The sequence below is a fragment of the Desmodus rotundus genome, chromosome 4, assembly GCF_022682495.2.
Source record: "Desmodus rotundus isolate HL8 chromosome 4, HLdesRot8A.1, whole genome shotgun sequence".
Lineage (NCBI taxonomy): Eukaryota > Metazoa > Chordata > Mammalia > Chiroptera > Phyllostomidae > Desmodus > Desmodus rotundus.
Window position 1 is genome coordinate 100,198,833 of NC_071390.1, and position 121,896 is coordinate 100,320,728.

Sequence of the window (121,896 nt, forward strand, 5' to 3'; positions counted from 1 at the left end):
TTTAATAAGGAAGAATGTTCATCGTGGGAAACATGGGCTTTCTTATTAAGAGGGTGTGAGAATGGACTTGCAGGATTTGGGCATGTGTTAAGTGATTCTGAGAGTTTAAAAAATGGGACTTTGCTCAGTGTTGGATACTGTCAAGAAAGCAGGTGTAATGTTATGTTTGGGATTCTTCAAATTCCTATACAGAACATGAGAAGATTAGAGTGAAAAGTAAGTTGTATCACTGATAAGCAGCAGTCCCTCATAAAAACTAAGAGAGGAGGATGTTTGGTTATGTTTCAGTTTGGAAAATGTTCTTGTACACAGAACATGATTTCCAAGTGGTTCTGTTTCTGCCTTGCTCCATCATGGTCACAGAGGGATCTTGTCCGGTGCTAGTGTTCTGTGAAGTTGTCTGTGTTCCCCGGGGAACACCACGGCCTCACTGTTAAGCACCAAGGCAGCTCCTAGCCACCTGAAGCCAGCTCTCAGATGTCCGGGCTGCTTTTCTCTTTGCACGACAGAAGAGGCCCCTTTTTCTCTAAGTATTTAAAAGTTAAAAATCAACCTAACTGTTGAATGAAGTATGTTTAATCCTCTTCCCTTGAAAAATATAGTCATAATAACAAAACTGAAAAGATTGTGTAAAACTATGGTTTTTTTATACGACTGAAATTTGGCAATATATTTTAAAAGACTGAATTTACTATTCTGGATGTCTGAATGTCCTATTGATGAGTCAGTGATGTTTGTAGGTCTAATAAAAGAAAGATCTGTATGGTTCATAGATTATGTATTTATTTCATAAAATTTTCTTGCCTCATTTCAGCAAAATTGCTAATTATGCTGTTATAGTGAAGATTTTTACATAATTATTTTATGTTCTACCAACAATAATAGTCTAATAAATTTAAAATAAAATGTTGTCTCTGACTGGGTAGCTCATTTAGTTAGAGGTCATCCAAATATCCCAACATTGCAGGTTCGATCCCCAGTCAGGGCACATACAAGCTCAAGCAATGAATGCATAAATAAGCGGAACAACAAATTGTTGTTTTATTCTCTCTCTCTCGCTCTCTATCCCTTCCTCTCTCTCTCAAAATTAATAAATAAATAAATATTTTTATGAAGTAATGACATTCAAAATATATAAAATTTGGATATATTTTCATTGAAATGAGGAAATAAAATAAAAATTTTAGAAGATATATAGAACTTTATTTTTGAGTCTAAAATAATTTCAAAATAAAAGCCTTAAAAAACAAAAGAAAATTACTTTTTTACAATATGAGAAATGTTTAAAAGGGAGCCATATAGTAGAAAAGCAAAGCATATGTCTAAAGAATAAATTAATTTAATTTTTACATTTAAATCAATCAAATTATCAGCTGATTTAGTTGACTCCTACCTTCCCACCACACAATATTATCTAGTCACCTGTTTTTAGTTGATCTTTTATTATTCAGACATTCTTAATAATTTTAGCACTTTTATTCCAGTCTTATATCTAAAAAGGATAATGGTTTTTCTTGCACCTCTTCTCAACTTTCACTGGAGTATTTTCCAACAATGTCTATTCCTGAAAATTTATGCCACTTTGTCACTTCACTTCTCCCAGCCTCCCTGCAAAACCGTGCTGTTTTACTTCACGTTCATGACCTCACCTAACTTTCACACTTAGGGGCAGCCACCTCCACTTCTCCACTGCTGTGTGCCTCGCTGAAAGCCGCTAACGTTCAATCTCGTCAGCCTGCCCAGCACAGTCCCACCTGCAGACTTAATGAGCAGTCTCTCTATTCCATTACTGAGGAAGATGCTAATTATTAAATTACAAGGTGGAATATGAAGATTCCCTCTCTCCCTCTCCCTCTGTCTCTCTCTTCTCTTCCCTCTGTCTCTCTCTCTCTCTCCATCTCCCTCTCACACACAAATGTAGACAGACTAATGCTACATTCTAAAAAGATTAGATGAGAGGAGGAATCTCAATAACAGCCTGTCTGCGTCCTGGCTGCCTTTATGGTATGCTATTTGTGTTATTCCACTGACCAAACACCACCACCAAATATATAAACTTAAGATCTCCAGGTGCTATGGGAGAGTCTCACACGTGATCGACCAAAACATTGCCACCTGAAGTCAATTTGCAGCTGGACTGTACCATGCTGAAAACTGGACGAGTTGTCTAAGTGTCAGGGCTCAGCTGGTTTGGGATTTTTTTTTTTTTTTCTGTTTTGTATCTCAGTGGAAGATGCAGAGATGCTGGGGGGGCCTGAGTCATCAGCTCACTCTTTTTCTTTCTTTTTTCTTTCTTTCTTTCTTTCTTTCTTTCTTTCTTTCTTTCTTTCTTTCTTTCTTTCTTTCTTTCTTTCTTTCTTTCTCTCTTTCTTTCTTTCTTTCTTTCAGATAAAACACCTTTACAACGTGAGCTAAGATGGAAGCGAGGAGAATTTATTTGCCTCTCTGGACTTCAATTTCCCTCAGCTACAATCCCAGCTGCATGCCCTGTAGCACACAGCCATCTGTTCAGTCCCATTGGCCTGGTCTTGAAGGGGTGCATGCAAGAAGCTCACATGGCTGGAACTGTTCTTTTAGATGATAGCTAACATTGGCATTCTTTTTTCTTTGATCATATTTCTTCTGACTTTTCTTTGATTGCTTTTTGCTTAAAATCTCTTCCTCCTCAGGAGTCAGCTTGGTCTCCTTCCTGTGGCCCAGGGACAGTGCTTAAGTGGGACTTGTACCAGCGTTGGTATGGTGTGCTGTTCTTTACTAGAGTCTCAGTGTGCACCGGCATATTGCTGGATGCATTGTAGACCACGTACATTTTTGTTTTGCATGTACAGGAGAAGTTGCCTATGTACAGCCTCAAGGTGCCGTAGTTTTTGTTGCCTCCCCCCACTCAGACTGTGTTTGAGGTGGCAGGCATCCCAGATCATATGTTTGCTTCCTGTGGAGACTTTCTCTTGTGCCCAGTCTTGCCACTCTTTTGCCAGCTGTCCTGAGAGATGCCCATGGCCCAATGCCAGCTTAAATTTCAAACTGAGGAAAGCTCAAACACTAAGATTCAAATGTGGAAGAGAGGCAAGAGGCAGGGAGCAGGTGAGGGAAGATGGGCTCAAAAGTAGCAGAAAGTTCAGTTAACAATGGTCAAAAGAATCATTGTTGATGTCAGACCATCATCTCCCCACGAACAGAAGTCCAGCTCAACACGCAAGACTTCTAATCTGTAGTTGCATCTACTTCGTTATAGTATTATTTCCAGAGACTCTAGTTCCTTCCCCAGCCTTCTTCCCATCAGCCTGCCTGGGTTCAGTTCCACATCCAGTCCAGACAATCTCAACACCTTGCTCTCTCAAGGCTGCATCCTTGAAAATGGCTCCAACATTCCAAGCTAAAATAAAAGTTTTTAATTAAAATTGTTTGTATATTTTTTCAAAAAACAAAAATTTTCTTCTAATATATTCAAAATTATTACAGAAAGCAAAAGGCAAAATAAAACTTATCATTATGGGATATCAAAATATCAAATAGAAATTATATGAAGAAAGGTAAGTTTTAATTTAATATTTCAAAAATGTAATATTTTATATTATAAGAAATATAATAAATCACATTAAACATTTATAAAAGTCAAATTATTTGCAATTCTAGAATTCAGTGTCCATTTAGTTGCCAATGTACAAAATTGCTATCACTCTTCACCATTATTACATCTAGACCTACATATATAAAATGTCAGTGAAAAGAATTGTAATGTTGAAAGTGATTTTAAACAATCACATACAACTGTCAAAAATACCTTGTTAATTTCCTAAGTTATCTCTGGATCCACAAGTTGAGAAGAAAATGAACTCTCAAAATCATGAGTTAATTAATTTGTCTTTTCTCTTACCTAGGCATTTTTGCCATTGAAATCCTCTCTGCATGCTGAAGTAGTTTCTACCTCTGATAACGATAGCAGCACAACCCACCCGGCATGCAGCCATTGTCCAAGATGTTTTGTTTTGAAGACAGAGGGTAAGAGATGTAAAGAAGCATTGCACCGAGCTCCAGAACTTGAGGGACAGAGAGGCCCCTTCATTCTAATAAATCTACTTTGTGTGTCTAAATTGGTGATGAGCAAGGTCTTCCAAAGCTTATTCCAGAATCCTCCCTTTTGTTCACACCCCATGGATCTTATTCCACTTTTTCAAAATTGACCAAGTTTGGCCAGAAGAGAGTATCCATGAGCATCTAGCCAAAGCCAAAGCCACTGAAGATGGAAAAGTTTCCCAGAGAAAAGAAAACATACGAAGTTTGGGGGGCTGAAACTGGAAGGCTGCAGAAGAAGGAGCAGAGATGAAGAAACCAGAAACAGCCTAAACCTCCTGAGTCCCACTCCCACTGCCACCTAGGAGCAGAGAGATATAGCTGCACAGCTCCAAGTTTATGGGGAAAGCCTCAGTCCTATTGGTTAAAATAGAATTCCAAAAACTCTTTTAGAAGGGCTAACTCAGATGGCAGAAACACAATGCAGGCAAGCAGATCAGTGAACAGGTAAGTAGTTCATGCAGGCTTTTCCCTCAAGTGCAGTTTGCCTGAGATCCCTGTGTACAAATGGCTGCTAGGTTCTGCTTTTAAAAATTTGAGCCCAGTTAGCCACCAGGAGCCCTTCTTAGTAGGTATCTTCTTTCTCAGGATCCACATTCTATAATAACAACTTTTCACAATTCAGTCAATCAAGAAGAACTAACTTTCTCTACATCAAAAGTACCCACACTTAAAATCTGCAAAGTTGCTCAGATCTCTGACCTTATAGAAAACATATTGCCTGTTATAATCTGAAGAAAAATTACATTATGTCAAAGGAAAACTATTTTAAATCATGTTGGTGTTAATTGAATGGCTTATGGATTTGTGGGATTTTTTCCTGCTTAATGATATTTCATACTCTCAAACTAATGGGTATTTGCTGATGTTGGTTGGTGGCATTATGGCACACACTTGTAGATACTAACTTCTGATAGCTCCCATGTTTGAGCCATTAATTTATTATGGGTCTATGTATCAGCCAGAGTTCTCCAGAGAAACAGAACCAGTAAGATACATATATAAAGAGACTTATTGTAAGGAATTGGCTCATGCAGTTATGGAGATTGGTAAGTTTAAGGGACAACGGTGCCAGTGAATTCCAAAGGCAGTAGGATGGAGGATTTCTTCTTGCTTGCGTAAGCTGCTTTTGTTGTAGTTGTTGTTCTGTTTGTGTCTTTGACTGATTGGATGAGGCCCATCCACATTATAAAGGACTATCTGCTTACTTCAAATATACTGATTCAAATGTTAATCTCATTGAAAATATCCCCCATAAACGTAACTGTCACAGTCCACTAAGGAATGGGTTTGTATATATAGATTTTTAAAATTTAACTGCGTCATTTAGTCCTTGTCATAATCCTCTGAAGTAGGCATACTAACTATTCTCTTTTAATAAAGAAAATAAAACTTAGAAGTTTAGCAACTTGCTAAAAGTCACACAGCTAGTAAATAGGAAACTGGGATGTGAAACCAGATCTGTTTGACTCCTATTTTGTGAATAAACTAGAGGATTCTGGACATTTGGGAGAATAAAAATAGAAAAGGAACTAACTTCTTTATGAAATGGCACCTGTATGTCTGCAATGTAAAATGACTAATTCCTCACAGATCTGTGAACCAAAGAGTCGCTGGTTCAATTCCCAGTCAGGGCACATGCCTGGGTTGTGGGCCAGGCCCCCAGTAGGAGGCGCACAAGAGACAACCACATATTGATGTTTCTCTCCTTTTCTTCCCCCTTTCCTTCCCCCCTCTCTAAAAATAAATAAATAAAATCTTTAAAAATAAATAAATAAAGTGGCTAACTCCTCAGACCACTTAATAATTGCACTCAAATATCAAAATTTAATTAATTAATGACTATGTAATTAAATTAGAGTCTTGTATATTCAAACCCCACAGAACATCTCCCTGGCTAACATTTTATGGTGAACATCTTTTGGTTTTCAATACCCAACCTTCATGGATTATATGCATCTTTCAGCACAGTTTATTTTGGCTGATGTTTTGTTTTGTATTCCCTAAAATTCATTGTATTAGTCAGGGTTCGCCAGAGAAACAGACTAATAGGATATACACAAAAAGGTGATACAGATGATACAGATACAGATAGATACAGATATAGATACAGAGATGGAGATGATAGAGATAGAGAGAGATACTATGGAAATTGTCTCACGTGACTGATACAGAATCTGAGGAGTCCCACAATCTGCTGCCTACTTGCTGGACACCCAGGAAAGTTGATTGTGTTCAGTTTGAATCTGAAGGCCAAGGACTAAGGGAGCCAGTGATGTAAGTCCAAGTCCATAGGCTTAAGAATCAAGAAGCCAATGGTATAAGCGTGATCCAGAGTCCAAATGCCAGATAACAAAGAATGCTGATGTCAGAGGGTAGGAGAAGATGATGTCTCAACTCAAACAGAGCAAATTCACCTTTTCTCTGCCTTTTTGTTCTATTCAGGGCCTCAGGGGATAGGATGATGCCCACCTACATTGGTGAGGTCAGTCTTCTTCACTCAGTCTACCAATTAAAATGCTAGTCTATTCCAGAAACAAGCTCACAGACACGCACAGACATAATATTTTACCAGCTATCTGAGAATCCTTTAGCTCAATCAAATTGACACATAAAATTAACATCACACTCATTACAACATAGTAAACAAAATGATATATAGGAAAATTCTACAATTCCAAATACAATTGTTAAAATGTCAGACTCTACACAGACTTTTTAAAAAACTAAAGGGTTCTAACAAAGGGGAAGTGCAGTGTGTTACTCCATGTAAAGCAACTATTAACCACTACTTTTATTGTTTGGTGATCAGGAGGCAATGTTGCAGGCACTGTACAATCTTTTACCTGTGTACTTATGTATATAAGTATATACATATACTTTTTACATATGTAAATTAAGTATATAAATACTATTTTAGTTCCGTGTAAGGGCACTGCAGAGGGAATGATGTATCGAAAGAGAGCAGAACATGCCACCTCAAACTATGCCGCTTTGGCATATTGATTATTTTGAATTAAAGTTACTTAATAAACAGCTGGTACAAGGACACTCCAAGCCTCCTTTGTCCTCCTAAAAACAAGAGATAAATATCCCTTGTGGGGGTGAAAATGGAGACAGTTGTACTTGAACAACAATAAGTGTGTGTGTGTGTGTGTGTGTGTCCCTTGTGAAAGGTACCCTCCCTGCACCAAGAGGGTAGAAGTCATCCTCTTCACCAGAGATAAGGGATTGAAGGCCGAAAAGGGTGCACAAGCAACCTTGTTACTTCTTTTTAAATTTACTACCCCAAGCTCAAACCCCTTTTTCTTATCAGTTCTTCACAAATTTATTGTTTCTTTGTCTAAAAAGTATAAAAGCTGCCTGTTTGGTCACTTCTTTGAGTCCCATATTTTTATGAGCTTCTGGACATTCAAAATTAAATTTGCTTTTCTCCTGTTAATGTTTTATGTCAACTTAATTATTAGACAAGCCAAAAAACCTGGAAGAGAAGAAGAAAAAAGTTTCGTCCCTTACAGTATCATACTTGTATTTCTTAGTTAAAGTAATGGGGAAGGAGCTCCAAACAGGCATTTGTTGCACAGAAATCTGAGCTTCAGAAATGAGTTTGGATGTTAAGAAGGTTATATGCAATTTTATTTCAATAATTCAGGTGGCAGTGAGGATTTACTGATTACCTTGTCTTAAGGAATACAAAGTATCCATTTCATTTCTTACACCCTGGAAATTAGCAATTTTTAATTGCTGCCTCATTTGGGGGACTTGATTTCATTGGAATCACAACCGTCAATGGACAAAGTCAAAAGATTGCTCATTTTTCCCTTCAGTGTCAGCAAGCACCGCGGTGGCCAGCAGGCCTCTGTAATGTTGCCCAAACTCCTCGGGAAGGTTGTAAACGCTGTAACAAATGTTGCTCGCACAGATGCAGGCGCTGGGACTCAGTAGTCCAGACCAGTGACTTTCAACCTTTTTCACCTCACGGCACACATAAACTAATTACTGACATTCTGCAGCACACCAAAAAATGTATTATATCTTTGCCAATCTAACAAAAAAATAAGTATTATTTTGACTCATTCACACTGGATGGCTATTCTTGTGTTGGTTACTGTCATTTTTCTTTTAAAGATTCTTTTTTGTTTTTTAAAGAGTTTATTTATTCATTTTTAGACAAAGGGGAAGGCAGGGAGAAAGAGAGGGAGAGGAGCATCAGTGTGTGGTTGCCTCTTATGCACTCCATGCTGTGCCTTAACTGAGGATCGAACCGGCAACTCTTTGGTTCACAGGCCAGGGCTCAATCTACTGAGCCACAGCAGCCAGGGTTGCTCTCATTTTTTTTACTTGATAATGTAAGGGAAAAGAGGTCGGTGCCCCTGACGAAGTAGTCAGGTATTGCATGTTTTAAAAATTCTTGTGACACCAGTTGAAAATCACTAGCCTGGAATAATAATAACAATAACACATTAGTGTCACTCTCAAAAAAAAAAATGACTGGCCTAGAGTAACAATTTCTTAATATTTGCTGCATGCTATGCAAGTACTAAGATTGTGTAAACTGTTTAAATACAGATAATGAACAGAAAGTCCTGATTCTTCTTCCCTGGGGTCAAACATGGACACCAACGTGGACGCACATTAGGGCCGCTCTCACAAGTGGACGAAGTGCCTGGTGCTGGCGGCAAGGCCTTCTGTCCCACGACGGAAGACAGACACCATGCTGGGAACAAACGAGTTCGCTGTCGTGAACTTGGAGCAGGTGCTCGAAGTTGCAGAGGCATTGTTTGGTGACAGTTCAAATTTAGACCGTGATGCTGTCAAAGACACACAAAAAAATGATTCTTCATAGATAAAGAAAATGATAGTATAGAAGCTGCTATTGCTTAAAATCCGTCATGTCTCCATTTGGAAACGTATGAGCTGAAGGAAAGTCTATTTTTAAATGAATTGGTCCATAAAGTTGGATCTGCTTAAGACACGTAGAGGATAAGGAAAGCATCTGCTTCAAAATCTCTGGATTTTATTTTATTTTTTATTTTTGTATTGTTGTTCAGTTACCGTTGTCCCACCTTTTTCCCCATTGCTCTTATAAATGAAAAAGTTTGTCATTCTCTGTTTTTAAATCAAATACATATAATATAATGGATTTTATTTAAAATCTTGCCTACCATTATCTCTGTTCATGAGGAAAGATTATAATGTTAATTTCAGTTTGCAACAATATCTAGTAAAGTTCTACTTGTCCAATCAGCACATTAATGTACCTAAATATATAAACACTCATCACACTTTAGAGAGGCTGATACAAACTTTCTGACACAAACATGCTTTTCTCTCCATGGGAAAAAACGGTTTTCACAGGTATGAAAGCAGACACAAACACACACACTCACACATGTATGACCTTGTACTTTCAAACTAAGGAACAGATATTTAGAACATGGATTATCTTCCCTATGTTACATGTTAGTTATTTCCCTCACTGAACGTGCCACATATCAAAACTGAAGCACACTCGCATAACACACTCGCTTTCTTCTCCCACAAACATTTAGATTTGTGGCGTCTGAACTAAAGCAGATACTCAAAATTTTGTTTCTTTCCTTTCTTTATAAAGAAATGTTAAAATATACAATCCCTTCAGGTATTGTAATGTGATGAGGACAGACCACAGCTCATAATTGTTACTGATGGGGAGACCTTCTGGCGATGAAAATGATCTTACCAGCTGCATGTGACAACAGCAATGAGTCTCACAAACATAAAACTGACCGTCAGAATCCAGACAAAAACAAACTCTGGGATTTAGGGACATTTGCTTCAGTGATAAAACTACAAATAAAAATAAGGAAGTGACTTCCCAAAAAATGGTTGTGCTTTCCTTTGTGGAGAAAGGAATAAATGACTAAGAGGGCCATAAAGGGCATTTCTGGAACATTGGCAACGTAAGGAAACTGGTATTTGTTCTGCAATAAATAGACGAGAAACGAACTGTGCGTCCGGATGCATGCACTGTTCTCTGTTCCACGGCACACTGAAAAGCTGGAAACCATAATTCGTGGACCCAGTCACGGGAGCATGAAAAAGACTAATACCCTGTGGTGCTCAAATTCCACCTTTGGAAATCCACTTTATAGACGTAACCTCTCGAAAATGTCTTATTCTTAATGACATTCACTATAAGTTTATTAATATTTGGAAATTAATGCAACCTAAAATCTAACAATAAGGAAAATGGCTGAAAGAAGCTGTCTTTTTCTAATTACAAAAAATAGCAAAACTATGACTATATTTTTTCAAATAGCCAATCAAGGAAACAAGGTCTGAAATACATACAATAAAATGTTAAAACTGAGTTTGGGGAGTGGAGTTATAGCTGATTTCTTTTCTTCTTCATGTTTTACCTAATTTCCTTATTTTTCTCCAGTTATAACTTATCAATTTAATTTGTTGTATACCCTCACCAAAGGACATTTTTTCTTTGCTTTTAGAGACAGAAGAAGAGGAAAAGAGAGAGAGAAAAACACCCATGTAACAGAGAAATATCGATTGGTTGCCTCTGGTATACACTCCAAACTGGGAATCGAACTGACAATTCTTCAGTGTATGGGATGATGCTCCAACAAACTGAGCCACACAGCCAAGGCTAATTTAATTTTTTAAATAGACTGCTGTCCAGTTTGGGAAGAACATTAATACAATTGGGACTTGTCTTATTTATGTTTGCCTGTGCAAGATGTGGTAATTTCAAAAGCCTTACTTCTTCAAAGCCTCCTCCAAACCTCATAAAGAAGAATTATCAGTCTTTGGTCAAGTGAAAGAATAGAGACACATGGAACTCAAGTAACTTGGCCTACAGTACACAATCAGGAAGTACGGGAGCCAGGACTTGATCCTATTCTTCTTAATTCAAAATTCTGAAGTTCATTAAATTACACCATATCTCTATGTAGGATTACACAAATACGGTTGGCTATAAATAAAAATAACAGTAACTAAACCCCTCTAAAAAATATAGCAGCAAAGTCCAATGGTGACACCCAGACTCACTGGCGGCTATCGTAGCAATCAGTGACTCTCAACATTTTGTGGGGAGGATCCAGATGCCTGTAAGAATCTTGTGAAAACCAGAAAAAAAGCATACACACAGGCACACTTATGCAATCATTTCCATATAATTTCAGGGGCTTCATGAAATCTGTGAATATCTGTCCAGAAAGTATCCAACCATGTAATATGAGAAAGAGACATTTATTGAAGAAGATACAAGATACAAGATACAATTGTGCTGCCTCAGTCCCCTTCAAGGTGGGCACCTAGAGACTTCACACAGTTCTCCCAGCATCATTAGCAACGGCAGCACAATGTTCCTTCCGCTCTGATAGCAGAAGCCATGGGACAAATTTTGCCATGTTTCATGTCAAGATCCTGCACCAAAATCTCGGAAACAGTAGCTTTTGGAATCCCCAGATCAGCTTCCAGTTCTTGCACCAACCTTTGGTGATTGCAGCCCATACACGTTCAACTTTCTCAGGTGTTCTGTTTGTTGCGGGCCTTCCAGAATGTGGATCACCTTCAACAGATTCTCGATCATCTCTAAAGTGTTCGTGCCACACTTTTATTTACACTGCACTTGTTGCATCATCCCCTGTTGGTTCCCTGTTCATTTCTCTTCATTTCACTTTGCATGGCCTTCACATTTTCCTCTATTTTGCCACCATACTCAACCATTTCTGTGAGCATCTTGATTACCAGTGTTTTGAACTGTGCATCTGATGGGTTGTCTATCTCTTCATTGCTTAGTTCTAATTTTGGAGCTTTGATCTGTTCTTTCTTTTGGGCCATTTTTTTTTTTCTTGGAGCACCTATTACCTTGTAAGGGTCAGAGACTTAGGAATTTTCCAGGGCAGGGCCTCCCACATCACTGGGTTGTGATGCTATATGTGGGGGAAGGGGTCCAAGAGGAAACAATGCTGCTTGCCCAGCTCTCGGCTGGCTTTCAGTCACTTCCTCTACTACCCACAAGCAAACTGGGCCCTTCTGGTACTGATTCCTAGGTGGGTGTGTTTGTGTACATTCTAGGACACTGTGGGTCTCTCCAATGAACTCTCCTGTGAGACTGGGAGTTTCTCCTTCCACCACAACCCCCACAGATTTTTACAGCCAGAGGTTTTGAGGCTTCATTTCTCCCACACTGGAATCCTAGGTTGCACAGTCCCTGATTGTTCCTCCCAGTTTATCTGCAGGCAAACGTGGGACCGCCCAGTCCTTCAGCCACTGCTTTGGCACAGGTCCTCTCTACCCCAGCTGCCCATATTTGCCCCTCCTACCAGTATAAATGAATGTTTCTTCTTTAACTCCTTGGTTGTCAGACTTCCATACAGTTTGATCTCCTGGTAATTCTGGTTATTTTTTGTTTTTAAATTTGTTGTTAACCTTTTCGTTGTCCTGTTCTTTTGGTTGTGCTAGGAGGCAAAATGTGTCTACCTACCTTGGCCGTAAGTCCTCATGGCTCAAGTTGCAAATCATGTTCTTGGAACTTGGCCACTGGGTGATCAAGCAGGGGCTTCGTAGACGTTCAGGTCCCTGGGTTTCTCTCCCAAAGAATCTGACTCATTGGTCCAAGGATCCACATTTCTTCCAGGAAGAAAAGCAACTCTAAATCAGGAAGTCTTTAGATAACACTTCAGAAAACCCTGTGAGTCTAGAGTAAGGAGCAGCCTTAACTCCAAGCCTATTAAAAGAATCAGAATATATATACAAACTAGTGTTCATTCATGACCTGAAATGTGGGCCACCTTTGCAGAATTCCTATGTTTGAATCTAGTCTTGACTTTATATTTTACTAGCTTTGTGATCTTGGATAATTCCCCTAACCTCTCTGATCTCCAGTTTTCCTATTTATAATGTAGTAATTTTATCTAGTTCTTAAGTCTATGGCAAGAATGAAATGAGATATTTGTATAAGGCACTCAACACAGAACCCCTGGTAGATGTTCAAATATTTGTTACACTTATTATTATGTGATTATCTTGAAGTACCTACTCTTGTCCATGGGTTAATTTACATTTCTGAATACCTCTAAATCTCTTAATGGAAACTCTATCTCACACATAGGGTCTGGAATCAGTCAAACCTTGGGCCCTTTCCATCATGTATTAGTGTGTGCATCAGTGAAACAGGTACATGTAGACCCATCTGGTATTTGGAGCTGATACAAGAGGAGCAAATAGGTTTTGCTGGACTCACACTATCAAAAGCTCACCTGTGAATAAAGAATGAACTAAACCAGAAGAGGCCACCAAAGAATCAGTCAGGGGTACGAGGCCCAGGGAGTTATTTGGGAAGCTGGTAAACGCACTGTCCCTTCTCTACTACCTCTCTTAAGACCTACGCCAGGCTCCCCTGGCTCCCTGTCTGAAAAACTGCAGCCCTTTTAACTGGTCCCTCTGTGTCTTGCTCTTCAATTCCTCTCCCCACTCAGCACACCATGGCCAAAGTTACTTACCTAAAATCCTGCTTGCCTCACATCACACTCCCGGGTAAAAACCTCCAGTGGCTGCTCCTATTGGGTCCAATGTAAAAGCTTCATTCTTACTATAGGAGGCTTCACCCCTCCACATGCACTAAAAACATGAGCAATCCCCTCACTGTCAGAGGTGGGGGGAGGGTGATGTTCTCCTGAACATTAGGTAGCTCAAGTTAGGTGGCTTGGAGTCAGCAAATTTCCCCACACCATCACATGTTACATCTAATTTCATTGCATTCTAGTCAAAATAAAACAAGACCCTTTGAGTTGGTTAATTTGTAATAATAATAAATCTAGTAGAGCTGTACATTTTCCCTGTTTTGTTATTTCCATTGGTTATATTTTCTTATGTTTATGACAATATTTTCTCTAATATTTTTAAATCTCTTTCGTTTTTAAGGCAGCTCCCAAAACTGGAAACCCTGGTTATTGTAAATAGTCACTTGCTTGGACAGATTCTGACTTCTGACCTCCCATCATTATCCCCCATGGCTTACTTCAGGATTGGAGGGTGAGAATCTCCACGAGCGAGCTGTCCACAGTGGTAAGCGGATGCCTAGACTCCATGAAATGTGACAAGAGTTGCCTTGCATTTCTCAGAGCATGAAGAAAACTGAAGAAAAACAAAAAGAAAAGAACCGTAAACATTGAAAAACTTGACTTAGATGCCTCTGGTATGAGCATTTTTCCTGAGACTGAAGTGTTCCTTCCCATGGTTTACAATCTTTCCATTGTGGTAGGATTGCCATTGAGAAGGAGAGATGGGAATCCTGAGGGAAGGGGAGACTGGCTTGGTTGGCCCTGAGAGAAAATGCCTATGCTGCGTCCCCAACACCTCCACCGAGAGGGCAGGCAACAGGAAGCTTTACACCACGTGGGCTGCATCACTTTATCTCCCTACTGTTGGACGTTCCTCTTAGGCAAGATCCACTATGAGGGAATCTGCAGCTGTCTATAGACACCTCATAATGCCTGTTAACTTTTCCTTTTTGAAGCTAAAGTCTCATTTAATCGACCGTAAGCCTTTCAGTTAAGGCACCTTGTCAATTTGTGGAGATGGAGTCAAACTGAAGACACCTGAAAAAGTAACCTAGGACCCGGAAAAAAAAAGACATTAAAAAATGTTCTTATTATTACTGTTAGTGGTGGTCTTGTTTTGTTCCTTTAAAAGATTATATGGGTCCTTAGTAGTTCAGGAATCTCTGAGAATTATTTATGGAAAAGCAAATATGTTTTAACATTTTTAGCAAAGGAGAAAAGACATAAAAGCCAGTTCAGGGGAGGACCACCCTTGTTTCTTCTCTGGCTCTAGCTGAAAACATGGCAGTTACTCTCAACTAAAATATTTCTCGAAATGTCCAAGGAGCAGATACTCAAGTCCAAAGCTTATTAAAGTCTCTAAGAGGAATGCATATCCAAATCAGAACATATTATAACTTGTAAACAAACCTATTCAAAAGAACTATCCATTTCAGCTTTTTGGCCACCAAATGTCAAACTTCAGGGTGCATAAGAATAGCATGAAGCACATATATATATATATACACATAAATATATATATACATATATATTTGTATACATATATATTATGTACATACATATATAATTTATAATTTAAAATGCATATTACTGGCTTCAATGCAGAGATAGCAACCCAGGTGGCTTTAATACAGATGGGTCAAGACCACAGTTTGAAAAACATTTCTTTAGACTTTTTTAAAAAAAAAAAAACTAACTAAAAAATGATTGCTAAATACCACTCATTATATCTGTTTCAGAGCCTGTCAAGGAAGCATTGTTAAGTCTTCCTACCAGACCAAAACAAAAAGGAACTATCATGTGGCTAGCTGTGTCCCCTCTCCTTTAGGAAGAAAGCAAAGCCTCCACCATGAAAGAATTCCTCTGAGATCCTTTTGGTCCTAATTGGTCTAATGGCCAATGGTAGCTCCAAGGGAGGCTGGGAAAGCTGGGAACAGGACCCTGTCTGAAAACTAGGTGGAATACAGACTAGACAATCATAGTGCCACCTCCAAAGGGAAGGAGGCAAACATAAGCTGACTATCTACTATATGGAAGGTTCTGAAACAAGTACTTCCACACTTTTAAAAGTTCTCATTTAACATAATACTCCCGACTCCAGAGTGAACAGAGCTCCTTGCTTTTACCACATTCCCTCTGATCTCTTTCAGAGTTATCACAGAAGTCATCACTCCAGACCCCTTTCTAAAAGGTTACCTTTTAAAAGTTTCCATTTAATGTAATTTTAATCACTCAAAACTGAGTTTTAAAGTTTGTCTCTTAGCTATATTACATTTCATTTTCTTTATTGAGGTTCTTTGTACTCTTTTGTTTATTTTTAGCAGTAAAAGGAAATTTGTATGCAAATGGAGCATAATACTTTTAATCTACTAGAGATATGAATAAATGAACCAAATCCGTTCCCTATTATTCCAAAGATTTAAAAAGTTGAGACCCCCCCCCCCCCCCGGTGCAGCTATTCTGCGGTATATGGTGATTGCCCTGAGAGATGGGGAAATTAAAATTTTCTTCCTGTTCTCAGTTTTTTAAAGAAAAGCATGTGCAAAGAAAAATGTCTAATAAAATATGCAGATTAAAATTAAAATATGACAGTCAGGAAGTGCAAAGGTGAATATTCTCGTAGGAACCTTAGCTCATGTACCCTGACTATCATCACTGATCTGTCAGCAGCACTACGGCTTTGGTGTTTCTGCTGATGAACCTGACGTTCCGGGCCACCAGCCTTTGTGAAGCTCTAATTTCCTGGACACTAACTGTAAGTGTAGAAGTGAAAAATATTACTATTGGAATTATTGCTCATTAAAATTCATATTTATTTTTATTCTCTACTTAAAAATATAATTATGTGTATTCACAAATTTTTAGTTTCCATTACCAGAAGAAGTGTTGCTGGATCAACATGATGCTAAAAACTCCGATCTATTCAGTAAACGCTCAGTCCGCATAGCCCCCAATCGAGTCAGAACGGATGGCTGACACAACTGAACTACTGGGACATCCAATCTCGCGCTCCTGATAGGAGGCGATTGATCATGTACTACCTTGATCTTGGAGTTCACTGAAGTTTCTGGATCTCTTCACCTCTGGTATCTCCCTCTCGCCACCCCCACCACCCTCCCCAGCTGGAGCAGGAAATAGAAGGGTGAGATATGCAGACTAAATTATTGTGTGCGTTGCTCCATTCCCCCTTCCTGTCCCCTCCTTGCAGTTGTAACTCTGATGTGGAAACTCCATGCTGAGGAAGTCATTGTCAATCTAGAACAGTGGTTTTCAACTAGTCAGGGGCACTGACCTCTTTTCTCTCAGATTTTCAAATAAAGAAATGACAAAAGCCAACACGATAACTATTCAGTGTGAAGGGATCAAAATTATACCTATTCTTTTTGTCAGATTGGCAAAAAAATATATTTTTGGTGTGACACAGAATTTAATAATTAGTTTATGTGTGCCATGAGATGAAAAGGTTGAAAATCAAAGGTCTAGAGCAAGGGTCAACACATTTTCATTTTTCCTAGAAAGGGCCAGTTAGTAAATATTTTCAGCTTTTCAGGTCACAGGGTCTCAGTCTGAATCACTCAGCTTTGCTGTTGGGGCACAAAAGCAGCCATAGACAGTGCCTAGAAAAAATGTGTGTGGCTATGTTCCAATACAACTTACTTACAAAAATGGGCAGCGAGCCAGGTCACAGTTTGCCAATTCCTCGTCTAGAGAATTCTTTTTATCTGCTCTTTTTCTTCTTTTATCAAGGATATATTCTATCTTATAGTTCCGTAACTCAACACCTTCTCTTTTCCACTGTGGAATCTGCTTCAGTGCCTGCAGCTTATGGGCAGAGGCCAACAATGGCTCAGGGACGCAGTGTGCTCTAGCGTGAGGCACTATGAGAGCCCCAGGATGGGCCTGCCATAAATCCAAACCCATGCATACTGTATTTTTAATATACACTTTTGCCTAATTGTGTTTCATATCTTGCTACTACCATTCTGATTGATTCTAACTTTGCTCCTTTAATCATAAAGCTTCTAACTCCTACTTTGGATTCCTTAATTTTCCTTTACATTTACCACAGCCAAATTTCTCTAGTCATCATCTGCTGAGTATACCTGAGTAAGGATACATGAGCTGTAATCCCTGTGTTAGTCCTATATAACAAAGGACCCCAAAGCTCAATGGTTTAAAATAACAACTACTCCCCTGGCTGGTGTGGCTCAGTGGATTGAGTGCTGGCTCATGAACTAAAAGGTTACTGGTTCAATTCCTGGTCAGAGCACCTGCCTGGGTTGTGGGCCAGGTTCCCAGGTGTTTCTCTCCCTCTCTTTCTCCCTCCATTCCCCTCTCTCCAAAAGTAAATAAAATCATTTTTTAAAAAAGGTAATTAGGATCTTCCGTCCAAGATGGAAGCATAGGTAGATACACTTTTCCTCCTCGCACAACCAAAACAAGGACAACAACAAATTTAAAAACAAAAAATAACCAGAACTACCAGAAAATTGAACTGTACAAAAGTCCAACAACTAAGGAGTTAAAGAAGAAACATTCATCCAGACTGGTAGGAGTGGCAGAGATGGGTAGCCGGGGTAGACAGGACGCATGGCAAGGCAGCAGCTGGAAGACCAAGTGGTTTCACATTTGCATGTGGATCACCAGAAAGAACGAATAGAGAGTGAGACAGGCCACGCAATCCAGAGTTCCACCATGGGGAATAAAGCCTCAAATCTCTGGCAGTAAAAACCTGTGGGGGTTATGGCATCAGGAGAAATCCCTAGCCTCACAGGAGAGTTCGCTGTAGAGACCCACAGGATCCTAGAATGTACACAAACTCATCCACCCAGGTATCAGCACCAGCAGGGCCTAATTTGCTTGTGGGTAGTAGAAGAAGTGACTGAAAGCAAGCTGAGAGCCAAGCAAGCAACATTGTTCCCTCTCTAACCACTCCCCCCACATATAGCTCACAACATTACAGCTGTGCCAAGCCAAAGAAATGTGGCCCAAATGAAAGAACAGATCAAAGCTACAAAAATAGAACTAAGCAATAAAGAGAGACAACCTATCAGATGCACAGTTCAAAACACTGGTAATCAGGATGCTCACAGAAATGGTTGAGTAAGGTCACAAAATAGAGGAAAAAGTGAAGGCTATGCAAAGTGAAATAAAGGTAAATATACAGGGAACCAACAGTGATGGGAAGGAAACTGGGACTCAAATCAACACTTTGGAGCAGAAGGAAGAAAGAAACATTCACCCAGGACAGAAAGAAGAAAGAAGAATTCAAAAAAACTGAGGAGAGCCTTAGGAACCTCTGGGACATCTTTAAACATCCCAACATCCAAATCATAGGGGTGCCAGAAGGAGAAGAGGAAAAGCAAGAAATGGAAAATATATTTGGAAAAATAAGGAAGGAGAAGTCTCCCAATCTGGCAAAGGAAATAGACTTCCAGGAAGTCCAGGAAGCTCAGAGAGTCCCAAAGTTGGACCCAAGGAAGCACACACCAAGGCACATCATAATTACATTAGCCAAGGTTAAAGATAAGGAGAGAATCTTAAAAGCAACAACAGAAAAGGAGACAGTTACCTACAAAGGAGTTCCCATAAGACTATCACCTGGTTTCTCAAAGGAAACCTTGCAGGCAAGAAGGGGCTGGGAAGAAGTATTCCAAGTCCTGAAAGCCAAGGGCCTACATCCAAGATTTCTCTATACAGCCAAGGTATCATTTAGAATGGGTGGGCAGATAAAGTGCTTCCCAGGTAAGGTCAAGTTAAAGGAGCTCATCATCACCAAGCCCTTATTATATGAAGTGTTAAAGGGACTTATCTAAGAAAAAGAAGATGATCAAAACTATAAACAGTAAAATGACAACAAACTCACAACTATCAACAACTGAACCGAAACAAAAACTAGAACAGGAACAGAATCACAGAAATGGAGATCACATGGAGGGTTATCAGAAAGGGTGGGGGGAGAAGGGGGAAAAGGTACAGGGAATAAGAAGCATAAATGGTACGTACAAAATAGACAGGATGAACTTAAGTACAGTATAGGAAATAGAGAAGCCAAAGAACTTATATATTCAACCCATGGACATGAGCTAAGGAGACAGGGATGCTGTGGAAGGCAGGGTATAGAGCAGAGGGGAATAAAGGGGGGGCAGGAAATGGGACAACTGTAATAGCATAATCAATAAAAAATATATTTTTAAAAAGGTAATTAGAAATTAAAAATAAATAAAAATGAAAAATAGAACAATTAACATTTTTATGAGTCTGGATCAGCTGGTGAGTTGTCTCCCCTTGCTTCTCTCATAATTTTCTTGCCTTTTCTTGGTGTTTATTATTCCAAATGAACTGATAAAAATTATCTTGTCCAAATTCCCCCCAAAAAACATGTATTTAGGTTTTAATTGTCTCAAATATTTATGAATTTTAGAAAGATTGACATTCAGACATTCATATGATATCGTCTTTTCCCCTAGGACCATGGAGTACTGTTCCAATTTTTTTTAGACCTTGATTTATGTTCTTTTATAGAAAGTTTTATTGTTTTATTAAAGCAAACCCTGTTTCTTTTCTTCTTAATTTTGTTCTTTAGTATTTTAGTTTGTGTGGCCATCATTACTGGGCATAACTTGGAGGTATCCCAGATTTCAGAAATTGCTTGATTTCAGCTACAGTCTGAAGCCAGCCCTTGCACACAGAGGGGAATAACAGACTGAAGACAGAGGCACGCCACTCCAGATTATTAAGTGGCAGTCTAAGAAATAAGGGGACTTACATATGAGGCTTGTCCTGGGTGCCAAGCAGATCTCCACACCCACACACCAGAATCTTAAAAGTTTATATAGGGTCCTTAACGTGGTTCACCCTCATATACTGTCCAGATGGGCTCATTAACACAGTGCTCTCTCAAGGCTGTGTCCTTGCAACGGCTCCTAGTGTGGAAATGGAGGCGGGGGAGGCAGAGTGTGCATTCTAAGGGCAGATGGTCTAGGGGTGGGTGGTTAAGGAGCTTCTAATTGCCCAGGTCCAGCTCACAGGTCAACTGGTGGTCACATCCTCTCGATGACCTCCTCTCACAGACATTTTCATTTGTAGCCGATCATTATTAATACAGAGATTTGGGGTTTTGCACATTTATCTTATACCCAACTTCTTTATCAAAGTTTAGTTTTTGTCAGTGGAAAATGTGACTATAGAAGAATGGTTAGAGAAATGCAATGTTGCTGGCTTCAGGATAGAAGTGGGGTCCAAAACCCAAGGGATGAGGGTGGCTTTTCAACCTGGAAAAGATAGATACACAATATCTCATCATCAATCATTACTGAACGTTCTTTGAAATCACTACGAGAGCCACTATTTGGTAAGAGCCACATTATGAACACTAACCCTGCCTGGCCGGGCTTCAGAGCATTTGAGAGGACAACTGGGCCCCAGAGAAAACAATTCAAGTGGGAGATCCCTAATAGCATCGCACATCCACTACAATGGCCCAATCCAGAACGCTGACATCTACAAATGCTCACAGACACGTAGAGCAATAGGAACTGTCATTTACTGCTTACGGAAATGCGAAACGGTACAGCCGCTTTAGAAGGTAGTTTGGCAGTTTCTTACAAAATTAAACACTCTTACTATATGATACAGCAATAGTGCTCCTTGGTAGTTACCCAAATGAGTTGAAGATGTATGTATACACACACACACAGAAGTTAAATTTAATTTTCAACTTCTCTTCTAAAAAGTTATACTCCTAGTTTTTATTTCAATTCTCATTTTAAAATCTTGTTTTTTCCTTCTCCTTTCTTAATATTCCTCACTATGCCAGTTATTGTAATAAGCATTAAACACTTAGCATGGTGTCTAGCAAATAAAGTAGTAAGCACTCAGTAATTGTTAGCTATTATTAAGATTTTGATTATATTTATTCATGCTATTCTTTACTGATCATTCTACTCTTTCCTATGAGATCTTTTGACTCTATGAACAGGAAAAAGAAAAACCTGTGTGGAAAACTCTGCAAAACATACAATTTTATATTTCATGTTCCTACTACCTTAATACCTATTATATTCACAGAAGATACAAATAATTTGCTAGTACATGAACCACCACTTAGAGTCCTAATTCTAAAGTTAAATATATTTAAGATTTTATGCTTTGATCAGCAGTATCAGCAAATTGAACTCAGCTTTTATATAACAAATGTAACGCTTGTAAAATTAAGCTTTAACATAAGTAATGACCACATTAATTAAAGTAGATCTTCCTCATTAAACTTAATGTTGAGAAGAAATTCTTTCTAATCCCTATCTTCCACAATATCCCTAACTCCTCATATATTAAGGTACATCTTCCAGTTGATTCCACTTTCCCAAAGTGCTATCATTTTTTCAGTAATTTTTCTTTAGCTCTTGAATTAATCTATGCTTGCTTTTAGGCAAATGTGTATATTGTTTTGTGTATTTTTTCCTTTGCAAAAACATACTCATTTGGGTTTTTTTTTAATCTAGGAAATATAGAAGGTGGACACAAGGAAAAAATGAGAAGAAAAAATTGTGACTGAATAATTAATCTGTGGCTGAATACTGTTCTTTGAATGCCTTTAGATTTGTAACTAACATGTATATCTAACTCAGTTGCTTTGCTCAGTGGGCTAGTGAATGCGATTCTGAAGCAGAGATTACAAAGCCTAGTCTCATACATATTGGTATCACTGTGTTTCTTGGTCAACAGACTATACCCTTCAGTAAAATAATAATAATAAAAACACTAGAGCAGCACACTACACGAATTCCTGACCATAACCTTCACTCCAGGTAAGGGCACCGAGGCCTCATGAAGCTGAAGTTCACGCAAACAGGGAATTGGTGCAGTTTGACTTCGGAACCTGAATACTTAACCTCAAAACTACAGTCTCCCTTAAGCTTGTGCTCCTGCTGAAGCCAAAACCTCTGGATAAGTAAACTTTTAATTTTTACTCAAAATTCTTTATTGGCTTCCCATTGGAATTTTCCCACATTGCAAGTCCAATTCCTACACATGAACCTATACGGAATATATGTGCCCCCACACGGCACACAAAATAGCACAGCCACACAGTGAGGCTGAAAGGCATTCAGGGCACCTGCAGGGCAGCCGGGCAGCGGGTCCAGCTGTTTCAGACGTAACTCAGGATTTCTTTTGAATCACTCAAACGCGGCTGTTTTTTCTTGGGGAACGATTGTGCAGCAAGGCCCCAGCACTGTATGTTTGCTTTTAACAGATGCGTAAGGCCTCTTGGGCAACCGGAGTAGTTAAGCTCTTAGAGAGAACAAACACTTCTCAAGGATAAACCAGAGCTGTTGGAGGGAGAGCAGAGAGGGGGCCGCTTTCTAGTTCATTTACTGGAGGTGTTTCCCTTTTCTTCACAAAGGCAGATCATCATGGTTGCTCAGTGCTGGCACAGGTCCAGAGAAAAGGGTCCACGTTTCCTGAATTCTTCAAATCTAGGCCCTGGCCCTAAATCCTGGTGCCGTTTTCCTTGAGAATCTGGGAAAACAGGACGTCAGGATAAGGAGCCTTCAATCCACCCACACCTCTGCTAAGTTATAGTCCTCAAGTACGTATCTCCAGGGAAGCCGGCTTTTCTCTCGGTCCAGAAAAGACTGGGAGTTAGGTGCAGGATTTTTTTGCACATCTTGTACAACATGTGATTACATTCAGGACGAGACTGTGGAACAGGCAATGGAATCCCGGAGAAATATAAGCAAAGAGGATTGTAGGCCCTCTTAAGACATATACCCCACACTCTTACTTTGTAAGCCAACACATCCCTGGATACATATGTGCTGATAAAAATATACCATATACGTGAGAAGCGTAACTTCTGGATTTTGCCTGATAAATTGAATGCTGACTCCCAACAGATAGACACAATTGCTCCTCCCTTAGAAATTCAAATATGTGGTCTTGATTCTCACAGTAAAGATCTGACCGTCTGAAACACTGTATTTCTGCCAAGATTATTGCACTTTTCCTCCTTCCTTCAAAAAAAAATTATTTTTCCATTCACTTTTCCAGCTGATGGACAGATTAAAGGGGTACTGAGATTTCCAAGACCGCTTGGCAGTACAGGTTTGGTGTAAGGGTTGAATGTTTTAAAGATTGGTTTGGGCGCATTTTAATGAACTGGGAAGAGGAAAAACAATTTCTGCATGGATCAGATTTGCAGATTAAAGTCACACATACCAACCTGTGGGGCTGGTGGCAGTCATCAGGTGCCTGCATTTGCTTCCCCATCTCTCTGGAACAGACCAGTGGAGGGCCAATGCCAAGGGCACAGGGGCCTGGAATCATGTTTTCAACACGTTCCTCTCTGGCGGGTTGGAGGCCAGAGAGGGCACAGTGGGGACTAGACTCACAAAGGACAATTACATGATGGAACATAAAGTTACTTCTTAGATCACATTTCACCCAAAGGCTGTTAACCTTGATCTCATGAATATATTTTGATAGTTTCAAAAGGACATTACATTTTCTGGGTGCCAAGTTTTTTTTTTAATTTTAAATTCTGTATTTTAAACTTTTCATGCTGACTGTAAAAATCTTGCAATTTAGCAGTAGTACATTTTTTTGTGTGAAATACATTTTTTTCACATCCCACCTATAACAATCAGGGTACTTGGTAGCAAACAATAGCAACCCCAGATAATTTAGGTAAGAAAGGGAAGGCTGTAGGGTATGTTACAGAATTAATGGAAAATGTTAAGAGAATGCAGCTTAGAAAGTGGTCAGGAATGAAAGGTTAGTGGCAGAGGACTCAGCCAAGGTCATGACATTGGACTATTCCAGATACCATACTACTTCTGCACAGGAGACCCAACTGCCACCAGGTGCCACCTCACTGGACGCTCACAGCCCTCAGGACCTTGACTCTCTCCCTGCCACCAGCAACCCATGATTTATTCTGTCTCCACACCCCTGCATCACTTCCTACACATTAACCACTGCAGGCGGCAGTTTCTGAATTAGCTGAGTTGAGGTGCCATCACACCGTAGCTGACTGTGGTTGGAGAGAGAGAATCTCTGGTGCCTTTCAACCTTTGCAGACTTGTAAAGGAGCTCTTCCCTAAAGAGATCTAGATAAAGTGGAACCAAGGAAGTAACCTCAAAGATGACCTCTAATTTTTGCCATCAACATATCCATCCATATATCCTCTAAATCACCTGCTAATACTTTATTCAGTACCCACAGTGAACACATCCATCTGTCCACTAGAAAATACCTATTCACCATCTCCATTTCTTTTCTACTCATCAACTTTCTCACTAATTGGTTCCCTCTGTTCTTGCCTTTTTTTGTATTTTTCCTCTATTTCTTTACCTAGTAATATCTTATTCCCTCCTGCATTAATGACAACACACTATACCCATGTATAACCTGCCATTTCTTTGTAATGCTGAACTTTTAAGGCCAAATCAGGCAAGATTATGTCATCATAGAAAGTATGATTGCAAATCAAAAGAGCTAGCATCTCAACCAAAATTGTACATCCAGCTCCTAAATAAGCATCTTCACTAAAATATTCAACTTGAGGATATTCTACAAGAGCACACTTGGTATGTGACCCCCTCCAAACTGGACTGACTGACATTCCCCTGCCTCCCTCTATCATTCTCTATTTACTGGAACCACTGACTTAGGTGTTTGAGAATATTAGAGAAATATTTAGGGTAATAAGTTTTTAGATTGGCTAAGAATGCATTATTTTCCAACTTAAAAATTCACTTGAAACACAGTGTTAAAAACTAATTATTAGATTCCAATAATAAAAAATACCTGTATTTTCCCTCCTCCACCAGAAATTTCAAAAAAAACTTGCAAACAAAACAATAAATGTGTCACATAAATAAGAAGTCAACAGATTTAATTTTATTGAGTAAAGAAAGCTCACTCGGGGCTTACACAGATCATAGGAATACTTTAGATTATAACGGGTAATAAATCAACAGCTGATCAAAAGGAAGAAAGCAGTTTATGTTTTCAATGTAGAAAAGAAATCTAATCGCTACATATGTCTTGTAAAATTCCCAAAACAAGGTCTAGCCAAGTTTATTGTTTAGTAGATTTTTTTTTCCTTTTTTCAAGGGAGGAAAAATGAGATTCTATATGTATACTATTGGTTACAGCTAATATAACAGCTTGGAGAAATCATGAGACAGGAGCATAAATATATAAAAAGACAAGATTTTAAAACTGTATTACAGGAATATTAACCATAATCAGTGGAAAAGATACATTAAAACCAGCAGTGTGTTACACTAGTTCAAAACAGAACTCATGGGCAGACCAAAACTGATGCTAGTTAAGGAAAATGGTCTGTTTTCAGGAAGTGTGTCCAGACAGACGCCAGAACAAAGAAATGCCGACAGCAACTATGTGGTCCCCTCTGGTTACTCCAGGAAGTGTCCAAGGTGGAGAGACTGATGAGCAGCTTAGGCTTTCTCCAGGGATTTGTAGTATTGCAACAGCACAGTCCAGGCCTTGGGAGCCATGAAACCGTCGGGAGGCTTCTGGCCATCCCGAGCAAGTTTGCGCATTCGCGTTCCTGAAATAAACTCAAAGTCTTCGTGGCTGAAAGAGAGAAAGGAAAATGATTTCACATGTTTAAAAACTCAGTTATAGGAAAATATTTAAAAGCATATGTTCCTTCTGTTGAGAGTAGACAAACTTATTGAAAAAATGGATAAAATGTACTTGTGAATAGCAAGCTGATTTCAAACTTGTCACTGAGCAAAAATACCACACACTGTCGAAAATTACCCAATTTCAGAACTGGCAAAAATATTTAACTGACATTTTTACGAGATCATTGTAGATTCACATGCTGTTGTAAGGACGGATACAGCAAGATCCCATGGACCCTTGTAGCCAGTTTTCCCCGGCGGTAACATCTTGCAAAACAACAGCATCATATCACAATGAGGATATCAGCACAGAAACAACCTACCTATCCTATCCACATGACCCCAATTTGTTTGTGCTCATTTTCCAGCGTGTTTATTTAGCTCTGTGCAATGTTATCACCTGTGCAGGTTCATTTATGCACCACAGTTAAGACACAAAACAGTTCTATAACCATGACAATCCCTCCAGTTGCCCTTCTAGAACCGCACGTATCTCACTGCCTGCTCTCCAGCCCCTGGTAACTGCTAGTTTAGAACTAGGAACTTAAAAAAGAGAATTAAATCTAATTTAGCTAGCGCAGATTCAAAACGTTTTAGGATGAATCTAAAAGGCTAAATGTGTACTGGAACATTAAGAGGAAAACTGGAATTTCACAATTCCAGTGAGCAGTGAACAATTCTAGTGCAACAGTGAGCGGGTAGCAATAATTGCTCTTAGTGCATTGGTAAGATACCACAAAGGTGGTGGTAGTTCTCATCTTCATAGTACAAAAACACACAAAAGCCCTTACACCATCAAGAACGTGACACCTATGGCCAGAACACATACTTGTTCGCTAGCAATTTCATCCTCTTTCCTCAAACCAGGGAACCAACTAGAGAGCAGACCAGCACCCAGTACCAGTTCTGAGTCACTGAAGTCCCCAGATCTCAGCCCATGTTTACCCCTTGTTAGAAGCCAGAAGTTCCCTCCCCACTTCATTACCTGTGGATTCAAACTGGGGATCCACTGAATTTATAAATTGCCAAGTGGCTCTTCCTTCTAGAGGTACACTAGGTATGTTTTAACTAATAATTACATTTCTAGGAATCTACATTAAGGAAATAATTAGAGATGCAGAGAAACATTTTGCAGAAAGATACCTATATGAAAGTTGTCTTATGATAGTCAAGTATTATAAATAACCTAAAAGTTTAAGGTTCTAAATAAATGATGGGACAGCCCCGAGTTGAATTACATAATTATTAAAGTACAGCTAAGGGTAGGGAAAGATGTTCAGATGTAACTAATAATAACCAAAATAATCAGAATACAAAACTTCACAGAAAAACACTGCAATTTTGGTCAAATACAAGGGATGGGGCAGGGGGAGGCTATAAAGAAATACACCCAAGTGTTAACAGCAGTTACTTCTACTAAGTGGTGTCATAGGTACTTTTGATTTTGTTCAGCATGGTTTCTGCAACTTTCTATAATAATGATTTTTATCAATTATCAACATCAAAATCAAATACAAATAAAATTATCAATAACAATTTTTGTAATAACAGCTTATTTTAAAAATCCCTATCCAAAGCAATCTGAAATATGTTAAATAACATACCCTTTAATTAACCTGAAGCCTCAATCATTTGGAACATCACCCCAATGAGGGCAGGCAGACAGAGTGCTGCCGCAGCATCAGGCCTCCCTTCCGGCCCCACGGCAGTGACAACGGCTATTAGTTCACACTCCGATGGCAGACACCGGCAGCAAAGAGCACATCTCCCGGAGCTGCGGCCGCAGAGCACAGTAAATACTCACTGCCCAGTGATCTACTAGCTCTCTAACTAGGAACCCAACAAATGTTTCTAATTAGGAACTCAATAAACATGAAAAAGTGAAAAGGTGTATGTATAGAAAAATGTCAGTGGTTCAATACAGAACTATTCATAGATTTAAATGAGTTGCTATTCTTCGCCCTCTGGCAAAAAATGGGACACAGGATTTGTGCTTAATCTGAGCAGCTTGCATATCCCTTTCTTTCTAAGTCTGGATTATTCGCACTAGAAATTTCTGCATGCCCTTTGTGATCTCTTCAATAATCGTCTTCAGATCTGCCTTCTTTCCGACCCCGCTCACCTCCTCTAGTCAGGAGATCCACACTCCATTTTCCTAATCTGGTTCATTTAGTCTATGTGAGCTCTTGGGCTATCTGCTCAGCAGCACTGGGCTCCAGACCAAGAAATAAAGTAGTACTGTGATTTCCTCACCCAGAGTCTGTACCAGACTCTGGTTTCTCTTGCTTTTCTGATTTTCACTGCCTGTATGCTCAATGACCCGCCCAGCTCACTGAGCTTCTGAACCTCAGAGCTGGTTCTGTTACCACCAGCCTCTATACACCTCCTGCACCTGGCCTGCCCCTGTAAATCACCTTGACTCTTGGTCCTGGATCTAGTTCTACCTCTTAGATTCACTGCTGGTCCCAATTATAACCTCTCTAACTCTGCAGTGTGGTGCCCGGACATTAATGAAGACCCAGACGCCTCTAGAAGATGTCTGAGAGTTTTATTCTGGAATGCTATACATATAGGGTATGAGTATAAACTCATGTGGCACATTTAATCCGTCACTGGAATATCCATGTTCATGCTCTATCTCCTAATATCGAGCAGAAGGAGCTCCTTTAATTCAGACATGTAACATCTTCCCCTACTCACCCTTCCCACTCTTCCTACTCCCTGCACTACACAGAGGCAGAAAGACACACACACGCATCATATACACATTCAACTCAGTTTTCAACGGCTCCCATTTTCTTAGGTGAAACATCTTTTAAATGTCTGTACAGATTTTCAAAGATGATTGATGAGAAGGAAAGGGTAACAGGAAATGCTTTAAAGCAGGCTGGATTCAAACAGTTTAAACCTAGAGGGTATCCCCCACTTCTATCATCTGTTCCCTACGCACATGGGCTGGTCACCACAGCTGATGCACGACGTAAGCGACCGCCTCCCCCTCACAAGAATGACTACAGAAGGGACTGCAACATAATGTGGGGAAAAGGAACTGGCTGCATGTGGGATGGGCCTAGAAAAGAGGCAAGACCAGGAGAGACTTCACAAAAATTCAGGAAAGACTGGGGTTAGAAACATAATTTGTAACTTTATCAACCCTAAAATAAAAACTGAATTTGAGAAAACAGATAAGCTCAACAGAAGAGAAAGTATTTGTCAAAGGAAAAGCAAGAAAAGTCATGGGAGAAAGTTAAGAATTTTAAGGACAAACAGGAGCTGAGGAAGATGACCTTGAGGGAAGGAAAAGAATGCAGAACACTGAATTTACAAATCAGAATTCAGATTTTCTTGAATCTAAGAGTTTTAGTGGATGGAGAAAACATGCAATGATAAAATGGCAGAGACACACAGTGGAGAAAAGATGTGATATTTTTCCTAGAAAAAGGGAAGTCTTAGTAAGTATATAGGCAGAAGAAAATAAACGGCAAGATTGAAAAACAACGGGAGGTGAAAGCCAGGGGAGAGGAAGCAGGAGAGAAACGAAAGATGGAGAAGGTCTGGAATAAAGAACACAGGGAAAGCAGCTTGGACAAGGAGGAGGGTCAAGAGTGAAGAAAAGAAGGAACAGTGATGATATGAAGTTACGCGTAGAAGAAGGGGAGGCAGTTAATGTTCCCGCTAAGACATAAGGTCGACTTCTGAGGGTAACAGGAGGCTGTGTGGGAATGAACTGCTAATACCATAGAATCCATCCACACAATCGACTTCCCTCCAGGCCAGAGAGGTCACGCTAATAGGGTCAGCAAAGCCGCGCCTCACACAAAGTCAAGGGAGCTGCGGGGTCCAGGTATCTGTCCAATTGTTATCTCCGAATCCTTGCTGCAGCCTGATGTAAAATCGGTTAGTTTAGCTGAGAATCATTTGATAAGACATCGACTGAATGTTTCAGTTCCTTAGGAGCTTCACTTACCAGCTCCCTAAATAAGCTTCACTGAGGAAAATTATGAACCTGGAGCTTTCTGGCCATGTAAATTTTAAATTTTGACTTCAAAGAAGAAAGCCTGGGTCACACGCATAATTCTTACCATTGACGGCATGAGAAAGACGCAAGAGCGCCACAGCTGCTGGATGATTTTGTCTTGACTTTTTGATTAAAGGAAAAAAGCCAGAATAATTGAAGTCCTTTCTTTCCCCAGAATGCCAAGCTGTCTGAAATCCAGAAGTCTGCTTGCATTCCTTCTGAAATTGCATTTTAAAGCCAAGGTCCCTGGGTACCTCTTTTCCCTGATGCTATTTCACACTCCATCTGCCCCACACGCCACAAGCATTTCTTCATCACACGAAACTGGAGTTTCTGCTTCCACGTGGTAGTGGTTCTACTCCACCCTGGCCACAAAAAACACATTTATTTCCCTTTACCTCATAACTGTACTTCTGTCACATAAGGATTTTGCTTTTTATCAGAAGTCAGGTGCAAGGACTTGACACAACAATTACTATCTACAATCAAATCATAGTGTTAATAATTATGTATTTAAGTAGCTATCTTTTTATAGAAATAATTGAATCAAACAAAACTGGGGCATTCCAGGAATGGTCTAAAATTAGCTCTGAACTTCACCTGTGAGTAATCAGGAATCCGCTGGAAGCAGAAAAGGCTACTGAAAAAAGGACATTAGGCTTTGACTACAAAGCAACTCTAATTAAACCATCTAATTTTACCAGTTAACCAATCTCCCATGGCACCTGAAAAAAGGAACACAAGTATGTTTTGTTTTTTTTTCCTTTCTCAGAAACCACATTCTTATAATCCACAGCTGAAAGAACGCCTGCTCTTAAAAAAGGGTTTGTGTGGGGGAGGGGAATTCAAACAGCAGGAAGGGGAAAAAAACCCGTCCAACAGACTGGGTGGGACCCTGTGGGACCAGCATCTTGTCCCATGTGGGACATACCACACATGGCCAGCATCTTAACTGACTCCAACGCACCATAACTCTTGGCTTCCTGTTGGAGATTTTAAATCTTTACAACCACCTCTGTCTTTGGGTCCACACAGGTGGCCACCAGAGCCACCAGCACAAGCTGTTCACGTTGACGAGGCTGGGCTCAGCAGACAGCCCTTCACATGTATCTTCTGACGGGTCATACTCGGTTAGGCCAGCTTTTAACAAAGGCTAACTAGATGACAAGCAAAGGAGAATTTCTTCACTAATATAACTAAAAATACCGATGGTAACTTATATGTGAATCTAATGAACTGTTTGGGATCTATTTAACTTTCCATCAAACTTAAAAGCAACTTATATATAATACAGCGTATATCAAAAACCTACGAATTCTTAGGAATGAGGTAAAAAAAAAAACAACATCTTTTCAAAACAGATAAATAGCTATTTTTAACTTTCCAGAAACTAAAAAGCAATGGTTGACATCATACATGACAAATGTAATGACTTTCATTTCCAAACCAAAGACCAACTGAAATACACAAAACATTTAATTATCAGAAACTAATTAACCCAAATCCTTAATTCATCCTATTTTCCTCCCAGCACCCAATTCTTATGAATAAGATGGGAGAACAGCGTCAGACATTCAGTCAAATATCGAACTCCTGAAGTCACCACAGTCAACTCCCTTTCTTTACCATAAAGGGTGCTGGAACTATGATGTACTGCAGTAGAGAAAAACAGTATTTCTGTTTGCTGTTGGTTTCTTTAACTGAGGTGTAATTAATGTGCACCACTGCATTAGTTTCAGGTGTACAACGTAATGATTGGATATCTGTACTGGGAAATGACCACTGCCATGTCTAGTTAACATGTGTCGTCACACACGGTTACCAAAAACACATTTGTTGTCTTGTGATGAAAACTTTTAAGGACTACTTGCTCAGTAACTTTCAAATATGCAATACAGTATTATTATTAACTATAGTTACCAGGTTGTACATGACATCCCGTGACTTATTTTATAACTGGAAGTTTGTACCTTTTGACTAACTTCGCCCGTATCCCACCCCCACTCCCTGCCACATCTATCAACTACCAATTTGTTCTCTAGTATCTCTGAGCTTGAGAACGGGGTTTTAACTGAGTGCCAACGGACAGCTTTCCAAAGAATCCATATAGATCTTGATGAGCAGAATGTTGGGTTTCCGTGCTCTCAACTAGAAAAGGGTACATCACTTTCATCCGCTTCTCTAACAAGCCTCTGATTACTCAAGAATGGATCCCAATTTTCAAGAAAGGAATCCTAATAGCTCGCAGATGCCCACCACCAAATAAAACTGTCCGGGATGAGGCACATGGCTGAGCTCCCTCTCAGCAGACTGCCCTGGGCTATTCCAAGAGGCACACTGACATCCCTGGGCGCAGCTTTCTGTATGAGGCCTGCATCTAAGGCAGGGGTTATACAGACAGAAATAATACATTTTCAAAGGGTTTTTAAAAAGTAGTAGCCCAAACAGCTTAATTATTTACAAGTTAACCAGGAAAATTAAGTGAATCCAAGTACTACATTTTAGATAACAAGGACATTGATCCAACTACATTAAACAATTTCCTTTCCATTTGTCACCAGGATTTCTTCTGTTATCTGCTTTCTACTTCGTGTCATGTGTGACTATCCTCATTTATTTAGGAGCTAGGATCTCTAGTCCTCTCAAAATGCACAGATCAGCTCCAATATGAAAGCAAAAAGCAGCCTCTGAGGAAAATTGAAGGAACGCCTATTTTTGATTTGTCAATAATGATGAAACAATGAAGAAGAGCATAAGGTACTCAAATATGACAATATTGTGATAAATTGATTCTCCACAGAGGTGATTTTGCTGCCTTATCCCCTCTCCTCTTTCCCAGGGCCACCATCGTATACAGCAATGGACCCCAACCTTTTCGGCACCAGGGACCGGTTTCGTGGAAGACAATTTTTCTACAGACCAGGGTGGGGAGGATGATTTCGGGATGATTCAAGCACATTACATTCAAGTTCACCTCCTGCTGTGCGGCCCAGTTCCTAACCGGTCCAGACCAGGACCAGTCCATGGCCCAGAGGTTGGGGACCTCTGTTACAGTGCACAGGACAGGCCCCCATATCAAAGAATTATGTGACTCCAAATGTCAAAAGAGCGAAGGCTGAAAAAGCTTGCTAAGTGGCATATAGAAGGAAAAAAATCAATGCATGAGACATGTAATTGTGACTATTTCCTCCTGGATGGAACTCTTTACAGTAAGCAATACCAGTGCCTGTGGGTACAGCACAGCCCTACAGTCAGGAGAGATCACAGCCAGATCTCCATAGAGCATCATTTGAAGGCACAGGTACAGAAAAATGACACCCATGGTTGCAAGGGAAAGGGGCGGGAAGAGGGGGGACTAGGTGGGACAGGCAGACTCTTGCACCCACCGGCCCTGCATTCACCCCGTTCCACACGGCACTCTCACTCGTGTGCTCTCTTTTTGTTAGTTGCTGTTTAAATGGATACCCTAATCTTGCACTTATCCAAATGCAAAGAAGAGTTATTAGAAAAAATTACCAAAAAAAAGTATCTCTAAAAGTTTGTAATATCTGAAAGAATGGGCTTTAAGCTCGTAGTCCTAAAACAATTTCCTTGAGTCACTATTATAGTTAATATGGACCTACTTAACTTCCTAAGTATAAACAGATGATTTTTGTTATAATTCCTATCAACAATATTTTGCCTGAAATTTTTATGAAGCTGGTTCTTTGTCCCTAAGCCTTGTCTTACACTGGTATTTAGTCAAATCAAAAGCTACAAAATCATCAATTGCATAAAAGCTGGCATTGAGTAACAGCCATTAATCAAACGTAAGACAACCTCACATGTGCACAATTAATAACTGTTTTCTCACCACATCAAAGACTATCGCCTTTCCATAAAATTTTAATCACTTTCCAACATATTCCCATCAACTTAATCGTATTTGAACACAATATAAAAATTTAGAAAACTAAGTCAGTTTTAAAGCTTCCCAAGTTACAATTTATTAAGATCTGCTAACTCAAAAAAATTCCAAGAAAATGAGCCACTTATGCAACTAATATAGAATTCATCACTGGAAAATCTTATGAAAACTGATGTAATTATTTAGCTTTTGAATGATTAAAAGAGAGACTTAAAGCAATACTACACAGCAAACATGAAAGTTATCAAGGGCCTCCCGGCACATCAGTCAACTAAGTACATACAGATGGGTCCTAACGTCCTGTGTGTGGTTAAGTCAGCTGATCATGCAAAGAAGCCACAGTAACGGAACATGTCAGCATAAGGAACATGTGAAAGAAAAGCTCCAACTGTTTAGTTTTGTTTCTTTAACTCATAATAATGGAAACTCACCTAAGTTTTAAATATTTGGCCACTAGTTGAATGATTTTGTTTTTCTCTCTTCACTCTATATGTGACTGATCATTACTTTCAAAACATCTTGTACACAATTAAACAAATTAACTGCACCCTGGGTGAGAAGCAAAGAGCTGCCTGGCCCAGCATTCCATCTCTGACACTATGTTTTATAAACCTGTAGAAAGGCGAGGCTGGGAGCTTTCAAAAGAATACCCAAAGTAGGCTTCTCCCCAGACTAAGCAACGGTAGTTCCCCCTTTATCTGAGGGGTATACATTCCAAGACCCGAAGTGGGTGCCTGAAACCTCAGATAGTACCAAAGCCTATATATGAGGTCTCTCTGGAAAAAGTCCAGCCATTGTTAGTGTAGTGAGAACAGTTTGCATGAAATCAGTGGAATCTGGCAGCCAAGGAGAGTGGACTGGAATGTGCATGCGTGAACAACGACAACTTCACTGTACTGGTCAGTGGGCCAGTAGACGCCGTTGAGTGAGCATGTGCACTGTGTGGTCATCACATTCAAAATGACTGAGCAAGTAGAGCAACGAATCTGCATCAAATTTTGTGTTAAGCTTGAACATGCCTCCTTGGAAACTACTAGGATGACTCAGAAGGCCAGAGCTATGGGCAACTGGTGACTGGCAGCTTCATCACAACAACATGGCTGCTCATGCACCATGCCTCATGCAGAGTTTTCTGGCAAAACATCAACTCACCCAGGTGATCAGCCCCCTACAGCCCAGATTTGGTGCCCTGCAACTTCAGGCTTTTCCCAAAACTAAAATCACCTTTGAAAGGGAAGAGATTTCAGACCATCAATGAGATTCAGGAAATTAATGGGGCAGCTGATGGCAAGTAGGAAACTGTGTGAGGGCCCAAGGTGACTACTTTGAAAGGGACTGAGGCATCATTGTCCCATGTACAATTTTTCCTGTATCTTTTATCTTCTTCAAAAAATGTCTCTATTTCTCATATTACATGGGTGGATACCTTCTGGACAGACCTCGTATACCATGTTTATTCCTATACACGCATACCTATGACAAAATTTAATTTATAAATTAGGCTCAGTAAGAGATTAACAATAGCTAATAGTAAAACAGAACACCTAGCACAATATACTGTAATAAAAGCTATGGAAATGTGTTCTCTTTCCAAGTATATTATTAGTGTGCTATACTTCACCTTCACTCAAGGGAAGCACCTTACGGCTTCTCTTTGGCATGAGAATCGCGCATCACTAGTCTCACACTCTGGAGCCATTGTGAGTAAAATAAGCGTTACTGGAACACATCACTGTGATTCTGCGACAGTCAATCCGGTAACTAAGACAGCTACTGAGTGACCAAATGGCAGGGAACACATACAGCGCAGATACGCCGGACCACGGTATGACTCACGTGCCCGGGCAGGACAGATGAGATGGCGTGAGCTTCCATCACACCAGTCAGGATGGCAGGCAATTTAAAACCTGTGAACTGTTTATTACTGAAATTTTACCTTTACTATTTTCGGGCCAGAGGGGCAGCAAGGTAACCGAAAGGGCGGAAAGGAAACTGCAGTTACGGGGGGCCTACTCCCTCTCAGTTAGACTCTCTGTGGGTGGCCCCACACAACTGTAACCACAAAAGGACAAAACTGTGTTTGGAACTTTTTCACTTTCCCCAATATTTAATCTATATTTTTAATTTCAATAAACTTTTCTGGTAATATGATTCAAGGTTTACCATATTTTTCTGAAAATTCATTGTTTAAAAGCTTCTAAGGCATCTCTTTGGTGGAAATAGTCTATTCACACCTCTTAGCACACCACTTTTATAACTGCATGTTTTTGACAGTGAAATCGTAGTGTGTGCGTGTATATGTAAGTGTACACAGAGTGGGGCAAAAGTAGGTTTACCGTTGTCAGTTCATGAAACAGTTTATTCTTGTATTATTAGTCATTAATTACTGCATTATTTTCCATACAAACAACTGTAAGCCTGATTTTGCCCCACCCTGTGTATATATAATATATACACAGGCACGCACACGTTTTAAGGTCAAAACAAAACATGCCTTGATTCAGAACTATTTGTAGGTGCTGGCAAACCCTGATTTTGTATAAGGGTAAAAAATGTTGTGGTTCATTGCAAATGTGTCTCATGGTGTGGTTCAGAAGTACACTGGAACCTAGGCCATATTTCAGATGTTCAGAAAAACAATGGTCTAGAATTGCTCCACCCTCGAATTCCACGCCCAGGCCATAGGGAACACTTAGCTCTTTCACTCTTGCCTGCTACAGTTACGTAAGCCTTTTCTCTTCATTGACTCAGGATTTTCCTGCATTTTAGCTACAGTTCATCACTCAGAGAAGCTGCTATCATCTAAAATTGTACATTTTTCCAGAATTATTTATGTCATTAACTGAGAAGCCAACAAATTCCTCTGATAATAGTCTTTTCTTTATCTAGACAAATTTCATTTACCTCAAAGAAATTAAATGACACACTGATGTCCCTTTTAGAAACAGGAGAATGTTTTAATTTTTAATAAGGTTTCTCTTGCCGTTTTGTCCCCATTATAAAATGGCCCACAAGAAAAGAAGACCCAGGGTCAAGGTCAGGTCAAGATCATTCCTGAGCAGAGTCAACTGTCAACTATCATGGAAAAAAAGAATAAGAGCCCTTAGATTAAAGGTTATTATGGCCAATTTTCAATTTGTACCTATCAGTAGAGGTGACACTGATAAAACATAAATAAAAATAATTATTGGTTCTATTTGCTGAACATGAATTATAATCCGTACTAAAGAAGCAGGTATACTAAATAAGTGGATGTAATTATACTAAACAGCATCAATCAAAAAAACCCAACTCACATGTACAAGTACCTACTAAGGCATAAAAATAACAAGGTACTACAGATCATGGGAAGAAGTACAGATTTTGAACCCGGAGGGAATGTCCATGGCCAATCATTCTAGAGATGAAGAAACAGGGCCAGAGAGCACACAGGACTCTCAAGCTGCATGGCAAGGATGGGCTAAAGCCCATGATTTCTCCTCCTTTCCCCTCCTTTTTTTAAATTTATTGATTTTAGAGAAAGAGGAGGGGAAGGGAGAGAGACAGAGAGAAACATCGATTTGTTGTTCCACTTATGCATTTATTGGTTGCTTCTTATATGTGCCCTGACCGGGGATCGAACCCACAACATTGGCATATGGGGACAAGGCTCTTACCAACTAAGCTACCCAGGCAGAGCAATTAAAACCCCTGATTTCTGATTCTAAAGCCTCACCTTGCCACTCTAAATTATGGAGTACAGTGCCTACTGGTATCATCTACAGACAGAAATACAACTTGGTCAGTCAAAGGGAGATGAATCCATTCTCAATGCTACCAATAATTTGTACTAAAAGCTTGTTAGTTTGTGGCTCCTCCTAAGATCGCTGAAGAAAGAAGTTTCACTCTTCGTGTTCAGGAGCACCAGCTGTGGGGTCACTGTGCTTGGGTTCAGCTGCTGGGCTGCCACTTACCGGCTCTGTGACCTTTTACACTTATTTGACCTTTGTATGCCTCCCTACTGATCTATATAACGGGGATCATATCAGCACCTACCTCATAAGACTGTTAGAGGAAATAATTAAATGATATCTGTAAAATAATTAGGAGAGTGCCTGTCACACAGTGATTGTAAGAACATCGAACTCTTTCTCACTGCACAGGCGCTGTGGGCTTTAGCAGAGTAATAATCATCACTAAGTCCATGGACACTTCTGTATGCTCAGTAAGATACAACAGATACAACAGACATAGAAATGTCAACACTGCCCTTAAATACTTCACAACAACACTCCTGAAATCATGAACCATGTGACCAGATTCAATTTTTATTTCTAACTTCTGCAGTATGAAGAAATTAGGTTCCCTGATTTGTCTTTCTCTTAAATGGGTGCAACAAAACTTGTTGTCAGCAAAGTTGTTTTAAAATGTGCCAATACGTTAAAGCCCTGGAAGCAGTTTAAAACACAAGGTATCTCACAGATTGGTGCAGCGAATGTAAAACTTACTGATCAGAGTCATAGTAGTCCATACGCTTCTTTTTTTTGTTGTACGCTGCGACGCGAAAGGGAACTATTTCCAGGGTGATTAGGCCGGGGGCCATGGTCAGCACCTTGGCGCCGTGAGTTGGCTCATACAGATCCTTCCCTGTGTCTGGGTGGGGCATGCCAGCGGGATCCCGCCCAACAATGTAAAAGTTGGCTCCCGCAACCATGCGTGCTCTGCAATGCCACTGGACCTGGAATAAAAGTTTTCATATCAGATAACTGTGCTTTTATGACAGTCCTTAGAAGTAGTAAGTGAATAATAAATGCATATACTTCCTGTACAATCCATTTCTATCAGGATGAAATCTCAACGAATTTAAATGAACAACTTGGGAAGCCAGAAACAGAATTGGCCACCCCTCCCCCTCAAAAAAATATCTAAAAGTATAAATGTATACAAGTGTCTGCACATGTTTATATTTTTTACTTATAGGAAATATGTGAGCACATATGTGTCTACATGTATGATTCTACACAACTACTAGATATCATTTATATATGGTTCAAAATCTAGTCCACAAAGTTAGAAGTCAGGTTGACCCTTTGAGGGAAGCAACTGGAGGGGGCTTCTGGGAACTGGTAATAGTAATGTTCTGATGTTCTTTTGTAGCTTTTTGACAGGTAAATTGACAAATAAAATTATGTACATTAAAGGCCACAACATGATGACTTGGTAAGTGTATGCACCATGAAGTTTTTACCACAAACTAATGAACATATCCATTACCTCCCATAGTTAACCTCTCTGGGGGTGGTGAGGACACAAGATCTACTCTCTCAGCGAATTTCAAGTACACAACACAGTGTTATTAACTCTAGTCACCTGACTGCACATTAAATCCTCAGAATTTATTCATTTTTAACCGAAAGTTGGTACCATTTGACCAGTTCTGGAAGTAAGAGCTAGTACCTAACGCACTTTGAGGTCAGTTCTAGGAGTCCCTGGTCATGTTCTGCGCCCTGACGCAGAGGCCGGGGCTGACAACCAGACTGCGCTCACTGTGAAAATTCAGCACGCTGTGCGTACACTGTGACTTACGTGCTTTTTCTGTGTTAGAAAAACCACTGAATGAAAATGACTGAAATTATTTTGAGACTTATATAAACTGGTACTGAGGAAATGTAGCTCAGTGATTACGACCCAAGATATTAGGTAAGAACTAAACTAGGCATTTGCCTGCAACGAAAAGTACCTCTGAAGCTTAAACTTTCACATTAAGACATCGTTTAAAAACAAAAATTAGCCCAACATCGATAATTTAGAAGTTAAAGTAACTGTAAGAGATCATCATTCTCATTAAAATTTGAAGTAAAACCCAAAGTTTAAGCGACTTGGCCAATAAAGCACAGAGCAAACCCAGGCCTAGAAATCTGTTTTTAGCTCCCTTTCTGTGTAAAGTTCCATTATTCAGTGATTTTTACAAAACCATTTCTGTCCCACATGGAAATAAGGCCTACCTACATAATGAACACTGCGCATCATTTTCATCTTATCTCTCTTGACAGTTTCTCTCGTAACAGGTGCTTGTGTATTTAACGACACGCTTGGAAAGCGCAATAGCACGGGGGCAACCCCCTCCCCGACACCTGAGCCGGTCACCCCAGGAGTCTGTTTCTCAGTTTTCCCCTGATATTTACCTCTTTGTTCCCAAATGACATCCATACACTGCTGTGTCTTGGCTGTTTAATGTTAGATATTATAAAATGTACACATTATGTCCACATTATTTTTCCTACTATAAAAGATGAGGCTTTGGCTTTTATGCCGCTCTCATTCTTTATCCCATTTACCCAATAAATACAGTGATATCTGTATTTTTGGTGAAATCAACATTCACCTGTAAAAATAGATGTTTTAAGTAAACTAACATAGGAAACATGTGAGGTCGTAGAACAGTACCTGGTTGTTGGGGGAAAGCCCCAAAAGTCTAAATTCAGGAGTGATTCCAACAAACTGACACGTAGCCTTATTCAAATTTCTAAGAGCTTTAGCAGAAGAAACTTACATATGTGGGCAAAGCAGCTGCTCCCAGTGGTAGCTGGCTCGGGAAAATCCACAGTCCTCCCAGGACAGGGTCCCTTTTTATAGGGGGTTAGAGTAAAACCATATGGTGGGTAGTCACAAACACCACCGGAAAGAACAATGCATTCCTCAGCTAACATAACATCAGGCAGTATCCACACCCTATACATTCATTAACCTCCTTCCTGGGGGCATGGCATTTATCTTTGGGAGGCATTCCAGTCTTCTGGGTGGTCAGTTAAGCCTGAGGCTACAGAAAATTAAACAGAAAGCCCAACATTTCCCAGCTGCGTGTGCTGCTTCTGCATCTCAGTGAGTTCACTATACTGGTACAAAGCAAAATGTTAGCTGTTATTATCTTTACTTTATTCTCCTCCTTGTACAACCGTTTGTTTTTCCTAGAGTTAATAATTGTCTTGATATTTTTCACTCACTCAGTTTTCCATATACTTCTGTGCCTGTGTACCTTGTACTATCCTTCTTCCTGAACACATAGTTTAATACAATTCCCAGCCTCCCTTGCAGTGTGGCCAGGTAGCTGAGTTCCACCCAAAGGAATGAGAGCCCAAGTGATGTGTGCCACTTCCAACTGGAACACTAAAAAGCTTCCTGAGTACTACCTTAATTCTCGTCTCCCCAGCTGAACAGAGAAGACCCGAAGGTCCTATAACTACATCTTTTTCTGCTACAGCATTAATTCTGCATGCATTGAGCTGCAATAGGTCGGTCTGAAAAAATGGCAGAGCATGACGCTAAAAGGCCTTTGTTCCCCACATGTGCCGCTTCTTTCCCTGCCCACCCTCAGACCCAGCTCCACAGGAAAGTTGTGCTCACTCCCCTCTGCCCTTTCACAGTTGTCACACAAAGCCCTTTGCTAGCTCAGACTCAGAATTTTTATCAAGAGGTCAGAATTTTATCATCAATTAACCACTTTACAACGCTACTTCAATGAAAAATCTTTTCTGCCTCGTGCAAATTACTGGCTGCTTACACAGCATTAAACTCAAAAGGCAGTTCTCTGAATTTAGGTGAAGTTACTTTGCTCATTAAGTATGTATGCCTAGACATTTAAATCATTAAGTGGGAATACATGGCTTAATTTTAATATTTAAGGAAGCTCAGACCATTTACTCCAACCACCTCCACCCTCTTAAAACAAGAGAGGAAACTAAGGCTGAGAAAAATTAGCAACACATGGGGTTACAAAGCACGTGGTGGGTGGCAGTGGTCAGTTCTAATTGTCTTGTAAAATTACCAGTCAATTAAGTTGGTCTTAGACTTCTAGAGGTTACATAAGTAAATTAAAGGTAAACACACCAAATAAGCAGTGAACATTCTCCTGCAGGTGACCTGAAGTGTTTTAATTTACATTTTAGTGAATAGTTTCCTTATGAGAATACTTTTAAAACTGTAACGAAAGCGAATAAACAAAACACATGTAACTCTTCCGAGAATACCTGGTGTGAGTTAACTTCCACCCTGTTGAAAAGGTAATATGCTTTAATCAAGAGAATGCAAGTCAGTCCAGAGCCATTGCTGTGTCTGGTTAAGCACACAGGCTTTAGATCAGGCTGCCCTAGATTTGCATCCCAGCTTTGCCCCTCACTAACTGAGTACCCTTAGGCAAAAATGAGGATAATACTTAACACACTAGGATGGATGGGAGATTTGAAAGCATGAAGGATAGCACCTGGCCCTCAACAAAGACAAACATTGCTCCAGTTACTGTTATTCTGTAAAACATTCCCTGGCAATCCCAGTTGAATTGGTCCCTAACTAGAGTTTCTAAAAAAATCTATTTGCTCCATGAAAATGACGACGCACTGCTTGGAAGATGGTCCCTAAAAACCAGTAAGAGCTGCCTGTTCATCTCTCCAGCAGACTAAGGTCAAGATGTGTTATTTATCTCTTTGTGCCCAGCGGCTTGCAAGATGTCTGGAACACTGAATGTACGCTGAACAAGTACAAGGTGATGTCTGAAGGTTTTCTGTAAAGCCTTCCAAGAATCAGTAAATGACCGAGCTAACTACAAATGACTTAGTTTCTACTTTACTTGCATTTGTGTGCCAAATAAAGTTTTGCCACTTTTTGTCCTGATTATAAAAGCAATTCAATTCATATTTGGCAAACACTGAGGATGCCTACACACAACTGACATCTCTTTGCCCTGATCTCCCCATTCCATGAGGACGCAAAGGGCCGGCCCACCCTCCCCCCACCCCGCTTCCCCATCCTCCTCACCACACAGGGTGCAAATGATGGGCCCTCGCAGGAAGTCTGCTGAAGGTTTTCTGAAAAGCTTTTCTTCCCTAATAAAATTCTCAAATCCCATTTATCTGAAATGTCTTAACTTCACCTTTATTTTGGCTAGAAAACAGAATTCTAGATTCCCAGGGTTATTTTTTAATTTTTTGCTTGTTTTTCTTCACGATGTTAATCCATTGCTTCCAGTTCCCATTGCTCCTGAGAAGTCAGGCATCATTTCCATTATCTCCTGAATGTTCCCTCTTCATCTCTCTCTCCACCACTCTGCTTTCAAGGTTCCTCTTTATATCATGCATTTTCAGCAGACTGACTACTATGTGCTTAAGTATGGTTTTCTTTGAATTTATTTTTCTAAGATTGTAGGCTTCCTGAATTTTTAGGGTAATGTTTTTCACCAGTTTCAGAAAACCTTCAACCACCATTTTCTCAAAACCTTTTTCTGCCTCATCGTCTCTCTCCTTTCATTATTCCAATTAGACATGTGTCAGGTGGCCTGATATTGTCTACAGTCACCGAGGCTCTGCTTTTTCCCCATCGATTTTCTTTCTTTTTTTTCCAAATAATTTCTATTAACCTAACTTCTAGCTCACTGACCTTTTCTTCCACCAACCAAAAGGTGGAAAACTTCCAACTTTTCTTAGTCCAATTTTAAGTCCATCCAATCAATGTTTTCATTTCAGGTACTATACTTTTTTAGTCCTTGACTTTCCACTTGATTTTTCCTAATTTCCATTTTTTTCTGAGATTCCCCATCCATAGACCATATTTTCCTTTAAAAAGCTTTAAATGCTTTTATTTGCTAATTCTAACACTGGCATCAGCTCAAGGTATATTTCTAGTGACAGCTTTTATTCTGCATTATAAATCACATTTTCCTGTTTCTTCACATTTCCAGTCATCTGCACTGTAGGCTGGAGTTGTGGGTGACCGCTTTATAGAGTCTGAAGTGTGTTTCTTCCTTCAGAGTGTTGAGCTTCATTCTAGCAGACAGGTAACGACTGGCACCTCTTCCCATCTTTAGGAGGCGTGGCGGTAAACCTTGTTGGGCAGGCCCAGTCTAGCTTTTTATGCCAACTATCAATCTATTGCCTCTCAATGCCAAATTTACCCTTCAGTACTTGACATAATGGATTGGACTCCTAAAGTATTTCTGTTTCAACAGCAAGAACAATGTTACGCTTTATCAGTAGAGGACATCATAGGGACGTTGGAGGAGGAAGGGGGTGTCAGTGGTGCCTGTGTTCGGGATTAGGTGGTGGCATTCTGGTCCAAGAGCACGCCCAAAGCGCACAACCCTTCACAACCTCAGAGCCCTAGCCTGAACCCAGAGACCACCTTGCAGCAGCCATCCAAATGCAGAGTCTGGTGCACCTGAGCCCCCCACCAGCGGGGGCTCCCTGACTCCTTTCTGTTGCCCACCCGCAGGGCTCAGCCTGGGCTCACTTGTGCCCAGAGGACTGTTTCCTACACCCGCACTGTGTGCCTCTGTGGCAGCAAGAGAGGGCTCCCAGATGCCCTGAGCCATTCTGGGCACCAGTCTGCCCTCCTCAGTTAGCCTGTGCACCAGAGGGCTGTTTTCTGCTTCCTGGCTTCTGTGAACCAGTGGTGGTCCAGGCAATCCACTGAATTTCTCCACCTTCCCCTGGGATAAAACCATGCCTTTTTCAAGGAGGTCTGGAGCCCACCCTCAGGGAGTGATCCCTTTTACAAGTTTGTCCTTCCTTTGGTAATCTCCCTCGACCCTAGGATACCCATTAGAGTTCACTTTACATTTTTACAGTTACTCCCCTATTGAAGTTTAGAAACTCTTCAAATTGCCCCTATTAAAATTCTGTGTGATTTTAATAGGGGCAATTTACAAATTGGGCCCAGACAAATCCACTGTCTAGGGTAAAGGGAGGTCTTTACTCTCAAGCCATGTTTTTCTGGTGCCTCAGCTCAATGCCTGGGATGTTAACAAGGTCTCTCCACTTGAGTTGGGCTGGAATGTCATCTTCCAACACTATGTAACCCAACCTCTAGCATCTCATTCCAGCCCCTCTCCATCAGTCCTTGCAGAGTGCTGTCCTGCACAAATGCAGTCCCAGGAGCCATGGGGGAACATCCTCACGGCCTTCTGGCGCTCAGCTCTGTGCTGCCCCCTCCTCTCAGGTAAGTACTCTGCAGGTCCCAGTGCTCCTGCAGCCCCCAAATCCAGTCTCTGCTTCCCCAGCTCAACAGGACCACCACGTTCCACCCAGATTCTCACAGTCTGTGCTGTGGTCAGGAAATTACTCCCAGGCACACAACCAGGGTAAACACGGGGTTCACTGTGAGTGCTTCCCACCTCTCGGGATTCCATTCCTCTGTGCTGCCTGTTTTCCAATGCTCCAAACAGGTGTTTCACATACTTAATCAATTTTATAGTTGTTTTCAGCAAGAGGGCAAGTCCCGTATCCATTACTCCATCATGGCCAGAAGTGAAAGTCTACATATATTTTGAAAGTGAAAGGAAAAGCATTTCTGTAGACAAACCAGGCATGGATTATGAGAGAAAATGATGATTCCAAGGTTTCAGAAGGAACTGTGATTAACTGAGAGGGGGAAGCTAACGATAAAGCAGATGTGGAGGGGTAAACGGCGGCAATTAACATGTTAGACATGTTAAATTTGAGCTACATGTTAGACACTCAAGGTGGTTGGATATATGGGTTTGGAGTTCAAAAAAGATGTAAATTACAGATAGATGTCTGAGCATCATCAGCATCGAGGTATCTAAAGCAGGGAACTCAGTGAGACCACCACACGGAGTTGTATGGGTAGAGAGGAAAGGAAAAGTGGGGACTGAGATATAAAGAAATGAAGAGATCTGATTATTTCTTTAAGAAGAGAAAGATGAGCCAAAAACTATGCAATTTTAAGACTTCAGTTATCCAATCACTTCCCAAAAAAGTTATCCCAGTTGAACTACTTGTGGATCATTTGGCTCTTTTATATATCACTGAGAGTGTGAGAATGTAAACTGGTATAACCACTTGGGAAAATAAGTTGCACTACCATTTCAGGTTGGATATCTGCATTTCACTGGACCCAGAAATTCCACTTCTAGGAGAAACTCTTGCACATACGCATGAGACACGCACCAAAAAATTACAGTCGTAGCACCATTCACAAGAGCAAAAAATAATATAAAACAAAAACATGAACATTGCGAATGGGAAAAAACATAAACTATGGTACACTCTACTAATGAACTACGTCATACATGTGAAATGAGTGAACCACAGTGACACACACAATGACATGGAAGAATTTTAGTAACATAAGGGCACCCATACGTGCAGTAACATAGCAATAGAAAAACAAGTCTCCAAAGACTGTGTGAAGTATTAGACCCTTTTAATAAAGTTGGTAAATAAGGCTAATATCACATGAGGATATGTACATGAGATGCAAATGTGCATGTATGTGTGTAAAGATAAGAAAATAAAAAGTACAAAATTCAAGACTGTGATTGCCTGGAGCTGGAGGAAAAGAGCAGGAGAGTAATGTGAAACTGTGGTGTTTCTAGGACGCAAGCCATAGATAGGCTCACAAGGAAAAAGCTGGCTCAGTAAACAAGCTTCTCACGGACCTTTCACAGAGACCTTTTGTGGGTTCCTTAGAGTCAAAGTCAGTGGCAGGCAGATATTTAAGTGTACAGTGATCGTTTGTAATTAATATTACACTCTCTTACTCTGCTGATGTGAATGCAAACTGGTATAAAATTTCTAAAAGGCATGTTGATAAATGTCAAAAATCTAAGCAATTCTAATTCCAGATGGGACAGGTAGGACAACCTGGGAGAGCAAGTCATGCTTCTTAGGTCAGAGGTAATTCACAGCTGTTCACTCAGTAACATATCTAGAAGCTATGAAAATTTACAACACCAGCTTATGGACCAAAGATGACAGTGCACCATACACCACAAATCACGATTAATCTAATTCTGTGCATTTGAAGTCCATGCAAGACTGTTTACAAAGCAGTACTAATTTATACTCCCACCATGTTTTACTTTTTCAAAGTAAATGGTGGAAAACTTTAAGGTTCCTATTTCTGAGCAAAAATTAAGTAGATAGGGGGTCTACACATCATTTAAAATAAACCTAAAAAAAGAAAACACATTTCTTAAAATGTAACTCAAATTTTACCTAATCTGGTTCTTAAGAGTTCCTACTCACATTGTTTAAATGTGTTTCAAATTACACAAGATTTTGTATTCATCAGACAAGCTGGAAGACAATTAAAGGATGTCTAAACTTTACAAAAAAATTCACAAGATCTAAGACTTCCACAACACTCTTGACTATATTTTTAAAGTTTTACTTAAAATGTTTTATTTTTTCCTTCCCTTTTGTGTTTTATCATCTTTAACTAAAACATGAATACACCTCTTTAATAGGAAAAACTTTTGTAAGTTATGATTTCTTAACTAAAGAAAACTATTCATTGTCTGAAAAAGATAATATGCTCCCTAAAAGATAATTGTTAAAAACAAAAAGTGAAATAAAAACTTGAGAAGATTAAAAAAAAAGACTTGTGGATTCCTCTATTTTATCCCCAAGCATTATGGTATATATTTGCTGATCTTCACTAATTTGGGTTCAACTAATATAAGCCAAAATAAAGAATTAAAGGGAAAAACATCTTCACTGAAATTATTCGCTTTTTGCCATTAGACAAAAGGGAAGAACATCCTTGTTGGATATTTGAAATCAGTGACTTCTTTAGTCTAAAGATGCATTTCAAAGTAGACTAATCAAAGGAGCTAGGTGGTGGAAGAAAGGAGGTGGGGGTAGGGAGTGATAGGAAGACTAATACAAATGCCAAGCGCTAACTACTACTGAGGTTCAACAACTATTACACTTCCCTTCAATTAAGGTTTGAGAACTGCCTTATCAAATTAAGTACATATTTTCAATTTTCCTTCATTAAAAGTACTGAGGATAGTGAATAAAACAATTTTTAAGTCCAGCTAAAAAATTCCATTAAGCAAAACTCATATATTCAACTGGTTTATAAAAGAACTTCAGGCACAAAGACTATTTTTTTAAAATAAGTTTACGTGTTTTCTTTTCTAAACTATCAAAAATGTACTTATTTTAAACACTACTAAAATTCTTTAGAAAGTCATGGATAAAACCATCAAAATTCCCATTCATCTCATGAATTCCATGTTAAAATACCCTTCTCTTCTTTGTACATTACATTATCATATTACTTAAGCATTAATCTATTTTCTTGAAATTCCCAAATCCTAACAGCCTGCCTCTTAATTTCTCAGTGGGAGGAGTCATTTTAAACTCTTCAAGCTGACTGGGAAAAGCTAGAGAGACAAACGAAGAGGGGGCTCATCCTTGACTCTGGATACTGACGCCTTTCTGTCTTCTTCGTACGGCGAGTATTCCCAGTGGCTCTACCAATTTCTGTTCTCCGTGCAGGCACTGAGCGGTGTTCAGTCCTCCTAGGAGTCACGCTTCTTATTTCCAGTGCAAAAGTTATGAAATCTATTTAGATGTTTTATTCTCTAGCTTGAAAATGAGAATTAGACACACCTTATAATTACTCACATCACACAATCTTAAGAGTTAAAAGGCAGTTTTAGTTTGTGAAATCCAAATCCTTCATTCCACAAATCAAGATACTGAGTCCCAAACACACAAAATACAGACTTACCCAAACATTTCCTTTGCTTGCAAGGAATCTCAGTCTTCAAAATGACATTTTTCAAATGTAAAAGATGTATTTGTTCAGAACCTATCATCAACCAAACTAATTTTATTCTTGTACATGACTTTGCCCTGGCTGGGCGGGCCTGGCACAGCGGGAGAAAGCAAATGCCCTACGGCCCAGCTGCATGTTCTGTTCCTGCCCCCTAAGTCTAAGAGACCCCAAATTTGCTTCTGATTAAAGCCAGAAGGGCTTCCTTTTCTTCTGCCTCTCTACTGTCTTACCAATTATTATTTCAAGGAACCAAAGAAAAGCAACCATGGTGGTAAGGTGTTAGAAAATGTTTCATGAAGTCCTTTACTGGGGTGAGAGAGGATAAAAATAGGTACCAATTGTACCAATTGAGCTCTTCCTAACATGCCAGCCACTGTACAAAGCTGTTTTATAAATATTATCTCATTTAACGTTTACAGCAAATAGATAAGATAGTTACTATTCCTGTTTCACAAATAATAAAAATGAGACTTAGAGAAATTCAGTAACAAGTGCAAGGCTGCAATATAAACAAGAGATCCAGCCTCATTTCTGGGTCTCTCCAACCCCACAGTCCACGCACACCTGTTCTGACTGAGCTGCTTACACTGTGCCAAGCCCTACAATAAGACAGAACATCAGAGCAGCAGAGAAAATACGAGTTTGCGCATTTAGAGAAGAAACAGTACAGATTACCTAACAACAGGAAAACCTAACAGAAAATACTGAAACTTGATGCTGCTTCAATAAGAAACAAGAACAGATTCTGAGCTGAAAATCTACAGACAAATCAGGAGAAAAAAAAGTCATTTTTCCCCCATGAAAAGCATCCTAAAGCACCTGTAAAATCTAATGTCTATGAATTAAATTGGTTATTTTGGTTCTCAAGATACATATAAACTAAAAATACATAAGATATTAGACTATACAGATCTCAATAATTACTTTTAAAATAGATCAACAGATCTAAAATGTTTTTGTGGTACTGACCCAAAACTGCTTATCTCAAAATCTGAAATCCAACATTTTCCATTTGTATTGATATAATTAACATATAATGTTCTGTAAATTTATGGCATTGAAATGTGATGAGTTGATAGATAGATAGATAGATATAGTGATTACCGCAATAAGATTAGTTAACACATCCACCTGAAATTCAAAAACCTCCAAAACCTAGTTTTTAAACTAATTTGGTAGCAAACCATGATCAAAACTGATGAAGTTATTTATGGGTTTTACTGATCCTACTTAGTATGAGAAATCATTCACTCTGCTATAGAAATTTCTATGTTCTTTGTATCTCAGACCCACTGGGAGAATTAAGTAATACACGACCCCAAAGATTTTGGATAAGAGACTGAATCTGTGTCATACTACTTCACAAAAAGGAATAAAATAAATGAGTAGAAGACAAAATTATCAAGGGCCCCAGAGGGGGTCAAAGGTTACAATGAAAACTTGGGAGTCTATGGCTCCCATAATTAGGCTCAGATCTCAAGAAACAATATCCCTTTAGGTGATCAGAACTTCTGCAAGTGTTTATAGGGAGGAACGGATTTACATCTTAACAGACATTCTATTTTCTGCTCCACACAGATACTAGTGTAAAGCTGGACTAATTAAATGGATACATTGGTACCCAGGTGGCAACACAGTAGTCCCCTCCTTATCTGCAGCTTTGACTTCCGGGGTTTCAGTTACTTACAGTCAACCATGATCTGAAAATATTAAATGGAAAAAACCTAGAAATAAATAATTTGGCATTTTCCACTGCATTCTGACTAGCGTGATGAAATCTCATCCTCTCCCACTCCATCCCACCAAAGACATAAATCCCTTAGCCACCCAGTGGCTGGCTCTCTTGGAATCACAGTGCGGTATTCAAATAATTAAGTGAAATTAAGTATTTTATTAATGATGGCCCCAAAATGTAAGCATAGTGATGCTGGCAAATCGGATATGCCAAACTGAAGGTGATTCCTTTAAGTGGAAAGGTATGTATATATAGGAAAAACCATAATATACATATAGGGCTCAGTACTCTTCATGGTTTCAGGCATCCACTGGGGGCCTTGGAACATACACCCCAAGGATAAAGGGGGCTACTGTCTGTTCCTGCCACGCCTATTAAAGGGCATGTGCTCACTTCCACGGAGCCAGTCTCTACTAGGGGGTCTTTATCTGCGCATGGATAACTTTAATGACGAGGAATTCCTACGCCAATACTGTGTTTTCTCCAAAATTCACGTAGCAATTCTCGTTTGAACGTTTTAGACCAGGGTCCAGCTGTTAGCTGTACATGCCCACATTCCAAATACATCTTATCGTCATGTAACAGGACTTAGGAAGCATCATTTGTCCCTTACAAAAACGGATGTAGTACTTTGTGAGAGGGAACAAACACAACTTCTACGGACAATTAATACCTCACAACAATATAAACGTACATGTTCACACCTTTTTGGCATTAGAAAGCCACTCTGTCCACATGCTGCCCCACCCACCCAATCCCTAAAATGGAATTTAGGAATCCAGCCATTAAATCCTTACAGACTGGAAAGTCAGGGACATCCCATCAATAACCAAACAGGCTTCACAGCTGCTCACTGTTCTGAAAAGCATTTGTGCTGGGGAAACAAATCTGGAACCAATGCCTTCTAAATGGCCCACAGAAAATGATTAAAGGAAGAGTCGTTGTTTTTATTTTATTATTATTAGTTGGCAAATAAGCATTACCGGCAGCTTTTTCCTGATGTCACTGGAAAAGCTACAAAAATGAGTGTGTTTTTTTTAATTACCAAAAAAAAAGAAAATTCACTTAAGGCTGTGAATAAGCCAAATAAGTCAAACAAGTGAGGCACTTGAGAAAAAGAAATGGATAGTTTTCATAAGCCACTCAATCTCAGTTTAAATCCTGCCAGGTCGTAAATAAACATTATTACACTTCCTGGTTTAAAATATGAGGAGGTTCACCAGAATTTCTAAAATTTGTTCTTTACAAGTTCAGAAATTAAATAATGCCTTTTGCTGGTGCATCAGATCTGATCTGATCTGATCTTCCTGGTAAGAACGGCACCTCTAAGCTCAGGACTGACACTCCAGAGACAGACAGATACGACTCAAGGTGCCTTTAAACCTCTAGCAAACCTGGGAGCTCTGGGTAGGCACCTAAATTCTTTGCCCTTCCACTGACTTCCAAGGCTCAGACCCCTTTGAGGCTTGGAGACAGCAAGGAGCACTGGCGAAAAGACCGCACAGTCCTGAGGTTCCGACCCGCGTCTGCACCTTGCTGGCTGGAGGATCTGACACAGACCCTGTCCTTGACCACACAGACTCATCAGGCTCTTGGAAGCCCTCTAGGCCTCAGCCTTCAGTGTGCGTCCTTGTGGGCCCTGTCCTGCCCAGATGTAGCAAAAATCTCGCTAAGTCAGTTTATTGGGAATTCCCCATCCTCCACATCTGATCCAATTCTTCACCCCAACCACCCCCAAGTGATACTTGCTCACACTGGCCTGCTTTCAGCGAGAACCCTGCGAGGTCTATTTAACCGGAATCATCCCTTGACTCTTATTTCTGACATTTCCTCTTAGTAGTTTTCCATCCACACCCCGCCCCACTCCTTGGCTATAATTACTCGCACTTGTCTGTCCATGCCATACTCAGAATCAATCCCAGCTCTATCCTGCAGTCTCTTTTCCTCTATTAATTACACTAGTTCCTGAATAAAATCTTTTACCATTCTAACTACTGACCCGTTCTGATTTTCTCTGACAGACCACAATTAATTGGCTCTCTAAGCCTCACTAACTTCAACTGTAAATGGGAATAAAGCCTCTCTCACTGGGTTGTTGTGAGGATGAGGTTATATAATGTACACAAAGCGTCTGTTCCATGTATGACACACACACAGGCACCCAAAAAGTCGTTATTTTCATTTTCCTTTTATTATGTAATACTGATTTTTCATTATTTTTTTTATATACTAACAAACACCATAGGACATTCCAAATCCGAGGATGTCTGCTCTGACAGGAAGTTTGTTAGGGAAGAGGTCACTCCAGGCTCTCCGTCATAACCAAAATGCCAGGACTTCACCCTGATTGACAGGCAGCAATGAGGTGCAGGCAGCTCCTTTGACATGGGACAGAATCCTAGGGATGTGGAGAGCTTGCAGCAAAGTGCTTTGTTATGGTTTTTAAGGCAGCTGATATTAACCACCATGTACTACGACGAGCTAGGTGATGTTAAATGATTTACATTATCCCATTCGCTTCTCACAACAAAAAAAACGCAGTCGGCTCTTACTAATACCATGAGGCAGATATCGTAAGAGTAGAAAAAGCAACAATACAGGCATAGCTCGTTTTACTGCACTTTTCCTTATTGTGCTGTGCAGATATCATGCGGGGTTTTTTTGTTTTTGTTTTTGTTTTCTTTACAAACTGAAGGTCTGTGGCCACCCTAGTGTGAACAAGTCCATCAGTGTCATCTTCCAACAGGCTCAGATGACAGCTAGCATCTTCAGTAATAAAATACTTTCTAATTAAGGTATGTACATTTTTTTAGACATAATACTGTTGCACATTTAATAAACTACAGTACAGTGTAAACATAATTTCTATACGCACCAGGAAACAAAAATTCCATGTGGTTCGCTTTACCGCGACACTAAGTCGCAGCACTCTGTAACCGAACCAGCAGTATCTCCGAGGTTCGCCTGCACCGATGACATAAGGAATATCTTAACCCACCGCTCTCCGCCGTGATAAAAAATAAGCGAAAGCCACTGTACAGAGATCCCCCCTCTAACGAATGTCGGCTAGGGCCACCCTAACTGTCTATTCTGGAACACCTGCAGGATATCTGAAGAATTTATTTCCAGGCTGTTTTCAAAAACACATGACCACATATATTTTAAAATATTTTACTATTATATAGTAAGATAAAAAATATTCTGTGGAAGTCAAATACACAGCTCTGGGGCCAGACTATACACTACCATGTGACCTTCAACAACTTTTTAACTCTCTCAGTTTCCTCACCTTTAAATTGAGAAAAGCAATAGCCCCTCGCCTCAGTGCTGTTGTTCCGAGGGTTAGGTTAGCTAATACAGGTAAAGCACCTGCAATATTGCCTGGCAAATCCGCTTAGAGCACAATAAAAATGGGCTATTATTATATCCCATCTCTCAACCATCGTATCTAAATACGACTCACTTATAATGCTCCATTTCCTCTTCAGTGAAACCGGTTCAATGAAAACATTTTGAGGTTGGTTTAGAAATAGTAAAACTATTTCAAAATGTTTGGCTAAATAGAGAGTCAGGGCTAAAGCACCAAATGGCTAAAATGATAAAATATAGGTGAAGAAATGTACCGCTCGTGGAAGTGTAAAACAGTTACCCTCTGGAAAACGGACAGGCAGCACCTACTAACGGGGAGCAGCCCTGGCCCTGGGGCTCTGTTGGCTGGAGTGTCGTCCCATAACCGAGAGGCTGTGGGTACGATTCCCAGGCAGGGTGCGTGCCTGGGTTGTGGGTTCAATCCCCAGTCCAGGTGCATACAATCCCCGGGCCGGGTGCAAACAGGAGGAAACCAACCCAATGCTCCTCTCTCACATTAATGTTTCTCCCTCTCTCCCTTCCTCTCTCTTTAAACCAAAATAGCAATGAAAAAAATGTCCTTGGGTGAGGAAAATCAATCAGTCAGCTGAGCAAACGCATCCCTCACGACCCAGCACTTCTACTCCCAGGCATACCAACAGAAATGTTCACGAAAAGGTAAGCACTGACACCTTCAGAGCAGCACTATTCTCAACAACAAAAAACTGGAACTGCCGGAAAGCCGAACGACCGTGCTGGATGCCATCACACATGGAACACTCCACAGTACTGAGGACCAACCTGCATGCAGCTCACTACAGACAACCGAGAGAATGTAATTCCAGTTGTAACAAGCGTTAGAACAGGCAGGACTGGATGCTGTGGGGTGACGCCCAGGTCCCCTGAGGCCAGGAGTGCTGCCAGCACACACCCAGCTGTCGCCCTCCTTAGGAGCTGCCTCTAAAAGATCAGTACACCCTTCCCCTGGGCAGCCGGTGGCTGGTCAACACAGGGCAGAAATGCCTACTTCTTGTGCAACGTGCAACATCTCCGAAGGCCTTTCCCGAACTCCACGTGGGATCAGCTAGGCTTCCATGAGACTGAATCGCAGATCAGCTCCTCCCTCTGCCCCATCCTGCTCCCCTCCCGTTCGTTCCCCCCCACAAACACTGACCCCACGGGCTCTCCCTAAGAAATTTCCTGGACCCCGATCTCGCTTCCCAGACCACAACCCAACAAACTGTACTCACGAAGTGAGAGGTGAGGATAGTGAGGACTACGGGGGAGAGGGGGGAGGCAGGAATAAGAAAAGCTTTCTGGGGTGCTGCAATAGTCTTTGAAAAAAACTCTGGGTGATGGCTGTGTGACTGTGATCAAGTGGGAAAAATTCATCATACTGTGTATGTATGAAATGTATGCTTTCTCTGACGTACATTACACTTCAATATGAAGTGAAAAGGAAATAAGACAAAATAGAAAATGATCAGAATGGGACAGAACCTTAGAAAATGTTCAGCCCCACATCCTGTGCATCCCCCCTTCAATAACCAGTTACTGGGCACTTCACACAGCCCGGAGAAGTCTAAGCCAAGCTCCCGACCCAGCTGGTGGCACAACGGGCCCACACCCCTGCTGGCCTCCTGACAACAGTCTTCCGCTGTTTCTTTTCAGACTGTGCTCTCCTGGGCAACAACATGGTCCGGCGTGAGGCCTCCTGAAACCAGATGACCAACTAGTCAGCTTTGCCTTGCATGCAGGAAGACTAATGTAAGCTGAAACAGAAGCACCCCAAAGGATGGGAGGTAACCTTTAGGTACCTCCGCTTTTGAATCTTCCTTTAGAAACATACCCTGCTCTGAAATCAGGAGACATGAAAACTTTTCTAATGTAGATGAAACAGCATGTATGACCCTCTGTAGTGTTCTCTCAAGAAAAGATTTTTTTTTATTACAGCTGGCTGCATTTATTATTTATCTATTCCCCTTATTCCCACCTTTGAAGAAGCAGTTTCTAGTTTATGTAGTTAATAAAATGTCCTATCTCTTCCTCTTTTAGGTAAGAGAATAAGAAACACAAAGAATACAAAATATGCCCTAAACGGGGAAGGTCCTTCACTCTCCTGACTCATAATAAGGTTATGATCAGACACCCGCTCCTGACACTAGACTCACTTGGGGTATGTTTCCACTGGAAACCATTCACCCTGTAATTTGGGAGAACTTCAGACCAAATGAATCCCTGTAGATGATGATGAGGAGGAGGAGGAGGATGATGATGGAGACAGCACCAAAGGTGAGGGTGAGAAACTATTGTAACAAAATTGCTACTTCATTTCCAAAACAATTTTGTTCCTCTTTGAGATGTAAAAGCTAAAGGTCATGGTAGTTTCTAGAAACTCAAAGGTCTATCACTATCCAATCCTTAGGAACATTTTATACCAACCAAGAAGGAAGAATACGAGGAGTGTAAACTGCATTGCTTTGGCCGGATCCAAGAGAAGAGTTAGATACATTTTAATCTTTCAGCTTCTTGTGACTGGGGTTTTTTGTCTGTCTGTTTCTCTTAGAAAGAGGTAACAAAGTATACAACCCCACAACTAAGCTCCAATAAAATATTTTAGGCCTGATCCCAACGAATAGCCAAACATGCCTGGATTTCTTTTTAAGCTTTTTGTTTGTTTGTTTTGCTTTGGGGTTTTGTTTTTGTTTTTTTGAGGAAGATATCACAGAGTATATACAGCAAAATTATTTAATCTTTCTAAAAGGGTTTGCCTCCCTTAGTTAGATCAATATAACTAAGTACATTCATCTCCCTTCAGGGTGGAGATGAAAAAGCATACAATACTAGCTTGCTATCCATTCTTTATCTTGGAACACTCAGCAAGAAGCTCGCTAGAAATTTCCCACATTATTTTTTAAGTCATTCACTGATTTATTCATTCATCCAACAAATATTTTTGAAAGCCTACTCTGTCTTGAAGCAAAACCTAATTAAAGTCCTCTTTATACACAGTTATGAAAAGATCACAAAATATCTGTTCTGACCCCCGAGCAGAACTCGAGAACCCTCGCCCACCCAATTCCAAGAAGCAATTCTACTTCCTGACTCTATTATGCCCCAAAAAGGTGAAGAATATCCCCTGAATGTTTTTAAGACAACATCTTTTTCTTCCTACTGAAATACTTTTGGCCTCTCCTAAATTCAGAAGAAAAAATCAGACCATATCTGCTTCCTGGGAAGAGTGACTTAGGACTTTGCGAAGGAATAAGATAGGTGCTGTCAGAGCTGTCTGTAACGTGGCCAGCGGCTACAGAGGCGCCTTTGTCACACCTTCCCGAGCTCATCAAGCCCTGTCTACAGAAACTTGCTCCACAACTGGGACCAGGAACGGCAATGAGAGCAAGAGGAGCATGCCTCTCTCTGCCTGCCCTTTCCCAAGAAGGCCGCGCCTTGGGATAGTTCTCCAGGCACACCGAATGTTTGCAATGGACCTACACATCAGGGAGTCTGTCGCTGACACTAGTTGTGTTAGTAAGAGCAGTTTCGACACTGCTGCAGTGAAAATCTGAAAAGCGGTCTACCTCAGTTGGTCCCGCATACATCATGGGAGATGGGAAGATGGCCACCACTGTTGTTTCCGGGTTCAGGATGCCCTCCTCCAGCACTGCGGCATGCTGCTTCATACGCCACATCAAAGGAACGTCGTCATCCTTCGTCCAGCCACCAAGAGGGTGAAGGAGAAGGACAGGGCGCCGGTAGCCCCTCTCTAGAAGTTGTTTATGGGTATCCTGCATTAAGAGAGCATGTCCATTGTGCACCGGGTTGCGTAGCTGAAATGCAAAGACAGCATCTGAAAAGAGAATTTCCAGAGTTAAGAGTAGCATGTGTCTAACAGACCACCTTGCAAAGGTTAAACAATTCATGACGTTTTATGCTTAGGATTAAGCAAACATGCATTCTCTGAATCAGAAACTGGTAAAAAAAAAAAAAACCACATACCACTTTTACCATGCCAACATGACCTATACTTTTACTCTATTTTTACTTCACAAATCTTACAGGCTTGAGAATGTGTAATGTAACAGTGACGGGTTTATAACCATCACTTTCTGCATTTATGGGAAACTTAAGAATTAACAATCAGACTTCCAGCTCCTAACATCCTGGTTCAGCTGCTTACATAGATGTGAATTCTTCGTCAATGCCTTAACCATCCATCAGGTTAATCCTTCCACAGGGCCTAATATACTCCTTTATTAAAAGAAGACAGTAAGGTAAAGAAATATATTTCAAAAAGTGTACTCGCTATCCACATATGCTCACTTATACTGATTACTCTGCTTGACTGGAACCCCGCCTGGCTCTGTGATGCCAGGTTGGGATTTTGGATGATAGCTGGGCAACACCAATATCCCTTAGAAGGGCCATTGCTATTACCCAAAAGAAGAAAACTGCTAGATTAATTAGACTGATTAACTCCCTACCTCCAGCTTACAGCCCTGGCTTCATTCCTATGTGGGGCTTGCAATTAGGAGACCTTTCTTAGAAGGCACAGTTCTTTGGGGTCATAGAAACCGAAGCGAGTGACAACCCAGTTAGAGGAGCTCCGTGTTATACTGCCTTCACAGCATCTGGCAGAGTGCCATGCCATGCTAATCCATGCTTGTCTCAGAGAGAGGAACGTCTTCCCCACCCCTAATAATTTTAAGATAAATAGTATATCTTCTCCAATCTGTTCTCCATTGTAACCCTTTTCCATCCCGTGACAAAAGGCCCAGGAGGACCTTTCTGTCCTTCTGGCACCCTACTTGACCAGGGTTTTTTGGTCATTGCATCCTCCGATATTCCAAGATTCACAGCATTATGCTTTGAAGTTCCTCAGGTTACCTTTTATACACGAACAAGGCTGGTTTTCACCCATAAGGTACAAAGAAGAAAGTCTTGGTACAAATATATGAGCATTTCTGCTTTTAGGAGATGGGAGGAGGGGCACAGACCTGAAAGTTTTTCTTTCCTTCTGAATTCACTTCCAATTTTGTTTTCTATATGATATAAAGAAATGCCAAAACATCCTTTCTGATCATCAAGTAGCACTCTAGAACTCCACTCCCCAAGATCAAGAAGTCATTTTACTTTGTGACTCTATTACACTCCAGTTCTTCTAAAAAGAACAGGTGAAGAATGATATTCTTACAACACTCTCCTGACACTAATACGAACACTAATAGTCCTCCATTTAGGGGGTCACTGCCTGAACCTAACCTGCCATACTGACTCTGGCCTAAATCTCATCACTCACTCAGCTCAGTTCTCACACCTCTCCTCCCTTCACTGAATGCCTCCCATTCTTTATAAACTGCCTTGAATCTCAGGGGAGACATTTACTAAGCATTAATGAACCCTCCTCCTGAGTTGCTGTGAGCTGCTGCACTGCTGGGAAGGGTTGGCGGAGGGCCCAAGCTTGCACAGTACCATGGGGAAGTAGCGAGCCACTGGCCTGCCACAGGCCAGCAGCACCAGGACCAAGCGGACGCCTGCATGGTGCAGGCCAACAGGCCGGGGCCTAGAAGAGAGCCCGTTTGATTAAAGACAGGGAGGTACAGGAAATAAGTAAATATATTGCGAATAATGGGAGCCAGGAATCTTACTGTAGGAGAAAGAAGGCATAAACACTGATAGAAGCAAGGCTAGAACAGACTATGTGTTATTGGGTTATAATTGAAAATACTATGACCTCATGGTTTTCAGCTACTTAGATGGACAGATATAAATATGTGTGAGTTTATAAATATATGTGCAAATGGTATTTCTTAGCTCTGTCCACTGACAAGTCCTACAAGCAACTAGGCAGTGGCAATGAGCAAAACTAAAGCCCCAATTTTACATTCCATTTAGAATGGTACTTACCATCCCCCACTTAAATAAATCAGGGTCTTTGGCAAAATGGCTGACTCTCGGGCTAAGGAAAAGAGAGTGCAGTACATCCCCACTTAATATCATTAACAGGGTCTGCAACTTTCCATGAAATGACGTATCACAAAACCAATTTCACCACAGGCTAATTGATTTAAACAAGAGTTAACTTCCTACGACATCTCATCATTATAATGAAACAACACTGAAGTTATTTGAAGAGCTGCTGAAACATCCTTTGTGTCATAAGAAAGAAAGTGCTCAGAGAATGACGGAGACATGTCAAAAGGACGTAGCAACCAGTCTGGGAAACCCAGAACAAGCTAAACATCAAAGTGAGCAAGAGTAATTGATCGTAACCCCCTGAGCAAAACAGGAATCTGTGAGTCCCTGAAGAATAAACAGATGAATAAACCAATGGGGGAGAAGTGGAAATTCTACCTTATGGTGGAAAGTCAGCTAATAAATGTAAAAGGAATGATGGAATTAGAAGTTCACCATTTGGCAGTATTAGAGTGTGCTAAAATTTACCTGTTAGTATAAGCACAAAATAATTTGCTAACTTTACAGCAGAAAAACCTGGCAAACACAATCTTCAGTGATAAAAGTTAACTTAAAAACAGGTTACCCTCATCTGTAACAGGACAAATCAGAACTGTGAGCCACCAAACACAGTGCACTGAGAATTCAGCATTGCTTCCTACAGCACTCCTTATCAAAACCTGTGACCTGAGCCAAACTGAGACATTCAACAAAATAAATGACTTATAAAAGACACAACAAAGACTAAGTGACTATTCGAGACTGAAAGACAATGAGATCCTGAACCAGAAAAAGTAGCTAAGAGAAGACTTTACTGTTTTTGATGGTTTTGCTATAAAGGACACTATTAGGACAATGGTATAATTTGAATGGAATATACAGACCAGATAGCACATCAATATTATTTTCCTGAGTTTGATGAGCACAGTGTGGTTAGATAGAAGACTGTCCTTACTTTTAGGAAATATTAAGGGGTAATGAAGGATCATGTCTTTACCTTTCAAACAAGCTGAAAAATAAAATATAATGTTAATAATCATGCCCTGTCCTGCGTGACTCGGTTGGGCATCAGCCTGCAAACCTAAAAACCACCGACCAGTTCAATTCCCGGTCAGGGCACATGCCTAGGTTGTGGGCTCAGTCTCAGGTTGGGGTGTGTACAAGAGGCAAAACATAGATGTTCCCCTCTCATACTGATGTTTCTCTTCTTCTCTTTCTCCCTCCCTTCTCCTCTCTTAAAAAAAATTTTGGAATCTGGGTTAAAAATATAAGGGGATTCTTGGTATTTTTCTCTTGAAATTTTTCTTGAAATGTAAAATTATTTCAAAATATAACCAGTGACATTGAAATAAAAAGCAAACTGACAGTAACCAGAGGGGAGTGGGGAGGAGGGGTAAGAGGGGGAAAAGGGGGAAGGGTCATCAAGGAACATCTATAAAGGACACATGGACAAAGGCAAAGTGGGGTAGGATTGAGGGTGGGAGGTGGGGATGGGTGGAGCAGGGAGGAGTGGTGGGGGGAAAATGGAGACAACTGTACTTGAACTGTAATAAAAAAATTATAAAAAAAGAATAAATTTCAAAATAAAAAGTTAAAAGTAAAAAATTATGACAAGAGATATATGAACCAATTACTATGTATAGCTGCTATTTAGATCCTGATTCAAACATACTAGAACAATTGTGACTATCATAAAATTATTAGAAATTTGAACACTGGTTACTGGATAATATTAAGAAACTATTATTATTATGTAGGTACAGTAGTGGTATCACAGCTGTGCTTTTTAAAGTCTTTACACTTAAGAAATATGTACTGAAATATTCAGATGCAGTGACACGGGGTTTGAGACGTGCGTCAGAGTGACATGCAGGTGGGGCAGGGGCCCAGCTGAAACGAGCAGTCAGTAGATGACTGCTGACGCTGGCTGGCGCAGAGGTGCACAGGGGTTCACTATTCTGTTATCCCCACTTACCGATGAAAGTAGCGATGTTTGAAATTTTCCATAATAACAACTTCCAAAAGAGGAGACATATAGGAGACCATTCTGCATGGTGTGGGCCCAGCTCCCACTCAGAAAAGCCAGTGGGGAGTGAGGTCCAGCACACAGGACCCACGCCCACGGATAGGTTCTCCCATGGGGAATCAGGCCTGCATTGTACCTAGGCCGCTTTGAGACTTGCTTTTGCTAAAACTCCCTCACCCTGAATTGAGGCAGCAAAAGTTTACTGCATATCTTTAAAGTAACTTCCTAAAATCTATGCTAAACCTTCCAAAGACGGGTGTAACCAGTTCAACCACTTTTCTCTTTACATTTGCAAATATCCTTCCTCTTTTATGTAATTAGCAACACCCGCTCCTTTGTTTTCTGTAACCACCTAAAGCAAACCTGTGCACAGGAAATGAGGACCACCCTCAATGTGATGTGCCCAGAAAAGGAATAAAAGCCTGTCAAGGCAAGGATCAGGGCGCTCTTAAAGAGAGTGGCTGTGCCGTCCCTGTTCCTCCACTGGACTTGGTAGTCCGTGTGAATTTGTCTCGTCTCAGCCACAATACACGGATCCTGTGGGCCGGGATCCACATCAAAGACATATGTAGGGTACCAGAAGAAGCACCGCTTTGGGAAAGAATACTCATGGGTTCAGATCATTGGACTACTATGCTAGCCATCTTTACTTTCTACATCTTTGAAATGGGAATGATGCTCAGGTTACTGTTATTAAGATAAAATAGTATCAAGTACACAGCATGGTTAGATACACAGTGCACTCAATAAATTGAAGTTCCTTAAGACAATTCATTCTTTACAAACACACACACACACACACCCCCTCTAAAAGTTCCTGGCAGGAAATTAAACCCACTGTTCTGGTAACTCAAGGTCCACTTCAGTGTGAACTATACTCCCAGCAAGTGTTTCCAGGGTGAGGGTGTGTGAGTTCTGTGCTGGATACACGGCCTGTGTCCTAGTTAATCAGGAACAGAAGTCTATCTCGGAATATGACCCTTGGTTAATACATCTCAGGTGTATGATGACTACATTCCCAGACTTCAATCAGGTCAAATCTGATTCTAGAAGATCACCATTTAGCAGGAGTATTTATAAGACAGGATGTGCAAAAGGAAACATAAAAAATAAATTCTGTCTCAAAAACACATATTTCACAGATTCTAATCATGTATCTACCTAGGTTTTCTTTCCAAAAAGAATTAATCTAGCTCCACACTGGACATTCAACAGATAAAGTTAAGATGAATGACTTACTAAAAGTTCACCTCAGAAACATGTAAAGGATTTCACTGCCAAGATCTCTTCCAGGTAGAATTCTTTCCTTACTATCAGTTGCACTCAAAAATCCGATGACCATTTGATCTGTTTTCCCAGTTTTCTTCTTGCCAACAGAACCAGGTCTTTCTTCAACTTCCAGTCTTTTTTGATTCCTTGTACTTATTTATCAATGAATTACACAAATGGCTTCAACTGTCTGTAGTTCCAGGCTGTATTTTCATCCCTACCCCCTGGTTTCTCCACTAGAGAACTTCTGTGAATGAACAATATAGTAGGAGTACCTAATCTACTGGAAGCTACATTCCTAGGGTACTGTCCCAACTAACAGATCCCAGTATGTGTCACTATTAAATTTTCTTCCGTCAAGGATAAAAGAATAACGGACCACTACGAACCTGGGGCCATGGACACTTACAACTTTCATTAATGCCTCCCATTCTCATCCCATTTTCTAAAAAACAGTGATTTCCCCCACTGTCACACTATAATCACAGTAAAGTATTTGCCATTTCATTTATAATTCCTTACGACTTAGTTTAAGACTGCTTTACCTAAGATCACAGTTTCAACTGTGTTTGAAAACAGGAGATGACCTACAAGATGACTGAAATTCAATATTAACATTCAGGATTTCCATTTCTTCCTAGGCCTCTGTACTCCTGTTCCTGGGAAAGGACCAGGTATTCTGTAATTTTGACTGACAGAAAGTGCACTGCAAAGCTACGGACACCATGAATAAAAGCAAACTTTTCCCTCCAAGAGCCAGAGGGAACAGTTTAGGTTTTGCAGGCAATGGGGTTTCTGCAGCCTACAGCACTGCAAAAACAGCCACAGGCAATGCATAAACAAGTGAACGTGGCACTTTTCCAATAAAACTTTATTTACAAAAACTAGCAGTGGGCCAGATTTGGCTTGCAGGCTGTAGTTTGCCAACCTCTGAAAAGACAAATGAAATGTGGCTGATAGAAGTAAAATCAGCAGTCTAAGCAAGCCAGCTGACATGAGCAAAAGTGTGGATGCAGAAAAGCAGAGAAGGGTCTGAGGAAAACAGGATCATTCATTCAGTCAAGGATGGATATAAAACCTGGCACGGGATGAACACGTAGAATAGCAAATGCCTGGTTAGAAAGGACACGGTGTTACCTAACACGGGTTGTGAGTTAACCAGTCATGTCTTCTCTTTTTTTTTAAGCAGAAGTTTATTGAGAAAGTCATAGAGGCAGGAAAAGTGAGCCAGCTGGGCTGCATGGGCTCAGGGAACAAGTTACAGAGGCCAAAGAAGAGCCCTTGGGGCTGAGGAGAGAGGGAGAGGCCAGGAAAACGCACCTGGAGGAAGGGAGCGAGGAAAGGTGCCAGGGTGCTCAACAGAGCCACACGCAGCAGTGTGTTACAGAAAACTAGTCCAACAGCACCGTGCAGGACTGATGTCGGGGGGAGCGGAGCGTAGGTGGGTAGAGTGAAGAGACAGCAAAATGAGAAGATGACTGTCGATGAAGAGCATGTTCCCTCACTTCCATATAAAATAAAACTTCCACTAACTCTTCCATTCTCTCCACCCATCCCCCAGGACTCGGTCATCTGACAGACTACAACCTACACACTGGTCAGTGGGGTCACACTGTGACAGGAGTGAGGACAGGCACTGCCCTCTCCCTCAATATTCTTCCTCTCCTGCTCCAGACATCACTGAGCAAGGCTCTAGGTTAGTGACCAGTAAATCTGCATCTGCTGACCAAACCCTCCCCGACGCTCCAGACCATCTCTCCAGACGCCTCTCAGTGCCCCACGGACAGCTGGGAGTGGATTCCTCCCAGCCTCCATGTGCACCGCTGGTCCCCCTCCCCATTCTCTGGGAGCACAGCACCATCACTCATCCCAGAGCCCCAGAGGCCCTTCCACGCCCTCACCCTCCACAGGCAAGGAATCATGTCTTCCCTAGATCCCACCAAATCTACTTTCTTCATTACTGATGCAACAGCAGCCCTTCACCACCTCTTCACAAGATGTGCCCACCACTGGTCTTCCTCCCCACATCCAGCCTCCACACAGCAGCCACAGCAGGCAGGGGCAGGGAAGAAACCAGCCTGGGACAAGAGGAAAATTCCATTTTAGATAAGCTGTCCTGAGGCTACAGTGAAATTGGTCCTGCCCCCTGGAGCTTACAATCTAGTCAGAGGAAGAGAAGCAAACATTCACTAACTGGAAAATAAATTCATGTACAAAGGAATACTGCACCTCCTTCATCTGTGGCAGGATATAACTATATCTCTGTTTTCAGAAGGTAAGTCTGGTGACAGTGTGAAAAGATGGAAGAAAAGAACGGGATTGCATTCATTCACTCAACCAATTCCTTCCTACTCCAACACATTGCATAACACTCCTGCCAGATCCAAAGGCACTTTCCTGTTTTCAATGTGCCTTACCTCTCTGCTGCTTCTGATATTAAAAAATAATAATAATACTCCACTATCCTCATACCCTCAAGGCCTGCTAACCATGGCACCAAACTTTTCTATGTCATCTGCCTCTGCCTTTATTTTTTTTAAAGTAAAAACCATGAAACACTGAAGAAAATTTGGGAGTAAAATATCACCCACAAATGTACTACGCTAATATAGCTGGTTTTGGATTTCTGCATAGTCTAGTTGCTCTCCTTCTGCATACATTTTTATACAGTTCTAATCAAATATGTATGACATTTTATATTCTGCTGTCCATTTTGGTGTAATCACCTGTTTCTGACATCTTGTAGTCCCACTCGGAGCAACAGGGTTCATTGCTGGGTCCTGTGAAATTCTTTCTCTACATACTCATTCAGGAAACTTACCCTTCACCTGGATCCAATTACTCTGCGCATACAGATGGCTTCTGTTAGCTGCATCTCTAAGTCCTGACCTTCCAATTCAGCAGTTTAGAGACATTACTGAAAACATTTCAATGTATATTGCTCATTACTGCCCTGCATCCCCTCATTTCTTCCACCTTTACTATCACTGTCACATCTCGAGCCAAACACAGGCCTAGCCCCCCAAGCCCATTCCTTCTGCTATATTTCATGTCTACATAAAGGCAGAGTACAGGTTCTCCCTTTTGCCTCTGGCTTGAACACCATCTAGACTAGAAGCCAACACATTATGGAAACAAGCACGATCTGACACTTTCCTTCCAGCAGGTGAAAGGGGAAGAAGAAAGTGGAGAAGGTTCTTCTGAGCAAGCGTTGATGTGTAACAGGGCAAGCCAACAGTGGTCACTAGCATTTCCTGATGGTGGGAAGAGGGTGGGCACTGACTCCCTGCACAGGGTAGGACACAGGTCACCCAATCTAATATCATAGCATCAAACACTGGGGGCCACCGTGCAAAGAATCTGGGTTGGACCACTGCTCTGCAATTTCTTAGCCGAGTGCCCAAGGACAAGTTCAGTACTCCGGGCAGGATTGTTTTGAGCAAGAAATAAGGTGATTATCAAGAAAGGGCTCCTAACTCCTAGTCACCCTTCCCCCAGATTTCTCAGAACTGTGCTTAGCTCCCCAGCCCACAGTCAGAGCCCTGGTGTGCATCCCAACCGCGAAACCCAGAATTACAACATCTTCCTGCTTCCCTGCTTTCCACTTCTTCTCTGTAAAACTGTCCTACACACAGCAGTAATTAATAAGTCTATTCTTCCAGTCCTACTCAAGCTTTAATATCTGCCACATTTTCTACCCCAGAGCTCTAAGGACAGGCATTTCTGCTTTCCCTAAATCAATAGAGTAGCTACACAGAGTACTGACAATAATCCTAGAGTTAGGGAGGGGTGTGTGTGCGCATGTGCACATGTAATGTTTGTTTTTGTGGGAGTTTCTGGAGAGAATGGAAGAAAGACTTTTATCTCCTTGCCTCTCTCTGGCCTGTCATAAATTACCAGTATTTCTTTTATTTAAACTGCTTATGAAGGCAAAAAATTCATTAAGACACAGATAGGCCACTTGAGTGTATATATACACATATTAATTAGAATTCTTCACAAACAGGTACTCTTATACCCCAAAGCATACAGTAATGAAACGCTTTTCATTCTTAAGACTGGAAATACTTTCAAATTAAAATTTATAAATATGGAATATAAAGCTTTTTGCCAACTGGGCTCTGTGCTGCTTCCCACCAATTCTGGCTGTGCCTGCATGCGAGTTTGTGCGCCGGGCGGGGGGCGGGGAGCCCTATCCTGCCTCTGAGATGGGACACTTTAGCAGGCAGCTGGAAGATGGAGGGAGACCAAGTCCGCAGGAGCCCATGCACCATCCGCATGCTGCCTCAGTGTGTGATTCTGGCTGTGCCTGCATTCCCTACCACTAGCTCTGTCCTGCAGCCCCTCCTCACAGCCCAGCTCCTGTGACCAGGCTCCAGAAACAGTTTCCTTCCTGTGCCCTGTTGGGAGTGGTAACACTGCCCGAAACCACTCCGCCCTGGATGCAGTAGCATTCCTGAGGGCTCCCCGAGCCCTGGCCACCCCTTCCCGAAGCACTTCCTTGGTTAAATTACGTTCAGAGCCTCATCTGGGTGTGCTCTGAGTTCACTGACATCTCTCCTCACCCAGTCGCAGATCACCCCATCCCCAGCACAGTGGCATTACAGTAAGAAAGCCTCGTGCCTTCATGGGCAAACCACCTGCTTCGGCCTCGGCTTTCTCTTGTGTCACTCCCAACTTTGCCAAAGACCGTCATCTAATGTTTCTATCCATCCATTTAAAGTCTGCTTTTTAGTTCAACAGCACTAAAGGCTTTCTTAGATTTATTCAACACTGTGCTACCACATACTAGCTTGAAAGAAATTATGTCCATTTGTTCCTTTGTAACTTGGCAGGACACCAGTGTTCTGTGTGTAATAAATACTAAGTGGCTCTTACTTGGCTTCATTGAAATTCATTCGTTCTTGCTAAGATAGTGATCAACCACCAGAGACTGAAAGAACCTGCCACCTGGAACCGTGTCACCTTGCAACCACTGATTTGAGTACTAAAGGCCTCTCAAGCCTCCTGCTACAGAATGGTCAGAGCAGCAAGACTGCTCATACCAATGTGCATTAGGGGCAACCAAAGTTCTTCTTCTAACACTACGGAAAGAGTAAGAGAAAGAGTTAAGGAAAAGAAAACCCTAAGTAAAAGAAAACAAATATTCCCTGTGGTCTCTCCCTTGAACTATGTTTCATACACATCTGCAGATGACTTATTGTTGGCTTATAATGTGGACAAGAACCACAAAGAAAACACCTCAGTCTGTTGCTTATTTGTCTGAATCTAAAATGGAAAAGTAAATAAAATAACACTCCACAATCTTTGTCTAATATAAAGCTAATAACTGGCTCTTAGCTACTTTAAACAAAGTTGCAATCACTCATTAGACAATGAATTGTCTAACTGGTTTAAAATGTTTGGCCCACTAAGAGTGTAAAACAGATGTAATATTAAAGTCTCTAATTATGAATGGTAATTCCCTGATAAGACTCTTCAACAGTGCCAACAATTAATTTACTAACATAAATTTTAAAGTATGAATTCAAATTTTGGCAAAAAATCAAAAGTAAATTGAGGTTGTCTCAGCAAGTCCTCCATTAAACATCTTCCTATCCACCAGAAAAAATCTACTGGATGCTTCTGGTTGCAAATAAAAGACCAAATTAGAAGTGCCTTAAATAATTCAAACGTGCATTAGGTCCTTGAGTAAGAAATCCAGGGACGGAAGAGTCCAGCGCTGGGCCAGAAACTCAAACAGCGCACCATTCTCATGGTACAAGAGGACTGCCCGGGCCTCTGCATGACAGCATCTAAAGCTCTTCCTGCTCGAAGAGAAGGTTGGGAGAAGATGACTTTTTGTCCTAAGGCAGTTTCTTGTCGTGTACTGATGAGAGAGTGAGGCGCATCACTGACTTACATAGAGTGATATGCTCCCTTGTGACCAGGCCAAAAAAGTGTTAGCGAGAAACAAGACAAATAAGCTGTTGCACAGGCAAGCACCAAGTCAGCGTTCAGAGACATTCCTGCACAAGTAGTTTAAGCCAGATATTTGCTACAAATCCAGAGGAGAAGAGTCAAGTTTGGAAGGGCTTAAGGTGAGAAATCCTACACTCAAATACCCTACAGGAACCAAGCAGGAAATGTGAGTGAAGGAGGCAGGTGGGGGCGGAGGGGTGGGGGATACCGTGGGGCTGGGAAGAATGTGTGGCCTCCAGTTCTTGCTCTTATCATGTCGTATACCAGTACACTACAGTAAAGCTTAGAAAGAAACAGATATTCTTTTCCGAACCTTCACACAAACACACTTAAGTCTAGCTTCAGATTCATATAACCTTAAGCTCTTACTATGTGCCAGGAACAGTTTACAGTGCCCTAAGCATCTTACTTCACTTTTTAAAATAAAATCCTATGCATTACAATGAAGATACCATCATTGTCCTCACTTTTACGTCTGAGAAAAGTGAGACTCAGAAACGAAAGCAATTTCCTACAACAACGTTAACTAGCAGGTGGCGAAGCAGGGGGATGTTGTACACAGGACCCCAAATGACTTCCAGGACCTGGGGTTCACAGACGCTGAACACACTGACAAAATGAGTGCTCTTGCCCTGGTTCCTAGAGTCACTTGGGAGGGAAGCTTCTGGTTAACAAATATGGCTCAATGGCCAGCTATTTCCTAAAGTAACCACATTCACCTGACTTTTCTCAGCCATCTCTGCCTGATTTCTACACAGAAAACATATATTTAAAAAAAAAAGGAGCACTAAAGCTCAGGGCTTAAATATTTCTGTAGAGGGTGAGAATTAATTAGTAGCATAATTCTAAGATGTGTCAAATTCTTCAGATCTTAAAACAAGCCTCCCAAACTCTACAGTGAATGCTGTTCCCTCACAGGGCACCGTGAACTTGTGAGAGTAGGGAGAGAAAGAGAATGGGTCACTCGCGTAAACGTCATTTCCCTACCTCTGTGTAAAAGACTGAGAATAGCAGATATCGGATATAAAAGCCTGTCCTAGAGTGCTTTATAATATTAAGACAGGATGATGAAGAACAGCATCCAGACTCTCTGCTCTTACTGTTCCATTTCATCCTAATCCAGAAACTTAAAATCCTTATTAACCTACTCTGCAACAATCTTTTCTTCTATTTGTTTAATGTCTTTCTCTTTTACAAAGCAAGCTCCTGGTTCTCAGCACTTGGTACTCTGGCATATAAAGATGAACAACACACGTTTGCTGAGTTAATAGCAAACATGATAAAAGTTCTGCTGTTCTATTAGTTTCTGCAGTGATACATTCCAGTCAGATAAGATATTCTGAAGATATAAAGCACACTGATATGAGTGAGCTCTTCAAATTCTTTCTCTTAGAGCCCTGGCCAGGTGTCAGTTGGTTAGAGCATAATCCCTATAGACCAAGGTTGTGGGTTCAACCCCCAGTCAGGACACATACAAGAATCAACCAATGAATGCATAAATAAGTGGAACAACAAATTGATGTCTGTCTTCCTCTCTCTCTCTCTCTGCCCACCTTCTTCTCTTTCTCTTTCTCTCTCTCTCTCTCTCTCTCTCTCTCTCAAATCAATAAATTAAAAGGAAAATTTTAATTTCTCTTCTATAGTTCTATTTAGCTTTAACAGGTGAGTTTTATAATAAACAAGTAAAAGATCAATTTGTTACTACTATCTATCTTCCAAATAGTAAAATAATGTGAAATCAAATTACACCTTTCCTTACATATTCCAGTTGCTACATTTACCTTTACTCATTATTATGTTTTACATTAAGTAATGGAAAAAATCTTCTAGAACTTTCCCTGTCAAGCAGAAACCCCAAATAGTCCTGTACTAGATAACTCAGTCCACGTCATACCAGCATTCATATCTTTAAACTTCTGCTTTAGCTCAGCAGGAGTAAGACGATACTGATCAAGACCATCGTTCCAATAAATTCGGTCCAAGACTTGAAGATCTCCTCCAATCAGCCAATCTCCTTGTTCCAGAACCATCTAATGGGAAGAAAAAGAAAATAATTGTTTTCAACAGAAACCAAGAGAACAGAAGTGAGAAGAGTTCTCTCATACAAGCGAACTACAGCTGTAAACTTTTTCTTTCATCCCAAGATCAATGGTAAATCTGTTTAGCTTAACAACTGAACCAAGACTGGAAATGATACAGAATTAGAATATTTTATAATTTCTCAAAGGACTTGTGAAGCTATTACATTTATTTTAAAAAGGCAAACAAAACCAACATGAAGAATTATGATTTTTTAAGTAACAAAAACATTTCCATTGTTGTTGTATGTTGATTAACAGAAAAATTTGTAATCCTGGGTCACTCCCTATTTTGTGTTCTCCGATCCTAACCTTTTGAGCAACCAAAGTGATGATGATAGAGTTGGACTCAAAGTCATGCCTTCCAATCTCCCAGCCACTTTAAATTTCTTACAACATCTCTCATCCTCCTTCCCTGAATCTGGGAAATGAGATATTCTTTTCTAGGATGTATCCGCCCTCACAGAGCAGCTCAAGCTCACCCTTTCCCCACAACTGCTTCGGCTTATGTGCTAACAGTGTACCTAAACTGCTACAGTCACTTCCTACCTGGTCTTCCTCGCTAGAAGGTCCACCCCATCCATCAAACAACTCATTCAATAAATATTTACTGAGTAACTGCTATGTGCCAGGGCCTACAGTAGGTATTGGACAATGCAGCTGAAAACAAGAGAGAGAAAGGTCTTTCTCTAATGTGGTGCTTACATTGCAGAGGAGACAGGAAGAGAAACCAGAGAAATATCAGCTGGTACCAAATGTTACAGAGAAAATAAGCAGGGCCATGGAACACAGCGCCCAGGGCACACAGTGAGTAAATTTAAGGAAAAGGAGGCAGTGAAGGCCTCTTCGAGGAGGGTGCCATTTAACCTGAAATGATGAAAAGGAACCAGTCATGGAGGGAAAGTATTTTAGGCAGAGGGGCAGCAAGTACAAAGTCCTGGAGCAGCATCAGGCTTTAGTCTTTGAACAGAAAGAAGTGAATGTGGCTAGAAGATCAGAAGGGGTTAAGGCAAGGCCAGGAGCAGAGGTAGAGGAATAGAGATGAGGAGTAAGACCAGGGCTGGATCACGCAAGGCCACAGGCAGGCATTTGGGTTTTATTCTAATTACAATGAGCAGCTTACTGGAGAGTTTTAAAGAGTAGAGTGATATGCTCAGATTTATAATTTTAGACAACTCACTCTGGCCACTCTGAGGAGAATGGAGGGTAGTGGGTAAGAGACGAAGCAGGACTCCAGCCAGAAGATGACTGCAAGAGTCTAGCCTAAACACTGGATAGCTTGGATAGTCCTGGTGGGAGTGGAGGTGGGGCGTGGACCTCCTGCACAAGACAACCAAGCTAAGAGGTCCTCAAAGTTCTAATTGGTAATCCTCTCATGGTCCAAACCTGCCTGTGACCTCTTCATTCCCAGTCAGCATGCAGCGTAGTAAAAGGAACACAAAAGACCTAGAATGGACTCTAGTCCTGACTCCTAACGGGAGTCTCTGCAGCTCTGGGCAAGTGGAACCCACACTAAGACTCTTCAATATAAAGAAAAACACTTTGTCTACCTCCAAGGATCCCTATAAGGACCAAAACACTGAAATGTGGTTTGAAAAGCATAACTACATGTAAATTGGTATTATGATTGAACAAAGTATTAACGTTTTAGGGTAGAATGGTAAGCCTACCATCTTTCCAAGGCCCCTTCTCCCACTCGACAACCAACCTTCTCCCACTCTACGACCTGATCTGGGCTCCTCCTGCTCCGCAAGCCTGGAGTGGCGTAGTCCTCACAGCTCCCTCCTACCCAAATCCTCCTGGTGCCTCAGGCAGCAACCAGGTACCAACTCATACAAAGAATTCCTACAGATCGCTCATTGAAAAATGGGACAAAATATACATAGCACTGGCATTTGTTGAGTGATTAAAAAATAAATGACTCTTCCACCAAATCCATATGAAGAGCATCCTGCAGTGACACAGCCTACATGGCAGGTATGTGAAACTCCAAATACACCAGTAATTACTATCTGCTGTGATTACGCAAGGTGGATGGCTTTGATGCCCAGAGTGATCTGGGCTGAAATCAGACCTTCCTCCCACCTCTTAGCTGCGTAATTTTGGTTGAGCATTTATCCCCTGTAAGTCCCACTTTCTCCATGTGTAAGATGCACATGCCAGCCACCCCACAGGTTTGCTATGTGGCTCGAAGAATTTACACGAGCATGTTTTAGAGACTATGTTTACCTGTTATTAATAACTATAGGATTTTAACATGGAAGGAATGCCCAACACCAACACAAGTTCAACCTCCTTATTTTCAAAAAAAATATATCCCCTATTTTAAAAAGTTATCACTTTTTTGTCCTTCATGAGACAATAAAATGAGATTTAGCACATTGCCATGATCTAAACAGATGTTACAGAAATTTTCTAGATAAAGCTACTACAATTTCACTTCGTTTCTTTTAATGCTCAAAGTGTACTTTAAAACAGCTAACAAGTGACAGAGATTTGACTCCAATGATAACATGTCACATATAATATGTAAAATACATGAGGCACTCTGGGGAGACTAAATATATTGCACTGTTTTCATACCAGAAATACAACGTTCAATTAGAAACCCAGACCAGATAAACCCCCCTGCCAAGGGCTCCCACACAGCACCCCGACACGTCCTACTGAAAGTACACGAGTGATTAACGTCCGCTCCACCACGCAAGGTAAGAGCTCCAAGTGTGTAGAGACTGTGCTTGCCATGCCCATCACCCTATATGCCCAGCACCTGCATCTAGCTCCGTGCCCAGTGTACAGTAGACGTTTAAACAGTTGTTGAACAGATATTTATCTGGACCAAATGACAACACCAAATTCTCATCACGCTAATCTAAGATCCAGTCTTGATTCTGCAAAATATTAACAGTTCCGATGGAACAGTCAATAGGTAACGCCTACATTTTCAGCACAAACATTATTTGTAAATCAAGATAAAATGCAGCAATGTTTGTACAGGACCTTGATGTAGGGGTGGTTCTTGCATGTCGTTCCCCATTGTCGGGCACAACGTTCTTCCTTCCTGTGCTCAAAAAACTCTGGATTGCGAAGAATAGCCACGCGGCGGCCCTCATATATCAGAGCAAATGCCGTGCAGCCGTCCAGCCTCTCTTTATCCTCCCGCGCAGCCGACAGAACTATAGGCACTGACAAGTTAATGACACCCCCTGCAGGGCACAAACACACACACAGTCTGGATTAAGACCGGCCTTACAGACCCACCCTTCACTTCAGGGGACACTGACCGTGTTCAGCTGCTGCCTGGCACAGAAAATCAGGAGACGGAACAAGCAACAGAGGTTTAAAAAAACAGCAAATATTAAGAAAATCAACAGTGTGTGTAGCAATCCTCACAACAATTCACGAAACTGTCTTTTGGGGGAAAACTATGGTACAGAATCACAGAAGTAAAAAAAAAAACCTGTTTAACAAGGAAAAATCAACAAGTTAAGCTTAATATCACCAAAAACATACTAAACATCTCCAATATATGAATAAGACAAAGTGGTTGAGGAATTTTTCAGGAAAAATTTAAATCCTTGCTGATAATTACCTTTTAAGTGGCAAGTTAAGTATACTTGAGTATACTTGGGTATCCTTAAGAAAGGAAGACAAAAACACCCAAAAAGTTTTTTGTTTCTTGGTTTTTAATCAGAATTGAACAAATGTCAGCCATCACTGGCCAAGAAGCAAAGGCAGTAAGCAATCAGTGCTCCTTTTAAACCAAAATATGTTCCACTGAGACTCAAGGCACATTCTCAGTTCCCAGCCTTTCAAGCTCTGAAAGTTCCTTTTTCTACTCATCACGCACAGATTAGAAAAATAAGATGCGCTGTCAAATTCCTATGTGAATCTTATTTACATACCAAATAGAAACCATACTTTTTTGGGAAATCATGGCATAACTTCTTTGATAACTGCTTGGCTATTTGAAAATTACCACCACTTGTACAGTATAGATTTGCACTACATCCAAGACTAAATTATTACGTGGGATGCAGTCCACAAAGACGCTACCGTGAGTCCCAAAGAAGAAAATCAAAAAGCAGTATTTAATCCTTATGTTCTTGTGATAAAACTTCTTGAGAAGAATGATGAGAAATTACATTTTCTAATATGTATTTCATTCCCCAGTTTTAAAAAGTCGTAATACAGTAGGATGTGGTAGCAATTTAGTGGGGTTCTGTGACATTTAACAATATTTTCTTTAAGGTGGTAAATTAATCCTACTAACAGTGTACAAAGTATAAGGTAGCTAGATGGGAATTACAATATACTGAACATCAATTTCTTTGGCACTTTTTTTTTAGTGTTTTAAAAGAATAGGAAGAACCATCCTTTTAACTACCTATTTCAGGATTTCTTAACTTGACTCCCTGACTCCCGACTAGAAAGTCTGGCTTAAGCAAGCACAGGCTTCGGCAGAGCAAAACTGAGAAGTATGTGCACTTTTCGGGGAGACAAAAATGGTCAGGTAGAAATGCATAGGGAAACTATTTGCTTTTGAAATTCATTTTCACTCCTCAGGTTTTCCTTCTCCCCCTGCAATAAATCACAATTGGAGAAACAAAAAGTGGAACACAGATCTTACTATCCACATAAAATGTCTAGTATTGCTATAACTTAAGTCTTAAAATGCTACCTTCATTAGAATGGTACCACTTCTCTATAGAAACAGTGACGAGTCCCTGCAACTGTGTAATAATATCTCTTCCACACTCAATGTAATACCGAAGGTAAGATGTCTCACCATCCAGAAGACAATCAAAATGAAGACACTGCAAGTACTCCCTCTCTCTCATAAAGCCGTTCAGGGGGGTGGCCCAACCTTCCGCCAAAACCTGCACCCACTGCATATCCACCTAGAAAAGGAGAAAGGAAGATCTTCTATGTCATGTACTTGTCATGTACTTGTCATGTACTCAAACAAAAGCGGTAGTGGCTTTAGGAATTTAATTTCGAAAGTGATGGAAATATTTCAAAATGACTACAGATTATACAAATCTAATAAAGAGTAAAGGCACTAGAAAAACACATATGTCTCTTAATAAGTTTATGTAACATTAGGCTTGCAAGCATTTCCAATAAGGACAGCACCTCCCAAACCAGTGGTTCCCTAACATTAATATGTATAAGAAACTACCGCAAGACTTGTTAAAATGAAAACTGCTCCACCTCCCAATTTCTGATTCAGTTTTTGATTTCAGTCAGTTTGCTGTAGGCTCCGAGATTTTGTATCTCGAACAGGTTCTCAAAAAATGCTAACAATGATGGTCTGAAAACTACTCTCTGACAACCACGGTCCTAAACTAAACTTTAATTAAAAATACCAAAATCGGTCCCTCCCCAATGACAGAGTACCCTTCATTTACAAAGATTGTACTTGAACTTTAAGATGTCTAGTCTATCCCATTAGAATGTTAAAGAAATGATGATCTATAGGTCATAAATGTAAGCAGTGTGCACTCATTTTTAACTAGGTACTGTATACAATAACAGTGGCTCCCAAATGAGAAAAGATGAAGCACCTGGCCAAGTCGTGTGCGGTAAAATGTCGCTTACTATTTATTTCTAAAGTAGGCTGGCCAGCGTGTTCCACTGAAAAATCAAATTCCCCTACTTCAAGTCATAGGAAAAATTATATTCATGCACCTAATTATTTCATGTTGAGTCTTCATTGTAGTTTTTTCTTCTACCTTTGACCATAGCCACTATTTGTCTATATTAGAATCCAATTCAAGATGGTATCTATTATGGACTGAATGTTTGTGTCCCCTGAAGATCACATCCAAGTCCTAACCCCCAGTGTGAGTGTATTTGGAGGTAGGGCCTATGAGGAAGTGATAATGGCTAAATGACATCATAGTGGTGGGTCCTAATCCAACAGGTTGGCTCCCTAATAAGGAGAGGAAGAAACACCGGAGCTCCCTCCCTCTACCCTGTGAGGATACGGTGGGAAGGCAGATGTTCTCACGCCATGAAGAGAGCCTCACCCGAAACCAGCTCAGCCAGCACCTAGATCTTGGCCTTTCCAACCTCCAGAACTGTGACAAACTGAATTTCTACTGTTTAGGCCATCTAGTCTGTGGTATTTGTTATGGCAGCCCAACCTAGTAATGTTACCTGACTTACCGTGAAGTTTTTAATTAATTATTTTTCATACTGCTGTTGCAAAGAATAAACCACTGTATTGAAGGAAAGTTCACATTAAGAAAAGGCTACTGTCTTTCTGAGCTGTCAAGTCTGACTGACCTGGATTCATATTCATTCATTGTCATTCTTCTTCTAGTCTGGTTCTCATCCCTGTCTGTTTTTAGAGTGTACTTAACGATGACTTAAAATTCTCTAAGACTTGAAACATAAATTATAATTTCCACTGTCATCATATCTAGTTTAAGCTGCTTTTTATTGGGAAAATACCTAATATTCATGCAAACTGCAAGTACTCACTTACAGAACATAACATTAGAGCTAAGATATGCAACAGAAATATTCTTAATAATATAAGAATGGAGGAGTCGGGGTTTTGGCAGGGGAATAAGAACATATGTTTAAAGCAAAAGAAAGGTTCTTTTTTTAATTAATTATTAATTTTCAATTAATTATTACACATTAGTATTTCTCAACCTTCTAGAACCCAGGTGTTCTGATAAGCCTAAAAATCTTGCACCATCTTTGTTCTTTGATATTTAAAAATAAATAAATGTTATGACTAAAAGAAAATCAAAGCCATGGTATTTGGGGAATATGGTTTTACAACTCAGACACATCTCCTACGCTGGAAACTGTGACACACAGCACAGCTACCCATGCCTTCAAACGCAACTACGAAACTACAACTTTTACAGACTGCCGACTGAATATAAGGCTAAATTGTGTGTTACGAAAAGCAACACGGCACTCACTTTATTGATTTTCAATGCTGGTAATGTTTCTGCATCTGTTTTTGCCAAATGAAGTTTATTTTCTGGCACATACAGTTCTTTTACTTCATAAGAGGCATCTACAGGTACAATGTCCTGTACAAAAACAAAAGTACAATTAAACATTTGATTCAACAATGTACAGTTCTTCAAAAGGTATCTTAATGAAGAAAATTAAAATTTCAAAATAAGACTTAAAAAAGAAGTATAAAAGAGGGATTTGAATGCTGTCCCTGCCCAGTCAATTTTCCAAATGTCGGCTGGCCTACTTTCAAGCAGACAGAATCGCCCATACAGGAAGTCATTACACATAATGTCTCATTATCTAGTGAGAAAGAAATTCCTAGAATGTACCATATATGTCAAAATCAGGCAAATGCAGAGAAGACACGACCTTGAAGAGGTAATGATAAAAAGAATTTGGAAACAAGCCCCTCTCCCCGCCCCCCCCCAAAAAACCCCACTCTAAACACACCCATTATCTTTAGCATGTGATGAAACCATGTCAGTTAAGCCACCTTTTCAGTGAAGCAACACAGTGCTCCAGAGCACGCCAGCCGTACTCCCACCACCGCAGGTGTGAGAAACAGCACTTTGGATCCCATATGAAATGCAGTCCGGAAATTCCATGCAAACTGCAAGTACTCACTTACATTACATCGGGCAGGGCTCATCCTCATTATCCTTCAAGAATCTATTTGTAGTTACCACAACACAGGCACTCACACGCTGCTCATCGGTAACCGTTACACGGCTCGCTCGCATTTGTCATACTCCTAGGACTAATTACTAAGTATATTTAATTACTTTAAATTCTTAAAGCCAAATCTATTACATAATCTCGATAAGCATATAAAACTGGCACTGATTAACAGCTTTTCATACATGTATCTCAGCCAAGCAATATTTTGTAATTCAAAATAAAGTAATTCTCAGAATAAGAACTGACAAGCCACATATTAGAACAAAATATTTGCAAAATGCCTATCTAAAAAAGGACTGTTATCCAAAATATAAAAAGAACTCTTAAAACTCAACAATACAAAAACATGATTACAAAATGGGCCAAAGATCTGAGTAAACACCTCACCAAAGAAGATAAACAGATTACAAATAAGTATATTGAACACTACACTACATCATATGTCATCAGGGAAATGCAATTTAAAACTACTACAGACCTATTAGAACGGTCAAAATCCAAAAACAACTATGATACCAAAAACTATGAAAATACAGAGCAACAGAAACTCTCACTCATTGTTGGTGGGAATGCAAAATGGTGCAGAAACTTGGGAAGACAATTTGGTGGCTCCTTATAAAACTAAATAAACTCTTACCATACAATCCAGCAATCATGCTCCTTGGTATTTACCAAAATAAGTTGAAAACTTATATTCACACAAAAACCTGTACACAGATATTCATAGCAGCCTAATTCATATTTGTCAAAACTTGAAACAACTGGGAAGTCCTTCGGCAGATGAATGAATAAACTGTGGTACATCTAGACAACGGGATGTTATGCAACTCAGAAAAGAAACGAGCTAGGAAGCCATGAAAAGACATGTTGGAAAAAGAAGCCAATCTGAAAAGGCTACGTACTATGTAATTCTATCAACATGACATTCTGGAAAAGGCAAAACTACGGAGATAGAAAAAAGCAATGGTTGCCAGGGTTGGGGGTGAGGGTGGAGTGGGGGAGGTAAGGGTGGAGTGGGGGAGGTGAGGGTGGAGTGGGGGAGGTGAGGGTGGAGGGAGGGATGAATAGACAGAGGACTGAGGATTTTCTAGGGCAATAAAACTATTCTGTATGATACTATAAAGGTGGATGTATTTGTCAAAAACCCAGAGAATGTACCATCCTGATGTAAATTACAAATTTGGGTGACAAAGATGTGTCAGTGAGGCTCATCAGCTGTAACCGATGTGCCAGTCCAGTGACAGATGGTGACGGATGTCGACAGTAGGAGAGGCGCACGGTGCAGAGGGAGCAGGGCGCGTGTGGGAACTCACTCTCCATACTCTCCACTCAGCTGTGCTGTGACCCTAAAACTGCTCCATGAAGTCCAGCAAAAAAATACAAAACAATAACAAAAAAGGTTATTCAAAATAAATAATAATGGAAGAACCAGGTTTTCAAGGACACTCCCTGCTATTTTTCCTGAGGAGTAAGTTTGGGAAGAAGCTTCAGCTTATATTTGGTCTTACATGAACATCTTCAGTAGAGGAAAAAAGCAGAGCCGGACAAGCATAGCGAAGCGAGAGGATCTCACGAAAGGTGGGGTGGCATTGCTCAGGCAGTCCCTGTGGTTCTGAGACCCTAGAAACACTTATTCCACGTTTCTCCAACACTCTGTTCCCTCAGAGGAGGAACAAAAGAGAGACAGTTCGGCACCGGCTAAATCATGTGCCAAAAACAGGCTCATCCTACTGGTAAATTCAAGGCCTCTGATGTTTCTCATCCTAAACCCAAGAATCAATAAGGAGAATAAACATGAAGGAAAACAAAAAGAAAAGAAATGATGAAATTAAAGGACAGAAAAGAAATAAGGAAACACTGCTTGCTGCCATACCAAGGTCAGTCAGCTAGGTTGCTCCTGGAGCACAGATACGAAGGGCACTTTCCGGAGGCCCCTTAGTGTCCCTTGAGGGCCCTCCCTGCTGCCCACAGGAGGAGAGTGTAAAAGTATGTGTGTGAAGCACAAATCCCGCACAGCACAGGACACTTCATAACCCTTCCAGACCATCTTTTGCAATTCCGCGCCTGGCAGTCACCCACAGCCAAGGTATTTGTTGTCTTTACTGATGGTAAAGACTGCATCAGGGCATTAGAGAACAATGGTGGAGGAAGGACAGTGTCCACCAGCTCTGTCTTCTCTTTGTGGATATAAATACTCTACACCTTTATGAATGAAGTAGATTATCTCCATGAACCCAAGCTAAAGAGGACAGGCCTTAAATTTTGCTGGGGGAGGGGGAATGTCAAAGAAGTGGTAAGTAAATATACCCAATTTATACTTGATTCCACTGTGCATGTGAAGAGAAAATCACATATAAAAAAGACTCTTCTTTATATCTAACAAGAGAAATAGATTAACTTAACACAGCCCATTCTGTGCCTTCTATCTCCAGGAACTATTTTAATACATTATATTTAATACATGTGTTTTCATACATTTAATATACTTTTAAAGTAGAAAATAGCAGTAAAGAGAATTAGGAAATGAGAAAAACAAATCACCCTATATACGGTTATTATCATTTTTGTATATTCCCTTCCAAATGTTTTTCGCCCACAGGCACATTACAGGGAAATTAATAGTTTCAGCAGTCTGTACAAAGCCTATTACTTCATCAGCTAGAAAATAAAAATTCAGAATCAACTTTTCCTGGAACAATAATGTAATGTGCATTAAGTGAACTGCACACACACCCTATATGTTCAATTAGCTTCTTGGATCTGTAAAGCTGACATATACATTTTCCCAGCTGCAAAATCAAGAATTAAAATTCTCCAGACAGAAAGTCTGACATTCATTAGGACTTTTGTGAGAAAGGGTATGACAAAACAGACTTAAATTTAAGTATTTCCATTAATCACAAAACTTCAGGGACACACCATCAGTTCTACCCGTGAAGGTAGAAGAAACCGCTTGCTAGTCTCCTTTCACCGATGAGGACATTGAGCTCGGGAGAATGGTTATTAACTTGTTCTAAATCCCGACTATACTGTCTTCCACTGCAGTTAACACGCAATAAATACTCAATAAACAGCAATTACAGTTTGCTTGCTACATGCCAGGAACATTTCTAAGCACTCGACACATTAACTCGTAGAGTCATCGGTACAATTCTGAGGCAGGCAGGCACTACTGTTGTTTCCCATTTTACAGAAGACAGAAGTGAAGCCACAGAGAGTAGGTTATTTTCCTGAGGTATATGGTTAATTAATTGATAAGTGTTGAAACTGAGACCTCAATACTATTTTCCCCAAAACAAAAAAACCCTTTACTGTTTCTCCTATGAAAACTAAGTTATGATTTTGTCACACAAGTTGTTCTTAGTTTATTTTCAAGAGTTTATTAAACATTTATAATTCCCAGGGTTCTAGTCAGCATGTGATATTTCTGTGTTGATAAAGTTATTGATAAAAAGTAAAGATACTCAACATTTCAGTTGGGCCTAAGCATTTCCACGTAAACGATTTTCAACCAGCGTTTTGAAATCCCATCATTTCCACCACTCCAGACTTCTTAGGAATTCGAAACCAGAACCCAGTATGGGAACAAATGACACAGGGACTCCAGGGAAGACAAGAATTTCATTCTCAACTTCAATGATATGACAACTCTGCATAAAGCATTTTTGCCATCTCTGAACCCTGCATTAGAATACCTTTCTTAGGTGGTGCTGCGGGTTGACTACCCTTTCCCTCCCCGACATTTACCACTGATAATTGTCGACAAGCTTGGAAGGTCAGAGGACAGCATCCAACAAACTACTCTTTTGATCTTCGTTGGATACAAGGTCATAGTTAGCTGGTTTCCGAAACCAGCACCATAGAGTCAGCTCACAAACACTGAGGGAGAGCAGCAGCGCACTGCTCCCGCAACGCCCCACGTGGCTGGCTCTGTGCCCCCGGCCTCCACCCCGGAGTCACGCCCCTCCAGAACGTCACAACGCAGGGGAGTACACTCCTGACGTCGATCGATTCCCTCTGAAGAGATGTTCAAAGCAGGAACTGGGAACTAACCAATGTTTCTATTTACTGTGTGTAGAGTTTCCTTCCAACCATACCCAGAGAAAAAAAACAAAGGTATAAACAGTTTGTGAGCAAATCTAAGTGTCTCCAAGAGAACTACTTTGAACAGGAAAGGGCAGCATTTATACTCATTTATACTATTAGCCCAACTAAATTATTTTTTAATGTTTTGTGCACTAATAAAGCCATAGCTTTAGCATGAATGAATTTTTAGTAATGTTCAGCTTTGTATGTATAGATGCTATAATACCTTTGTTTTCAAGAAAGAGAAAATTTTTTCCTATTTCTGAGTCAAAATAATTTTTCCTTACAAGCATTTCACAAAATTCTTCATTTTTCAAAATTCATATCCAGCAATATTTTAAAATGAATTTGTCTCACAACTTAGATAGCAAGTTCTTCTGATAACCAGTGCCAAATAAAAGTTCCAAAGGTTTTTCTCTTCTAAAAGGATTCATAAAGTGAATATTTTTGCAATTAACACAAACGTTAACAGCATGAATCAAGACGAACATGGAACATTTGCTCAGAGAAAGCAAGTTCTAGGCAGATTCTAAGTGTAGAGAGAAGAGAACTACCAGGAATACAAAAAGAATTTTTAAAATGCAAACAAAGCCAGTTTCTGGCACATCCTAGTAGCAACAAATCGCTTTAGTTTCCAAAACCACTACTAAACTTCTAATGGGAGCAAAACCACCTTGGCATGAGACAAGGGCAACAGAATGTGACGTCCCTGCTGCATGGGCTTCCCAATTTGGGGAGGATTCACTGGGACTTCCAGAGACACAGTCAGCTATTTAAAAACAGTATGTTCTTCTTCAAATTGTACATACAAAAACCTTTATTTCAGGGAATTTACTTTAAAACAAAAACAGATCCTAAGCCAGGCCAGGAGCAAGTGTTTACATAGCTAAACCCCTTTTCTAATCTTCAGAGCTCCCAGTCACCCAGCATTTCACGGTTAAGGGGGTCCAGGGGCAACCCTAAGAGTCTCCCTGACTATGGGGTCAGGAAACAATTCACCTGCTCCAATGAGGTGGGTTAGGTATTACGAATGTCTAAATATTAATTTAAAAACTAACATGAGCACTGAAAACGCGTTTTGCTTGACTAAGTGCAGTCCAAGATCTCACATGTGCTGTATCCATATCTTTGTTCAGACAACTATCGGCTTTTATCTGGAAACTGCAGGGCCTGAAAACAATATCCACTACATTCACTACCTGAAAGTACACAGTAGCTCTTGCCCTCTCTTTTGGATCTTCCTAAAGAACGCTGAACATGTTAATAAACATAGTGATTCCATATTTTAAGTTTTAAGTATTTTGTGCAATTTTCTCTTCAGCCAAATCTGCTCCACATATTTACACATTCCAGCTCATGCATCGCTTTAGGTACATGTTAAATTTCTATCCTCTAAACTACATGCATCCAAAGCATGAGCACCAAACAACACTCTGGCAACGCTTTAAAACAGAGCTGCAAAGTCTGGTTTTTGATGTGCAGAGTAAAATCCATTTAGAGCTCTAACCCACCATTTTATAAAACGACAAGCCTTTAAATAACTTATAGCAATAGTAAACCTAGAGTTCCTGGTAGGTTTAAAAAACAGTATTTAAAATATCCCTTTAGATTAAAACGAGCAGTAAGAAACCTACTTCCTCATGTCACAATGCACCACGTTAGAACATAATCCTAGCAGGCCATCTAGTGACCACTCAGGGGTTAGGAAAAAAGTTTTCATCCAAAATCCTCAGTGTTTCTCAGTGTCTTCCATTTTCTTGAATAAATATATGCCACCTGAAGCACATGAGCAAATAAACATGCTCTGACAAAATACTGAGAAATTCAGTCTCTATGTAAACGACCACATTAACCTCTCCCGTGATATCACATAGGCCAGAACAAAAGACAGGTAAGACGAGCCAGAGATGATGGAGGATGTTACGCTAACCAAAATGCCCATCCTCCTAAAACACCCATCCATTGCACAGCGCACTGAAAACATTTTTCTTGGACAGTGAAACCAATGCCACTTCTTAGTAAAGAAGATTAACACAATTCCTGGTAGAATTCATTTCAGAAGAGTCTCTGCAAAGCAATTCCAAACAACAGATAGAAAACCTTCCATTTACTACCACAGCGAAAGCACTTCTCAAACACCTGCATTCTCTTTAAGTCCCAAAACATACTACTTGCTTTGCTTTTATAAAAAATGGTGGTACAATGGGAAATATATATTTGGTCTTCATCCCCATGTTCTGGCATAGGGCTCTTTTTTAAAAAAAACAGATTTTATTCATTTATTTTTACAGAGAGGGGAAGGGAGGGAAAAACAGAGGGAGATAAACATCAATTTGGGAGAGAAACCTCAATCAGTTGCCTCCCACACGTCCCCACCTGGGGACCTAGCCCACGACTCAGGCATGTGCCCTGACCGGGAACCAAACCTGCAACCTTTCGGTTGGCAGGCCAGCGCTCAACCCACCGAGCCACACCAGCTAGTGGGGGGGCTGGCATACAGCTCTGAAAACCCCTAGAATGTCCTGAGTGGTAAGAGTGTCTTTGGTAGAATAACGAGATGGCTCAAGACCAGCAATTTTCAACCAGTGTGCAGGAAGAATGTTTAAAACGTGTAATACCTGACTAAGTCAAGGGCACTGAACTCTCCCTTTTCCCTTAGTCTGTCAAATAAAAATGTGACAATAGCCAACACAAAAACAGCCCTCCGGTATAAATGAATCAAAATTATACCTATATTTTTGTCAGATAAACAAAAAATATAACACTTTTTGGTGTGCACAGAATTTTAGTAATTAGTTTATGTGGACCATGAAATGAAAAAGGTTGAAAATGGCTGCTTTAGGCCGAGGGACTCAGTCCAGAAAACCAAGTCATTAGAGGATCGGAACTTCAGCTCTAATCCTAGATGATTGTGGGTGGGAGACTGGAGATTGAATTTAACTGCCAATAGCCAAAGACTTAATCAATCATCCCTGCATGATAAAACCTCCATAAAAACCCCTAAAGGACAGATGCAGCCCTGGCTGGTGTGGCCCAGTGATTGAGTGCTGGCCTGTGAACCAAAAGGTCACTAGTTCGATTCCCAGTCAGGGCACATGCCTGCATTAGGGGGGATGTGAGAGGCAACCACACATTGATGTTTCTCTCCCCCTATTTGTCCCCCTTCCCCTAAAAATAAACAAAATCTTAAAAAAAAATAAAGATGCAGAGGGCTGGGCTGCAGTATACACTGAGGGTAGCGTGCTCACAGAGAACATGGAAGCTCCACGCCTCTCCCCGCCCCATCCCTTGCCCTGTGCATCTCTTCTAGTTTGCAGTTCCTGAGCTGTATGTACCCTTTATGACAACCTGGTAATAGTAAGTAAAGTGCTATCCCAGGTTCTGCGAGTGGAATTATTGAAGCTGGGGCAGGCATCATGGGAACCCTCAAATTCGCAGTCAGCAGGGCAAAAACGTTGATAGCCTGGGCACCCTATTTGAAGCCGACATCTGAAGTAGAGGCAGTCCTGTGAGGTCTGTGGGGTCTGAGCTAACTCTGAATAGATTGTGTCAGAACTGAAATGAATTGTTGGACTCCCACTGGTGTCAGAGAAACAGAAGGGGTTGGTGCGAGGAAAAACCCTCGAAGTCTAACAAACTGACCCTGAAGAGGAGATAATTTAATTAGCTTGACTGTTTTAGAAAGGAAGTTTTTGTTATACTGGCATAAACCCAAGTCAACTCATTAACCACTTGGATCTGGGTCTTGGGGCCTAAGTAAATCATAATTCATCTGGTAAAATGCGTCTCAGCTCCCTGAGGTAAATTAGGTGACCTACAAACACTTTCTTATTTCACACTAAGGAGAACAGACATTCCATACTAACCAAGGACAGGCACGGCAGTTTCTTTCTTTACATGGTAAACATTCTTTCCAGCCCAGACAGTGTCATCTTGATCTGCTCTGAAGTAATACTAAGTCAATAAACTGCCCATTCTTCTCAATTTCTTAATTCCAACTACACTTAGGGAGCAAATGGACAAAGAATGTGAAATAGTTTTTTAAAAAATTCGTATTTCAGAAATGAGCTAGAAATTGAAAGCATCTAGCTATTAGGAAAGCCGTGCAGTAGAAAGACAAGGGTATGGGCTGCAGAACCCACCAGACTGTGTTCAAATCCTACTCTGCCAACTGAGCTTCCCTGGGACAAACAACTTCATCTCCCTGAACTGGTTTCCTTGTCAGTAAAATGAGGATAATTATAACTATTGTACTTCCCAGAGTTTTAATACAAATTAAACACAATAGTGCTATTGAAGTACCTAAAACAGGGCCTTGTATGTGGTAAGAACTAATGGGAGTTACTGTTGATGGTCTCCACCTCTGCCGATGACATTTGCTCCTAGCCCACACGCTTGTATTCTTACACACAGCAAGGGGCAATGTAGAAGCTCTAATCTTCATATCCCCATTCAAAACACACGCTATAAACCTACGATGATTTGGTTATCCTTCCTTGCTTTAAAACATCACTGCACTCCACGTATTCGACCTCTTCACCTCCTAACCTATATTCAAACTCTACTATGTGAGCTCACATAACCCACCTTTGGACAACCTCACAAATGCCTTTGTGATGACAGTGAAGCTGAACTGCATCAGCCACCCCCGGATCACAAAGGAGAAGAAGTCTACCACGGAAAATGCGTATTATATCGAGTCCCCTTGCAGTAAGGGTGCAGCAGGCAAACAGACGCCTCGATCACCACCTAACCGGGGACTCTCGGCTGAACGTCAGGAATTCATTCGTGGGCCCTAATGCTCGGTTAAGATTCAACTTTGTGGAGAAAATCAATGGAGGACACATTCCAGAACAGAAGTAGTCTTGTATATGTGTATGTGTGTGTAGGCTTCCCTCAATAGTATTTTTAAATTCCACATCCTGTTATAAAAGAAAAAATTAATGGATTTATGTATCATCTGCCAAACAGAGGGAGGGGGAGGAAACTCTTGGCCCAGGACCCTGACCTGGTGCAAACCAGGTTCTGCTGATGCACGTGAGGACGCAGAAGACTCCCCTCCAAGGCCTCCCAGCTTCTAGGAGAGGCTGGCTGCCATGGGCACTACCTTAACTGAAAAAAAATGTAACAATGCCAAGTTGTAAAGGTGAATAAGTCAAGGCTGAATTTTATCTGTTAGGTGCTCGTGCGGTAGAATTACTGGTGAAATAAAACACTACTGGCTGTAAAGTCTCCTGCGGGTTACACTGATGCGATATTCATACGCTGTGCATACACAGTGCCCCCCAACACCTAACACAGAGATGCGCACATACAGAAAACTGTGAGCGCTATAAAGAATTTAAAATACAGATATTCCTCCGCAGCACCACCACCTTTTTTCAGAGGGCATGGTTACACACGGAGAGAATTAGTCCCTGGTGATTCCCTCTGTGACCTTCTCTTACCCGCTCCTGTAGAAGTTCCACAACTTGCTGGACACAGTCATTGACATCGCAGGAGTCTGTTTTCAGCACCAATTCCGGGGCCTCTGGTTTCTCATACTCAGAATCAATCCCAGTGAAACCTATAAAAGGTACCAGGTAATAAAGGAGGGTGAGAAATAAAACTAAGTTACACTTGTTTCATCAGTGCAAGTGTCTACTATGTTGAAGTTAGTACCAATCTGAAAATATGGAATCTTCAATTAATGAACATCAACTATACTTCTGACACTTTTTTTTATGCCTAAACTGCCTGGGAAGACATAGGAATTAACACCATTTCTCCACAGGAATGCGGAACACCGTCCCTAAACCCTGGGCATGAACACTGAAACTGACAAGGTCTTTTCCTATCAATGCGGACCTGACCCCAAATCAGTCTATTTCACTCACAGAGATTATCTACAGCCACACTGAAGCTCTGCAGGCGTCTTCTGCCACCAGATTAAGTGTTGAGGCAAGACAAAGTAACTACTATTAGCGTAAGCAAACCGCAAATTAGGAAGGCAACTGTTATACCACAAAATACATTTCACAGTCAAACATAATCAATGTAGTATTAACTACCATTTAGATTTTCCCACCTAACTGCCAAAAAAAGAAAGAATACGGATGTTTCCCAGGAATGGGCTGAGCTGAAGATTTGCTATTCCCATCTTACACTTCTGCCACCACCCGCGTCCAAGTCACACAAGGCCTGTCTGCCTTGGAATGCTTAGGCCATCCTGGGACTGAAAGGGTAAACATGAATTTAAAATCATTACTACTAAGAGCAACAGTTCTCCAAAGAGTTCTAAATTACATACTATAAGTTATAGCCCTCATTTCATTTTTTCTATTTCCTATTTTTAAGTATCACATGAATTCCTAAATCCAGGAAGAAACCTCTGCTTTACTTAATATTCTCATCAGTATTCAGTGGTGAGTCACAATAAACTAGCTAGGGGAAAACCAATTCTGGTTAAAACATTAGTTTTTAAGCTCTGATTCTCAAATGCAGCTACACAATGGAACCACTGTGTCCCACTCCCATGAGATTCTGATTTCATTGGTCTGGGGACAGCCTTGGCACTGGTTTTTAAAAGGTCCCCAGGTAATGCTAATGTGCAGCAAAGCTCGGCTATCAGTACATTAGAAAACCTGGCTTAACATTTTAAAAGTCAAGAAACTGTCTTCCTAGCTAGTTTATCCCATCAGTGATTATAATTCACGTACGTTGTAAGGAAAACATTTATATTCAAGCAGAGAGTAACTACCTGAGCAGTAATCATGAAAATAATCTGCATATTAGAATGGCTGACAGAGCAACACATTTACAGTTTTGTAAATACCTAAAGACCTACAAAATCCTGAGGTTTGCTGAATGTACGCCATCTCATCTGTCCTGAATGTTTACCATCAAGGCACAGAAACAGCAATGATAGAGAACTTTTTGAGTGCCATCTAATGAGTGACTTTTAAAAGCAGACACCTCTACAATCGGGAACTCTAGCACCATGGCAAACCTAAAATAAGGGTGCGTACACACATCCACATATACATATTTTAACCTGAGGAGCATTTTATCAGTGTCTAAACAGAGGAATTGAGAAACTCTCAGGAAATTAAACAAGTAACACATAGAAAACTGGACTAATACAAACACACTCCCAGACACAGAATGCACACTGCAAGCGACTCAGGGCATTTTGAATGCAGTATTATTCATCTCTGCATCCCAAGCACCAAATTTATACCTTGCAAATAGAAAGCGCTGATAAATGTGTGTTGAGCATCTGATATGCACTCCCCTTCTAAGCCATCCAACAAGCATTTGCTATGTGTTTGCCAGGTATTACGCTTTTGGGCCAGGAACTAAATTCTAATGTTATAAAAATGCTCAAGGTATCGCCCCTGCTCACAAGTAGTTTTACTCCAGCCAGGCAGAAAAATCTACCTCCCGCAATGATCCATGTTTGCAAAAACAACAAAACCAACTACAATTAAAATGAGTAAAAGATTTAAAGTAAGTAAAAGGATCCTGGACATATTTTGCTTCTCTTTGCCAAAACTCACTTAAAACAAACTGAAGTGAAAACTGGCCATCAACAGAGAGAGGGCAATAGAGAAGTTAAAGAGTTTAACTGGTTTCCCTATCCTTGTCATAAATTATTCAGGCCATGCAGCCTGTCCTCTCTGCGTTAAGAAAGTGCCATCTTAATCAGAGAAACTGGGTCTCCATGGTGGCACAATTGGTGGATATCAGCCTTGGCCAAGGAACCAGGCCTCCCACAGCAGGTGGAATTTGACTCAACCACAAAAGCCTTCCCATGTCCAAAACACAGAAGAGCCCAGAATAACAAGCATTTTCCCTCCCATTCCACCTTTTCTTTTCAGGGCCAGAAGCTGAATGCCAAAATCTACAATTCACAGAGCTACTGGAACTCCTGCCACAGTCCCAGGCTATCACACTCCCATTTGGAAAAGTAAAAAAAAAGTTACCTTCATGGATCACTGATTTCTAAACAAGTCTCACTGAGTAATACATCTTTGATTTTTTTTTTAACGTTGGCAGGCCCTGCTTCTGTTAATGACAGAACTAATGTCAAAGGATGTCTAGAAGATAAATAATATGATTGGTGTCAAAGACCACCCACGACAGACAGGTTCTAAATGTCTCCTTCTATGTCCCAAAGCTCATCATTGCTGAAACTCTTGAGGCAGATCATAAAACCTAAAAAGCAAGATGTATATATTTTGATGGATGCAGTGTTAATTCAATCTAATTCAACAACTGTACCCAGAATGAATAAGCAGTCATTCCAAGCACTTTGCTATATATAAGAAAAGACACTGTCCTTGCTCTCAGATGCTTATAATTCAGGCATTTTCCCCATTGGTTCTGAAATTTCCTACATTACCAATGGAACAAAGAGCTGAAGTGGCAGCAGCTAGCCACTGATACCCCATCTAATGCTGGCACCTAATTCTATCAAATAGGTTTTCACCAGCCCCCAAAGTCCCAACCCTCTAAAATTCTGTCTTCTGATTAGGAGTCCAACGTGATCAGTGGCAGTCACTAGGCACATCAGTGCCAGGTACTGCTGCGATGCCTAAGAGCCACAACAGTGGAATAAGACCCACTTCCTCAACTCAAGGAGCTCCAAGTCATTTGAATACTGCCGGGCTCTTAGGAGAGGTTATCAATCTCAGATATGGTAAGGTAAAATACCTAAGCCAAGAGAAACTGGGAAAAAACATTCCTTACCTTTAATTTCTCCAGCCCGTGCTTTTTTATAGAGTCCTTTGACATCCCTCTGTTCACAAACATGCAGAGGAGCATCAACAAATACTTCAAAGAAAGGTAAACTTGCCCCCTCGTGAATTTGCCTTGCATTGTTGCGGTCCTTAGAAAAAAAAAGGCAGGTACAGAAACAATAAAAAGCACTTATACAAATCAAAGGTACCATGTGAATATCAAGGATGAGTAAAAAGAAGTGTTAGATAATATTTATGTTTTTAAAATTTAAACAAAAAATCCAAGAAATTATTAGGATAACACACCCATTCTTCATAACAATTTTAAAAGGCATACAATTCTTAAAATCTGAGCTATTGGAGGAATTCCAGGAGGGAAAACAATGGATGCCCCATAAAAACTTTCCCTTAGATTTGATGAGGAACCTGAGCCAGAGTCCAGCTCCAATGCAGGTGTCTTCAGGCCACTCCCTGGTAATGTTCACCCTCAGCCTGAGTGGGCATGAAAGCAGCTTCACGCTACACGTGAAGGTCCATTAGGAATTCTGAGAGACACGAACCCCTCATCTCTGCCTAGCTGTTCAGGCTTATGTCTTTGCCATCTCCCTGGAAGAAACACTCCCCCACACACCCTGCAGCGCTCTCCTAGCTAAAGCAAGCTGCTCCCTCCCAGCACACCTAAAAGGTGACATCCAGAGAGCCTTCGTGCATGCCCAGACTGACCGACAGCCCCTGCTTTTTTGGGTTCTCAGAGTCCCCACCATATACCTCTGTTGAAGACCTTACTCTGATATATGAAAATCATTTCACTAGATTTATAACCACAGCATCTGGCAGAGTGATTATTAAGCTGTGATCTCATGCTGCAGCTGACCTTTTATTAAATGAAGGTGTTCCCAAGTTTCTGTCAGTGGAGCTCCTCTCACTCCATACGCTCTTCTCTACACTCAACTTTATCTAGGTTTCAACCAATGAAGTTAATGACTCCTAAATCTGCATCTCAGTTCTACTTTCCTGAGCTCCAGAACCAATTTCTCAACGACTCAGTGATCATCACCACTTCGACACTGCATTAGCACTTCAGTTCTAACCCACCTGCCATGAAATATTCAACCTCTCCCTTCCTAGCCAGTATCTTCCAACTCAGTCATGCCATCTTTCCTCAGAAAGCACCATCCTTCACACCCCACCCCCCAAAAAGCAATACTCAACGAGGCCCCAAGTCCTCTGCTGCCACTGCTCAACAGCCCTTCAGTATGTCCCCATCTTTTCTATTCCCATGGCCGCTGTTCAAATTCACTCCAAAAACCTCCTAACCAGTCTTTTACCTCCAGGCCATTCTCATTCCGGGCTTCAAGAGTGACCCCACTAAGGGGCAAACTCAATGACAACATTCCCCGGCACAATCTCAAACTGTTAGCTACCTGTGGGGCCTGCACAGACCAGCGTTCAGCATCAGGCCTCTGCAAATTACTCTGGCTTCACTGCCCCTCACGTTCACCCTGCGCAGCGGTCTGACCAAACTACCTAGAGTCCCCCAGACACCAAATGCCCTCCCACGCTCATGCTTTTGTAAATACTGTACTGTCTGCTCTGTCTGAAATAGCTTTCTCCCTCCGGTCTGTTACAGGGTATAATCCAATTCATCCTCCGTGACCCATTTCAACCATCTCCTCTATGAATCTTCCACAGCACCTTTTAGACACGCTTACCTAATCCCTTGCCTCAAGATGAACTGTTCACATCTGATGTTCCTGCCAGACTACCTACCATACTAACTCCTCATAAAGAGAAACAATCAGGTTTATTTTAGAACCAAGATGCTCATGTTCAGTGGTGACACGGAAAAATGCACGTATCATATATTATATGATTCAATCCAAACAGTATCACAGATACTGATATGCTCTAATCACAGTCCAAATTTCACTCTTAGTGCTCTGAGAGATGAGATTAACAAAAGTTTTGCTCCACACTAAGGCAACAGGGGTCCAAAACTCAGATCCGCACATCCTTTCAGACACCCAGCTCTCCAAAGCAGGTGTCACTGACTTGCTCCTTTTCCAACACGTGCAAAGATCCCCAGAAGGTGCACAACTATCACTGTTATTTTGTAACTACAAATTCTGTTTATATCCAAGGATTCAGGAACTCTAAACACCTCTCATTCTTCATTATCAATACACTTTAAACTGATACACTGACACAGAGTCCAACATTTCAGAAAGAAAAGTAGCTACTCTTCACAAAATCTTTTAGGACTCTTGACATGGTTCAACTAAGTGAACCTATAAGATTAACACTCAACTTGACACTTATCTATAAATCTTACAGCTCAAATTTTGTTGTTCGTTTTTTTTAAGGTCTAAGTCACCATCCAAATTTATTAATGACAGTACTAGAGTTGTGCTAGTATTTATTATACATACTGAATACGTATTACACACCGGGCCACTTGCTGAGAGCTTTGAATGCAATCTTCAGAGCGACCCTAAGAGACAGGCATTATCTGAGCCTAGGAAGCTTAATGGAACTGGCCACAGTTGTAACAGTAATAGGCAGAGCTGAGATTTCAGCTCACGGTGTCTGACTCCAAAGCCCCTGCCATTAGCCACTCAACTAACTTCCCTGTTCTCTAATATCTGGGCGTCCTAAGGGTTATGCTATCACTTAACAAATACTAAATATCTACTATGTTCCACGAGCACGTCTTGGCATCAAGATTACAAAGATAAATAAGATGTAGTTCTGGCCCTGAAGGAGCAGCAAAGGACAGCAGGCAAGAGCATGGCTTCCAGGGACACCGTCTAGGTATAAATCCTTGCTCCTCCACCTACAGCGTGCGGCCTGGGAAATTTCCACCTGTTTCCTCACCTCCACCTTCCTACTGGGTGACGAGAACTAAATGGGTTAATTCACATAAAAGCACTTCACAATAGTTACCAGTGTAAAGTAAATATTCAAAAAATATTAGCTACTCTTATCACTATTATTTTTACTACTACTGCTGCCATTACCACCATCAACCTAACAACTGGTATTTATAAGAAAACAATGTGCTAAGGTACAGTAACAAGAACAGCAATGAGAGGTATGCAACAAAACCTGAGGTTTCGGGAACAGGAAGGTACTCAAGAGGAGGAAATACCTAATTGGTTCTGAATGAGGCTGAGAAGAGGGGAGGAGCAGGAAGGAGAAGAGTGCCTTTCAGTGGGGGAAACGAAAGTTTGCGGTGAGAAACCCTTTTTCATGGAAACGCAAAAAAGTGAATTGATGCTGCTATGGTCTCTGAAATAGGAGGAATACGATGAGAGATGAGACTCCAGAATTTGAAGCAAAGAAACTAACATGGGCAGGACACATGTCAAGAAACAAGATTTTCCCTGGTACCTGATAGCTGTTGAGTATTTTTTTATAAACATATTAAATAAAACACTCAGTTTAAAATAATTTGGCCTCTGGCTTAAGGCCAACAACTTTGATTATACTTTGGGGGAGAGGAGATTTACAGTAGATTTTGTTAAAAATGAGTTTACTCAGAAAGTTGCAGCATAAAAATGTTGTAGGTTAATCATTTTAATTTGGATTTAGCCTCCAAGCACATGTTAATGTGTAAACTATTTGCTTTTCGGAATGCCACATCCCCAACAAATACAGTCAGCACGAAGACACATACCTGAGTGTAAGGCGAGATGAAACTTGTGATGCACACTAAGCCAGCGTCTGCAAACAGCTTAGCCACTTCTGCAATGCGTCGAACATTCTCTTCTCTGTCTTCAGGACTAAAACCAAGATTTTTATTGAGACCTTGGCGAATATTGTCACCGTCCAAAGTATAGCACGGAATGCCATGGCAGACCAAGTACTCCTCCAAAGCCATGCTCACTGTGGTCTTCCCTGCTCCAGACAAGCCTAAAATAACCCAGTCCACACAGATTCCACACGTCAAGTTAGAAGGGTAATACTCAGTAATAACGAATTGTAATACAGGCTTAAGTACACTCATTATGCACAGCATTCTCTCAGTAACAATCTTACAAGTATTTCTCTATACGATTTACCACTAAGATAGAAAAACATCTATATTTAAGTGTAATAAGCATTTATGTATTTAATAACTCCTATCTATGACCAAAGGTATCCAGAAATTGCTGATAAACCTCAAAGAGCTTAATCAATTTTAATATTAGACAAAGTTGGGTAGATATTCACTGTCTTCTTGTTACTAGTATTCCAAAGCTGTGTAACAATTTTAAAACAAAGTTATATGCCCAAATTACTTCTGACAAAAGAAAAAGGACAAAAGTGAAGCATTATTAAGTAACCTCTATATCCCTGGATCATCTTCTCTCATAGTTAAAAGTACCTGGAAATCCAATTTCTGATTATAATCAACCTTGAAAAACTAACCTCATTTCAACTCACTTTCCTCTACCAATGATGTCGATTCACTAAACAATGAAAGGAAAGAAAAGGAAAAGGCAAGAGCACGTTTATGCGATACTGCTTGCCACCTTGGTGAATGTGTAATTACAGAATTCATAACAGAAGTAGCTATGAGGCACAAGATAGAACACTGAAGTCTAATGCACGATGCTCTTGAAAGAAGTCATGGTCATATGGAAGGCTGGCTAAAAAAAATAGAAGGAGGGTAGGTTGAGAGGACCAATACAGTGCAAATTGCTTCATACATTAAAAACTTGTATTAGCCTTGGTTGGTGTGGCTCAGTGGATTGAGTGCAGACCTGTGAACCAAGGGTAGCTGGTTCAGTTCCCAGTCAGGGCACATGCCTGGATTGCCAGCCAGGTCCCCAGTAGCAGGTATGTGAGAGGCAACCACACCTTGATGTTTCTCTCCCTTTCTCTCCCCCTTCCCCTCGCTCTAAAAATAAATAAATAAATACTTTATTAATATGAGTATAGCATATTATATTTTCCAAACATGGCCACAACAATTACTTCCCATCCTGCAAGCTCTTCTATAATGTGACTTTGCCCCTGTCACATCAACAGGTATAGCCTTATTCCCTGCCCTTCAGTCTGGGCTGGCCTTAGGACTCACTTGTGGCCGAAAAAAGAATGTACTGAAAACAGTACATTCTCACAGCTGTCAGAATGGTTATTTAAACTAAATGAACTTTAGACGAATGAACAAACAAAACATACTCAAAGATACAGAGAACAAACTGTTAGTTGCCAGATGCTTGGGCAGTAGGAGCACAGACAAAAAGGTGAAAAGGATTAAGAGACACAAAGTTATAATTATAACATAAATAAGTCATGGGGATGTAAAGTTCAGTATAGGGAATACAGTAAGTATCATCACAATAACTTTGTACGGTCATAGACGGTTACTAGACTTCTCGTGGTGATCACTTCATAAAGTATATAAGTGTCAAGTGTATGTTGTACCCCTGAAACTAATATAATATTATATGTCAACTCTTCTTTAATTAAAAAGAGCTTTGCAGCCCTGGCCCGGTGGCTCGGTCGGTTGGAGTGGCCTCTGGTACACCAAAGGTTGTGGGTTTGCTTCCTGCTCAGGGCACCACGTTGTGAAATAAACCATGGTGATTCATTAGACTTGCAAAAGAAAAAGACCATTCCGCTCCAGAATGAAAAAAAAAATGTACTGAAAATGACAATGCGTGACTTCTAAGACTGGATCAGAAAAGGCTATGCAGCTTCTCTTTGGATGCTCAGTTTGGCTATTAAATACCCTGAGATCATAAGCAGATGTTCCAGGCAATGGCCGCAGCCAGCTGAAACGCCAGCGGACAGGCATCGTCAACTGAGTCACTGCACACACCCAGCCCAGGTGAGTCCTCAGAAGACTGTAGCCCACACCAGCGTGACTGCCACCAAGCAAGGCTTAAGCGAAAACTGCTGTGCTGGGCCCTCTGAATTCCTCGCCCGCGAAAGGGTAAGCAAATTAAAATGGCTGTTTTACACCACTGGCTTTTGGGTACTTTGTTAGACAGCAATAAAACTGAAACAAAGAGATGGCCGCTGGGGATGAGCAGGTTCTTGGTTTTTGTTGTTGTTTTTAACTACCAGTTGAACAAGTATTAAAGACAAAGAAACTGAAACCTGAAAATCTACGCTTGTTATACAATAAAGACAACCTTAATTACAATAAAAGTGCCTACTTATACACACATGTATTTACATTTATTTTATGTATATATTTAACTTGAAACAAAGTAAGAACTGACACTGCTGAAAACGGAATTACTGCCACAGACGGTTTTACTGAGATGAGTAGTGAACGTGAACAGAAATGCGAAGACATTAAAGCAGTTACAGAAAAACAACAGATAAAACAAGATAGACAACCCAAAACTAAGGAACGGTATACATGAAAAAAGAGAAAGAAGCTGTCCTGGTTGGTTGAATAATGTCCTCCCAAAATTCCTGTCTACACGGAAACTCAGAATGTTACCCTACTTGGAAATAGGGTCTTTGTGGATGCAATTGGTTAAATTAAAATGAAGTCATACGGGATTAGGGTGGACCTTAAATTCAATAATTGGTGACCTTATAAGGCAGATAGATATATGAAGACATAGATTCTCCCTCAGAATGTACAGAAGGAACCAACCCTGTCAACACCTTGACCTCAGACTTCTGGCCTCCAGAACTATGAGAGGGCAAATTTCTATTGTTTATAGCCACCCACTTTGTAGTGATTGGCTTCAGCAGTCCTGAGATACTGTTATACCAACCAATGTAAAGATGCAAAACAAGAAAATTTATCTGAAATAAAATCTGAGAAAAAGCAAACCATGCTCCAGGAGAATGGCACACAAAGTACCCAATACACTGACAGATCCCAGTTAAGCTACTTACATGCCGGAAAAAAAAGGCAATCTTGACCTCCACTTCCAACATCATCGACAACAACAACAAAAAAATCAATGAAGGCTATAGATTTAACAACTAACAAGCTCTATCTAATGAACAATGTAAATATTGTACATATCAGGGAAATACATGTTCTTTTCAAATACACATTTATGAAAACCGAATACATACAGGAACATAGAGCAAATACCAAAAAAAGCTGACAAACAGTATTCATAAGCATCCCTAGTGTAAAATAAATGGAATATACCATGTTGAAGAAAAGGCGTGACCAATATCCAATACTCTAGAGATCAATTTCCCACCAAATCGAACTTTATATATAATGTAATCCCAATCTAAATCCCAACAGGGTTTTGGAGGAATTGGCTAAACTGATTAAAAATTTTGTACAATAATGCAAAGAGCAAAAAAAATCTTATTCCTGATGAAGAATAAGGTAAGAGGACTTACTCCACTAGATTTCAAGACTTATAAAAATATAACAATTAAGACAGTGTGGTAGTAATAGAGGAATTGACAAGTATAGCAGTGGAACGGGTCAGAGCCCAGAAACAAATCCACACGGAAGTGGACACCTGACGACAGCCGGCACTGCGCGCCCTCATCAGTAATGCTCTTGGGACAGCTGATTGTCCATGCGGAAAACACAGATGGACTCCTCCCTCACACTACACCCAGAAACCAACTGCAGGTGGGTGAAGGGCCTAAATGAGAAAACCAAACTTCGAAAAGAAAATATAGGAAAAGAAAGAATTCTTCAGGCATCCAGATAAAAAAGCAAAGCTCCTAAAATAATGAGAAAAAAATCAGATTGGTCTCACACAGCATTTAATACTAGAAGACAATGGAGTAATATTTTAAGAATTCCAGACAAAGTGAGTGTGAACCAAATATATATTTTACAGGACAAGCTGTCGTAACAGTCATTCTTGAAAATAAAAACTCAGGAAATTCGGAGTACAGCAGAAAACTATCGTATAAAAACTACTTAACAATGAAATGCTGGAAATTAAAACTTGACTCAAAGAAAGAGTCCATGAGAGGGTATGCCATTATAAAAGAAATGATGGTGAGGTAAGTACTAAGTCAAATTACTTACGGAATTCAAATACAAAAAACTGTAGAAATCTAAGATTTGAGAACAGAATGTTACGTGTTACAAACCTGGACAATGAAAAAGTAACAATTTAACAATCTAGTCTTAAGAATGAGGAGATGGGGCCTGGCAGGGCCGCTCAGTTGGTTAGAGTGCAGTCCCTGGTCAGGGCACATAAAAGGACCAACAAATGAATGCATAAATAAGTGGAACAACAAAACTGGTGTTTCTCTTGCACGCTCGCTTGCTCTCTCGCGCGCGCTCGCTCGTGCTCTCTCTCTCTCTCTCTCTCTCTCTGTCTCTTTCTCTCCCCTGTCCCGAGATTTCCCCTCCCTTCCTCTTTCTCTCTGATATCAGTAAAAAAATTTTTTGGAAGAATGAGATAGGAAGATGTAAGAGTGCTGTCTTCCTTCATACATAAACAAACAGAACTGTCTAATATTAACACAAAAATGGAAATGTTTTTAACAATCAGCCACAATTTTAAGGGTTAGTAGTATCTAGTGTTGACGAAGACTTTGGAGAATAAATAAGTATAAAATTTAAGTAGGCAATTTGGTGAGATGTATCTAAGTTTTAAACACACATTTATTAAATACACAATTCCTAGAAGTGAAAGTATCTATCATTTTTAAGTTTGCATGAATTTACGCTCTCCCTAGTCTGCTATGACTAAGCCCAAAGACTCTGGGAAAACCAACACAAGAAACAATCAGAGAGAAAAGCTGAATGACAGAAACAGATTATCACTCTGTGTCTTCATACAGTTTACATTATTAGGTTCTTGAAGGCAGAATACAAGTCTTATTTTCATGCAAAAGTCTATAGAAGGTAACACAGTTATCGACTAGAAGGCTGTTTTTACATGCATCTCTTTATTTTAACAGCAATTCTATAAAGAACAAAAACAATTACCAAAAGGAAGTGTATTATTAAGCAACTTTGCCGGTCACATGTTATGACACTCCAGATAAAAGAACCGAGCTCAAATTTAAATATGCTTACTCCTAGTTCAAGGATGTTTATAACATTGCTTTTGAAATAAGCTAATTCATCTCTCTTTGACTGTACCTGTTAGCCAAACTGTGCAACCACGAAAGCCACCTCTGGTCCCCACCACCTGACCTCTCTTGTTCCTGCTGACATGATGAGCTTGATAGGTGACATTAGTTGCTCTCTGCATCCCCTAGAAAAGGGGTAGGGGGGAAGAAAGAATTCTTATTCACTTGAATCTTTTAAAAGAGGTAAACACATATTCCTTGTACACATGTAGTCACTGGCCTATGAAACACGTCAAAAGCAAGGAAAAAGATTCAAACTAACAGCTTTTGTCTTTGAAGTACCTGGTAGTGTTTAGTGCTTTACATTCTCAATTAATTTAATCCTTACAGACACCCAAAAGAGAAAAACTCTTACTACTGCAGTTTTACAGATGAAGATGTTAAATCTGAGAGAAGTTCAATACCTTGCCCAAGTTCCCATAACCAGTAAGTAGTGGACTACAGAGCCCAGACTCTTCACTCACTCACTCACTCACTCACTCACTCACTCTCTCTTCCTTCGACCAGTACTTACTGAGGCCCAAACAATACACCAAGTGAACAAAACAGGGTATGGACCCTCACTGAGCTTACATTCCACTGGGAGAGACAAACCAACAAAACTTAATTATAATATCAGACAGTGACACGTGCACTGTAGGAAAACCAAAGAGGGTAAGACTAGTAAGAGAGACAGGGGGCGATAATCCGTCTTCAGACTCGATTATCAAGAAAGGCCTCTGCGAGGGTGGCATCCGAGCGGCCTCGGGGATGGAGGGTGGAAGGCGTGGTCTGCAGCCACCATGAACACATAATGGAAGAGGTGGCGCACATTGGTTATAACTTGTGGTAATTCCACAAACGAAGTGAAAAGCAACTGTTGTCCCAAATTTTCTTCTTAAACAAAAAGTGCATAAAATTACATAGGCCTCAAAGGATCTGAACAGACGTTTCTCCAAAGAAAAAATACAAATGGCAAATGAGCACCTCAGTAGCTGTTGAACATCATTAGTCATCATCAGAGAAATGCAAATCAACACTACAATGAGATACCACTACACACCCACTAGAATGGCTATAAGCAGAAAGACAGACAATCACTAGCGCTGGTGAAGATAGACATTGGAAACCTATGCATACATTCGCTGATGCTAATGTAAAATAGAACAGCCACTTTGGAAAACAGCAGCTCCACAAAATGTTAAAGATACAGTTACCACATGATCAAACAATTCCACCTCTAGATATAGACTCACAAGAAGTGAAAGCATGTCCACATAAAATCGGTACACACGGTCGCTGCAGAACAGTCGCATGGATGTGGAGAACAACGTGGGGAGTATAGTCAGCAGTATTATGGTAGCTGGGAATGGTGTCAGATGGGTACGGGAGTTATCAGGATGGATCACTTAGTGAGTTATACATTACCTGGCCATGGGGTTGTACACCTGAAGCTGGTGTAATGCTGTATGTCAACTACAATTGAGAAATAAAAAATAACTTAAAGTAAAAAATAAATGTATAACATGAAAAAGGTAAGAAACGACAACAACAAAAAGTGCTCTCACCCTTTATACAATGTGAAGACACAAGGAGAACACAGTCATCTACAAGCCACAAGCGCACCCCCACTGGACACTCAATCTGCCGGTACCTTGATGCTGGACAATGCAGCCTCCAGGACTGAGAGAAGTAAATTTCTATTGTTTATAAGCCATCTAGTCTACGGCAATTTGTTGTAGCAGTTCAAATGGACTACGCTCATCATTATGGGAACTACCCAAATCATTACGGTAATTAGTGGACCAGCACAGAGAAGCATTACTGTATATGTTCACTTCTTATGCTGTAGCTGAGCACTAATTTCTTTAGATTTCATAATAGGGCAACGTGATAGGAGAAACCCTTCACCTACAGTGAGTGTGGGCCTCAATTATTAATTACTAGTATTAACAATTATTATTGTTATATACTATTACATGTTATATTATTGTAATAATTACTAATGACAATTACAATTGTTATTAACTATTACCTACACATTTTTTAGGTTTCTTTATTTATTTGCTGATTACAGTGGCATACCATATTGTACTAGTTTCAGTGATTGGACATTTGTATACGTTGCACAGCGACCACTCAGATGGGTCCAGTACACACCGGACACCATATATGGCTGTTGCAATATTGTTGACTGTATTCCCTATGCAGTGTTTTGCATCCCCATGACTATTTTTATAACTGGAAGTTTGTACTTCTTGGTCCCTTTCACCATTTTCACCCATTTCCCCATCCCCACCCCCACCCCCACCCCCGGTGACCATCAATTTGTTCTCTGTATCTATGAGTTCGTTTCTGTTTCGTTTTTCATATTCCATGTTTAGGTGAGATCATGTGGAATTTGTCGTTACTTGTCTGGCTTACTTCACTTAGCACAGTACCCTCTAGGTCTGCCTGTGTTGTCGCAAATGGTGGCATTTCGTTCCTGTTTGTGGCTGAGTGGTGTTCCATTGTGTGTGTGTACCACATCTTCCTTGTCTACGTGTCAACTGAGGGACATTTGGGTTGCTTCCGTAGCTTGTCCATTGTGGATGATGCTGCAGTGAGCACAGTGGTGTATGAATCTTTTTGAATTGGTGTTTTGGATTTCTTCAGGTGGCTACCCAGAGGTGGAATTATTGGGTCACATAGTAGTTCTATTTTTAATTTTGTGGGGAATCCCCATGCTGTTTTCCATGGTGGCTGTGCCAGTCAGCTTTCCCACCAGCAGTGCATGGGGGTCCCTCTTTTTGACATCCTCCTGAACACTTGTTGTTTATTGATTTGTTGAAGGTGGCCATTTTGGCAGGTGTGAGGCAGTATCCCACTGTGGTTTCAATTTGCTTTTCCCCAACGATGGGTAATGTTGCGCATCTTTTCGTGTGTCTGTTGGCCATCTATGCATCCTCTTTGGATGCATTCAGGTTCTCTGCCTATTTTTTTAATAGATTGTTTGGTTTTTTGGTGTTAAGTTGTATGAGTTTCTGAATGCTTTGGTAATGGACCCCTTTTCCGATGTATCATTGGTGGGTGTCTTCTCCCATTCCGTGGCTTGTCTTCATTTTATTGATGGTTGCCTTTGCTGTGCAAAAACTTTTAGTTTGATGTGGTTCCATTTGTTTATTTTTTCTCTTGTTTCCCTTTCTGAGAGGATGTATCCAAAAAATATTCCTGGGAGCAATGCCAGAGACTTTGCTGCCTATGTTTTCTTCTGGGAGTTTTACAGTTTTAGGTCTTACATTTGGATCTTTGATCTATGTGGGATTTGTTCTCCTGTGTGGTGTGGGAGGCTGGTCAGGTTTCATCTTTTTGCATGTATTTGTCCAGTTTCCCCAACACAGTTTGTTGAAGAGACTGTCTTTGTCCCATTGTAACAGGGTGCAGCCAAGAGGGGGGCCCCAAAAATGGATTTGTAATGGGATCCAGAAGAGCTCGGAGACAATTGGCTCCACACCACAGAGCCACACCTGCCTGGAATGTTGGCAGCTGTGGCCAATTGTGGGAGGAGCCGGAAATGGGGCTGCGGAGGAAGATTGGTGCTGGGATTTAAACCCAGGCACAGCAGCCATTAGGCCTCTCTTTTTGGGACCCCGCGTCTTTTAAGGGACCACGTGGCTTAAGAGAGAGTTAGGACCCTGCGGCTTTGGGGTGCTCCCTTTTTGCCACACAGCTTAGGAAGCAGGAGGGACTTTGCCGGGAAGAAAAGGGGTGAAAGGACTCTTGCTGGTGGGCCATGAGAAGGTGCCCCATGGCTTTGGATTAACTGGAGATCAGGGCGGCGACACAGCTGATGGTGCCGGGAGCCCGAACCACGGACTTCTACTTCTTTTCCTGAGATACTGTACCCTGGACTTGGGCAGAGGGAGAAGGAAGGACTGTGTGCATCTGTGGGTATTCCAAAGGACTTTAGTATTTTAATGAAGACATTGTCATTACTCTAAGTCTGTATAGCTTATGAATAAATAATTCCTTTCCTTTTCACCAATCTCTGGCATTGAGAGACGTCTTTCCTCTGGTGGCAGGCAAAGCAAACCTAGTGGGGGGGACCCCCAGAGTAAAGGGGAGGTCCTTTTGGTAATGGTATATCGTTCACCCCCTCCAGGGTCTGTTCTGTAACACCATTACAAAACAAACAAACAAAAAAGGACATTTAAGACCTTTGACAACCCCTGCAGGAGGGGGCACCTTCCAGCGGGGTCATTAAGCACAAAGAGGAAAAGTGACTAGAGCATCTAGAGTGGTTCTGGGCAGCCTGAAGGACTCATGTGAAGTCAACAACCGTAAATTTAAAGCAAGACCAGCCACCATGACTGTGCTTTCCGCAGCCACAGGTTGAGGCGTGGAATAGTCAGAGACAAGTCCACCCAGGGCTGCGGTTTGGCACAAAGGGTTTCAAAGTGGAGAACAAACACCCTTGTAGGTATGTAAGCACGGACTTTGTAAAGGAACATATTTCCATGCAGCAATTCAACTTCCAGAGGTAGTCTTTTCTAAGATCCTGCCTGAGAGATGCCCAAGGGTCAGGATCTCTTTCCACACCTCCCCCTTCACCTTACCCCCCCCCCACCCCTCCGCCTCAGTGCACAGGAGACAGGCATCTCTGTCCACCTGAGTCTTACTATCACTTAATATCCTCAAGTGGAAAATCCTTTGGGACCAAAGGCACAGCTGGAAAATTCTTTTAATAGACACACCACAAAATTCAACCTCCACCCACTCTACTAATTGCCTCATTAATAGATGTACTTCCAATAAAATTACTGTACTTTTCTATGTATAATGCGTACTTTTTCTCTCAAATTTTGAGGGAAAAATAAGGATGCGCATTATACATAGGCATAATGATTACATACCATGGAAATAATCATCCCATGTATAATGAGCACAAAAACATGGGTGCGCATTATACATGGGAGCACATTATACAAGACAAAAATACAATATACATTCATATGTTCAATAATCACCTATGATACTAAGGGTCTCCTGACCCATTTCTTTCCAATAAGCTGATGAAGCAAAGATAACTTTCCAGCTCTGCGTTTCCAATATCTTACACAAAAAATCAGAATTTCAAAACACAAACATGTGCATCTCTTGGGAGACCGAGGCACCTCCGCCCATTTTATCTCCCAGCCAGGCTGTCTGAGGAGAAGGGAGCGGAGTCTGAAGAAGGGAAATGGGGGGAGCAACAAGGAGGGTACTTATAAGTTAGTTTCCTACACTTGCACAAAGGGTTTGACTGGTCATTTTGAGGATTTTTTTTGCCAAGTTACTCTGCTTTGGGACAAGAAGAAACATGTCTCTCATGAATTTTAATTCATTTTAGCCCTATAACATGTCTTCTGCTTTTCTTAGTAAATTGAGTACAATAAATAAAAGTTATCTGACAAACTATAAACTACTGAGGATATGGCTGAGAACAAATATAGACAAGCAGAGATCTTTTAATCACCAGAAAAGAATATTCCTACATTTAAAAAAATTATGGCAGCAAAGATGGCAGTCTGGGTATCTTATTATGTATGTATGTTTGATATTTTTCAAACAAAAAAATAAACTAAGATATTTTAACTAAACTAAATACATATTAGTTATATATTTATTTAAAAATAAACTTTAGATATTACTAATAAACTAAAAGGATATGCCACATTCTCCTTCCTCCCAGTTTTTCAGAGTACATCAAAAAACACTTTCTAAAATTACTGGAATTGCAAGGTGGTAGAAATATGCCTGAACTTCATGAAGCATCTAAAGGCCACTTCCACATGCAATCTTCTTCTCTCCCCCCTTACCCTTTCTTTTCCTCTTCCACCCACTGCAGACAATCCTTCCTATAACTCTGCCGGAAAAATACAACATGAGTGACTCACTAAAGACCAAGAGTTAAGTCAGTGTTTCCTTCTGACTGCACATTCCTATTCTCTGCCTTCAACAGTTTAGTGATATGTTATATAGACCCTGTCACATTTACTACCCATATCATTTGTTTGTTATTTATGAACTGTTTTATACTGCACTTTTATGAGTCTTCTGTTCATATATATTTTGACTTGCTTGGGAGGCAGGTCGAGCACTCTGAGTTGTTTTTCCACAGCACCCACCCCCACTTGCCTAGCCAGTGCTCACTAAAAGTTAGATACAAGGCATTTCTTTTGAAGTATGACTTGTTTTCTATGTAACGTGCAAATGAAATGATGACTGGCATTGAGAAATCTTGTCTAGCAGAACGGGGACACTTCATTTCAAAAGAATTCACTCCCTTTCCACATTTGGGACTAAATGACTATCAGTCCTGTTGCTAGGCTAAAGTCACATGGCCTATGATATTCATGCTGTGCCTTTCCTATACACCCTACAAACTTCTGTCCTCACCAAGCACACATGTGGCCCTGTGCTCCTTTTTGACCCACCTTAATTTCCATGTGAGCTGTTCAGTCAATTTATCCACTTTTCTACAGGGCAAAGTAACTTTCCCTATGTTGCCATTTAGAAAATTTCATTCTTTGTGAGTTTATTATTATTTTATAAAGAACTCTGCATTGGTACGTGAAATTGGTAAAGGCACAGAGCATACACCAAATATCAAGCATAATTCTGGACTTCCACTTCTATCACCCATCCCACAATCTACCTTAAACGGATTGCTAGACAGTGTCTCCTTCCAAGAGAATCCCTCAAATGGTAACCGGCACACTACTTCCATGTCCCAAAACACAATCTGGATAAAACTGAAGAGATGGAAACGTGCAATGAGAAGAAACCCTTAGTCCACAGAGCTATTGATAACTGAAGCCTTTAGTTCAATTACTGATAACTGAAATTAATCTTTTGAACATTAACAAGCCAAACAGCACAAGTGAAAACCATGCATTCCTGGAGGTTGAGAAGACAACTTGAGAAGGCTACACTTAAATCTTTTGACTACAAAGCAGGAGTAGCAACACTGACTGCAGGGCAGGAAGCGAATGGGCCTACCCCAAACCTCCCGAATCAGAACTAAGTTAGCACCGTGCTTATCCGATCACTATCAACTCTCATGCCTGCTCTGCATACACGTTTGTCTCCACAACTATTCTGTTTCAAAGATTAAAGTACATTTAAACATTTACTTAATAGATTTTTTAAATATCAGTACTTCAATGGAAGGTCCCCTGGACAACCTCCAGGCGGGGAGGCCAGCCCTAAGAGATTCCTAGAAGTCAGAAATGAGTCTGGAATTACCTGTTCACTCATTCAGTGGTGTTGACTTATCCCTTCTATCTACCGGGATAAAAGAGAACAAGACGTTTCAGGGAAGGACACCGCCTGCAAACAGATAAAGAAATCATCCCGCTGTGACAGACCCCTGCCTTGACCGTGGTGTCAGCAGGGCAGTTCCCACACATATGAAGGGAGTTCTGAGGCTGGGCAGCCAAAACCACATTAATGTCTACCCCAAAGGTTGGAATTGACTATTATAACCATGAGAGAAACTCATGTACAAGTTGTACAGAAAAACTTGGACATGGAGGTTCACAGCAGCATTATTTATAAAAGCCAAAAACTAGAAAAACTCAAATGTCCATCAGCTGATGAATGAACAAAAGGGGGTATATTCACACAAGGGAATATGAATCAACTACATAAAGGGATGAAGTATTGATACATGCGACAATGTGAGTTAACCCTGAACACATGTTACATGAGAGACACACACAAAAGGCACACACTGTATGATTGCACTTATAGGGGTCTAGAACAAGGAAATCCAAAGATGCAAAGCTTATCACTGGTTGTCAGGGGCTGGAGGCGGGGAAGCAGGATGACGGAGAGTAACTGCTAGTGGGCGCAGGGTGTCTGTTGGGGGTGATGAAAATGTTCTCAAATTACACATTGGTGATGGCTGCCCAACTCTGTGAATATACAAAACCACACTGAATTGTACACTTAACACAAAAGAGAAATAAAGACAAGGAGAAGGAATGCAAACATCAAAGAAACTAGAGAGAAGAATCAATGAAAAGAACCTGAACAATGGCTGCATTCATCTAAACTTAGAAAATGAACTTCTATAACATAACGTCTAATATTTCCACTATTTTTACTCACAACTTATTTGGTAAAGAACTGTATCCTTAGGAAAGGATATTTCACTAAAATGATTACCACCTAGGTAAACATGAAAAAGAAACATTGTTCTCTTCATCTGCACTAATTACTCAGTAATGTGTTTTTACAACAATTCAGGGTCATAGTTCTGTTGTTGGTATGCTACGGGTAATTATCCATCTCAGAGCAAGAGATGGTAATTTCCAGGCTGGTGGAAGAGAATATTCTACTACCAATTGGATTGAATTTTAAATTATTGAATACTGCTTTTGCATTTCAGATTCATATCACTTTTCCACCTGTTTCTAACTCAAAGCCAAGAGTAGAACAGGATTTCCCAACTTCAGAAATAATAACTTTCTGGCCCAGATCATCGCCGCACTGCAGGATGTTTAGCAGCATCAGTGGCCTCTACCCACTCGATGCCCGAAGTAACATGCACACACATACGCACGCTTGTGACAACCAAAAATGTCTCCAGATGCTGCCAAATGCCCCCCGGGGTGGCAAAATTTTACCTGGTTGAGAACCACTGAGGTAGAGAACTACTTCTCAAAATTCAATGAAACAGAGCCAGGCTGGGGAAGAGTATTTCATATTTCAAATTGAAAGAAGCAATTTTGCTGTGGAGAAGCTAACACTGCTGGGTACCCCGCCAAAAGCCAGGGCTCAGAATTGCCTAAAACCATGATAAGTGGCCCTATCTCTTGAAATTACCGTGCCCTGGAAAGAAAGTCAAAATAAAAAACATGAACACAAAAATGCATAGATAAGTAGAAAAATGCTAGCATCCATCCCAAAGTAACTATCTAGACCTGCTCTGTCCAACTTTGGTCTGAGATGATGCAAATGTTCTACACTGCACTGTCCAATACAGTGGCCACGAGCTACGTGGGGCAATACAGTACTTGAAATGTGACTAAAGAAAAGAAATTTTAATTTTATTTAATTTCTAACTAAATTTAAGTCGCCATAGGTGGCTAGCAGCTACCAGACTGCACAACGCAGATCTATATCATGCTATCATTCTTCTTATTACTGTTGTTAGTCAACATTAAGATTACGTTCTTAGTAAAAGTCTAGCTTTTCCTCTTCGGCAGTTATTCCAGCAGCATCTCCCTGGCTTCCAGGGTAAGAAGATCAGCACCTGTCCCTGACAACAGCCGGGCCAATGCTCCAATCTAGCTTGGCCTTTAATGGGCTGTGTGTTCCATTTCTGCATTCTTGTTTCATTTTTTGTACCACCTCAATCTTCCCTCAAATCCAGAATGAGCAGCTGGCCTTCTAAGAAAGACATCTACCAGTATAAAGGACAAATTGTTCAGAAAAGGTAGAATTGATAAAAGGGAAAATTATCGCATTCATTTACTTGTTTGTTTTTTAAGTAACTCTCTCCCTGGTAGAATAGCCTAACCATAAAAACAACCCTTTTCTGTTTTGTTTGTTTGTTTGTTTTGTTGTTGTTGTTTTTGCCACCTATATCCCCAGCACGTGGAACAAAAGCATGTGCCAGGTATGCTTCAACTCTATTACAGGCATACCTCAGAGATACTGCAGGTTCGGTTCCAGACCACCACAGTAAAGCGAGTCACAGAAATCTTTGGTTTGCCAGTGCACATAAAAATTATGTTGACGCTGTACTATAGTAAGTGTGCAACAGCATTATGTCTAAAAAAATGTACATAATTTAAAAATACATTATTGCTAAAAATGCTAACCATCACCTGAGCCTTGAGTGATACTCTTTTTGCTGGAGGAGGGTCTTACCTCAGTGTCGATGAAAACACAGTATCTGTGAAGCGCAATAAAATGAGGTATGCCTGTAATTCATTTAAACCTCACTATAACCCTGTCTGTTCTCCAGGGCTTCCACATCTGGAACAATGTCTAATTTCTCCAGCAACCGGTCTTCCTGGAACACCAGTTTTATCATGTAATGGGAACATTAAAGGTGTATGGATTCTTCACATATGTGTATACCCATTGATTTAAGTATGTGAGAGGGGAAAATGGGGGGTGTTCCCTATTGAAGTAAAGAAAAACTTACGAGACCCAGAAAATTAAAATTCTAGCCTCATCAAAAATCTCCCACAGAATCAAGTCTTATCTCTACAGGCAAACATCAACAACTGCATCACCTAGCCCACCCTACCGAATTTTAGCTCCAGTCCTCAACAGAAACCCTCCAGAGCAGTTACTCTTAGTAGGTGCTGGAATACAAAAATAATAATTCTTATTCCCAGCCCTTCTAAATTAATCTCTCCTCTAATCTGCAAAAAAAAAAAAACACAAACTTGCCTTACACCACTCACTGTGGTCATAATGATGAACTCATCACAGGCAGTCATTTACAAGCCCAATCAGGCCAGGAGCAACCAGACCGCAAACCCTGAGTCCTTCGTTTTGCATCTTTTCCTTCTCTAGCACAGGTCTCTACAACACTTATTTGGCAAATGGAATAGTAAATAAATGAGCAATAGATGGTATAACTGAAACTACCTTCAAACACCTTAATTTAGTCCCTTATGTCCCTAATCAGGAAATACTCAAGGTAGCAGAAGCAGTATCAACAGTTTCATGGCAGTCGTTTCACTGCACTTTCAAATTCATTATCTTCTTTACTCTGTGAAATACACACTATCATACCCTTCTTTAGTCAGCTGACATTTAAAGAAGTAAAGTTATTTTCCTCAAAATCACACACTAGTAAATGGCAAAGCTGGTACGAGACCAGGCCAGTAATCCAGTGCCGTTTCCAAAGTCCTAACTCACCTTTTACATCCCTTCCCCTAAAACCTAAAGAAGAGGTAATAACAAAAAGAAGAAAGGAATCGGGTGAGAATCCTTAGCAACAGCAGATAAGGTAAATGAATGACTGCAAATGGACATGTGCCTGAAATGGCTTCTATTTTTTTTCCCTTGCCTCATCAAGGTTAATGATTGGCAGGGCTGCATTTAAACCTCATGATTTTGCTGTACTGTTTAATAAAAATGTCCACCTAAACCTACAAGCACAGCGCCTTTCCAGACTGCCAAGTTGGACACCACATCCCCATCACGCCGGGTACTGACAATCTTAAGATCAAAGCTATTTGTTACCTAAGAAAAAGGAAAGAAGCCACCTAAATGAGGACACGACATCTGACACTATCAAAGCCAACTGGCTATCGTTGCTGAATGTTATAAACCATTAATCCTCCCACACCTTACTGTCTCCAGGAATCGAGTCTTAAAACTCATGTTATGTATTAGACATTCGAATTTAACACCGAGCCACAAAGAAACCTCAGTTCAGGGCAGTCTCAACTCATGAATGGCTACATTGTTGGGTACTCTCTCTTCACACTGAAACGGAGAAATGGAAAGATTTGGAAATGGATCCAAACCTGGGCTAACTGCACTGGCAGAGCCAAGAAAAACCAGCAACACACGGAAGACGCCCGCCTCCACCTCCTCTGCAGACCTTCTGGCAGCTCCAGGGATAGCGGCAACTCCCCCGTCGAGGATGCAGATTTCAGCAGCCGCCAGCTCTCTCCGGAAGGACTAACTCCACGTCTCCTCTGAGCCGACCAACTGAGGGTGGATCGGAAGGCACCACCGCCCAACCCCAGACACCCGCCGCCACGCACCACCCACCAATCCAGCTCGAAGGCATCGAGGCCTCCGGTACCTATCCCCGGCGCTCCAGAGAGGATGCAGAGGAGGCGGAAGGCACACAGCAGCTCCGGAACCAGCTGCAGCCGCAGGCTCACGGCCTCCTCTGTTCCCACTCACCCAGTTCTGCGCGTCGTTACTCAGCTTGACTTTCTTGCACAGGCTCCCGGGAACCTCCATGGCTGCAGAACGCGCGCGAGTGCCGTGGTTCTCAGGACCTGCAGGCCAACCGAAGTGGGGAGGGCCGGCGGGGGCGGGGCCGTGCGGGAGGCGGGGTCTCCTCGCGCTCGCGGCCCGCGCTGACGTGTGCTCGTGCCCGGGGCTGCGGGAATGTCAGCAGCTCTTCAGGCTTGGGTCCGAGGCACTTCAGTGTGGGGAGAGCGAAGGGGAAGTGGAGAACCGAGAGCCGAGTGAGGGCAGGACTTGGAGGACCCACGGTGCTACTCCCTCTGAATTCCGAGAGAGGGACAGGGCCTGGGAGGGTAACTGCGGAACGCCCGGACAGCTCGTGTCAGCTGCTTTGCGCTGCGCATGCGCGGAGGTTGGGCCGTTTCGGGCACCAGCCTCCGGGAGAGCAGCTCCTGGTTCTCGGTGACAGTGCTCCTCGGGACAAAACGCCACCTGGATTCCTGCCCTTCCGGCCTTTCCTCCATAAACCCGGCCAGCAGTCTCTGGTGTCTACCCAATCTGTCCCCTTGTTAGCCGGGCCACAATTGAAACTGGATTCTCCAGACTCGCACGGGGAAGAATTGATTCCCTGAACTTATTTTCCACAAGTTTCTCTTCACTTTAAAATTCTGCTCAACAAATTTTTTTTTACCAAAATCAAGGCCCCATCTCTGGACATCAAAAATTAATACCTTGACTGGGCTTACAAAGTGCCTCCTGATGGAGAAATATAGTGGAATAAGTATTGCTAAGTCACTTAAAATAGGAGGCTATTAAGGAAGTGGGGCCTATGAACATCTGCCTCGGGTCTCAGAGCTGCTAGTCAATCACTAACCTGTTGCTAAACCGAGCTCAAGATGGAGCCGTAAACATTCCAGGACAGCATCAGCTGCCTGGCAATTTGTGCGCTTTACTTCATTGCTGGTAGTTTTTCCTGCCTTCATTTACGCATTGGAACTGACCAATCCCTGTGAACCTATCCTTCATTTGCGTGAAGAATTGCACTGGTTTTCGCCTTTATAAAGCTCTCCCTTCTTTGTTCTCTCCGGGGCAGTTTGGGTTGCTACCTAGATCTGAGGCTCTCGGATTGCAATACTTTTCTCCAATTAATGCCTTTTCTTTATTACAGTCTGAACCTCTTCTTCGGTTAACACCCACGTGGAAACCTCTCTTCACATCAGGAAACTTCTGTCCCGTGATTCTCACGGACTAGGCTGAAAAGGGCCTCTGTGTTATCAGCTCCTTAGGAAATCCTCAGAGGACTGAAATTCAGGCTTAAGAGGGCTGCTGGTTGCCGTAGGGTAGAATGCCCACCTGTGGAGGACATTTTCAAATTCACCCAATTATTCCAGGTCCAGTTCACAGGAGGATGAGCTGGAGGGTATAAGGGAGCTTTCTCCATGAATTACCACCTCTCCCATTGCCATTACTGTGAGTGCTTCTCCACAGCTTGCCCCTGGCACCAAGACAGTTGCTTGAGGTCTGTTCTTCCATAACCCAACACCCTCGCGCCTCAACACACACACGCACACTGCTCTCTAAGACCTGAAGCTGCTACCTCTTGAGAGCTAGCAAGTAAGTCCCCGTTTATTTACCAGACTGCTACTGTCTCAAATTAGGCCTTTCCCATATCCAACCTGAATCGCAACTAAGCCCCTTAACTGAACATCCTCCCACCTGTGCAGCTGCTCTCTGCACACCTGCCACCCTCAACATTCTTGCAACTTCTGTCAGAGTGGTATTTCTAAAATTGAAATTCGGTCTTATTATTAGACCAGTTAAAATGTCAATGGTTCCGTACAGCTTTTTCTAGAGGATTCTTAGTCAGAGGTCTGTGTACATAATTGAATCTCAGGAAATTCTGCATTCTTCCACTGACAGGAACAAGCTTCAGTTTAAAACACACTACCACACTTGGAATCAGCTATTTCTCCAAGGAGTCCCGGTTATTGTTAGAAGGAAATGGTATTATGGTATCACAGTCTGTACTCTAGGAGTGTTCATTTGCTTATGACTTAGTCTACATTTCTAGTCTTTTTAATGAAAGACTATTTTTAAAGTAAATTATATCATTAGTTTACATTGATATTATCAATTCAAATTCATGATTCCAGGCAGATATGGGTCATGCAAATGAGCCTGAAACATCTTGTCAAACCAGAAACAAGGAAATTATCAAGAAGTACTAGAATTATGTCAAAAGGACTTAAGAGTCAACTTGAAGAAGCTTTCCCATGTCAAAGATGATACAATTAGAGCACTAAGGGGTAATAATTAAAAGATGTTAAAACAAATCAAATATTTTTAAATCTACATTTTCAAAATAATGATATTTTAAAAAGAACTCATTCTCAACCTTGGAGGATGTTAGTGAACCAACTTACTATTTTGAAAACTGAAAAGGGGGAGTGATTAAGCACTTACTATGCATTCCCTGCACTAATTGTATACCAGGTAATAAAAAAGTTAACGAGGGGAAGTTTCTCTTTGCAGAAGAACAGCTAAAATAAAGAAGAAAAGGTAGAATTATAATATCACCATTTTACAACTTCCAATAAAATAGTGCATTAAAAAAAGATCTTTAATGGCTACTAATATGGTAATAAAGAACGTCAGAACTTTTTTCCTCCTAATGAAGTAGTAATGCCAAAAAAAACCTAATCTAAGTCACATTAAGTCTTCAGGTCTAACTATCAGTTTACAGTTAATACAGAGGAAACAGGAAGATGTAAAATCACCACAAATGCAATCAGCCAAATCCAAACTGAAAAATGCTACATCATAAATGATCGCATTCTTCAATAATTTAATGACAAGAAAAAAGAAATGAGGAAGAACTAAAGATTAAAACAAAACTTAAGAGAAATATCAAGCAGTTGAAATATGTGGAATTTATTTGAACACTGATTCAAACAAAAAAAACCCTTAAAAATGTATGTAGAAATAGGAAAAATTTGAAGAATCTCTAGATTCTTGATATTAAAGTATTACATGTCTTGGTGTGATAGATAATAGTTGTTACTATATTCTTAAAGGATTAAATTTAAAGATACATAATAAAAGATTTATCAACAAAATGGCAAGTCCATAATATTCAGTAAAGAAAATGGATATCTTGGAAATTAAAAACAAGATAACAAGAAAGTGGGGGGAGGGGGGAAGTGAGGATATATCCCAGAATGTAGAGTAAAAATCCCAAAAGATAAGAAAAATTTGAGGGAAAATTTTAAAAGAAAAAACAGTCCAAGAAATTTAACATTCAACTACTAGGAGTTCCATAAAGAGAAAACTCACAGGAGGATATAACTAAGGAAATTATTCCCCCAAAACGCCCTAGCATTGAAGGACTTGAGTCCTTCCCTGAATATCCAGCTTAATAGATAAAAATCAAACACAAAGCACAGCACTATGAAATTCTACAACACTGTTCCCCAGCATTCTGAAATTGTTTAGGAATACTAAAAGCTTCCAAGGAGAAGGAGAGTTCACAAAGAAGCAGGAATAAAAATGAATTGAAGTTCTCAATAAAAACATGGAAAGTCAAAGCTCACCAGTTCGATTCCCAGTCAGGGTGCATACCTGGGTTGCAGGCCAAGTCCCCAGTAGGGGGTGCAAAAGAGGCAACCACGCATTGATGTTTCTCTCCCTCTTTTCCTCCCTCCCTTTCCCTCTGTCTAAAAATAAATAAAATCTTAAAACAAAAAAACATTGAGAGCCAGAAGACATTAAAATGGAACAATATCTTCAGAGGTCAGAAAGAAAAGTATTTCTAACTTAGAATTACCACACACCCTTTCTCAAGGAAAAATTGGAGGATATGCTTCACCAAAATGGAACAAAAAAAAAAACCATAGCATCCAGAAAACAGGAGTGTCGGCACAGGAGAAAACCAAAGGGAATTTCCAGATGTGGTGAAGGGAGATCCCAGGATGACTGCTATGTACCAAGTTTAGAGAATAATTAGATGCCTTTGCAAGAGGTCAGAATGCTTGGAGAGGATTGTGTAGGAAGATGAAATTGATAAAGCACCTAATGGGAATGACCATATTGAAAATGATCTGGACAACTGACAGAGTTTGGAATTAAATTAATGGCAACTACTTAGAAAACTAAGTCATCAAAAAGGACACATTTATCATACCTGTTCTGAACAAACTGTATTCAAGGTAATCAAATAGCTGATGGGGGAATTTCATAGTGACAGAATTTCAGGTTAATGAATGCAGAAGGAATATTGGCATTTAAAAATCACCATTTTAATGACTGATCTACTGATGAGGTAATCATTAGTGGCTGCTAGAAGTATTAGGTGAAAGATAGTATGATAGTTAATGTTATGTGTTAACTTGACTGGGCAACAGGGTGCCAAGGTACTTGGTTAAAAATTATCCTGGCTGTGTCTGTGAGGGTGTTTGAAGATGAGATTAACATTTAAATTAGTAGAGTGAGTAAAGCAGATTGACCTCATTAGTGTGGGTGTTCCTCATCCAATCAGTTGAAGGCCTCAGTAGAACAAAAAAAAATGACTCTTCTGCAAGTAAGAGAAAACTACTGCCTTACTGACTAGAGCTGAGACTTGGTTTTTGTTTGTTTGGCTGTTTGGTTGGGTAGGTTTGTTGTTTTTGTTGTTGTTGTTGTTGTTAGGTTTGTTTTTTGCCTTCAGACTCAAACTGAAACATTGGCTCTTTGGTTTCAAGTGTACCAGCTTTCAGTTTGGAATTTCAACTATTAGGTCTCCTGGTTCTCAGGCCTGTGGGCTCAGAATGGAAGTGCACTATAAGCTTTCCTGGGTCTCCAGCTTGCTGACTACAGCTCTTGGGACTTCCAAATGTCCATAATCACATGAGCCAATTCCTTATAATAAATCTCTATCTAGTTTATTGGTTCTGTTTCTCCTGGGAATCCTAACTAATAAAGGTAGAAAGGGGAATTTTATGATGGAGGCATCAGGCTGATATTACCTGCATCCACTGATCGATCTTAGCTTCTCTAAAACTGGGACACCAGATATCATGTACTAATACTCAGCACTAATTGTCTTAGTTTGGGTTGGAAGAAGAAGGCTTGGGTTCCAAGAAGAAGGCTTGGAAGAAGGATTCAAGTGGAAGTCATTTATTTGGGAGGTGATCCAAAAGCACCATTAGTGGAATGTGAAAGCAATACAGGAACAGGAAGTCAATAAAGAGTGTGTTATCAAGCAGCATTGTAGGCAACTGGAGCTTAATCCTACCAGGGAGCTCTGAGAAAGTGTGGAACATGTCCTTCAAAGTATATTACCTGAGACCACAGAGCTGAGGTATTTATACAACTTCCTTCGGTCATTATTTAAGGACTACTCCCAGAGGTGTTCATCCCTGGCACTTTGGATGGCAAGGTAGAGAGGACGCTGGTCCCAAAGAAACTGATATAGAGGTATACTCACAGGTGACAGTCAGAATGGCACACTCCACAATAGTAAGGGACGAAGGGATACAAATCGGGCACCAGAAGTGTTTGGTTAACCATTTATGAAGTATTCTTCAGAATGTAAAAGGCAGTGATGTATTTCTGTACTCTTTCCTTTTTATGTAAGAGAGTACCTTTTTTTAAGAAGTGAAAAAAAAGAAAGGTATTTAGTCATAACACTAGAAATTATGAATATAAGCCATAAAACTGTAGCATGACCAGAGGGAGAGGTTAAGGGGATGAAAACAGTGTGTGTGTGTGTGTGTGTGTGTGTGTGTGTGTGATGGTGATAGGAGAGGAAGGAGGGATAAATCCCCATTTCCATAGTGAGAAACCAACAGATACTGCCTGAAACAAAAAGACCAAAAATAGCAATATACTCACTATTTCAAAATATGGAAATACATATCAAGCAAATTAGCTAATAGACTTAAAGTGGTTGCCTGTAGGGAAGAAAAATTGGGGCAGAAGGGGAAGATGACCAAGCCTTTGCTAGTTGTCTTTAAATTCCTTACGGAATTATTTGGATATACAATTTCGACACACACACACACTTTTTAGAGTGAATTACATGTCAAATGAAGTGAGCATGTGAGAACAACCCTTAAGGTGTTTAGCTTCAAAATGGAGCGAGAAATGAGACATAGCTTCAAGAAAACACAGAAGTAAGACAGGATGTTTTAAAAAGAAAGGAGAAGCTAGAACAAACTGTATGCCAATGAAAATGACCCAACAAGGTGCAAGAAGGTAACAGGTAGATGGAGGTTCTTGAGGATTGGAATCCAGAGCACAAGTGAAAATGGACCTTTGAGGGTAATTCTTGCAAAATAAAGTAAAAGAAGATCGGCACAGATGCTAGCTGATTGGTATAGCTGGTGGGGCGATGAGGGAATTTCCATAAGGATTTTCATTTACTCACTGAAGCATGGAGCAGGGCCATTAGTGAGAAAGGACCATCCTTGCAGAGCTACTGTTCTATACAACAAGTGGGCATTCCTAACTATCTAGAACTAAATAAGCTTAGGCGCTGAGATCTTTTCCCTCATTGTTTAACTGTATACTACAAAAGTCATCAAAATTGAAAAGAGCAAATCAAATAGTTTAAGCTAAACTGAGAAGCTATAAAAATTAGGAAATCCAGAGCAAAGTATATTTTAAACCTTCAGGTACACAGGTATTCTCAGTAAGGTGGTAATAGGTAAGTAAATAAACTTGATAATATTGTAAGTCATTTACCTTGGTACTATCAGGGCATCTGTGTCAGAACTTAGTCTGGGACAAATAGAATTTTTAAAATGCCACATAAGCCAGAGAGGTAAATGGTCGTTCACCCTCCGTATTCCCTGTTGTTAAATCCCTAGCAGCTGAGAAACTGGTGTGATGGCTTGGATGCAGACAGGAATTTCCTTCTGGAAGGAATCACTACAGATTCAGGAAAACTTCTTTTCTCCCACTTACTTTAAATCTCTGGGACTTGTCAGTCTGTAGGGAAAACTACCCCCCTAGTCAGGTCAGTACCATTTCTCCACATTTTGCATATGTGCAGAAGATATATGGAGTTTTGCAAAGGCATGTCTTCTCCACTGAGGCATTTGGTTGAAAGAGAGTACAATCAGAGAAATAGAGCCAGAAGAGTCCCTGAAACATCACGTACCAAATGCCATCTGATGCACTTCCTGTGGTTATCATTGTCACTTTTTTCCTTAGAAAAAAATCTCCCAAATAGTGAATTTTGTAAGACCAGTTACTAAAAATTGTTATATTTTTAAATTACGGCTTGTCCATAATTCAAAGGAGATCTTCCAAGTGGAAATTACTTGCTCAAATTCTAGGTTTGCTACTAATTACATGACCTCAGATAAACATGTAATTTCTGGGGGCGAGCATCTGTTGGATAAATTTAACTCAAAGGGTTATTTCAGTGCTAAAATTATTCTAGGTTCTTAATTTAGACGGCACTTATACATGAAAATAAATATTTAATCAAGACAAGAATTCTCTATAAGTACCTTACTACATGTAAAACATTGTGTTAAATCTTTTTGATATGTTAAAATAAATGAGTAGTAACTAATGGGATGCAGCACCAAACACAATGTATGGTCTTTTTCCTAGATTTTTTTCAGCATAATTATGATGAGATTTATCTATGTTGCTGTGCATATCAATAGTTCATTCCACTTTATTGATGATTAGTATTCCGTTGTACCGTGTCATGGTTTTGTTAAATTAACATTTTTAAGTAGAGCACAAGATGCTGGATAGTGGTTTGCTATTCAACAACAGACCACAGGAGAAGTCGAAATACAGAAATGTATTACTCACAGTGCAGGTAGAGGTACACAAACCCACCTCAAGGGGCTACATGGGGGGGTCAAGGCATGGTGCAGACAGAGTGATAAGACCTGGAGCACATGCCTTTAGTAGACTCCACAAGTGGAGTGCTGTGGGTTTCCCAAGCTAGGAACAGATCAGTCAATTCAAGCTAAAAAGAGCAAGTTTTTGATAAACTCCATGGGCTTCACATGCAAAGGGAAAGTCTCGTAGGCAGGGGAGACTGTTGATCACAAGGGCCGTTGGGGAAGTCATATCAGGGACTTACATTTGCTTGTGATTCTGCAAGCTGTTATCTGGAGCAGTGATTTTCAACCTTTTTCATCTGATGGCACACATAAACTAATTACTAAAATTCTGCAGCTCACCCCCAAAAATACATTTTTGCTGATCAAATAAAAAATAGGTATAATTTTGATTCATTCACACCAAAAGACTATTGTGGTTTTGGCTGTTGTCATTTCTTTTATTTGACAGTCTAAGAGAAAAGAAGTTGTGCCCTGACTAAATAGTCAGGTATCGCATGTTTTAAAAATTCTTGTGGTGTACCAGTGTGCCTCTTGCAGCGCACCAGTCGAAAATCGCTGACCTAGAGGATGCAATTTTATAAGGGGGCTAGTGTCAGTTTAAGGCTCCCACAGGAACTTGGCCAAACAAAACAGACGCCAAAGCAGCAATACCATTGAGTAGCTTCACTGAACTCTTAACATATGGATATACCATAATTTGTTTCTTCATCTGTTGAAGGATATTTGGGTAATTTCAGTTTGGGGCTATTGCAAATAAAGCTGCCATGACCATTTCCGTACTAGTTTATGTATAGACATGTGCTTTCCTTTTCCTGGGGTACGTACCTAGGAGGATATGGCTGGGCCTTATGCTAGGCATATGTTTAATTTTTTGAAAACTGCCAAAATCATTTTCCAAAATGGTTCTACAATTTTATGTTCCTGCCAGCAGTGTGTGAGAGTTACATATCCTTGCCAACGCGGTACAGCTGGTCTTTCAATTTTAGTCATTGTAGTGTATGCAGTGGTGCCTCATAGTGGTTTTAATTTGGCCTTCCCTAAAGACGGCAACATTAAATATCTTTTTATGTGCCTTTTGGCTATCTATGTATCTTCTTTGATTAAGTGTCTGATCAGATCTTTTGTCCACTTTCTAATTTGTTCTCTTATTACTGAGTTTTGAAAATCGTCTATATGTTTCATGTCAAACATTTTATTTTCATCTTTAGAAGGTCAATGTGGGTATTTAAAAATATATATATATATCTTCTATGCCTCAGTTAATATGAAATCATTTTTAATATTAAAAATACTTTTGAATATATGTAACATCACTGTTTTATTGTCTTTATCTACTAATTTTATTACCTGTGTTTGCATCTCTTTGTATTGATTCATTTTTTTGACTATGGATCACATCTTCCTTTCCTCCTCCTCCTCTTTATCAGACCCCTGATACTGTCAATTTTACTTTGTTGAGTGCTGCATATTTTTATATCCCTCTACTCATATTCTTGAGCTTCA

General features: G+C 40.6%; 1 protein-coding gene and 1 pseudogene across 6 annotated transcripts; both read right to left on the reverse strand.

The window, feature by feature from the left end:
- Nucleotides 1-17,433: 17,433 nt before the first annotated feature.
- Nucleotides 17,434-17,563, reverse strand: LOC112296479 (small nucleolar RNA SNORA42/SNORA80 family; annotated as a pseudogene).
- Nucleotides 17,564-25,523: 7,960 nt separating this feature from the next.
- PAPSS1 (3'-phosphoadenosine 5'-phosphosulfate synthase 1) lies at nucleotides 25,524-112,885 on the reverse strand. 6 transcript variants are annotated; one of them, XM_045187233.2, is made up of 13 exons: nucleotides 112,538-112,885; nucleotides 107,897-107,980; nucleotides 100,662-100,776; nucleotides 95,304-95,539; nucleotides 91,638-91,776; nucleotides 88,355-88,473; nucleotides 78,101-78,214; nucleotides 75,946-76,057; nucleotides 74,157-74,362; nucleotides 70,973-71,108; nucleotides 57,449-57,717; nucleotides 38,713-38,942; nucleotides 25,524-26,247 (listed from the first exon to the last, which is right to left on the reverse strand). In XM_045187233.2, exons 2-13 carry the CDS (start codon nucleotides 107,906-107,908, stop codon nucleotides 26,109-26,111), a joined length of 1,827 nt encoding a protein of 608 aa, XP_045043168.1. In that variant the 5' UTR covers nucleotides 107,909-107,980; nucleotides 112,538-112,885; the 3' UTR covers nucleotides 25,524-26,108. The 6 variants fall into 6 exon arrangements, with proteins under 6 accessions (XP_045043168.1, XP_045043157.2, XP_024406988.1 ...); XM_045187222.3 differs by lacking the exon at nucleotides 112,538-112,885 and adding an exon at nucleotides 107,307-107,403 and having other exon boundaries at nucleotides 107,897-107,979; XM_024551220.4 differs by lacking the exon at nucleotides 107,897-107,980.
- Between the last annotated feature and the right edge of the window lie 9,011 nt (nucleotides 112,886-121,896).

Coding starts and splice junctions, on each gene's coding strand:
- PAPSS1 (XM_045187222.3), bottom strand. CDS start 107,378: ATGGAAGTAGTGTGCCGGTTACCATTTGAGGGATTCTCTTGGAAGGAG. Junction 95,540..100,661: donor TTGCACAGTTTGGCTAACAG/GTACAGTCAAAG, acceptor GGGTTATTTTAG/GCTTGTCTGGAGCAGGGAAG. Junction 57,718..70,972: donor GTTTAAAGATATGAATGCTG/GTATGACGTGGA, acceptor TTCTCTTTTCAG/ATGCTGTCTTTGCATTTCAG.